The sequence below is a fragment of the Myiozetetes cayanensis genome, unplaced genomic scaffold (genome assembly GCF_022539395.1).
Source record: "Myiozetetes cayanensis isolate MyiCay16 unplaced genomic scaffold, myiCay2020 scf29, whole genome shotgun sequence".
NCBI classification, from domain to species: domain Eukaryota; kingdom Metazoa; phylum Chordata; class Aves; order Passeriformes; family Tyrannidae; genus Myiozetetes; species Myiozetetes cayanensis.
Genome location: NW_026087510.1, coordinates 5,338,552 through 5,456,074, shown reverse-complemented (window position 1 = coordinate 5,456,074; position 117,523 = coordinate 5,338,552). Strand labels below are relative to the sequence as shown.

The 117,523-nt window shown below is 48.4% G+C and overlaps 6 protein-coding genes across 8 annotated transcripts; 4 read left to right on the top strand and 2 right to left on the bottom strand.

The window, feature by feature from the left end:
* The first annotated feature begins 536 nt into the window (after nt 1-536).
* CRYAB (crystallin alpha B) lies at nt 537-3,024 on the top strand. Its single transcript, XM_050322926.1, has 3 exons — nt 537-943; nt 1,850-1,972; nt 2,692-3,024. The coding sequence occupies exons 1-3, from the start codon at nt 746-748 to the stop codon at nt 2,893-2,895; spliced, it is 525 nt and encodes a 174-aa protein (XP_050178883.1). The 5' UTR covers nt 537-745; the 3' UTR covers nt 2,896-3,024.
* A 2,503-nt stretch (nt 3,025-5,527) lies between these two features.
* Nucleotides 5,528-10,463, top strand: FDXACB1 (ferredoxin-fold anticodon binding domain containing 1). Its single transcript, XM_050322962.1, has 6 exons — nt 5,528-5,875; nt 6,350-6,506; nt 6,647-6,850; nt 7,267-7,425; nt 7,756-9,431; nt 10,339-10,463. Exons 1-5 carry the CDS (start codon nt 5,710-5,712, stop codon nt 8,921-8,923), a joined length of 1,854 nt encoding a protein of 617 aa, XP_050178919.1. The 5' UTR covers nt 5,528-5,709; the 3' UTR covers nt 8,924-9,431; nt 10,339-10,463.
* ALG9 (ALG9 alpha-1,2-mannosyltransferase) lies at nt 9,901-31,580 on the top strand. The gene is made up of 15 exons (XM_050322961.1): nt 9,901-10,070; nt 10,339-10,477; nt 10,665-10,799; nt 11,034-11,104; nt 11,640-11,728; nt 12,223-12,358; nt 12,547-12,634; nt 12,768-12,873; nt 16,758-16,880; nt 18,424-18,578; nt 20,066-20,195; nt 20,903-21,050; nt 21,225-21,354; nt 23,851-23,981; nt 29,936-31,580. Exons 1-15 carry the CDS (start codon nt 9,916-9,918, stop codon nt 30,057-30,059), a joined length of 1,860 nt encoding a protein of 619 aa, XP_050178918.1. The 5' UTR covers nt 9,901-9,915; the 3' UTR covers nt 30,060-31,580.
* Nucleotides 31,581-41,856: 10,276 nt separating this feature from the next.
* Nucleotides 41,857-73,632, bottom strand: SIK2 (salt inducible kinase 2). The gene is given in 16 exon segments (XM_050322869.1): nt 41,857-45,283; nt 45,801-45,892; nt 46,299-46,387; nt 46,390-46,414; nt 46,893-47,056; nt 47,224-47,501; nt 47,808-48,043; nt 50,527-50,688; nt 52,650-52,802; nt 53,344-53,564; nt 53,850-53,973; nt 55,047-55,171; nt 61,339-61,500; nt 64,835-64,898; nt 65,999-66,115; nt 73,374-73,632. Coding segments are annotated over 16 exon segments (2,757 nt in total). The 5' UTR covers nt 73,524-73,632; the 3' UTR covers nt 41,857-44,688.
* Nucleotides 73,633-76,441: 2,809 nt separating this feature from the next.
* LAYN (layilin) lies at nt 76,442-83,065 on the bottom strand. Of its 3 annotated transcripts, XM_050322931.1 has the most exons (8): nt 82,991-83,065; nt 82,059-82,082; nt 80,424-80,727; nt 78,715-78,872; nt 78,585-78,623; nt 78,166-78,249; nt 77,892-77,994; nt 76,442-77,232 (listed from the first exon to the last, which is right to left on the bottom strand). In XM_050322931.1, exons 1-8 carry the CDS (start codon nt 83,055-83,057, stop codon nt 76,914-76,916), a joined length of 1,098 nt encoding a protein of 365 aa, XP_050178888.1. In that variant the 5' UTR covers nt 83,058-83,065; the 3' UTR covers nt 76,442-76,913. The 3 variants fall into 3 exon arrangements, with proteins under 3 accessions (XP_050178888.1, XP_050178890.1, XP_050178889.1); XM_050322933.1 differs by lacking the exon at nt 78,585-78,623; XM_050322932.1 differs by lacking the exon at nt 82,059-82,082 and having other exon boundaries at nt 82,991-83,064.
* A 9,360-nt stretch (nt 83,066-92,425) lies between these two features.
* On the top strand, nt 92,426-94,071 carry BTG4 (BTG anti-proliferation factor 4). The gene is made up of 4 exons (XM_050322771.1): nt 92,426-92,598; nt 93,160-93,297; nt 93,463-93,658; nt 93,895-94,071. Exons 1-4 carry the CDS (start codon nt 92,426-92,428, stop codon nt 94,069-94,071), a joined length of 684 nt encoding a protein of 227 aa, XP_050178728.1.
* The last annotated feature ends 23,452 nt before the right edge of the window (nt 94,072-117,523 follow it).

Below are 117,523 nucleotides of genomic sequence, written 5' to 3'. Positions count from 1 at the left end.
CCATCCCCTGAGAAGACACCATGAGCATGCCCAGGTCATCTTTGCTCTGGCCGTCCAGGGTCTCTGAGGTCACAGTGTTGGGCTCTCCAGTGGTTTCTGTGCTGGGCCAAAGACCAGAGGTGTTGGGCTGAATGGTGGAGAAATCCATCCTTCATTCCCATACCACCAGGCACAAAGGCTTCCCTGGGCTGCAGTGCCAGGGGGATCCCAGCCCAGACCTGCTGGGCTCTTCCCTGCCCCTGACTGTGACTCCCTTTGCTGCAGGCAGGGGCAGAGCCCTGCCCGAGCTGGTGGGCGATGCGGGGAGCTGAACCCGGGGCGCTGGCAGTGGGAACAACGGCCCCTTGTCGTTCTCCCCGGGAGCCAAAGATAGGAGCTGCATTGATCCCGCTGGCATCCGAAGCAGCTGGGAACATCCGCCAAGCCTGCCTGGGACTCTGCAGATAAACAGCACGTGGGGAGCGGGGCGGGCTGGGCACTTTGGCTTCTTGCTGCCCCATTGGGCTCCTTTTCTCCTTCTCCCCTTCCCCCTCCTCCTCAGCAGCGCGTTCAAATCCCTCAGACAGCTACTGGGCACCGCCGAGGGGACCGGCCCAGGAGTGGGACAATAAAATCCCTGACACCACTGTTCAAGAGGCCTCGGGGGGGTGGAAGGCCAGGCCAGCTGCACGGGTATAAAGCTGTCCCAGGCTCCCAGCACAGCACTGCAGCACAGTTGTTTGCCAGGCTCCTCCAGCGCTCTCCAATGGATATCACCATTCATAACCCCCTGATCCGCAGACCCTTCTTTTCTTGGTTGGCACCGAGTCGTATCTTTGACCAGATTTTCGGCGAGCACCTGCAGGAGTCAGAGCTGCTCCCTGTTTCCCCCAGCTTCAGCCCCTTCCTGATGAGATCCCCCATCCTTCGGATGCCCAGTTGGCTAGAGGCAGGACTCTCTGAGGTAATCTTTGCTTCTTCGTGCTCTTTGTTACCGCTGTGTGCACGTCCTGCTGGCTCCGGAGCTGGACGCCCAGGAGAGCCCCGAGCTTGGAAGCTGCTTGTAGGTGGTTATTTAGGAGAAGGCTGGGGAGAAGGGTGCTGTGCTTGTGGCTCTTCATTAGGCAAGGAGCTCTGCACGCTCTGCTCGTCGTTTGTGGCTGAGAGCAAGTATTGCCATAGTGATGGGAAGAGAGGCAAACTGAGGTGGCTCTAAGAGCTGACAGAAGACAGGAGGAAGCCTGATTTCCCTAATTTCCCAGTCTGCTCTGCCAGACTTCCAATCCCACTCCCACCTGAGAAGCAAACAGCACAGGGGCAGGGGCAGTGGGAGGTTCATGTCAGGCTGCTGAGGAAAAAGGGGCCTATTTTAAAGAATCCCTGCCGAGAAGAGCAGTGTTTTCAATCAGATACAAAACCCAAAGGATCAAGGAGCAGGAGTCTGCTTGCTTCAGGGGCTGAGCCAAGAGGCACTTGCCTGTTCTACGAGTCAATCTCTTACTTACAAGTAGCTTGTAGAGCTATTCTGAGCAGAAGGAGGGAGAGGGAAGTATTATTTTAATCTTTGCATAATGTTTGCCCTGATTTAGCGACCTGGGTCTGGCTGTGCACCGAAGCAGCCATAACCAGCACTACACCAACTCAGGGGTCAGTTTTAGCAAATTTTAACAAATTGAGAATCTCAGGTACCGCAGGGATGGGCAGATTAATGCAAGGCCAGCCAGGGACAAAGCCACTCAGATCAGGACCCCACAACAAAGGTCAGTGCATGTGTAGACACCAGCTGAGTGTTGACCTGCTGAGTTCTGAGTGCCTTTTGAAGCAGAAACCCTCACCTGCTCTTTTCTGAAGTCACCTCCTTGTTTTGCAGATGCGACTGGACAAGGACAAGTTTTATGTAAATCTTGATGTGAAGCATTTCTCCCCTGAGGAGCTGAAGGTGAAGGTGCTCGGGGACATGATAGAAATTCACGGGAAGCACGAGGAGCGCCAGGTACTTGTGACCTAACTGTGCAGCTCTCAGTGTGAGCTTCCTCACCTCTGGTGAAGCAAGGAGGCTGCAAAACTTCCCCTCCCTGTGCTCACCTCAAATACTTATAATTATTTTCTTTATCAGCCAACACTAATGGAAGATGCTCTGTGCAAACCCCCCCAGCTGATCTCAGACAGGGCAGCAAGAGGGCGAACATTTCTCGCTGATGTTACAGGAACTGTGAACTGAACTGGAAAATCGTCTTTGAAATGGGCATTTTTGGGCCTCCCTCTTTTTGGGAAGAGGCCAGAAATGCAGGGAGGTGTTTGATACACTGACAACAAGCTGTGATAATCAAACCACACAAGGAACCAGTGCAGTGCCCTGTTGTGTAACCTTTCCTAGGCCCAGCTCTGAGTTTCTAACCCTTAAAGTTTGTGTTCTGCTCTCATAATCCCACTTCTTTCTGGCCTGGGAGACCTGGGTGCCAGCTGGGCAGACAGAAATCCAAAGCCATGTTCAAAGGTGGATGCAACAGCGTTTTCCAGTCCCCATCTCCTTCCTACCTCCTGTCCCCAGTTCCTTGGCAGAAGGAAGGGAATACTCATAATAAAGTAGCTGGAATTGCCATATCAATATAATAATAGCAATAACAATAATGATGATGTTGATTATGATGATGATAATGGTGGCACTGAGCGAACGCTCCTAACTGCGCCTTGTCCCTTCTCCTTTCGAAGGACGAGCACGGCTTCATTGCCAGGGAGTTCAACAGGAAATACAGGATCCCAGACGACGTGGACCCTCTGACCATCACCTCGTCCCTGTCCCTGGACGGGGTGCTGACCGTGAGCGCGCCCAGGAAAGTGAGCGACGTCCCCGAGCGCACCATCCCCATCACCCGCGAGGAGAAGCCGGCCATCGCAGGCGCCCAGAGGAAGTAGGGCTGCTGCCCACACCCCCCCGGGGCCAGCCCACATCCCCCTGGGGCCAGCCCACAGCACCTGGCTCCAGTGGCTGCTCTTATTATTTATGCCGAGTAAGTTTACTAACGAATAAAACATGAACAAGCAGTCTGTATTTATTTGTTTGGGGGCACGGAGGACAAGTGGAGTGTTGGGTCCAGGGAGCTGTGTGAGGTGAACGTGCCTGGTACCCTCCTTCCTCACAGCTTGAGTGGCAGGTGTGTCCAGGACAGCTTGTCTTGGTGTCCACAAGCACTTATCCCCCTTCACTTTGCGTTCTCTAATGTTTTGCAAACATCTAATGCACGAGTCTTTTCCCTCAGTGTTGCCAGAGGATTTCAGAGGATTTCAGAGTGTTTCACAAGCCACAGAAAAGTTTCTCCAGTGGAGATTAAACTGGTAAAACAACTTCATGACAGTTGAAACCCATTTGAAGTGTGGGTATTCGATAACAACTGACTGGAAGACAACTGTATCTTAAATCTCTAGAATGACTCACGTTGTGGAGAAGCATCCAAATGCTGCAGCCAATTCAGAGCAGCTGCAGATGAAAACTGCAGAGCTGCAGTAAAACACAGATATCTCCCCAGAGGAGAAAAACATCCTGCTCTCATGATGCAAATCACATCCCTTTGAAACTATGCTGTTAGTGCCCTTCAAACAATGAGCAGGATCTGATGTCTACAGCAATAACCTGCTTTATGCCATCATTGTTGAGTGATACAAACCACTACTAAGTCCTTTTCAGGCACCATCATCTGCTTAGCACCTCTCTTCAAAGGGATATGAGCAGAAAGGAAAGTCTGTTATTACTGGAATTGAATTCTAAAATTCATCTTCAAAAAGGACAGAACGCCACAGATCTGTCACACAGATCATCAGACTCAGCCATGACCTGACCTATTTTTTATGTTCCTTATACCTAAGACAAGAGTTCTATGAGAAGGGATCAGTTTACACCTCAGATGAACTGAGAGGTTACCCTTCATTCTGTGTCTTTAGGGGAGGAAAAATAAAACGAGCACTCAGTGACGTGGGGTCATTGCCAAATCCCTCAAATCCCCCCTCGTTGCCAAGGTCTGGTGTTTCCCATTAGCTGGTTCCAATAAGCTCTCCCAGTTAAGGTGTTCCTTGGGCTTGTCTGACCAGGCACAGGGGGAGCAGTGACTCACAGTCACCTCTGCACACAAGAACAAACCACAGACACTCACTTAGGCCACAAACAATACAGATTGAAAAGCAGGAAGAATGCTTTCCACATGATGCTACATTTGGCTTTCATGTGTGACAGGCCTTTTTGCTTGAAGGAAATCACTGCAGCACTGTGGGCAGACAGGCCTCCTGGTTTCTGAGTCTGTTGCTTTTCCTGCATCCTTCTTGCTCCTTCCCTGAGTGTTGGACACAAGCAAAAATAAAAGTGCTGCCATGTGGTGGCCTGTAGTGAAGCAGGACTGAACAGCTGGGTTGCACAATGGAGGTTCTAACTCAGGGTAGGGGCCCAGAAACCAATGAGGCTCTTGTTCAAATTCTAAAAGAATAAAATTGTTTTAAAAAAAAAATTGAGGTAAGTGGGAAATAGCAAGAATATATCCAGTGCATTTTCCCTGAGGGAAATGTGGGTTTTTTATATAGTGCAGGGTTTTGTTGGGCTCAAACTCAGGAGCAAGAAATGGGCATTTTGAGTGAAAGCTCTTTGGGGATGATGAGGTCAGCTAGACAAGAATACTTGAAATGCAGATACCACTCCCTGAATGACCTGAAATACCTGTTCTGTGGTGGCACAGCAGCACAGCTCAGCAGGCAGAAAATGACAGAAAACATCTCTGTCATCTCTAAGCACAAATGGCTTTCGGGAGCTCCTCTTTAGCTGCACCACACATCCAACAGATGGTTTCAGCTCTGAGCACAGACACTTCACCCTCTGATGTTTCCCTTGTAATCTGGAGAGCAAGGTGCTTCAAAGCAGTGAGGATGCTGGAAAGGAAAATTCACATTTAGCATGGCTAAATATAAGTCTGGGTGGTTTTTTTTCCTTTCCTGGAGGGGTGAGGTGGTGTGGTAATTATTCTCCTGAGGTGTTGTGCTCCATGTCTCAGCACTGAACATCTCTCAGGGTCACTTACCCACCCTTTGAAGCACAGAAAGTGATTTACCCAAGGCCACAGGGACCCAATGCCTCCCCAGTATCCCAGGGCAGGGTTAGATGGGATACTGGGGAGAAATTGTTCCCTGTGAGGGTGGTGAGGCCCTGGCACGGGTTGCTCAGAGGAGCTGTGGCTGTCCCAGCCCTGGAAGTGTCTAAGGACAGGTTGGAGCCATGTGGGGTAGTGGAAGGTGTCCCTGCCCATGGAAGGAGATGAGCTTTAAGATCCTTTCCAACCCAAACCATCCCAGCATTCTGTGATTCCTCATTTCCTTAGCTTTATTTATTTATTTACTTACAGCTTTATTTATTTATTAACAGATGTATGTATTTATTTATTTATTTAACGCCCATTTCCTGTTGCGCACCGGCTCAGAAAGCCCTCCCAAAGCGCAGCCCCTTCCAAGCGCGGCGCCGGGGAGGCGGCGGGGGGGATGCGGAGGCTCATCCATCCATCCATCCATCCATCCCAGGAGGCTCCGGCAGCCCCCTGGATCCCCCGGCGCGGGGAACCGGCTGCTCAGGAGGCACCGGGGATGCCCCGACGCCACCAGCAGTGGCCGCTGACCGGCTCCACGTCATGAGCGAGCGACTTCGGCTCCGGGAACCGGGGGCTCCGGGCGCCGGGGGCTGCGAGCCGCTGCCCGGGCATGGGGCTCCGCCGCGTCCTGCTGCTCGGGGAGGGCAACTTCTCCTTCGCCGCTTCCCTCTGCGGGGCCCGGGGCACGCACGTGGTGGCCACTTGCTACGAGAGCGAGGAGGACGCGTCCCGGCGCGGGGGAGCCGCGCGGAGCATCCGCAGGCTGCGGGAGAGCGGTGCGTGCGCGGGTGGGATGCGATGGATAGCGATGGGATAGGATGGGATAGGATGGTGGGACCTCCGGGCACAGCGGTGCAGGAGGTCGGTGTCGCTGAGCCCTCCTCTCATCAATCGCGCTGCCATGCCCTGTTTCCAGCCCCGTGGGAGCCCCTCGCCACTCCAGGAGTCTCATCTCAGATGAGGGACGGGAACGGTCCGTTTGGCTAAATCGAACACCCTAAAATCTGATCAGACTTAAATAGTGCTGAGATTGCCCTGAAACTATTGTTTTCAAGTATCTTTATAAGTTTCCACAAGAGATGAAGTGGAGCCCAGGCTTCCTGGCATCCCTAATGCACAAGTGGGGAGATGCCTGGCAGCTCTCACGTATTTTAAAACCAATTAGAGAACTTGCACTCCTACCTTTCTCTAAAATTTTCCCTAATGATAAACATCACACCCTTGGTTTCTTTTTTGCTTTGCTGTTGCAGGAGCTGAGGTTGTGTTTTCTGTGGACTGCTCCAAGCTGAAGGACTACTTTTCACCAGAAAAAAGAGAATTTGATTGCATTTACTTCAACTTCCCCCACTGTGGGAGGAAGGCTGGGGTAGTGAAGAACAGGGAGCTTCTTGCCCACTTTTTCCGTAGGTGAGTAACCCAGAAAGAGTCCTGTGCTGATTGCCTGCTGTGATACACAGGTTTGTGGCTGTGCTCTGGGTGCTTTTCTGGCCCTGTGAACTTTGTGGGTGTGCTAACAGGGTTCTTCTTGTTGGTGCTTTTCCTTCCAGCTCCGCAGAAGTGCTGGCAGAGGAGGGAGAGATCCATGTGGCTCTGTGCAATGGCCAGGGTGGGACACCCATGGACCAGCCAAGGAGGGAGTGGCACAACAGCTGGCAAATAGTGGCTGTGGCGGCAGGAGCTGGATTTATCTTGAGTAATGTTCATCCTTTTAATACAGAGACAATCCATGGATATAAATGTACAGGTTACAGGTAACCATCACACGGCTAGACTGAAAATCTGATATTTGTGCTCTTATGAAGCCCAGCATTAGTGTGTTCTTTAAGTATCTTTTTGTTGGAGAGGAGAGGAACTCCTTTTAAATTTCCTGAAAATAGCTACAGTTCTTTTTCATCACTGAGCAGAATGGCCAAGATTCAAATGCAAGCTTCTTGCCAAAGTACCCTCTAAAAATAAGACTATCCTAGGATTTTAAAGGTCAAAATCATCAGGAGGACTGTGGGGTGTGTATCTGCTTAGCAGGTAATCCCAACAGGGTTGTAACAAGGCCTGGGATTCACTGAGACGTGTGCCAGTGTCACATGGAGTTACCTGTGTAAGATTTACTTGTGGCACATTAAATATCATTGATTATCAATGACTTTGCTCTGGTTTTGTGTGTTGTCAGGAGCCAAGATAAATCCTTCCGTGTAGAGGGTGCTCTGAACCACATCTTCACTCGGAGCACACCGCCCCTGTGTTTCACACCTGGGAGCTGCCAGATACAACTGGGAAGCCAAAAGGTTTCTTTTCAAGTGCCACAAGTCCTTGTGGATAAAATGAATAGGTGAGTTTTATCATTAGTTTCTGTTTGGTCATAACACGCTCTCCTGCTCTCACTGGGAGTGACCAGGTGTCAGATAAATGGATATGAAGGTTGGTCAAAGTCCCATTCCTTTTTTATTAGCAAATTCAATTAATTCTTGATTGCAGCCTGGAGACAAACACCACTGTCCTGGTTGAAGGTTTGGTGAAAGGCTTGGCTTGTTCAGGTAGTTATTAAAAACTGGCTTAAGAATGTTTTGGGTGAATTGCTGCACTCAAATTATGACTACAGGGAACATTTCAGGGAAATCTGTTTCGTGGTGCCTGTAATTTGCACTTTTCTTTTTCCCAGGGGTTTCCTAGAGCCGAATTCAAACCACCCAGTCCGGACAGTGAAGGAGGAGCTCATGGCAGGGCTCAGCCAAGCCTTTCCTTTACAGGACACTGACTGCTGCCTTTCCCTGCTCCACCACGGCCACCTCGAGGGAGTTTGTCCCTCCAATATCTTTTGGATCACTCTGAGCCCAGAGGAGACTCCAAGCACAGAGGAAACGTCTCATGGACTGGCACGTGCAGTTTTGTTTTCCCATGTTGATTTTTGCCAGGGCACAGAGAAGAATGTACCAGAAGGATGTCACAGTCCAGGGCAGTTTTATCTTAGACCTTCCCTTCTGCCTCATGCTCAGGCAAGAATGCAAGAAGGAGCCTTTCCTGCAGGGACACTCCATGTTTTTTCTGGGCCAGTTTTCAGGAAGTGTCGCATCACTCCTCACTCCATGCCTGTTTTTCACGAGGTGCTCATTGTGCTTGCAGTGAACAGGGGTGCAGAGAGCAGCTGTGTCCAGGTGCTGGTGAATAACATTACATCCACCATACATTCTCTCCACCAGACTGGCCTTAAACCAAACATCAACCTGCAGGAAGCAACGGGCTCTGAAACAACTGAGCGAAATGACTTCGCTGCTTTTGAGTCTCAGCTTGGTAAAATTCAGTACTTCATCTTCGTGGAGACAGATCCTCCAGGCTCCTGTGAGAAGGGCTCCTGCGTGGGGGTTATAAGGACATCTCATGAACTAGCAAGCAGTGAGCTGGTGCTTGTCTTTGCCTCACTGAACCTTGACCTGCTGGCCATGCTGCTCTGTGGAATATCCGACTGGAGGATGCTCTGGACACCAGACTCGCGGTTCCTGAGGCAGTTTCCTAGAGGGCAGCTGAGGCTTTTCAAGAGTTTTTCCCTCTATCCCCCTTCCTACGTGCACGACGTCAGCTTTTGGGTTCCCGAGGGGGAGCAGTTCGATGAAGTTGCTTTCCACACCCTTGCCAGGGGGGTGTCAGGTGAAATGGTGGTTTCTGTCCAGTTAAGGGACAGTTTCCAGCAGGCGGGAACGGGGCGGAGGAGCCTCTGCTACAGGCTGACCTTCCAGTCCTGTGACAGGGCGCTGAGCTGCCGCGGGGCCGCGGAGATGCAGCTGCGCCTGCGGGAGGAGATCCAGCGACAGCTGGGTGTGACTCTGAGGTAGAACATCCCACCTTGCGTTCAGGTGCTCGAGCAGTGTCTGTGCAGGTTTCTGCTCTGGAAAACGTCACCTGACACGGTGTGTTATTGCAGTGCCTCCGACAAAGGCGGGGTGGACTTTGAGCACCTGCGCGCAATAGAAATGTGGACATTCCTGTTAAGGAGGACCGAGCACCTCCCTGTTCTCTGTGTGTGTAACGAAACCTCACTTTATAAAGTGGAGCCTTTCTTTTCTAGGGTCCTGTGAGAGTTCTCCTTCCTGACGCCAATTCACTTTTCCTGTTCCTGTTTATGCTTGCCCAGCACCTTACGCTGGTGGTGATTATCTCGAGCACGCTGAAACAGGGAGGATCTTACCATTTCCCAGGCACTGTGTGTGCTTTGATCACTGAAAACAGATGCTCCTTGTGGGAGGATGGTGGCTCTGGGTTGCCTCACACAGCCCATCTCAGCAGAGGTGCTGGGGGTGGGATCCCAGCCATGGACCATTTCCTGAGGAGCTAATATAGACGGTAATCACGGAATCCCAGAATGGTTTGGGTTGGAAAGGACCTTAAAGCACATCTCCTTCCATGGGCAGGGACACCTTTCGCTATCCCAGGTTGCTCCAAGCCCCGTCCAACCTGGCCTTGGACGCTTCCAGGGATGGGGCAGCCACAGCTTCTCTGCGTGACTAATCACAAATTATTCCCATCACTATATTCCAAAGGGTCCTAACTAGCCCTAAAACAGCTGTACCACCAGTCGTGCATCCTTTGCTGCCGCTGCAGCAGCAGCAGCAGCTGTGACCGCAACTGACAGAGAACCCCAGCAGCGGCCCGGGGGTACCGTAACCTGTAGAATTACGCTGTGAAAAGGCAGGTGGACACGAGCAGCTGTTCCTTTTAATAAATTAAAACACAGCGGGGCACACCCTGTGCCCCCATTCCCCGGGCCAGACGCGGTGTGTGTGTGAGGGCAGGGCGCTCCCGCCCGCCCCCTCTGCCCGCACCCGTCATGGCGGCGGCGGCTTCAGCGGCGCTGCCGCCCCGCCCCGCCCGGCCGGCCGTGCCCGCAGCCGGCATGGCCGCCAAGGGGGCCCGGCAGCGGCCGCGGGCGGGCGGCGGGGAGGCGGCGGGGCGGCGGCCGGAGGCGGAGGAGCCGCGGGCAGAGTGGGTGCCGCGGCGGGGTCAGGGGAGCCCCCCCGGGCGCTGCCAGCATCTCCCCGGCCGGCAGCAGCCCCTCTGGTTTGGGGGGTGGTGGATGATGCTGCTGCCCTGGTACCCACCCCCCCCCTTCCCCAGGGGAATCAGCGGCTCAGATACACTCCTCTGCTCTTTTAGTGTCGCTCGGTCTCGCTGCTGAGCCTTTCTGGTGCGTATTCGTTTTTATTTATTTATTTATTTATTTATTTATTTATTTTTTCTCCCTTTGGATTAGATCGTCCGGGAGCAAAGCAGGACAAGTTTGGGCCCCCGAAGGATCAACAGCTTTCAAGTGTCTCATCTCGGCCAGGTTCTGTGCAGCCCTCCTGAGCAACATCTCTGATTGTGACGAGACCTTCAACTACTGGGAACCGGTGAGTGGCTCTGTGCCCTTGGGATTTGGGCAGCGTGTGCTTGGCCTGTGCAGATGCGGGTTTATTTGGAACCCCCTGCCAGCCTCTCCGGGAGGAATTTTTGTGCTGAAGGACTCGGAGGTGGGAAATGGTAAACTGCCTGCTCTGTGTGATGCGTGCTGTTTCATTTATTTAATCTCCACTGCAGACACACTACCTCATCTATGGGAAGGGGTTTCAGACGTGGGAGTACTCCCCAGCCTATGCCATCCGCTCCTATGCTTACCTGTGGCTCCATGCCTTACCAGCCTGGTTCCATGCCCGAGTCCTGCAAACCAACAAGGTAAATCAGCTGTGTGGAACCTGCTTTTGTGGGGAATGGACCTGCCTTTGGTCTGTGTGAAAGCAGCTGCTTTGTTTGTTGTCAGAGGTGAGGGAGTTGGTGTTTACAAAGCTCTCCTTTGTTGACAAACACTGACCCGTGTAAGGATTTAGGAGGGTTTGTGAGTTTCCCCCGATGCTTTACAAGCCCAGTTTGTGTCCTGTGCCTTCCTCACACTCCAACCGTGTCTCCTAGGTCCTTATCTTCTATTTCCTCCGATGCTTCCTGGCCTTCCTGAGCTGCGTTTGTGAACTCTACTTCTACAAGTGAGTGTTAGAGTCTGTCTGCAGTGTTTTGAGTGACAGGAAATGCACTTTGAAGCTCACGGGTAGATAGGACCGCTTAAAAGTGAACCTTGAAAATACGTGTTCCCATGATAACTTAATGAAATAGTGGTGAGAATCCCACAATTAGGACAAAATTGTGCTCTCAGAGCTGCCACCCACATCTCCACTCCAGCTTTTTGCTGACTACACTGGTTTTCTCACCGACAGCAGCAAGCGGGGTGGGAGTGTTGTAGACTGAGCTCTGCTGGAGGAGACTGATGCTGTTTGCTTACCACAGTGAATTTTACTGCAAGACATTAATTGTTGCTGTCTGTAATCCATCTGCCAGTGCTGTTTACATCCAGTAAAAGCAGTAAATCCTTAACATACAATTATCTTGTCTAAGCTGGGTTTTTATATTTTACCCGCTGCCTCTTCGTTTGTGATTTTCAGGCTATTACCTTGCGCTTTTTCTGTTGGGAGTAATCTGGATTTAAGGATCTTTTTGGGGTGTGTTTCCCTCTTGCTTCCTCAGGGCTGTGTGCAAGAAGTTTGGGCTGCATGTGAGCAGGCTGATGCTGGCCTTCCTGGTGCTCAGCACGGGGATGTTCTGTGCTTCTGCAGGTAGGTTTGCTCACAGCAGTGACACTGACAGTGACCTTGTCCCTGGAAACCAGAGACAGGGCCGGAGAGAAGAGAAGCCACAGCTCTAACTCATCTCTGACACTGTGTTATGTATCTCTAGTGTATGTTTGTTATGGTTGTGTTCTGCTGGAGGTGTTTCTCCTGGCAGGTGTGATAGAATAAGTGTTGATTCAGATTATGTTTTCTGTGTCACTCTCTTGCATGTTTCAGTTTCCTCTTTGTTTCCTGCTTGTTTCTGTTGCTGCCTCCTGGCTGTGCCTTTTAAACAGGGTCTCTTGGCCTACCTTCCTTGCACATATTTTAACCTGAGGAAGGAGGCTCAGATTTTGGCACTTCCACTTGCCTTTTGTGTCCTGCCCCCTCTGCCTGGCTGCACCCCTTTTCCCAGCCAGTGTGAGACTCGTGTAAGACACTTGCTGTGGGTATGAAGTGTGGGAAGGCTGTGCTGACCCCTCTCCTCCCTTGTGCTGCAGCTTTCCTGCCCAGCAGTTTCTGCATGTACACCACGGTGGTTGCCATGACTGGCTGGTACATGGACAAGACCTCTGTGGCAGTGCTGGGGGTGGCTGCTGGAGCCCTCCTGGGCTGGCCCTTCAGTGCAGCTCTGGGGTAAGAAGAGGGAAGCTTTTGGGGAGTTTTGCACTCTGTCAGATGTTTTTTGAGTTGGATGGCTGGGGTGTGCAGTAGGAGCAGAGGGCAGCGAAGTGATGGTTCTCTCTCAGCTGGCTTTGGAGGGGCAGGAGAACCTGCAGTGGGGAAAGCCAAGGTCTCCAGCTGACAGCTGGTCTCTCTTTCAGGCTTCCTATTGCCTTTGACTTGTTGATACTGAAGCAGAGGTGGAAAAGTTTCCTGAACTGGTGTGTGGTGTCGTTGATCCTGTTTCTGGTAAGTGCCTGTAGCAATGCAAAGAGGGAATGGATTGGGCTTGTGACAGGAGGGATGAATTCCTTTCAGAAAATCACAGGGAGCTTTAGTGCAGAAGCTCCTGGCACTTTAACTGACTGCTGCTTTCTTCCAGGTGCCCTTGGTAGTGGTGGACAGCTATTACTACGGGAAGCTGGTGGTTGCCCCTCTCAACATTGTTTTATACAATGTCTTCACCCCTCACGGGCCTGATCTCTACGGTGAGTTTGAGACAACAAGCCAAGAAGGGAGTTGGGAGTTTTTCTTGCTACTGATGTACCCTGGAGCAAAAGCCCTCCTGCAAGCTCCAAAGGCTGCAGCTCCAGCTTCTGGACACGGGATGTCTCTGTCGAGCTGGGAATCCACAGGCCACTGCCGCGTTTCTCCACGCCGTGAGCTGGTGCTGCTTTTGTTCGCTTCCCAGTTCTGCAAACCACCGTGAGGTGTCTCAGTGTCCCAGCAGAGCTGTCAGTGGCTGGCTGCTGAGCCAGTGCAGTGGGCACAAGGGGTACCTGTGTGTGTTTGTCAGCTCTGATTGAGTACCTGGCTGTTGTTCCTCACAGCCAGGGTGCAGATACCTTGGAAAAGCGGGTGGCAGTGCAGGATCCGTAGTTTTTTTTCAGTTCACGCTGTGTCTCTGCAGTCCCAAATCTGTGCTGTGCCTTGGGAATCCCTTTGCTTTTTGGCAGTGTATGGCCTGGGCTTTGCTGGCAAGGGGATCTGAGTGTGCCATGAGGCAGATCATCTGCCTGCAGGGGGTGTCCCCTGATAACTGTGTGACCCAAATCCCGGCTCTGAGCCTCGGTGGCAGTGCTGTGTGTGTTTGGGAGCTGCCACTGCACTAAGCTGTCCGTGAAGAGTAGCAAAGTTTTACATTTCTTGCAGGGCTTCAGAGGGGCTGGGGGAGACCTCAGGGTGCAGGGCCTGCCCTGCCCTCTCTTTGATCCTGGTTGAGCTGTTCCAGGAGGGATTCAGCAGTGGTCAGCAGGAGCAAGGCTCTCTCTGGCCGTGCCCTGCACCCACATCCGTTGGTTCCTTTGCAGGGCTGTTTTGGGTGGTGCTGAATGGTGATTTGTCACTTGTGCCGTGGCACAGCAGGGCAGCAGCTGCTCTGCCAAGGTTCCTCCTCTCTGCAGGAAGGCTCTGAAGGCTGTTGCTGTGAGTTTTCTGTGAGTAAACTCCAGGCCCTGTCTCTGATAGGTTTTGGCATGGGCCTGTGCCTGACCTTTTCCACAGTGCTGCATGAGTTGTTTGCAGAAGCCTCCAGGGACCAATCTGTTCTGAAGTGTTTTATTCATAGTGACATTCATATAACATCCTCAGGCTAGTAAAAGAGCCTGCTCGAAATTGCTCTTTAATGCAGTGTGGCCAGGACAAGGCTGTGTGTTTAGAGAGCCTCTAAACACTGGGAGAAAATAACACCACCAGGGGGGATGAGGGGCTGGCCAGTCCCTGCTGGCTTTGGAGCTGGGATTTCCCAACTTTCACATGATGGGAGCAGAGTGAACAGCCCACACCATCTTCAGTGTAAGCGCCACAGTGTTTTGGAGGCAAGGTTCAACTTCTTATTTTTCTTTCCTCTTTAGCAATACACTCCTTCTACACAAATACTGTCTGTGCAATTAGTATTTCCCTGGGGTAATTAGGTTTTCTGCAGCCCAGGGAAAGCAGCTTCTACGCATGTATCCCCGAGCCCGATTCTGAGACTTTGTGAGGTTTTTGCCTACATAAGTTCTGAGAAATCACAATCTGTGACCAGAGTCTTGCCCCACTTTCTGTGCCCGCAGCCTTGGCTGGCACTTGCAGCGTGGTGGCACTCTGGGGGGCTCTGTTCAGCTGGGGCTGTTGATGTGACACCCTGCTCTGCTGGGTCCTGGTTCTTCAGCAGAGTGAAAATAAAAGAAATGCAGCAAGCAGGGTGTTTGTTACACCAGCACTGAATCAGGCTCGCTTAGAATGAGGGCTGTGACTCATGAGCAAATTATTGCAGCTTAGTTACTGCTGAAGAGCTGAGCTGCAGCCCCTGCCTGCACCCAGGCTGGGACCAGCACAGGGTGGGGCAGCTGAGCCTCAGCCTATTTTACAAGTGCTCTGCTTTGGCCTCCCCATGGCTGTGGTCAGGGGGCAGCGTGGTGGTTTGTCCAGTTCCATCACCTTGGGTGGGAATTGCATCTCCAGGGTTGCTCCTGGAGCCTGTCACATCTCCAAGGACAAAGCATCTTCTGGCTCGGTGCCTGACAGCGCTTCCAGCTGGTTATCCCCATGGAACCATTGTGCCAGGAACTGGCTGGGCCACGGTGTTCTTCCCACTGCCTTCAGCAGTGCCTGTCCTGCAGCTCCAGCCTGTGGGACACTTGCAGGAACTTCCATCTGCTGTCCTGCTCTGGAGGCGATGCTGTGGAAGCACATTCCCATCAGTTCTGTGCATGGAGAGTTCCTCAGTGTCCTTCCCTGCTTGAAGGATGGTGTTCTGGGTCAGGACTCCGTGTGTGCACTGGGTTTTTCTGTTTTTCATGCTGCAGTTCTCTCTCAGTTCACCTTGAGTCGTGTGGGTAACGGGAATAAAAGCCTTTTGCCCTGGGAGGCTTTGAGCCTGAGTGGCTCTGAATGGGTGAGTCACCACGACCCAGCCTATTGCTTTTTGCCTGCTGTGCACTGTTCTCCTCTCTCTTTTTCTTTTTGCCTTATCTTATTTTTTTCTCCTCTCCCAGAGAAGAAAATTCCTCCCTGGAGAAGGAGGAGAGGCTCCAGGGCTTAGTTTCTGAGGGCAGTTCACTCCCACTGCAAAAAAACCCGTGAGAAAGTAGCTTTTTGTCCTTAAAACCATGCTTCACACCACCTGATCTCTTCATTAGCCTCTCAGGGGTGTGTTTGGGTTATGGATTATTCATAAATTGTCCTTCCCTCCTGATCCCCAGGCTGCCAAATCAGAGACCAGGCTAGAAAGAGCCAGTTTGCTTTCCACAGGGCAGGTGGAAGGGTGACTGGGTGGTCCCTGCTGCTGCCCTTTAAAGATCTGGGATTTACCTGATAACTGCTATTTGCCTTCCGTGCTAATAACCGCAGGTTTTCTTGGCCTCAGCGGCTCCAGTGACAGGTTGGTGACATTCCTGGGGCAGCTTCTCCCCGTGTTTAGCTGTGGGAGCTGCAGAGGGTTCGGGTTTTCCTCGCTGCTTTGCAGTTGTCTGATTAATTTCAACACGGACCCTTCTTTAAGTGGCTCTGATTGCAGGAAATTGCTGTGGCATGTGACACATGTCACAACAGTGCAGTGATTAAAGCCCCCGCGTGTCATTTACTGACTGATTGAGCTAATCACACCCAGGGAGTGGGAAATGTGTGGAGAGGAACTGGCATTCCTCATTGTTAAGGGTTTTAAGCATCCAAATAAATGACAGTTGGATTGGAATGCCTTTGAATTTACATCCTTGGAAGCTTGCAGCCAGTACCCAAGTGTGTCATGGTAGGAGGCAGAGCTGCCTTGCTTCTGGTTGAAGCATATCTTAAATAGTTCTGACTCTGAGGAGGTACCAAAAGTAGCGTTTGGGTGAGCTTCAGTGGCAAAGTCTTTGTTGGGGTGAAGTGGGAATGCAAACTCTTTCTTCTCAGTCCTTTTGACAACATTTTCTGCCAACACTGAGCGCACATCGTCACTCCAGAGTTATCTGGCATTGTGTGCTTTTGTGCTACTCCTCTCTTGCTTCTCTGCAATTGGAAAGAATGAATTTGGAGTCGAGTTTCCTGGGTTTAGAGGTTTCCACCTCCACCTTGCTTGTGTGGTGTTTCTGAATGCAAGGGTGCAGTGTGTGTCAGAACTCTGCGGGGCAAGCCTGGCCCTTGGAGCGGGCTGTGAGTCAGGAGCAGTATTGGTATTGTATTGATATTATATTGATAACTGACTATGACCCAGTGAAAAATTAAGGAGAGAAATAATTTCTGAAAAGGAAGAAAATGAAGTTTCTTGGGCAGGTATGATTGTGAGATACTCTGGTGCTGAGATGCTCTGCTGACTAACTCTGTGAGTCAGGCAAAGCTGCTGTTCCATCCAGATGTCATTCCATGCTCATCATCCCAAACCTCTTGTTTCCTTTTTCTCACCCTGTAGGTACAGAACCCTGGTCCTTCTACTTCATCAATGGCTTTCTGAATTTCAACGTGGCTTTCATTCTGGCGCTGCTGGTGCTGCCACTGACCTGTCTCATGGAGTGTCTGCTGCAGAAGTTCCATGGTGAGTGCAGGGCAGCTGTGAGAGCCAGGCACAGACAGCCCAGAGCTCAGCCTGCTCACTGCAGGGAGAGCTTTAGCCTGCCAAGGAGCAGCTTTGCTTCTCTGGAAGTGAAACTGGGCTCAGCAAAAGCCTTTGGAGTAATAGGAGCTCATTACTCAGTCCAGGCCTGTTCCTTGCCTCCACCTCCAGAAGAACAATGTGTTATCAAGGCTGAATTTACCCATACCCAGAGCAAGTTTAACAAGGGGTGTGGTACCTAACCCTCAGTCTGACATTTCAACAGTCTTAAGAGGGAAAGGAACTGTGTACCTCTTGTTTCCATCTGGTCTAAAGGTTCCATGGGAACCTTTAGAGTTATTGGGGAACGTTTCTGGGGTTGAACTGGGCTCTTCTGTGCTCTGTGAAGGACACTCTTGAGCTCACAGCACTGAGCCCTGGCAGGACAGCCTGGCTGCCCATGCTTTGTGAAGTGTCCCCCAGGGTGTGGAGATACTGAGAGCAGGAAAAGGAGGAACCAGAATATTCCCTGCTTCACGTTGGGCTTTTCCTTAAATAATAAAATGACATCAGTTTAAACACATGACATTTGGTAAGGGACTCTGGAGAGGAAGTGTGAATTCTTCTCTGCTGTTCTCCTGAGGAAGATTCATCAAGTGTCAGCAGCAGCCTCCAGATTCATCAGTCCAGTCAGTGCTTTGCTCTCCCTCTCATTTTTTTTACTGAATACAAGAAGCAGAAATATCATAATCCCCCATGAAAATGTGTGTCAACGGGTATTTGCTCCTCTCTGTTCCTTGGCTGTGAGTGACATACTGTCAGGAACCAGTGAAAGCTCAGTAGGAGATCCTGTAAATGCAAGATTTCCTGCTGTTCACTCGGTGTTCTTGTACTTAACAGCGGGAGCGATTCTGCCAAGTGCTTTGTTCTTATTGTCTGTGAAATGCCGTTGGCTTAATTGCTTAACTCTGCTGTTGGGAGTAGTTAGGGGGCAGAGAAGGGACTGTGAATTGCCAGGCAGCGTAGAACCCTCCTCAGTGTGACTGAAATTCAGGGTAATTGTTGTTATTTTTGAATCAGTTATTTCCTCTGCTAAGCAGAAGGCGCCTGAGAGACCTCTCATGCTGTTATTTTTGTAATGAGGCAATGAAGGTTGTGGAAACTTCACTCCACAAACAACCCTTTGTAAGGGGAGAGGGGGATCCAGGGGAGATCCCTTCTGATCTTTGTGTGTACAATACACAGCAGGAGATCTTTAGATACGTCAGTCCTTCGTGGGTTTTGCCTCTTGCTTGGATTCAGGAGTGCAGTCCCTTATTTTCTGTCCTCCTGTATCTATGAAAATTCTCTGATCCCAATTCTGTGCTGACTCTTTGGATTTCAGCAACGTGGGTGCTCAGAACAGGCTGTGTTCGTGTCTGAAGGCAGCCAGGTTTGGGTCTGGAGAATGGGCTTTGGGGGTGAGATGTGACTGTGCAAGGGAGGGGACAGGTTGAACCCCTCATTCTTGCCTTTTGCTGCTTTGCTGAGTTTCTGTTTCTTCCAGTTCAGAATCTGGGCCGTCCCTACTGGCTGACACTGGCTCCCATGTACATCTGGATCATGATTTTCTTCAGCCAGCCCCACAAAGAGGAGAGGTTTCTCTTTCCCATCTATCCCCTCATCTGTCTCTCCGGTGCTGTGGCTCTCTCTGCTCTCCAGGTAAGTTTGAGTGGAACATGTTTTTAGATGAGGCTCACACCTTTAGGGAACATCATTTCCAGCTGATTTCTTTTAGCATTGCTCCCCAAAGTTTGGGAACACCTGCAGAATATCTGTGCCTGTGACAGTTCAGGACTGTCAGGGCCTCCCTTGTCTGGTGGTCAGGGGCAGGAATGTGGGTGTGTAGGATTCTGTTGAGTCCTTCCCTGGCTTGAGAAAGGAAAAGTGAGCTTGTTTAGATGCAGGGAAGCTGCGTTGGATATTTGGAGGAGCCAAAAACTGGATGTTTAGTAAATATCACTTGAAGCACTTCACAGAGCAAAGCACTAATAGAGACTGATATAAACCTTCCCAGAGTCAAAATTATTCATCTTCCCCTGCTAAAAAGGCCCAGAAATGCAGCCATTAGTGCCTGCTGGAGCCTGTTCCAGCTGTTTGGCCTCCTCCTGCTGTTCCTCCCGTGTCCTGCTGAGCACCAGTGGCAGCTCCTGTCCTGCTTCTTCCCTCCTGACTGTTGATCTCCCATCACTGCTGATGTGTCAGTGCCCACCTGGAGTCCCCCAGCTGAGTTTCAGTCCTTGCATCCATCCAGGATGAAGCTCTGGTGTCAGCAGTTTTGTGGCTCTGGCTGTCACAGCATCACCAGGCAACGGTTCAGGACCTTTTGCCAGATATGGCTTTAGTAAAATCTAGTGTACATTTCTGCCCTGCATTTTTTAGCCCTGCTGGATGACATAGAGTATCCAGCTGGGAACTGAGACCTGATTGCCCACCAGCAGTCCAAGCTTCTCACTCCCCCCCTCCAAACCACGTGGGTCTGACTGTCAGGAGGAAAATGCAAACAGGACAAGAGAAACAGAAACCAACTGAGGATAGGAAGTGAATAACCACTGCTGCAGAAAGGCCCAAGCCAAGGGCTGGGTATATTTCCTCCTGAGTGTTCCCAGAAAGGCTTTTAAATTAAAAAAAAAAAACCCTAAAAGGCTTTTCCTTTATCAGTTTCAGAATGGCTCGTGTGTTCTTTTGTCCACTTCAAAGCAGGAGTTTGTACAGGCAGGGTAAGCAACTACAGGTCACCCAGGATATCTGGGTCATGGAACTTTGTGTTGGAGAGCAAGTCAGTGCAGCCTGGAAAATGAACTCTGCCTCATTTGGGGAAGTTCTGCAGTGTCTGAAAGGTGCTCCTGCTTCACCTGGGAACAACCAAGCTGGAGCTTGGTTGAGAGCACTTTGCAGCTTTGACCTGAAGGCTGCCTGGGGAAAAGAGCTGAGAACTTCTTTAAATACCTTGGATTACCACTTAAAAAATGTGACCGAAAAATGCGAATTTCTGTGCGTTTTGATGAATCTGAATTAAAAAAGCCCAAAGAGCAAAGATCTGGACGGAGACGCAGCCGCTGCTGCAAGGTCCTCATGAAAGGCAGGATCTTGCTAACCAGATTTTGAGTAGTTTTATATTGTCTCTTTCTTTTTTACTCTTTCCTCAGAAATGTTACCACTTCATATTCCAGCGGTACCGCCTGGAGCACTACACGGTGTCCTCCAACTGGCTGGCCCTGGGCACTGTCTTCCTCTTCGGCCTTCTGTCCCTGTCACGCTCTGTTGCCTTGTTCAGAGGTTGGTGTTTTACAGGAGGTTGGTGTTTTACACCTGCTCTGGGCTCTCCCAGGCTCCTGGCTTGGCCAGGGTTGTTGTGCTGCTTCGATCCCGGGCAGCCTGTAAAAAGCCAGGAATCTCAAAAAGTGTGGATGTCGCTGCTGCGGGGAGGGGGGTAAGCTTTAATTAATGCAATCACCATTGATGAGTGATTACACGTGTGTGTGGGTGTATGTGCACAGTCATCCATCCATATGTATGAATGAACCACTGGAATTACATCACTCCAAAAGCTGCCCCTCACCTTCAGCCAGTGCAGCTCTGCTGATACAGAAATGTACCCAGACTGGTACTGAGGCAGATACTTCAGCTTTCAAATACATGATCACTCCTGAAACAGCATTTTCCCGTGTAAAACTTGGGATTAGGTGCATGTGTCCTTAATGGATTGGGCGTGGTCCTTCAGAACCTGCTGGAATCAGAGCCATGCAGTGATCCTTCCCACCCCAGCAGTGTGGGTTTGGGTTCTGGGGGCCATTGCCAGGACAGGGAAATGGGAATAAAGCATCTGTGCTAAAAGGAATCCAGCCACTTTCCAGCACAGACCAATTCATTTGTTCAGGAGTTTACCAGTTATATGTGAACAGCCTTTCTGAGGACTTTCCAAAGCAGCCATGTAAATGTCCCTCTTACTTCAGCCTTATTTCGCATTTTTCTGCCTTCCACAGGCTACCACGGGCCCCTGGACCTGTACCCCGAGTTCCACAGGATTGCCACTGACCCCAGCATTCACACAGTGCCAGAGGGCAGGCCAGTCAACGTGTGTGTGGGGAAGGAGTGGCACAGGTTCCCCAGCAGCTTCCTCCTGCCTGACAAGTAAGTGCTTCCATGTCATAGGCACAGTTTGGTGAGGGGCACTTCTCCAGTGTTCTGGGAGTGACCCTGAGGGCCTGGCATCTCAGCTGGCACCACGAGATGTCCTCGGTTCTGCCCTTGGTTCTCCCCACCCCAGAATGTCACTGGCTGCTGCACTTTCCCTGTTCCCTGCAGCTGGCAGCTCCAGTTCATCCTGTCGGAATTCAGGGGCCAGTTACCCAAGCCCTTTGCCAAGGGCCCCCTGGCCACGCGGATCATCCCCACGGACATGAACGACCAGAACCAGGAGGAGCCATCCCGATATGTAAGGATTCTGTTCCTGTTTCCTTCCCCTCACCTTGCTGTGGAATTCCTCGCCTAACTGCCTAATTACTGTGTAATTTGTATTAATACAATGCCCGTGGCTGGGTCTGCCCAGTTTGTTTCCTGGGGGATAGTCAGAGAACAAAAATGGTCCCCCTGCAGCGCTTGGAGGTTTCCCCATTGATGTGTTTTCATTTTGCATTTCATCTGCCCATTTAAAGGCATAATAAAAGAAGCAGAAGAAGGAATAGTTTCCCAGCTGTTGCAATTTTGGGCTGAGCATAGTGTGTGATCGCAGGGAGGTGAACTGAATGAGCCGTTTGAAGTCCCCCCACAGAAAATATTTTGAAATCTCGCTCTGTACTTTCATTTCTTTTTTAAATATAGAAGGATTCCTCACATTTGCAGCTGAGAAGGAGGAACTTAATTTGGAACTCCGCTGAAACAATTGCATCAATGATTTCAGTGGGAATCTGTTGAGATAATGTACACTGGTCTTACTGATTGATACTTTTAATGTCTATGCTCTGTTACCTAAACAAAAGCAGTGCACACATGTGAATATTTTAAGATTATTCTTTAAAATTAACAGGTTAAATCTTGGCAATCTTCTGGGTTAAGTCTCCCTCCTTTGGAGGCTCATTATGCAGTCACTGGAATGGGAAGGAGGCGTGTTCCCACCTGAGAGGAGCTGTCTGCTGCAGTGCATTTAATTTATGAAATCTCGAACTGTGGCATATTTTTAGCACAGACAGCTGGCTGGTGCTCAGCCTGTGACTAATGGAGCAAAACACACTTTTGTTTCATGCTTGTTCCTTAATGCCACCCTGCAACTTGGTTATTCCTCGTGCAAGCAGAAGGGCCCAGAGCATGAGAAATCAGCCACTAAATTTAAATTTGGGTTTAAAGCTTTAACTTCTGACCTGCTACTAACACCAAGAGATCAAGATATGTCCTTAAGTGAGCTTATGAGTGCAAGCACACCCAGATTTAAAAAAACAAGGGGACTATGATAGTGAGTAAATCTAAATAGCACAAGTCTGTTGGCCATTTAGAGGAGGAGAAAACAAATGGTTCAGGAGGATTATCTGAGCCATGGAGCTTCAAACCCATCAATGGCTTCAGAAGTGGGACTGATCTGGATGTTTCAGGTGCAGGTATCTGTTGCTGCTCTGCTTGAAAATGGAAGAGTAAATCTCAGTGTTTCTGTTGCTATGAGACACTGGGGAGAAGAGTGATTTGATCTTGTTTTGCACTTCTTCCTTCTTTAATCACGTTGAGCGGCACTTGCCTTGCACTTGTCCTGCTGGGGAGGTGCATTTGTCTCTGAAAGTGCTAAGGAAGAGATAAGGAGCATCATTTCCTGCAAAGATGTGTCCAAGCAGGACCAGCAGATCAGGCCTGAAAGCTGCAACTGTTGACAACAGCAGACTTCAGAGGAAGTTTGGGTTTTTTTAAGCACTTTGTTTTCACTTCTACCACCCCTCCAGACCCCGGTGAGAGACAGCAGCAGCTGTGCCCTGAGCTCCAGCTCTCTGCTGTGCCCACTCCTGTTAGTCAGGGGGGGACCAAATTTAGCTCCCCACCACTCAGCACTGCAGTTGCATCAAATAAAGAGAGAGTGGGAGGAGGAAAAGGAAAGGAGAACCGAGGAGGGGGGGATGTAATTTAGAAATCCCCTGCAGCTTTGTTCACCGGATGATTTCTTTGCCCAGGGAAACATTTCAAGGTCTGTTCATCACCAAAGTCTTGTGTAAATGCCCAGATGAATGCATAGGTTGCTGTGTTGGCCCTCTGACCAGGATGAATATTATCTTTGGCTTGTAAGGATGCTCTGTGTTCACTTGGAATGGTGCAAGGGAAATCTTTCACCTGGCATTTTAAGTGCTTGCCCTTCTGGGGGAGAGTTTAGAAGGTGAGATTAGTCTTGGTGCTTGAGGCAGTAACTTGTCTTTCTCTGAATGATTCTACATCACTTACAGGAAAACTTGGTTAGTGCTTTGGGAGTCTTTCTGCTAATGAGCCAGAACCTCTCCCAGGGCCTGGAATGTTCTCCTCACACAGTGCAAGGAGCGGATTCAACATTCTCCTCAGCCGAGTTTCCCATGCTGTAATTTCATTTGCCACTGAGCTGTGATGCCACAGAGCCATCTGGTATCCACCTAATTAAATTGTTTTCAGCCTAAATCGTTACATTAAACCCCAAAGGTGCTTCAGGAGAGTGATTTCAGGCATGGCCAAGGAAGTTTGCAGTAAAATTCTGTGGGAGAATACAGGACTTGCCACGAGAGGGACCTGAGGGTGCAGCTTGTGCTCCCCCATAAAGGTTTTGCTTGAAAACATTCAGAACAGGTTACCATGTGTCCTGCAGGAAGCATTTCCCCTGCTGCTGCAAGTTTAACCCTCTTCCCATTGCTAAGGAACAGCCTGTGTAAATAAACACAGCGAGCCAGAAACCCGCAGGAAATAAAGCACAAGGACGTCTTTCTTTCTGCAGATTGACATTTCCAAGTGCCACTACCTGGTGGACTTGGACACAGCAGCTGAGACCCCAAGGGAGCCAAGGTACTCCTCCAACAAAGAAGAGTGGGTGACCATTGCCTACAAGCCATTCCTTGATGCTTCCAGGTATGCTGTGCCCAGCTGGGGATGAGGGCTGGCAGGGCTGGCACATCTGCTTGCAGGAGGGGCTGTGTACAGGGAGGAGAGAGGTTGACAAATGCCAGCTTGAAGTCCAGTTTCCAGCTTGCTGGCCACAGTGGAAGCTTTGTCAAACTTGTGCCTGCAATATTTATGACCTAAGTTGCTTCAGAGGGAGGAACCAGCTGAGGAGGGTGGTGAGAAGGATTGTTTTTAAAAAGAATCCTCCCAGTGCACTCCTTGCTGAAGGAGTGTTTTTTGGTTTGCTTCCCAAAGAAGTGAAGTGGATGTCGTCTCCTCCCAGCAGACCTTTGAATCTGCTGCTTTGTTTCAGCCAAACTCGAGGCAGGTATAAGTCAGTCTCAGAGGGCAGGAGCTCTCACAGGCTTCATGAAAGCTGGCAGACAGAGAGAGGAGGCAGCCAGCAAGGTCACACCTTTCTTAGGCATCAGAAAATCCCTGCCAGAGATCCCTGTTGGAATCTGCCCTTCAGTAGTTCTGCTGCTCACTGAACAACTTGCCTGTGTGTCTGAGCAGCAGTTTCTGGGAGAAGCAGAGGCTGGGTTTGCTCTCCTTTTACCCTCCAGGGAGTGGGGCTGGTAAAGGCAGCTGAGCAGAAAGAGTGATGATGATACAGCAGCTCCCAGGAGAGCTCCAATGTTCCCAGCTTGCTGACACAAACAGGTTTCCTTGGCAAGGCCTTTCCTGAACTGTGTTTTCCAAGGGTCCTGCTGTTACATTTGGGCAGGACTTCAGGAAGGGAGAACGAAGTGGAAGGCACACTGATGTGTTTTTAGAGCTGGTTTATCTTGCTGTTCTCCACTGAACAGCCAAGCTTTGATTGGTTGGACCTGATCTAAAGTCCTTTGAGGTCAGTCAGGTCCAGATGAGCCCTTAAGACCCCTTGGGTTAACCCTGGGGATGTCATTTTGCTGGGGGTGCTTTGGAGGTGGCTCTGCTGCAGAGGTTCTACCTGCCTAATGAAAGCCAGGTGAATTATTCTGGTATGACTGGCTGTCTCACAGACTTCTCCAGGATGTCCTGGATTCCCTGTGGCTTCTTTCAACACAGAATTCCTCATTTTTCCTGTGCTTTAGCTGATGTTTGGTAGAGAGGGAATTGGTCTGTCTCATGGGCTTTTTGGGTTATTGCACTTCCAGCCCCCACCCATAGCCTCTGAATTTTTGATTAAAGCTCATGTGGGACATACCACAAACCACTCTCTCTCTCCTGAACCCATTTCAGATCCCCTGAGAGGCTCAGTGCTGAGCTGAGTCCTTGCCACTCTCTTCCCAGCTTTAGTGCTGTTTCCATGTAGCCACTGACATTTTCCTCCCTTCTTTTTTCCCCCCTTGCTTCTTAACAGGGGCATTTCCCTATTCCCAGCTAAAACCCCTGCATCCTGCCAGGCATCCCTGGCTGGCTGGCCCTCAGGAATTTGGCTGGACACACAGGTAGACGTGGTGGTGGAGCTCTGTTCTTCCAGGGGAAACGCTGTCAGAGCTCTTCCTGCCAGACAGGAGGCTCTGGAAACTTATTCCAGTGCCTTGGCACTGAGAACCTGCGCAGTCATTCTGATCTGACACATGATACTGTGTGTTGCATTTAGATCATCCAAACTCCAGCTAGATCCCCAAGCAGTGAGTTCCCTGCTGGCTGAGGATCCCTGGAAGCTGCAGCCAGACTCCAGGAGCCCACTCAGCTGTGTGTGTGGCCCTTCGTGGCTGGCTCGGGGAGGGAGGCTGCACGTGGCTGCTGCTACTGGAAGCAGCGCCTTGGCTTGTTGTAGCAAAGGCATCATCTCACCACGGGGCAGCAGCTTGTTGTGGGGAGCTGGGAATGTCAGGGAGATCCTGGAAGTTCGGAGCTCTGAGCCCAGTAATGGTGAGATGGGAAAGGGGAGCAGCTGCCTGGCTGAGCAGTCACAGCTCATCTGAAGCTGAAGGGGATCGTTCTGGCTGCTCTGTCCCCCTTGGCAAAAGCTGCTGTTGCATCTGTGGGAGGCTGGGACAGGAGAGGGTTTGCAGAGCAAGTCCCAGGAGGAGATGAGGAGACCGGGCAGCCCCGTCCTCAGCCCTGCTGGTGTCACCTGTCAGCCTGCCCTGCTCCCACTCCTGGAATTCCTGGTGCTGTTCCTTATCGAGGCAGCAGAGCTGGAGCAGAGGGGAGGTTGCCATGGCAGCAGGGCTGATTTCCATCCCTGCCGTTCCCACCTCCTGCAGCTCCAGACTGAGCTGTGCCCCGTCACAGACCTGGGCAGGGGGGCAGCTCCAGGGCACAGGGCTGGGAAGGACTGGAGGGTCTGGGCTTACCCAGGGGGTATCACTGACTCTGAGGGGTGAGAGAACCAGGTGTAACTCCACAGTTTGTCTTGAGGGAGCTAGAAGGATCCCAGAGCTGGTAGATCTCTGGGGAGACCTTCCCAGGGTCAGACACACAGGTTGTAGAGGCAGTGAAGCTGCATCACGAAGTCTTTTCATGCCCCAGAGTGCTCACATTTATTTCTGAGCATGTCCCTCAAAGCCAGCACCTGCTTCCACACCGTGGTTTGGAAATGTCTCTTGCTACCTATGAAATAAGTGTAAAACCACTATGAAAAATGCAGCTTTGTTTTTCCTTAACAAAACCTGAGGGGGAACAGAAGTGTGACTTTGAGCTGGGCTGTGAGGGGAGCTGCCAGTGGAGATTTCAGGTTTGCAGAGCGAAAAAAAAAACACAACCAAACCATCAGGCACCTCCCCACCCAAACCCAAACTCCAGCTCTTGTTCTTTGAAAATAAATGACCCCAACAGCTCAGTTCACTCCTGCTGAACTGGAGGCTTCTGGGACTCGCTGTGAGCCTCCCATTGACGTCAGCAAGTGCAAATGTAAATCTCAGCTGGCTCTGATAAATGGTGCTGCTAATTGAATTAGAGAGCACTCCAAGCCACCAGCTAATTATGCTCCTCAGGAAGCTGCTTTGCCAAGGTCCATTTAATTCTATATTGGCTGAGCACTCTGAATCTGGCACAGGAAAGGGGAAATATATCACAGCTCCCCACTGAGGAGCACATATTTCTCCAGCTCTTTAGGCTGAGCCGTCTGCTTGCTCCAAACACTTGGATTTTCCCTCAAAAAAAAAAAATTTAAAAAAAAAAATTCTCGGTGCGAAGTGAATGATTGGGTCACCTTGTTGGAGCATCTTGGTGTGACAAGAGACTGTCTCATTCCCCCTGTGTTACTTGAGTTGTTTTCTTTCCCTGCTTCTGTTTTACAAGGAGCAGTAAGGAATGTTTGGAATTACCTCTGAGGTGCAGGTTGGTACCAAGTGTGACACCTTGGAGGGCGTGCAGACCTTTAATGGGTTTGCAGAGAGCTTTGATCATGAGCTTCCTGGCTGGAAGGCGCTGGGTCCTGCCCCTGTGGCAGAGGTTCAGCCTCCTCCTGCCATTTCCCTTCAGAATCCCAAAAACTGGACACTCAGACCCATGGAGCGCTGCTTGGGAGCTGTGTGCTGGTGAAGGCTCCACGCACTCCCAGTCTCTGGGGGACAAATTTAGAAGCAAATGCAAATAGAACATTCTATATATTCCCTGTCATCTGTCATCCCAGCCCCTTCCATGTGCCATCTGCTGTCTGAGGTTGCTGAGCCTGACGAGGGGAGGTGACAGGAGGTAAAGGTTCCCTGTCTGAGCTGAGAGCTCTGTCATGACTCCCTGAGCTCTGGGAGCATCAGCAGCCCTGAGGACCCAGAGCAGGGCCCTGCTCTGTGCAGTTCCAGCAGCAGGGAGAGCAGCCTCGTGCTCGTGTCCAGGCTTGAGTCTCTTTTTCAGTGAGAAAGTTGCTGCTGGACAAAGCCTGACCTAATTACAGCTGTGGAGCAGATCTGCTGGTGCCACCATTTACCATATATCCAGGCTTCCATGGGCTTTCTGGGAGATGTGATTCTCAGAGCACACAAGGTGCCTCTTTTATTTTCTATTGTGTTTTTTTTTTAACCTGTGTCCTTAGACTGGGTGGTTTGAACTCATGCCAGCTGTTCATAAGTGTCTTTAGTCAGGAGTTCTTTTGCTGTGGCACCAACTAACCTGGTGGGAACCAAGGACTCCCTGCACACAGTTGGATTAATCCATCATTTCACCTTCAACTCCACTTTTGGGGTCTCCTGTGGCTAAAGGAGGTTTATAGCTCTCTGTTCTTGGCTTGTTTTGGGGGCAGGAGCACAGGAATGATCAGCTGTGGCCTTTATACCCCACTTCACTGCACTGTTATTTGTCATGAGTGCCTTGGCACGGAGTGTGACATCCACTGGTGGGCAGAGCACAGTTCTTCCTTTCTGCTCTGCCCTTCTCCTCATTTCCCACCCCATTTTCCATCAGTCATTCCTGCCTCTCCTTTTTTTTTTTTTAAATCTTTGTTACCAGCAGTGTTTTCTCCCCCCCTATTTCACTGCTGACACAACCTGTGAAACCCTGAGCACTGGCATTTAAACCACTGCCATGAGGGGTTGAGTTGCCAGCAAAGTTAAGAGCTTGTGGAGAGCTTTTGTTGCTCAGAGTGGTTGTTTCAGGCACACTCAGGATGGTGACACTGATCCAGGAGGTGATTTCTGCCACTGCAGCTGGTGGAATATCCTTTTTGTTCTGGAAAGCAGAGCTGAACCCTGCACATTCTGAACACGTGCCATGAGGACCACGTGAGCCCAGCCACGTGGGCAGCACTGGGCCTGGATTTCAAAACACCAGCAAATAAAAGATATAGGGAGTGTTTTTCCTCAAAAGCAGCAAAGAGGAGGAAGCAGAGCCAGGATAAACACTTAGTGCTGCTGCTCCAGCAGTCAGCGAGCTGCTGCTCTGCCTTATTGTGGACCAGGACCCTGCTGCTGAGAAGGCTTTAGGATCAACTTGTTGGAAAACTCTTGGCCCTTGACATTCCATCAGAGCTCTGCCAATGCAGGCAGGTACCACCAGGCTTTTCCTGGATGGTCTTTCGATCCAAAGGTGCAGGAGATCCAGGAGCTGAATCACAGCAGGGCTGTCTAAGAAGCCTGGGAGCCTCCAGGGAGATGCAGCTCACAGTGGCAGTTCCTGCCATTGTTCTTTGGCTTGCATTTTTGAAAGGTGTCCAGTGCTGCCTTACAACAAAACACAGTTCATCTCTCTCCTGAAAAAAAAAAGGTGGCTTGACCTGTGTGTCCAGAACCTTGGCTGTGCCAGCAGCAGAGCTGTGTGGATTTGCAGTGCCCTGGGTCTCTGTGCCATCCCTGACCACCCAGCAGCTCAAATCTCAGTTCCTCCAGCAAGCTGATCTGAAAGGCATGAAGAGATAAGATGCAGTGCTGAGGGAGCAAAACTCTGCCCCAGCCCTGCTTTCAGCAAGCTGATGGAATTTTTGAAGCTTTGCAAGGCTCAGGGCCGTTACCTTTGTCCACTGCACATTTAAACCTGGGTTTTACTCTTGGGTTACCCAGAATACACACCCTCAGAATGTGCCCAGCCAGCACAGCTCCAGCAATTAGCAGCCAAATAAAAAGGTTCTGATTTCATGCAGCCATTAAGCCCTCCATGCTCCAGTGCTCCACTGGGCCAATTGTTGGAAGTGTTGGAATTGCTGGAACTGGCAGGGCATGGAGTGGGAGCTGGCAGCCTGCAGCACCCTGGGCCTTGGAGCACTCCAGCCCTCCTTAATTCAATACCCTCAGCACAAGAGCAGAACTCCAAAATGCCAGTGCCCAGCAAAGCTTCTGCTCCTCAGACATTTGGGGGAAAGGAGGAGATGCCTTGTTGTGGCAGGGGAGGGTCAGGGTGGATCTCAGGGAAAGGTCCTTCCCCCAGAGGGTGGTTGGCACTGAACAGGCTCCCCAGGGCAGTGGGCACAGCCCCAAGGCACAACCCAGCTTTGATCCTGCCACCAAGGGGAAAACTGGGCATTTCAGGCTGATTTTCTCCTTTCTTTTCTCCAGGTCCTCGAGGCTGCTGCGAGCATTCTACATCCCCCTCCTCTCAGAGCAGTACACGTGGTATGCAAACTACACCATCCTGAAATCCAGGAGGTCCAGGCAGAGCAGGAAAAAGATGGGAGGCTAAAACACACACCTGGGCAACCCAGCCCAGCTCTGCTCTGCCCACACACAGCGTGTTGGGGAGAAGCCATTGGAAAATCCAGCAGCCACCTGTGGGTTTGTTATCCCTGCTGCTCCCTGGGTTGCACTGGAAAAGAGAAAAATGGAAAATAAAAAGGAATGACAGGACGAGGCTCTGCTCCAGGTTGCAGTCTGGCACTGGGAAAACCTCAGCTTCTTCCTTTCTCTCTCCTGCCCACCCCTCCACTGTCCCTCCTCTGCTCCAGTAGTGCTTTCATTCACCTAGGGAGGTTTTTCAGGTAACAATGTTTAGGAATTTTCCTTTTTCTTAAAAAAGAAAAAAAAAAAAAAGTGGTGGAGAAGAGGAAAAACCTGCCTGACAGTGAACTGAGATGCACTGAGTCTCAAGGAATGAAGTCTTGTGCACCACAGAGAAGCAGCTGAAGTTGCTCTGTCCAGGAGACACTTTCAAGGATAAACCTGTACTTTTGGGAGAAAAAAAACCCTCCAAACTTAGGAACTGAGACAATTACCTATTTAATGGGATCAGAGTGTTTGTGTTATCTGTGAAACCAAGTGTTTGTTTGCTATTTATAATAATTTTTCCAAGATACCTGTGACATCCTTTGAATTCTAGACTGCAGCATCTTAAAAATTCTGGAATCCTCCAGAGAGGAGAAGGATTAATTTATATATATATATATTTTCTTTTTTTTTGCAGTTCGGTTTCCCAGAATAGACAGTGTGTGTTACATGGGTCCAATGTGCTTCAGAGCAGTGTTGTGCTTGTTACATCTCCATTTTCAAACGTGCAGTGTCACAGGCTGGATGAAGGGGGTGGTTTTCACTCACATCCCTGGAGTTTTTGGGGGTGGGATGGCACGAGAGGGAGTTCTGCCCAAGCTCTGTGCCCCACTTTGCTGTTAGACTGGGGGGGTGTGCAGTGCCAGAGCAGGGGCATCAGGGAGCAGATCTAGCAGATTTTTTGGGGGAGCTGTTGGGATGCAGAGAGAAAAGCAGGAGCCTCTGAGGACACAGTTGTTGATTCCAGGTGCAAAATTCAGGGCTGGACAAGTCTCATGAGCAGGGTGGGAAGGACAGGCTGTGATCCAACATGACACTGCTGGGACCAAGGAGGAGGAGCTGGAGGAGGAGCAGGGCCTGGGCTCAACCATCACAGCAACTTCAGAAGCACAGGGAGAGGCTCTGAATGCCCTGCACTGCCCTGAGGAGCATCCCCAGCCAGCTCTGCCCCTCAGAGGAGTTCACACAGGGCTCTGCAGTGCCAGGAAATCAAACCCAGGACTCTTGCCCTGCTCGTTGCCTCTTCCCTTGCTGATCCCTGACCTTAAATCAAATGAAGGAACAAATCCCTGACCTTAAATCAAATAAAGAAAGGAGTGCAGCTGAAGGACTGGTTGCACCTCTCCCTGGTGCTGTTTGTGTGAACTGTTCCATGTTGTCATGGCCCATAACCACATGTTCAATGTGAAAAGACAGTGCAGTAAATATCCATTTCAAATGACTCTGGCTGCTGCACCTTCCTTTCCAGTTGGACTCCTGTTTTGGAGGGGTGGTGGGGAACTGAGAACCTGACAGTAATCAGGAGTTTTCAGTGTTTTCCAGAGGGATGCAGGCAGTGTTTGGTTCCTGGGAGTAAACGGGCAATCCATCAGTCCCAGCTGAGACCGCTGGGAATGAGGAGGTGGAGTGGCTGCCAGTGGTGTTTCCACCTGAAGGCCCGAGCCCCAGGTGAGGTTTGTGGCAGGAATTGCTCAGGCTGCCCTCGTTTCCCCACCATCCTCAAGTCAGGGCTGTTGCAGCCTGTGCAGTGCTGAGATGGAGCAACAAAGCCATGGATAACAAGGAGATTTTCGGGAAATAAAGGGGCTTGTGGAGTGGGAGCATCACACCCTGAGGAGCACACTGCCAGCACTGCCAGCAATGCCTTAGGTAGTCCTGAATGCAAATCCTTGTTTTTCTGGGTGCAGGTAATGGATGTGAGGAGGATTGTGCCAAACGCTGGAGCTGCATCCCAAACAAAGCTGGGCTGCATCCCAAACAAAGCCATTTTTCCAGAAAGGCTCAAGTTTCTGTGTGTCTCCCCCCAGCCCAGGCTGCCCTGGCCTGCTCTGGTGCCCAGCAGCCTGTGTGGCATTGCTGCAGCCCTTGCCCTGCCTGGATGAGCAGAGGGGAATTCTCGGGGGTGCTTGTTGTGCCCTGGGTGGAAATGGAAAGGCTGCCAGTGAAGAGCAGGGTGGGGAGCTGAGCCCTGCAATCCTTCTGCCTCAGAACATGCTGTCCAGGTGCTGCCCAGCCCTGTTCTCTCCCTGTTTTGACCTTTCCTGTTTTCAATCCTCCCCTCTGGCTTGGCTGGGGAAGCTGCACTTTCAACACGTTGTCTGAGTCAGCAGGAAACAAATCCAGGCCCACTGGACGTGGGGTTTGTGGTGCATTCACGAGCAGTTGCCCACACTGCCAGGTCTGGTTTGACACCACTGGTGGAGGCACGGTGGTGGCAATCTGCAGACTTGGGGTGGGTTTTGGGGACAGGTGCCTTCCCACATCCCTGACAATCCTTGGCTTCTTTACCTTCCCAGTTCTGGGGGATGAGCTCCCGGGACAGGCAGGAGCCTTCCAGCAGCTTTATGCAATGCTGGCTGAATCACACGATAAACAAGCCCAAACCCTATTATTAGACTTTGGAAACTGCTGCCTTAGAGACAGGTTTGCTTATAAATATCCATTATTTTCTCCCTGGCTCTTCACTAGGGAAGCTGGCGAGGAAAAGGGATCTCTGCTCCTCCAGAATCTGCCTGCCCCTGCTGTCGTTGCTTCTTCCCACCTGAGCTCATCCTCCCTCTCTCCTCCAGCCTCCCAGGCTCTGGCTGTGGGAATGGGACACCCTTTCCAGCATCAAGCAGCCTCCTCCCCATCCCAAATCCACCCAGCATGGATCCCCTGCCGTTTCCACCTGCTCAGGTGTTTGCAGCAGTGCTGGGGCTGTGGGGTGCTTGCAGGGCTGCTTTGCTGTTTTGTGCACTCAGGAGCTGCTCCAGGGCATTGGGCTCAGCTTTTTGTCAGAACCCAGGGTTCTTCTTCATCCCTGCCCTTGCTGGGTCATGCCCTGCTGGACAAAAAAAACCCCAGAGCTGCTCAGACACCCTGTGTCGTTCTCTGTGTAAAACTGGGGCAGGGACTGAATGGCCAGGACATGCTGTAGGCTTGGAGGAGGGATGGATGAGGTGGCTTTTTAATGATTAAAGGAATGTTCATCTCTCTTCTAATAGGTGTTGCTGTCAGGGGTGCAGGGAGGGCTGGTTTCTCATCCTTTCTCCAGGTGACAGGCTAGAAACGTGGCCTGAGCCAGCTCCCCTGGGTACCAAGCAGAAAGTAAGAGCTCCCCATGAAGAAGGAGAGTGATGCAGGGCTGTAAATCCCTGCCTCAGGCCTTGCTGGTGAGTTCCAAGGAGTGGCAGGGGTGAAAGGCAGCGTGGATGTGGCATTAGGAAGAGGTGTTTTCAGCTTTTGAGCCACAATGAGGGTGGCAGGAGACACAGAGACCGTGGAGGAGATGTGAGAGGACAGGAGGGGGAACCCTGGGGAGGCAGAGCTTGTGCTTGTGTGAAGAAATGACGTTGGCTGGGGGGCATCTGAGGGAGAGATTTGGAGGACTTGCCCTGCAGAAAACGTGTTCATTTCCTCTCAGCTTCCAAGCATTTTTGGGATCCTTCAGCTTCTCTTGCTCCCTGCCCAACATCCTCTGCAGGCTGATGCTCAGTGGTGGAGGTGAGGACAGCGGTTTTAAGCCCCTGTTCCTCCCTTCCAGCCCCAGGGCACCGGGTCCCTGGTGGGAATTAGCCCAGGATAACCTCACTCCAGCTGGGAAACGCTTCTCCAGCTGCTTCCTCGGGCTCCCGGGAGAGGGCATCGTGCTCCAGGAGAACTGGGAGGAGATGGGGTCCTCAGGGATGAGAGCCCTGGGGATGGAGGGAGGAACTGAGGCTTTTGCTGCAGGCGAGACCTTGGGTTTCAGGACTAAAACTGTGCTCCCGTGATGCTTCCCAGGAGCTGTTCCTCCTTATTTCAGTAGCTTCCCTGAAGTCCTTTCGCTGTGCTGGTCCTGCCTGTGAGGCTGTCTCAGGCTGTAATACAGATAAACTGTGTGTGAGGGCATCCCACCCGTCCCTCAGGTGTCCTGGTGCATCACAGGAAAGCATCTCTGGCCTCAGTGGGTCAAGGTCAGTGAGAACTGTGCTCTCAACCTTCTGCCCCAGCAAGTCCCTTCCCATCGCTAAACCTCTCCTGCCTAATCGGGATTGTTATTTCTGGATCTCGCTTTCCCCAGAGAGAAATTATTGACAGATCATCCATGCCTGCACGGAAAACTAATGATTAATTGCTTCCTCTCCATCAGGGCTCCCTGGCCTGTGTCTTGCAGGCTTTGCTAACAAACACATGATCTCCCTGGCAGTCCCAGATGAGTAGTTGTCCTCATGTGGGAGCTTGGTGTGGAATCCAAGGCTGTGCTTGCCTTTCCCAGCAATGACAGGCCTGGAGATGGGGATCACTGTGAAGGATGAGGTGCAATCCTTGCTTGCAGTTCCTGGTGATCTGTTCTGGCTCGGCGTGGGGAGGACCCAACCCTGCTCGGCCCGGGCGTCGCAGGAATTCCCCGGGTGGTTTTTTTATCCCAGGAATTCCTTGGGTGTTTTTAGCTTACTCCCAGGAGCCTGCAGGGCTCTGGGACCCCTTTGCCCGTTGTGCAGATCACTCACCCAGCACCACCTTCCCGAAATATTTGCCGTGGGACTTCCCTGCAGTGTCCTGTGAGCCCGTGGAGCCTTGGGAGGGTTCCTCCTCCGTGCCCTCGCCCAGGAGGAGGATGAGCTGGCTTTTTCCAGCTAACCAGTCAATATTTACTCTCCCAGGCAAGCTGTTAAAATGCTGCTGCTCTCTTGTTTTGGTGTTTGTTTCCCCTGCCTGGCTGGAACGCTGCCCCAGAGTCTCCCACGCCGGCAGCTCCCGTTTGTGCTGCAGTGACAGTGGGCGTTGGGTGAAGGCTCGTGGGAGCCTTCCAGGGGCTGCCAGCTCGTGTTGGCACTCCCTGCTCCGAGGCTGTGGGGTGGGTTTCAGCCCCATCTGCCTCAGGAGAGGCTGGAGTTCGGGAAGGGAAGGCCACGGGATCAATCCCGAGGGGAAATCTTGCTCCCACCCAAGTCTGGGGGGAAAGGTGACCAGGATGCTCTCCAGCAACAGCTTTTCTGGGAGTCCTGATGGCCACGTTGGAAATGGCTTTTTGGGGACACGACACGAGCTGGAGCTCTGCCACTGCAGTCCTCTCTTTATTTTCAATTATTGTGACACTTAATTTCCTTATTACTGCAATTTCCTATAATCCCCAAGCATTTTTTTTCTTTTCCCCACCAGAGAGGAATTACATTTGCTGCCCTGCCTCTCCCAGTGCAGTCGCTGCTGCCCTTCTGGTTCCCTAATGAGAAGCTCGAAGATCTTCACTGGCAAATTATTTGATTTGTTAAAGTTATTTGGCTCCAGCAAGAAACTTTTCTCCTCCACTAGCAGGGGAAGGCAGCCTGGTCCTTAATTGCTTTCTGCAGCTTAGCCAAGTGAAATCCATCTTTGTGCCCTCAGAGCTGAAGCCAAAAAAAATATCCCCGATGGTCCCTCGTGCTTTGTAACTCCTCACTGAGGGAGCCAGTTCCAAGTGTGTGTCTCTCCTGGGATTTATCACCACTGGGATTGCTGCTTGATGGAGAAGATTTAAAGCTCTTGTGTGCAGAGGGAGCTGCACGTTGGTTTGAAGGGTGGTTTGCCCTCCTTTCTCTTTGTTTAGGAGTGCTGGGATGGCTCTGCCTCAGGCAGGAGGAATCAGTTGTAAAGGAGGTATTCACTTGCTGGCACCTTTTGGTTCCACCTGGATTCGTCTCTCTGGTTGGTAAATAGGGGCTCAATTCATCAGCTGCAGTTTGGTTGGTTTCTGTTCTGCCCTTTGCACTTTTAACTGGTTTGGGAAGTTTATTCCAAATCACAGTTTGATAACGAATAAGCCCGTAATTTCATAATTTCACAACTCCTCGCTGATGGAGCCCAAAGCACAAACCACACGGGGTGGAGAGTGGGGAGAATAAATCCTGGGAAGCCTTAACAAGAGTCCTAGAAACTGTGTGAGAAATCATGGAACTTTTCAGGTACTGTTTATGCCCTTGCAGGTTATAAAGGAGGGGATTAAAACTCATCCAGCCCCAAAGACAGGTTGTGGGACATTCAGTGGGAATGTGTTTCCCTGAACCTCTCAGAGCATTAAAGCCTGGATTAGTCTGAATTTGAGCAACACAACGAAGACCTTTCGAACTGAAAGAAGGGAAAATTAGGTTGGATATATGGAATAAACTCTTCCTTTTGACCCTTGATCATTTACAGAGCTTAAGTGGAATTTTTCAGGTGCCTCCAGGTTGGCTTGGTGTGTGATTAATGAGCAATTACGAGCAGATATAAGTAGGAGTGGATTTAGGTATGTATAGATGCTATAATTGAAAAACTCTATTATGATATTTATGAATATTTAATTATAGATGTCAGAGGTTGCTGTATCATCCTGCAGGGCTTGACTGATATTCCTGGGGAGGGAGCAGCTCCTCTGTTCAATGACAGCAGTGTTTGGGAATAAAGCCCTGCCCAGACCCCTGTGGGTCTTGATGTGGGAAATGATGGGAGTTACCTGGCTGGAAGTGCTTGGCTTTGGTGGGGGGTTCTTTCTGTGGGTGCACCTGCTGTCCTCCCAGGTGGAAAGGCAGGATGGCCCCACACCAGAGCAGTGCTGGGTGTCTCTGTGTGACCTTGGAAATCCCCTTGGTGCCTGGAGCTGAGCTTGTCGCTGATGACTCACGCCCTGTGCTCACAACCAAGGAAGAAGAAAAGCCAGATTTTTCCCAGTTATATTTTAACACCACTCAGGGCTGGTGTGAAGGGCTTGGAGAGTTTCTTTTTTGCAATAAACCAGGGATTTTTTTTTTTTTTTTTTTTATATTCCGTTTAGGAAAAGAAAGCCTTTATTGCGGATTTCTCTCCTGCAGGACTTGGCAGTGCCGCCTCCAGGGTCACCTCTGACACAGCAAATCCCTCCAGCAAACCTTTGGCCTCGCCTGCCTCGTGACTGAGACCCACTTGCAAAGCAGGGAGAAGGGCACTGCTGAAACCAGGGCATGGCAGCTGATCCCAAACCCCCCCAGTGCTCCAGTGCCCCTGGCAGCAGCAGAGCAGATGCCCCTGGCTGTCGGCTGCCTCTGCCCTTAGGAAATGTTTGGGCCACTTTTCTTTCTCTGCAGACACAGCCTGAATTGAGTGCCAGCCCCTTAACCCTTCCCACTCCAAAAAAACCCCCACTGAGTGCTCTGTGCTGTGGTGGGAACATCCCCCAGGACCCAGATTTTGGGTTGGGGGAGGCGTCTGCACAGGAACATTGCCTGGGAGGGCAACAGCCTGACTTTCTTTCCTGTTTTCTGAACCAAAGCCAGGTTGCCAGCAGCACTCTGAGCATCATGAAAAAGGGTTTTTTGTGTGCTACCTTGCCTGTCCCCAGAGCTCTGCCTTGAGCTGCTGTTTGGGTCACAGCAGCCCCATCCCAGAGCCTCCTGCCCCAGGAGCACAATTTGGACACTCAAGCAGCCCCAGGTGTGCAGCAGCCAGGCCATGCCCAGCCTCCCAGGGTGGGCAGCACACCTGCCTGGTGCCAAACTGCCCAAATTGCCCAAATTGCCCCCACCTGGGTGCACTGAGGGAGCTCCCTGGGTGGAGCTGGAGGCTGGCAGGGTGTCTGTGATGGGTGGGGTTGGTGGTCCTGTGCAGCTAAGACAAGGAGTGAAGGGGTTTGGATGGTCAGGTGGAGGGGTGATGGGAGGAGGAGGGGGGGTTTTTGGCTGAGTGAGGATCCCAAAGGGGCAGAAAGGTTCTCTGGTGGTCACTGCCTGCCAGAAGCCCACGTTGCTTCCCCCCTCCGAGCCTTTCCAGGCTTATTTTTAGGCAGTTTACAATTAATTCTTTTGGAGAAATAAATAAATAAATAAATAAATTGCTATTGTGGCTTCTAAGAACTGTTGATACAAAAAAAAAACCCCACAGGCCTTTTAAAGACTGGTATTCTGGGACAAATACCCCAGGGAAAGACAAAAATGTGGATATGTCATGCTAGGGCTCCAGGCAACGTGTTCAAAATAAAACAGAAATGCCTGGGTATTTCTTCCACTTTGTACTTCTTGCTCAGCCTCCAGTTCTGAGTCAAGGGTGATACATGGATAAGCTGCTTATGAGCCCTTGTTTTCTTGCTGTTGCTGTGCGTGTTTATCTTGGTCAAATCATGTCATCTGAGCAGGTCAGAAGGGAGTTATTGGGGCTTCCTGGAGCTCAAGAGATGCCTGTTCAGGGAGCAGACTGGCTTTGGAGGCTCTTTGAAGTAGGCTGGGTGAGCTTTCCTGACTGAGATTTTCGGAAAGCCTTCCCCAAAATTCCTGTTTTAGCTGTGGCTGCTCCTGCTGCAGTGAAGTGAGTGGCACTCAGGGGCTTTGCTTTTCGAGTCCATCTCGCTCCGTGGGGCATCAAACGCACCACTTACTGTCCTTCGTCAATATTTAGGATAAATCGTTCTGTCGGTGCAATCAGAGCCCTGGCCTCTCTTCAAATATGTGATTGCTTTGAACAAACATTAATAAAGCAAGGTGAAGTGCTCTGGGGCCACGGGAGCGTCCTTGGAGCCAGAGGTGAAGGGCCTGTGTTAAACTGGGAAGGGTGAAGGTTTAAAGCCACGTGGTTTCCAGAGGGAGGTCAAGGTCTGGCTTGGTTTTAACTGCAGCTTGGCGTTGGAGGGATGTGTGCTGGCAGCAGGTGATTTACCTGGGGGGTAGAAAGGGAGAACCGTGGCTGCTCTGCCTTCCAGCAGCGAGGGGTGAGGTCTGGGGACCCTCACTGGGAGGGTCAGAGCAGGATGTGCAGAACGTGCCCCTCCCTGGGCTGGCTGGGGACCATTGGGGGGGGTCTCTGGTTTGTGCCTGGGAAGGGTTAAAGCACTTCAGAACCTTCCTCGGCTTTCCCGGTGCCGAATCACCTCAAACTTTTGACGAGTGGGATGGCCCAGACAGATGTGTTGCCATGGCAACGGCTCCAAGGAAACGGGCTGGCAGAGAGGGGAGCATCTGGGCTGCTCCTCCTCCAGCAGGAGCTGCCCTGGCTGTGCCCCTGGCTCCTGCTGCCGGGGCCCTGATCAGTGTGAATAATTCAGCATCTCTCCAGCAGCCTCTGATGCAGCTGCAGTGACGTGAGCGGGGCTAACGAGGCCCAACTGCTAATTTGCTGCGTTAATGATGATAATAACGTGCTCCTGCTCGGAGCAGGGCAGGGCAGGGAGGCGAAAAACCAGGCTTGGTGTTCCCCTCCTGTATATTTAATGTTCACCCAAGAGCTGGACTCGGGAGTCTTTGTGGGTCCCTTCCAGCTCAGAACATTCTGTGAATATCTGAGGTATAAATGTAAATGTTACACATATACTGTAGTATGTATAATAAATCATTTTTCTTGGGGGGCTGGGGGTCCTGGAGAGCCTTGACTTGATGTGCTGTAGCATTTTCCATGGAAACAGAGCCCTGGGCTCCCCAGGCAGCCCGGTGTGCTCAGCAGGCTCAGAGCAAAGGGTAAGGCAGGCCCAGGTGATTTCAGCCCGTGGTATAATTTCCCCTATTGACGTCAGAGCTGCTCCCTCTCAGCCTCTCTCCACGCTCAGAGCCTGCAGGAGACGAGCTGCAGAGAGCCTGTGAGCTCCCCAAATGTGCCTAACCTTTGCAGAGCTTGGCATGGCATTCTCAGCTAAGTAAACGTCCATTTGTGAGTATTTTGGGAACAAACCTCCCATTAGCTTTCCCATTCTGCAAACCAACACCACATGGGTTCTTATCAAAACACTGTAGCCTTTATTTGCTGATAAGTCAGTTCAGCAGGGACTGTTACATAAAACCACATTATGGCGTTTTTCCTTGCAGAAAATCACCACATTTGAGTACCTTTTTTGAGCAGGGAGATCTCTCCTGAAACCACCATGTTTAAACTCTCTGCTGAGTGACAGCTCTGTGGAAAATGGAGCCTCCCTGGCAGGGATGTTGAATGGAATCCTTGCTGGAAAGCCCTGGAAAAAATGGGCAGGTAGAACTTCTCTGCCGCTGAAACTGTAGGTGTGATTTCTCATTAGGGTTCTTTTCTTTAAATTGGAGGATACTGGGAGCTAGACATGTCTCTTCCCTTTAGTTTTTACTCTATCTTGGGATTTTACACTCAAATTAACCTAGAATTTCTGCTATGGTTTTATATTCAGTCTTGAATATAAATCAGTTTCATGTATAGCCCTTATAAATGATTAAGCAGTGATGTTCTACTCCCTCATTAAAAAACACACATAATTTTATAGATTTTACACATAACTATGTGTTTTTGCATGGAAGGGTATTTAGACCATGTCTCATCACCAGACGAGTCTGCATGTCTGGAACTTCTCCAGCAGCTCAGTGAGCAAGTGGCTTCTCTTGGGTCAGCTCCCTCAGAAACGTCCTCTGAGACCCTGTCAGGAGGTCACCCATGTCCATCTTGGGGATGAATTATCTGAGTCCTTGGGGTTATTTTTAATGTGAACATAAACTTGGTGGGGCCTTCCAGCTGTTGGAGCTTTCTTGGCCATGTGTGTGTTTTCTGTTCCTCCCTACGTGCTCAGGATCCCGTGTGGCTTGGGGTGGCTGTGTCCTTCTGAGCTGATATGGGAATATTTGCTGTCTGGGGCTCTCTCCTCTCTAATGCACCAGTTCTTCCACTATTCCTCCAGCTGATCTTCCCCCTCCCATTTGCCCTGTCCCAAAAGTCCTCGGGGCCGCAGCTTTTCCAGGCTTATTCTGGCTATGTTAGGACATGGGGCAAGGTGACCAGGGGCTGGAGCTCCACCACAGGGATGCTGTGCACTGAATCCAGACAGTTTTAGAGCTCCCCTGGGCTCTGTCCCAGCCTGCTCAGCACAAGGGCTGTGCCCTCTGCCCTCACCCCCTGCGTGACCCGTGCTGGGATCGGCCCCTGCCTCGTGCCTGTTGTGTTCCTGTGACAGCCCCGCTGCTAATCCCTCTGCCAGGGACTTAAACCAGCACTGTCAGCCAGATCCCTCCGAAAAGGAAAGCTCTGCTGGCCCCAGGCCCAGCAGGGAAATGCTGTGCTCTGCAGCTCTGCAGGGATTTACGGGCTCTGCCCCAGCCTGTAAGGCAGAACTGAGCCCAGGCAGGGGGAGGGTTTTCCCCTGTCCCCACTGCTAAGGATGGCTTAGCCTTTGCACTTGGGGGGCAGGAGGGGAAGGGAGGGGGGCAGTGCCTTCCAGACAGCTTGGAAGGTTAGAAGCAGGCAACCCCTGAAGGTGTGACCTCCTCTGGCTGGGGGCAGTGACAGACTCTGTGTGTGGGGGACAATGTCCTGCCTCCCCTGTGCTGTGTCCGTGGTGCTGGGGGGGGACAGCCCCTGTCCCTGTGCAGCTGCACTCACCCTGTGATCCCTGCTGACGTCTCTGCTCGAGCAGGACATGCAGGCACGTCACCCTCCGTGCCTGGATCGCTGCCCAGCACCGTGCTGGGAAGCAAACTTTAGTCTAGAAAATCCACTAGACATTAACTTTCCTTTTTTTTTTGATCATTTGTAGCTTGGTGAGAAAGAGAAATAACCTCACTACAATGAAGACAAGAGTGGCAGGGGCTGCTTTAGCTCGCTAGAAATTTAAAAATGAAATGCACATATTCTTTATTTTTGTATTAATACACTGTAACTGCTTTACAGAGTCCAGCAGATCAGTTGCATGTAAATACTACAGATGAACTTGCCAAACTGGAGCTCACAAAACTAGTGCATTTATCCCAAAGCAGAGACTAAACCCTCTAACTCCTTAAAAAAATACATTAAAGAACATACCACACACACACATATTGCACTTTTCTCCGTATGAAATTTGTACCCCATATACATCACACCAAAGTCTCTTCAAAGGAGTCTGTAATACAAGATAATAAAGCTAATAATTACTCCAACAGTAGTGTACACATGTTCTCTAATGTTAGACAGGACAGATCTGAACAAAAAAAAAAAGGCCACTTCAAAGGAGTAAGAAGTGGTGCCCAATGGATCCTCTCTGTATGAGAAGGCTTTAGAAGCCTTTTAGTCTAATTGGCTTGAAGGAAATGACATGAAATGTTAAATATGCTTTTGGCTGAGGGGAAGAGCCAGTCTAAACTACATTAAAAAATCCTGTAGTTTCCCCCTGCCCAGCACTGCAAAGCTCAAAGGAGCTCAGCCTGGTTGGCACATCCTGATAAATGAGCTGCAGAACTCCAGAACGGGATTGTTCTCATCCTCTGAGTCCTGGAACGTGCAGGATCCTGCAGTGGGATGGGGAAGGAAGTGGTTACAGCTCTGACCCTAAAACGTTGGTTATGCTGTGGGGTGGGGAAGAAGGAATGAAAGGACAGGACTGTGTTTCCCCTTTTCCTGCAGCAGGTCTGTGATGCTGCAGTGGCTGTCAGGCTGTTCCCCCTCCCCTCTGTTGGGGCCATAAAAACCTCCTCTCTCTCAGCTGTTTCAAGTGGAGCTTCCCAGCCCTCTTTCCCTTGCAGCCCAGCAGTAGTGCATGGATGTGATCCCTGTTTTTTAAGCTCTGCTTTGCTGCTGCCTTGAGAATCCCTGTGGGATCAGAGGTAGAAGCTGAGGATTGAGTCCAGCTGAATGCCTGGACCAGGACCAGAGCAGGCAACAGGAGCTGTCTCTCTGGAGCACACAGGGAGCCAGGTGCCCTTCTGGCAGCTGTTAAACCCTTCCCTCCTTCACATACAGTGACTGAAGTCCTTCTATTCCACATTTAAACATGGTCTTATTGCTGTAAATGCTGATTATCCACCTGCCTGCATCCTCAGGATGTGTAGTACCAAAGGCCTGGAGCTCACCAAGCTTTCCAGCACCCACTGGCTGTTCTCTCCGTGTGTGATCAGCACAGTTTCTCTTGTTCTTTGTGCTTTGATGAAGCTGCAATTGTGCTTAATGTTTGCTCAGAAAAGGGCTGAACTGTCCCCCTGCTGTCCTGCCACGCCCCACGATACCCAAAGGTTGGAGACAAACCCCAGACTGCAGATCCCAACCCTCTGCAGATCCCTAAACAAACTGAAAAGCTCTGGAGACACAACTGCTTGCTGAGTTGTTTCTTTGAAATGGCTGACACATCAACAGTTTGATGCTGAATATTGCTGTAATACTTTCAACGTCCTATATACACGAGCAATTAAAACACTGAGAAAGTTTAAAACACGCCCCACATGGTGGGACCTGTGCTCTGAAGGGACTTTGGCCACAGCAAGGATATAAATGGGGTATTGTCTACTTTCTTCAGAAAAAAGCATAGAGGCTGATAAAGAACTGAAAAAGGCACAGCACTATCACTTCACAGGGGTTGTTTTTTTTGTTTGTTTTTCTTTTTTTTAAGCTCATTGTTTTGTATCCTTAAGTTCTAAAACCCTAAATAAATTGTCCAAATATACAATGCTCAGTAAAACCACCAGCAACACATACTGCAAAAATTTCAGAACACAGTTTGTTTGCTTGTTTTCTCAAACTCAACCGAAGGACAGATGGATCCTTTCCAGCCACCAGAACTTCTCCAGGACAGAGCCCTCCTCAAGGACCTGCCTGCAAAAAGGGGGCGGTTTCAAAAGCCACCCAGGTGGATTTTATTATTTTTGAAAGCCCCTGGCTGCAGCTCTTGCTTTCTCACCTTCTGTCTCTCTGTTAGTCCATCCTCCATCCTCCAGGACTCCGATCCTCACCAACCTCCGTGGTGCCCCGTGTGAGTTCCAGGTATCTTTTTGACACAGTCAAGATGTCCCACAGCAGAGATCCAGGCTCCTGAAGCAGAAGGGCTCCTTGGCAGGCTGGGGAAACGCTGTTTGCTGCAGGAGGGAGTGGAGGCTGCCTGAGATGCCTGGTGATGATCTCGGACTTACCACGCAGCAGTTCCAGATCAGTAGCTTAACCAGCAGCTGGACGCCAAAGTGCAACTTTCCCTTATTTCCACCTCACGTCGCCATCAGTGCAGACCCCAAATCTACCCTGAATTTCAATGGAAACTATTGCTTTTATTGCCAAGAAGTATGGTACAAGTGTGCACTCGCTCTCCTTCCTCCAAGTGAATGTTGGATGAATGCTGACCAACTCCCCAAATGTCTTAGAAGGGGCTATTTCCTTCCTCTAAAAAAACTCACCTTTTTTTTTTTTTTTTGCCTTCTTCTCTGCAGACTCTGTGGGATGAAACTGCACTGCCTGTTCTTTAGCCCCTGCCAGAGGAGCCAGTGGCCAAACACCTCGTGCCACCTCCTGCTTTTTCTTTTCTTTTTTTTTTTTTTTTTCCAGCCAGGTGGATTTTTTTTAGCTCCCCTGCTAAATTCAAGGGTTTAAAAAATTACCACGAATTCTGGGGTAGGAACAACAACAACAACAAAAAAAAACCCAACCAAAAAATTCACATGCTTCTCTTCTCCCACTTGTCCCGTTCCCTCACCTCGGCGGTGCTAATTCACCAGGACGTAGCCACTGTGCTGGGGGTCTACAGTCTCCATCATCTCACAATCAAAGAGTCCAGGCAGTTCTGGCAGGGTGAGGGGGTCGTAGCTGGGCTGGGGCTCGGGGGAGGCAGAGCTGCCCTGGCTGTCAGGCAATGCTGCACCGCTCTGGGGGGCCGGGTCCAGGGGGTACTGGCACTGCTCGGGGTAGTCTGGCTCGGGGGAGGGCACCCCAGGCAAGTCACAAGTCTGGTAGGAATACTGTAAGGGCTGTGGTGGTGGCTGCTGCTGCACCTGCACCGGTGGGGACAGCCTGGAGGAGCCAGGGAGCTGGGAGGGAGGCAGCGGGTCCAGCTGCACCTTGGGGTACTGGCCGAGGAAGGGGCCGTATTGCATCTGTTCCGAGGAGGGCTCCAGCACGGGGCTCAGGGGCTGCTGCAGGCTGAACTGGGCTGGCTGCTGCTGCTGCTGCTGCTGGGGCTCCTCCTGGCAGGGCAGGGGCAGCTGGGCCGACCTGGGGTAGGAGCTCTCGGCGATCTGCATCTGGTTGAAGTAAGCCTGGAGCTGGGACTGCTTCTGCAGGAAGAGCCGCTTCTGGTGCAGCCTGGAGCAGGGGACAAAAACCACGTTGGCCTGTTGGCTTGCCATGTCCTGCAGGGAGTCCTGCAGGCTGGGCACTCACACAGCTCCAGCGGGGAGGGAAGGGCGACACTGAAAACCCACCCAGGGCAATCCTGGCTATTCGATTTTACAGCCCATCAGAGCTGACACCCCTCGGCAAAGCTGCAAAGATCTTCTGATCATCTTCTTTATCACCTCCTGAATCCCACCCCGTGCAATTAACTCAACCCCATGCACTGTTTAATTCAGTTTGCTAAAAATTAGATGCACTGTATTTGTCCTGGGGAACCTGGGGGCTGGAGATGAGCCACAGGAATCTGCAAACACCCACAGGACTGCTGTTCCCCCTTCTAAAAGGACTGTGTCCTTACTGCAAGTTTTGAAGTGAAGCTTCCCCTTTTTACAAATGACTTCTAAACGCACAGAGATTGTTCCACAGTTCTTTTATTACTCCTGAGGGGGTAAGGATGACTCGTCTGCATCCTTGGAAAGGCTCTTACCTGTGCTCCTGTAGCTGCTGCTCCAGACTCCGGGGCAGTTCTTTGCAGTAGAGCTGGCAAGTGTTCTGAGCCTTTGAGAGCAGTGTGGGCTTCTGCAAGGCAAGCAGGGCAGGATTTAATGGCATTTGATTTAATGCATTAGCCCAGAGAAAGACTGACTGCCCTTGTGGCAGAGGAACATCCAGAGGAAATCAAGTTTTTCTAAACTAAAGCAATATGAAAATGGGTTTAAAATAAAGGGGGGTGTGGAAGAGTAAGGGGGTGCTCAGGTGCTGATGCACAACCTTTATGGGGTGTTACACCACTAAAATGTATTCCTAGCAGTTACCATACACTAGCAGAGTAGGAAAAGAGTACTAATACACTTTCCGCATAAAGGAAAAATACAGTCTAATTTCCAGTTCAGCCATTCTCTGCTGATTTAGACTGATTTTCCTGACCAAGAGGAGCCCCAAGGCTGGTGTGCTGGGGTCAGTGTGTGGAGGGCAGGGGTGGTACCTGCAGCCTGTGTTTCAGGTACTGTGTTTCCAGGCTCTGCCTTCTGGACAGCACTGGGGGATGTGCACCATTAGGGAAAGCAGGGGAGCCTCCTGCTGCTGCTGGGATGGTTCCTCCTGCAGAGAGAACAGGAACAGGTTTCACGTCCAGAAAAGGCTTTAACCCTTTCTCTTTAAAGGACTTCCCCAGAAAATCTCCCCCAGAGGTTTCACAGTCACCACATTCCTGTTTGTGTTCCACCTGAAACAACTCCCCAGGAATGTATTAATTGTTTCACTATGCAAATCAGGCTGTTAGCAGGTGGATTTTGCACTTCTTGCAATTATACACCAGACCAGCTCCACCAAGGAGAGGTGTTACTGGGCTCTGTTAAATCTAGAGCATCCTTCAGATTAAAAGCAGCAGCAAGAATGTTGGGGTTTGGGAAGCTGAAAGGACTCATTCTCCAGTCTGCAGGAGACAGAAAGGAGAAGAGGGAAACTCAGCTGTAAATGAGCTCCTCTCAGGTCTCCAGAACACCTTCAGAAATCCTCTCCTGCCCTGTCCCAAAGCATGAACCCCTGAAAGGTGGAGCTTGGTTCCTGCTCTGAGTACCTGTGCAGGGCTGTTGATGAGGTCCTGCAGCTGGGTGGCAGCTGATGTCAGGGAGGGTTCCTCTTCTGACCCCATCTGTTCATAGAGCAGCTGGACTTTGTTCAGCTCCAGGATCCCTTTGGTCCGTGCCAGGTTCTGGAGGTGCTGCCTAAAGGCTACAATCCCTGGGGAAGAGGAGAGGAGTCGGGCAAAAAAACCTCGTCAGAAAATCAGTTTAATTCGTGTCTGAGATAAGAGCTGAGTGGCAATCGAGTCCCACAGTGGTGTGGAGGGCCTTCCCTAGGGTGTGCAGGTGTAACTGTAATGGATTTGCAGGAGCAGCTGCCCTTACCTTGGGTGAGGGAGGTGTCCGAGGCCCTGCGCCCCTCTCGGAAGCTGACGGGGGAGCGGTTGTGGGCCTCCCTTTTTTGGGAGCTCAGGGCCTGCATGGCTGGGTTGGCAGGTCTCAGCCCTATGAAAGGGGGGGTCAGCCGAGGGGCCTGCTGGTTGCTCAGCACCATCTCCTTCAAGGAAGGGGTCTCTCCCAGGAATTTCATGTCCCTCTGGATGGACCCCATGTCGTACTCAGAGTCGATGCTGCCCAGGGAGGAGTTCTCATCCAGGAGTACACTTTCCCTAGGGAAAAAAAATAAAACCAAAAGTCAGAATAAAAGGCAAGTGCAGCAGTGATTTAACAAAGCACAGGCTCAAGCTACTCCTGCCAACAGTGACTATTTTAGAGGAAACAGTCAAAAAAAAAAAAAAAACCAAGCTTCATAAAGCAACTGTCGTGTAACACCTGCAGGATCAGAATGGTGGTTTATATTATTTTGCAGCAATCAGACACTTTGCAGATGTTCAGAGTGTTCAGGGTTGGGTTTCCCCCTCCATGCAGCCTGCAAAAGGCTTATTCACTCTGCTGGGTTTTGGAATAGCTCTGTACCTGTGCCTGGCACCACCACCAGCTGGTTGGTGACCTCTGCCAGGGTGTGCCGCCTCTTCCCAACACGAGCTGCTTGGAGGGCTGCGAATGCCTGGGCAGGGTCATCCTCTGCCTCCCCTTCTGTCTCGATCCCTTCATCGATGGAAGTTTCCATCATGCTGCTGGGCAGGGACTGGCAGCCTTTCCTCATCACCACGGGAGGAACGGGGTCCAGCAGGCAGCCATTCACCTGGGGGGCACAGGGACACCTTGGCTTTGGGCACAGAGGGCAGGAAATCCCTGCCTGGGGTGTTTAAAACGTGTGAACCTCTCTATACTGCTCTGAGTCAAGTCAAACTTGCTTGTCACGCACAACTCTCAGCAAATTTCCCCCGTGCAGGATCACCACTGGTGTTCCCTTAATACTCAACTCCCTAAGTCTAAATACTCTATTTTTCCACTGTATTATGTTCTCCAGGGCTGATGGTTTGTTTTGGGGTTTGCTTGTTTGTTTGTTGTTGGGTTTGGGGGTGTTTTGTTCAGTTTTGGGAGGGTTGGTTTTGTTTGTTTCTTTAGGGGGGTTTGTTTGTTTGTTTTGGGTTTTTTGGGTTTGAGTTACTGAAAACTCTGCCAGCTTAGCCACAAGCATAAAACATCTATGGAATGTACAATAACTTCTGCTTCCCCCCCTTGCTTTACCTACTGGGCTCGTTTATCATGCTCAGATAAACACCCTGGGAAAAGCCAGCCTTGGACTTCACTCTTGCAGGGCTCTGTGCTCAGGAGTGATTCCTTCCCAGCAGAAGTGCATTTGATTAATGCTGTTCCTCTGCAAACACAGGTTGCCCAGAGAAGTTTGGAATCCCCCTCTCCTTGGATTCACTCAGCTTTGATAAAGCTCTAACCAACCTCACCTCCTCCAGCTTTGAAGTCAGAGCTTGCCTTTAGCGGGAGGTTGGGACTTGAAGGGCCTTCGGGCCTGCCTTTCCAACCCAAAATATTCCCAGGGTTTTAATCCTGGATTTATTCTCCACATCAGTCTGCCAGGAATCTTTCTGTACATCAACTAATTCTTTACCTATTTGGGTTTAAAGCTGCCATGTCCTGCAGTTTTGCCCTGTAAAACATGGATGGAAAAAACACATCCCTTTGGCACAAGACCTGGCACTGCTAGAGGTGATTTTTATCTAAAACTGTAGATGAGCCATTCCTGAATTTCCTTCCAAGTTCTTTGGCATTTTGAAAACAGGTTGTGTTTGGAAAAGAGGTTTCACTGCATTTACAGTGGCTGTTGACAAATGGTCCTGGAGCAGGTTATAGGGTGGCACTTAGGGAAATATTTTAAAGCACCATCAAGAAACAGCTCTGAGTGGTTCTGAGCACCAATAAAAAGATGATCCTTGCACAGGAAAATCCTGGATCTGCTGCCTCTGTTTTAATGTAGTGGATCATACATCTCTGAGCCTAATTTCTTGCACACCTTACTTTCCATTTGTGACTTTTCCATTCAAATGCCTCGGACTGATCTGGCAGCGAAAGTGCTGGAAAGGAAGAGCAGAACCAATCCCTCATGGGCAGCTGGCTCCCTGCAGTTTACCATGGCACAGGGATCAGAGCTTGGAATTCTCTGGAGGACATGTTCTACACTACTTAAAACACTGAATATTCCCGAGGGAGTTGGGACTCGACACCTCACTGTAGTCACCAGTTGTTGACCTACTCTGGCCAAATTGCATCTGTAAAGCAAAGGGGGATGCAAAATAAAGCCTGAAATGGTAATTTCCAAACCTCTCTGAAGTGCTTTCTGGCTTTCCAGCTGTAGGAGACCACCCAAGGGGTGGGTTAAAACAGTGCTGAGAATCAGGGCCACACTCCCAGTGTTGGTAACTGACTGGGAGCAATAAAAAGCTTCAAACTGGCAAGCATGAAATCACTGGCACCAGGCAAAATAAATATGCTGAAATTCAAGTTACAAGGGGACGTGATATGAGAGAGAACAACAGCAGTTTTATGAGAATAATAACATACTTCATATAAAACTTCCCCAGTTCCAGGACTGGCCTGAACTGGGGAATTGCTGCACCCTGAGATGCTGCAGTTCTGATGGGTTTTGACAGTCAGAGGGTCCTGCTGGATTCTCACCATTCCACAGGAAAAATTAGCAAAAAATGTGACTTGCTGCTGGCTTACTGGGAGACTGGCAGGGAGAGGGGAATTTTATGTTCATGGTATTTTAATTGCTTTAGCTGGCAACAGAAGCTCCTGGTTCGGGTTCCATTGTACCTTCCTGTCCTCAGTGCACTGAAGTTTGGGATGAGCAGCTGAGCAGGTTATTCAGATACTCAGCAGTTACCCCTTTGTGTTAGAAGTTGTACACGAGGAGCCTTCAGGGCTCTTGAAAATATATTTGAGAAGAAAAAGGGGAAAAAAAACCCCCACCAAAACGCTTTTGTAGGTTGGTTTTTCTTTTACAAACACAGTGTGGTAAGACTGGAATGTAAGCAAAGAACAGGAGAGGCAGATTAAGGATGAAAAAAAGACACAGCTGTGGAGAGTTATATGGGAGAGAAGTGGAAAAAGAATGTGGAATACCTACAGGTCTGATGCTTAAACACTTAAATTTAAGGAAACAGGCACACCATCAGCTGTGCTTTCAGACAACCATCTCTTTTAGCCTTAATGACTTCTGAAAGGAAACCCAAAAGCAACAAGGGGGGTGATTTCAAGCCGTACCTTTGGCGTCTCAACTCTTTCCTCCTCCATGAACGCCGTCTCTCCCTGGCAGCTGGAGGGAGGGAAGGAAAATTCTGCTCCTGAGGCTGAGGGGAGCCCTGGGGACTGCAAGAGCCTTGCATTTTGGGAGTGCAGGTTCACCGAGGGCACCACAGCCTGGGCCTGGAGGAGAGAGATTTCAGAGAGCTCAAAAAACGGAACGGTTTTAGGTAAAGAACAACGTACAAGGTGACAAATCACCCGCTGGCAAAGCAGAGGTGCAGGATTTAGTTCTTCATTCTAGATGGGTGACACCCTCAGTCTTCACACTACAGAAAAACAAGCACTACCACCCCAAAACCCCACACAAACCACCCCTAAACGTCATTCCACCTGCTACTTTTTGAGGGTGAGCACCTCACAGCGGTGTCTGGGACCCTTTGGTGCTGCAATTGCTTTCTATCTTCAGGACAGACCCCCTGAGTGCTGCCACGAGCACAGGGTGGGTGCTTTCAGTGACTTTTCTAACATGCCCTGATTCCTGCGGGGAAAAGGCTGATGGAGAGCAGAGCAGGCTGGGTGTGAAAGGAGATGTTTTATCAGATGTTTTGTTGTGCTGGAGGGAGAAGTGTGTCCCAGGGAAGGCAGGCATGGCATGGTGAGCAAAACAGGGATTTTTCACTGTTCCTCAGCCTTCATTCCCTGGAGTGCAGCACCCACACCAAAAGGTTCTTTCCTGTCCAAAAGGAAAGAACCAGCCTTACACGGGAGCTGTGGTGCCACCATGTGTGAAAACAAATTATCCTCTTCCTTGGGACAACTGCGAGGCTGTGGCTGAAGAAAAAGTGACTTTCTATCACTAGAGCTACTCTCCAAGCAAATGGCTGGGTTAATCCTTGTCAGCCCTGCTGCTGCTCCTGGCCCTGTGTTTTCATAGCTGAGGCTGTCTGGCTTTCACCTCGACAGAATCCAAACCCAAATAAGTGTCTTGCTGCCTGAAGCAAAAAAAAAAAGAGAAGGAGCAGCGTGGCTGTGATTCCTCTTGGAAGTGGAATTGGAATCTGGGCAATTGCTCCCTACAGCAGCAGCACAGTACTCAGGAGGCTGGGAACTTGGGAGAATATTTACTTGAGACCACGCTAAGTCTGAGTCATCTTAAGCCAAGTCTTTCATGGTTCCAGTTATGCATTAATAGAAGAGCTGTACAGTGCCTGTGTATCTCAATGAAACAATAAATTAAAGAAGCCTCAGAATTATTGGGATAAACTGGACCTTTCCTTCTGGAAGAAGCAGACTGAGTAGCCTCAGAGCCTGTGCTGAATCAGGCAGTGTAATTAGGAGGGGACTATGAGGACAGCCATGCAGTGGCACCAGATGTAAAGAGCCCCCAGAACTGCTCTTGATAAAACACACATGACATCCTTAAGACTTAAATCAATTAGTCACCAGTTGGCTCTGTGCACACAGAGGAAGCTGGGCCCTTGCTGGAGGAAAAAGCAGTGCAAATCTTAAAAGAAATGACATCATTTAGGAACAAATCTCTGAGTCTTCAGCCATGAAGTGGCTCAAGATAATGACATTTTTATCAGGTACTTAAGATACTACAATGACTTGGCATCTTAACCTGATGTGTTTTTCTTTTGGGCTCCTCTTTACTGCTCCTTGCCACGCCTCATTTCAGGGGAGACAGAAAGCATCGCTGGAGAACAGCAGGGGAGAAAGCAATTTTATTTTCAACAGGTCCCTTCAGAGTGACTGTGTTTACAGCACTAAGTGGAGCCCGCATGCTTTTAGCCCCCATGCTAACACAGCTCTCCATAAACTCAACAGCTCGTTTGGTAATCACATTAAAAGATACTCCAAGTGTTGCACTTGGAAGCTCCAGAACTGGTGTTTCTCTAACTCTTTAACCCATGGCTTGCCAGCAAAAGGTTTTGAAATTCATTAAAAAAATTGGCTAAGCAAATGTGACTGGAAATAAAAGTGGGGGCTGAGGCCAAGCCAGGAACGTCCCCACCAGGTCCAAACCCACCGCCTGCCAGAACGAAACCACGCAGGGCAGAAATCACAGAAGCAGCAGTGGATTGCAAGTGGAAGGCGGGTTTTGAGAGGGAGCAGTGTGTGTCCAGGGCAGCCCACCTCACCTTGGCCACGGTCTGCTCGGCGATGGTGCTGGGCCGGCGCTGCCGGGCGTCCACCCTCTGCTCCACGGGGAAGCTGCTCCGGTGGGATTTGAGCCTCTCCACCAGCAGGTAATAGATAGCAGCAAAGTGGTTATAGCTCTTGTTCTGCAGGGACTGAAAAACAGAGGTACAGCAGTGTGGGGGCAGCCAAATGTGTCTGTTGTGTTTATGTTCTGCAAGACCAGGAGAAAGAAAGAATTGCTGAGCGGGAGATATTTAGAGGTAGTGGGGTGGGTAAACTGAGTTGTTCTCAACTAGGAAGTTTTCAAAGCAGAGTTTAGTTCAGTGATACATTCTGGGCTGCAGCAGGACTTGTAGCCACCAGTTCAGGTGCCACTCTGACCCTTCACAGAGCTGAGCCTGGAGAAAGGACTGAGCTCCTCCACGATGGCTTAAGGGATCAAGCATCCTAAAGGAAATGATTGTTTTAACTCCACAGGGAGCCTTGGCATTTATGTTTGGTAACAAGCATGACTTAGGATAGGGCAGAGGCATTCAGCTGCTTCCATGCTCCTTCTTGATTTTCATTTGCCACCCTCTTAAAAGCTCAAAATTAATTTGCTTCCAGTTCTAATCTGCCTTCCTCTCTCTCCAGCTGCCAAGTTAATGATTTATCCAGCCCCACTCAGGAAATACCCCTTTGAGTGTGTTTTACCTCAACAGTTTTCTGCTGGTCTATGCCCAGGCTGTGCATCAGCCTCAGGACCTGCTCGTTGTACTCGCCGATGGAAGGCTCGTTCTCCTCTCCTGGTGGGTAAAGAATTGGCCTCTGGGCAGGAACTTCTACAAGCATCCACTTGTGCTCCTTAATCTGAGCAATAGTCAACCTTTTGGATGGGTCCAGGACCAGCATTCTCCTAATCAGGTGCTCACACTCTGTTGGGAAAAGAAGGATTGGCAGTGTCAGAGAAGAATCGCTCGGTGGTACCCGAGACCAGCACTGCGAGAGGTGCCAAGAGGAGCTGCCTCACTGCTACCTGACCCAGCTCCTGGGGGCTGAAACAACCTCTCAAAACAAGAGGAAAAGCCACACTGAGCAAGAGAAAAGCCCAGCTTCTTTAAATGCACAGCGTGGCCAAACAGAGGCACAGCTGCACCACCCTCTGCTGCAACACAGCCTGTCCTACAATTTACTGAGAGTGGAAGGGGACACACGGTTACCTTCTGACATGAAATAGGGGATCCTGAACCTTCCTTCCAGAACTCTTTGCCTCAGGATGGGGAGGGTTGGTCCATCAAAGGGTAAGGCTCCACACACCAGCACGTAGAGCACCACCCCCATGCTCTGCAAGAGAGGGAATGCCCAGTTCAGTTCTCAGGACTGTTCCTCGAGGAGTGCAGGTTAATTGGCACTGCCAGCGGAAAAGGGTCTTGTAGTTCACGCCAAAAAAAAAAAACCACTACATGAGATAACCACAGCAGAGCCTCGTGCCAGTCAGCTGGCACAGCACTGGATTTCTCAAGGGGGGAGGAAAAAGCAGGTAAGATTTTTTAAATTAAATATATATATATATTTCAAAAAGTCCCTTCCTTAACCCGCCCAAAAACTGAACTGTGGGTTGTTCCATCCCTCCTGCAAGCTCAGCACCTTCAGCAGAACTGCTGTGAAGAGACACAGAATCCTTCACTCAGGACAGAAGTGAGGATGATGATGATTTTATCCACTTCTCTGTGGGCAGGCAGATTCTGTTACCGATTTAGGAACTTAAATATATAAGGAATATTTACCAAAGTTCAGAGATTCCATTCTGATGTTCAAACAGTGCCTGGTTGATGTCTGCTCAGTGTTTACCAGTAGCTAAAGGTTCAGAGAGGCTGGAGCCCTTTTAAAATCCACCTCTCTCTAGGTATATTATGCAGATATAAGCCCACAGACAAACATATGCACCTAAAAGCACAGCTTTTGTTTGTCAGTGCAATTAGATGAAATCAGATTAGCAGCCAAAAGGTGACTTTCCACCAAGTGCACCCTGTTTGTGCAGCCAAAATGTCAGTGCCTGTGTGATGCTGAGTGCAGAGTTCTCACAGAAAATATTAAATGCATTGAAAAAATAAACCCAAAGTTCCCTCATTCACTCAGGGAGCTTTTGGAAGAGCTGCAGTCTTCCCTCAGTGGGCTGACACCCACCTGCAATGCCCATTTAACAGCCACCTGGGACAGGTCAACTCAATTCCACTCAGTGTTTTAAGAAGCATTTTGTGACACTCAAGAAATAAACCTGAAGAGAAACAGCTCACCCACAGCTCAAGAAAAAAAAAAAATAAATAAAGATGGTTCCTTTGTTCCAGCTTTCTAAAACTTGACTTAAATCCAGTTAAAAAAAAGAAAAGAAAAAAAAAAAAGAAGGATAATGATACCCAGATATCCAGCTGGGGTCCCTCGTACTGCTGGCCTTCAAAGACTTCTGGGGCTGCATAGGGGGGGCTCCCACACCACGTTGTCAGGGGTTCACCACTCTTATAGAAATTCCCAAAGCCAAAATCTGTGAAGAAATGAAGGGGAGGGGTGTGTGGAAAGAGTCACTCACTCCAGCCTCCAGCTGCACCACGAAGGATAATGACGTGCACTTTGATTCCTGAAGGGCTCCATCCCCCAAATCCTTTCGTCAGGGCTCCCACTGCAAATATCGGGGTGCTGCAGGACTGTTTGCATGACAACTGTGGAATTATTAAAGCACTGAGAAACTTCACAACCTCTACACACTGGCACCAGTCTGCTAAATCCAAGTTTATCAACAGCTACTCATTAAAACTCAACAAACTGACAGTCACACAGGCAAACGAGCTTATTTACCTGCCAAGGGATATATTGAGATTTTTACCACTGGGCCTGAGATTTCCTGGGCTTTCCTGAGGTGCTCTCTAAGCCTTGAATACACCACAAGATTCTGACAACAAAAAGCATCAACTCTGGAGCTGGGAGGAAGGAACTCTGCCAAAAGCAACAAGCTTGGGAAAACACGGGGACTTTTGCTGGGAAGGACACGGCTACTGGGACTGCCTACAACTCAAACTACCATCCCACAGCCAAACAGTTCTTAAAAATGTTTCTTTTTACGGCATAATAAAAGTCTGTGGGTCCCTCAGGGCTTGTATCAGTCACCATTTTTAATAAGCCAGCGGTGAAAAGCAGGATGACAGCCACCAGTGCACCAGGACTTGGAGTCAGCCAGTCTGATGGCTCTCCCCCTCACCAGGGGAGTGCTGGGGGGACTGGAGCAGTGCTGTGAAAGTCAACAGTGGTGACAAACAGGAATCAGGCTGTTGATTTAGCAGCCCCAGCTCTGAATACCTCAGAGGTACGTTAATGCTGCTCAGCAGATAGCAAACCTGATAAACACTGTGCTTCATTTACTGCCATTTGTACAGTTTGGGGTGCTCGGAGGAAAAGATTTGGCTCTCTCACACATCATGGGCTATAAAGCCACGAGAGGACCCTTGGAATCAAAGCAACAGAGAGGCATCAAAGAAAAGCTTACCAGGCTAAAAGTTAACCTGGAGTTGTTTTAGAGCAGCAGTGTGGGCACTGAATCTGACTGTTGGCACTGGTATCCAGGAATGTGATTCCCTTCCTAACAGGAGGACACAAGAGCTCCAGCAATCCTTTAACAGAACCCCTCGAGAAGGAACACAGGCAGGAGCAGCAGCTCTGGGAGCTCCAGAACTGAAGGGGATTTTGGAGCAAACAAGGGGCAAACTTCGTTACGAGGCTCCTGCAAACACCTGGCTCGAGGGGAACCCCCGAGAGGTCAAAGCCCTCCCCATCCCTGCGTCAGATCAAAGCCACAAAACCTGACACCCAGGGGCGAACTCCTGTGCCCTCCCCAGCTCCCAGGGCAGCGTCAGCAGTGCCAGGGAGCCGAGTGAAGGTCAGAGCCCAGCCGGGGCTGTCACAGCACACGCCATGCGGGCACGGTGACGCCACGACACCCCGGCACGTCACCCGGCCCTGGAGGTGCCAAGGTCAGCCCAGACTCCACATCCACACAGGAAAACATGGAATGGAACAGCCACTCTGTCCTTCCTTCCACACCCCCTACCCCGGCTCTGCAACAGCTGCAGCTTCAGCTGTGACAACAACCAAACCTTCTGCTCCCAAAACCCCCACATCACCGTGTGCCACCTGCCTTTCCAACCCCCCCATCACAGCCAGACTTTTGTTGTGAATTATTTTCTTTCTCTTATCCTCTTTGAGAAGACTTTTCTCCACACATAATTGGCTTGGCAACCTTGACAATAACTTCAGGAGACACGAGGCAATTTCTTCCCTCAGAAGCATTTTGCCATTCCGTGTAGGTGTCATTAAATCTGATTTCTCCCTTCACTTATCTTGGATTTGTCAGATTTTCAACATCCTCTTAGAACTGCAGATAAATATCAGGCTTTATCTCTGAACTGCAGCTCTTACTCAGGTGCCACCCTCATAAATCTTCCTATCAGATTCACAAGTACCTGTATTTGTAAGCACAGCTGAAGAAAAGCGTGACCTGCTTGGAAACACAAGGATTTCAAACCCCTCAGGAAAGTGAAACTCTTGGCCTGTCCACTGCTGGATTTCAAGTTAGCCCCTCTGGTGGATGTGAGCACCTGGAAATCACTTCACATTAACGAAATCTGAACAGCCAAAAGAACAGAGTCTGTAAGCATGACTGACCAATGAGAGAGAAGCCTCAGGTGCGCGTTACAATCATCTTTACATGACTAATTTCATAACACGTAATACCTCACAGTCTGTGGTTACCAAAAGCACCTCAAAGAACACCTTGCAGCTGAATGATTTTGATCCCTGCCAGGCTGTTACCTTTGCTCCCTCTCTGCAGCAGCAGAATTAACAGAATTTACAGTGCCCAGACAGTGCCTAACCGGGTGGAAGAGCAGCGCTTGGCTGGCCCCTGATGGTCTTGTGACAGCACAGACCATTGAGCTTTATTAGGCAAATTCATGAATGAAAGGGCTATAAACTGACACCAGGAGCAGCAGCCCAGGATGAACTGTGTAAGCAGCAACAGCACACGCTGGGGTCTGGGGCAGGGAGGAGAAGGACAATTCACCCAGCACAGGGGACTCCAGAACTGGGAGCACCCAGGAAAACCATTGCTTGGTCCACGGGGCTTCCTCAGTTTTTAACTGCTCCACCGTCAGTTGAGTTGTCCCACTTTCTGGAGTGTTAGAATGGCCAGGAGTCAATTAAGCATGGGACAATCGCTCATCTATCATTCTCTCTCTTGCACCCTGTTTCTACTTTGCAGTTGCTGATCTGCCCACAATCATTGTGGATCCAAGGTGGCCATTTTTAACCTAAAAACATTGTTCAGGTTTATCATTCCAGTGAAACGTTGCTGATATTTAAGGGAAAATGTGCCAGCCCTCAAAAAAAAAAAAAAAGACAAACCCCAAACATATGCCAGCCACAGAATTCTAAAAGGACTGAAATTGGACTCATTACCAGAGGACTGAGATTATATAATGGGGTGATCTTCTTAACATTTGCCTGAATCTGCACGTTAAAAAAAAACCAACAGAAAAAAAAAAAGAAATCCCATCATTTGCAGCATTGTGTGGAGTTGAATAAACTCTGTGTTTGTGCAATCTGCAAATATTGGCTCTCCACAGCGGCTGTCTTTGGTTTCTCAATCTCATTATTACCCCCTTCAGGATAATCCGGAATTTGGAAGGTATAATTTTTGGAGCGGGCGCATCACCCCGATGGAATCTGTTTTCCCGGTAAAAATGGAAACAGCCTGAGGTTTCAGCCCCGTTTGCAATCCGAGAAATGGGAGCTCCCTGCCAGGGCCGCTGCAACTCATGCCCTGCATCCAGGCAGGACCAGGGAGCCTCTAATTTGTCCTTCCGAGGGGCTCCAGCCCGCGGAGCTATAATTAATCCATCCTCCTGAAATTAGCGGCAGAACTCAATCTGCCCAGCCTGCAGGGAGCCACAGGCAGCCTTTGTTGCAGCAGTAATGTGAGCCACGGAGATAATGGGGAAGAGAGGGGCTGATAAAGGCAAGGTATGAGCGTGTCAGACACAAACCTGACCCACTTCACGGCCTGAATGCTGAGCAGCCACTTCTGACGTCAATGCATATTTTACTGTCCACCAGCAAGACAAACCAGCACTACAACCTGCTTCAAAATAACAGTCTCTGCTACCTGGGCTGGTCCAAACACGGAGCCTTCGCCACTGGAGCTCTGCAGGCATCTCCCAGGGCAGGAACTTTGGGAAGAACCACAGGAGGTGCTGGTGCTGAACACAGATTCTGCGTCAAACCTAAGGGTTCTGCCCTGGAGCGGCATTCTTGACCTGCAACCTTCATTTTAATCTCATTAACACCTTCATTTTTTGCTGCTTAGGCTAAAATTGGGACTCTGGAAAACGAGTCCATCAAAACTCTCCCCTAGGGTCTTTTACACATCCTCCACTTCTTGTCCAGTTACCAGGACTGAAAAGGAAGATCCCAGGAATTCCACCCAACCCACTCCTTTGAGAGCAATATTGACACTAAACTATTAACATTTCAGCTCAGCCTCCTGTTTTAATCAAAAGGTGGCAGTCTCATCAGCTCGGTTTTAGGAGCATTTATTTTTGAATTTTAGCCTCCTGGCAGCTGAAATACAGGGGTAACTTTACACACTTTTCTCTATTTGACTAAAAAATGTTGTATTCTTGAAGAGTAAAAGCTTCAATAAAAGTCTCAGAAGCAGCAGAATGAATCAAGAGAACCACTGGAAGTCAGGAAGAGCCTGGAATGGCCAGGAGGATCCCTGTGGGGATTTTTTAGCTGCTTGGAGTGATCAGGAAGGAACATGCTTAGTGCTGGGACCTCGTGTAAACACTGACACTGCAGAGCTTTACCAAAGTAATTCATCAGTTACTGTGCCATTTTTCGATTCCTAGATTAATTAGAGCCTAATTCCAGCTATCAGAGCTGGGATCCTAGCTGCCCTCTGTTCTTCCACAGTTTGATAAATGGGCCACGAAGAGTATGAACGACTGGAAGAGAGTGTTCTCAGGGCTCTGCAGAGCACCAGATAACTCCAAAATCACAGATAAACATTCTGGGGAGTTCATCATCTATCTCCTTTGGGGAGAAAAATACAACAACTGACTCGGCACAAATCACTACAAAGTTTCCAAGCAGCCTTAACTTTCCTCCTTTATCGCCCCAGCAAACCTGATAAAGCTTGACAGAGACACATGGAAGAACCAGTGCCAGCTAATGGGCTCATTTGCATACAGACCACCTGTAATTAACTCTCTGTAATAGAGAAGTGGAGCAGGAGAGCAGCTGAGGCAAGGAAAGAGCAGCAGCAGCAGCCGATGGAATCTCATAACTCCCATTTATCAGTGCTTTTGTTTGAGTCCCTGGAGAACCTGAGCGCTGAAATTCCCCGTGCCTGAGCAGTTCAGGGCTCTAACCTTGCTTTGGTTAACGGGTCTCCTGAGATGCCTTTGAAGGAGGGTTTTTGTGAGCCTGGGTCGTGTTCGGGGAGGGGAGGGGGGAATTCACATCCCTGCAGTGCTGAGGACATCCAGGAGAGGAATAACTCTGGATACAGCACGGATGAGACCCCTGAGGAGCTCTGGGAAACTGTGCCAGGCTGAACAGAACAGCCTCCAGAGCAGCACAGGGATGGGGAGGGAAATCAGGAGGCAGAGAGTGTGGTGGTGGGAATGGGGAAAAGGCGAGGAAAGAAAGCTCAGACGAACAATAGCACAAGAATTCCCTCCCATTTAGTTCCATTACTCATAGCAAGTGGGTGACTTGCAGCCCTTAGACACAGTATTTACTGAAGGCATAAATTGTCCTGGTAAATAAACTGTCTGTCAGGCATAAATCTCCAGGTGCTCTGATTGCCAGGAGCTGCTGGAGACAAATGGAGGGATGAAATCAGAAATGAGGGAAGGAAAAATCCCCCCCCAAGCAGCAGCAGTGCTGATGAACCCACTGATGTAACAAAACCCTTGCACTATTTCAGAAGTGCCAGGAAGGGTAAAATAGTGCAGCAATGATGAGAAATGTTTTATCACTTGGCCTTTCTCAGCCTGACTGGCTGTGGAGTCACAGCTCCTTCTCAGGACAAGCAAACTCACTCCTTCCCAAACCAGCCCCTCACAGCACTCACCTTCCCTTCCTGCTCCCACATTAGTGACGTCTGAAGTTCAACAGCCCCCCAAATCAAGGTATTACCTAGTTTTCCCAAGTCCTGCCGGGCTAAAATCAGTATGGAAGGATTCATGGAATTGTAATGACACGATTTCCATCGCGAGCAACATCTGCTGCGTCTAAATTTATAATTAAAATGAAATCATGCATGCAAAAAGGGGAAAAAATAAATCAATAAGCTTCCATTTTGAGGTGGTTTTTTTTCCCCCCAGTGTTGAAAGAAGTTATTTGATTAACTCTGTTTTAACCTGAACATCTAGAAGCACCAAAGGCATGTCATGATAGCCACCAAAAGCATCTGTAACTCCTAAAAATTATTGCTTTTGAAGTGTAACAGGGACAAATCCAGGGAATCTTTGGGCCACAGGCACTTGGACAAAACGCAGCAGCATGATGGGTATCCCCAATTTTCTGTGCCCCGAGCACAGCAGGACCTCCTAACAAGAGCAAGGCGTTCCTGGACGCCCCCTGAGCTGGGAGTACCTGCTATCTTGATGTTCATGTTGTTGTCCAGCAGGAGGTTCTCGGCCTTCAGGTCCCTGTGCACGATCTTCCTGCCATGGCAATACTCCACCGCCGACAGGATCTGCCAGAACTTGCGCCGCGCCTCGGGCTCGCTCAGGCGGCCGTGGCTGGCCAGGTAATCTGGGGAGATAAACCAGGCTTGGAGCGGGCTGGGACAGCCACAAACAACCCAGGAACAGCCCAGGAACCACGAGGTTCCCCCTCCAGTAAATCCCACTCGGAAGGCGCTTCAGCCAAAGCTCGTTGTCCTCCCCGCCCTGCCCTCGGAAAGAATGGAAAACACCCTCCCAAAGGAAAAAAAAAAAAGAGAGTAAGAAAAAGCTGATGCCTCACGAAACTCTGCTCTGCTCCTTCTTTTAGGGCTGCCTGATCAATATTTTCACAGAACACAACGTGCTTGGAATAACTGGCTTCACCACCACGAGGTACTTCGGGCTGCTCGGTTCCTGCAGGCTCCACACCACCCTTCTCCCTCTGAAGCCCCACCAGAGGCTGCACAGTGGCTGAAAGTATTTTATTTTTTTTTTTTTTAATTGTTGTTGTTTTCTGGAAACAAAACAACTGCCCATAAAGTGCCCATCCTGACCTCCCTCTTGCCTTCATTGCGTCACAGGCAGAAAAGAACATTTTGTTTTCGTGTTTGGTTGCATTGGGAAAACCAACGTTAGCCCTGAAAGCAACAACTTCATTTATCCTCAGCAACAAAAACAAGGGGAGCAGCAGCTGGGTGAGTCTTGACAGAAAGAGCTTCTACAGCCAATTCTATTCTTTCTCTTACGAGCACAGAAATCAAAGAATCAACTGTTAGGATGGGTTTAGAATTGCCTTTGACATCCTACAAAGCATGGCCAAGGAGCAGCAAATGCATATGGATTTTATACCCAGCAATTAATTGTACCTTCTAAACCAGTTTGTGTGACATCAGTCACCCAAGCAGGATCATCTTGCCCAGCACAATGGCTTTGTCAGCTTGTGTGGCAGGGGATTTTTAATAAAAATGTTGTTTGGAGGGGCTTTATAACTGTTTGCAAGATTTTCACTGAAACTCTCCTGCTTTCTTCGGGATAAAATCTGATCCCTGGAACCTGCAGATCTGAGAACTCCCCTCAGAGCTTCTAACCAAGTCTTCAAACACTTTCAGCTGGTTTAACTTGGCAAAGCACAAGAACAAACAAAAGCCTGGCAGTAAGGGGAGATCATAATATTTGCAAGCTAAATATCATTCAGTCACAAAGTGACTGACAAATCATATGATATCAAGGTGAAGTCAGATATCAAAGGCACAAACTAAATTACCCCGAGCACAAGCCAGCCCTTTAAGCTGTTAATCCATCATTTGCTAGCAATGCAGCAAACAAGTTAATGAATCCAAGCTGTCATTTTGCTTTTCAAGGCTCCAAACCCCCTTGGCCCTCAGGATTTCACCAGCTCTGCCGTTTGTTCCGAGCTCAGCACCTTCTGCCCCGGCCAAGGAGAGCCCAGCACATCCAACCAGGGGATGGGGCCCGTTTGTGCATTAACCAGTGTGCAAACAGGGAGGGCTGGGATTGGGGTGCAGGCACTGTGCCAGCCCCTGGGCACAGGAACCACTCCAAGACAGCTCCAACTTGCTGGAGATGCCGCTCGAGTTTGTGCGTGCAGAGCTCTGGAGCTCAGAGCCACAACCGAGGATTTTACTGGACATGCTGCTCTTGCACAGCCTGAAAACAGCAAAGCCTCTGCTGGGAAACCTCCAGGGTTCATATCCATGGACAAATCTCAGCCTTGTGCCACCCTCTGCCTGCACATTTCTATAGCAGCGTTTGGATATTTTCACTTTACTATAATAAAACAGAAACCAGGAGATATTTTGGGTTCAGCTGGAGCCACAGCAGGACTTTTGTCCCAACCAAGCTCCCTATCCAGCCTTTTCAGCAGCCCAAAGTGCAATTGTTTGCTGGACAATTGAAAGATTAAGGTGTATTTACTTTAAAACATATGGCTCAGGCATTGCCTGGCAAAGCCAGTGGTCAGTGCTTTTATTGAAGACACAGTTCTTCATTTAGGTTTGGACCCATGTTAAATTTGGAATGTTAAAGCTCTGTTACACACCAAAGTGATGCAGGGATGGTTAATAAACATGATTAAGGGTCTGCAGAGCTCAGAGAGCAGTGGGGGCTCAGCCTGGAGAAGACAAGGTGCAGAGGAAGATCTTATTTTGTGTATAAATACCGACCAGGAGGGAGATGGCAAAGCTGAAATACCCAGCAAAAGCACAAAAGGCAGTGGAAACCAACTGAAACACAGGGAATCCAACGTAAACCTGAGGGTTCTATTTCTCTGCAGGTGCTCAGAATGTTGGAACAGGATGGCTTGAGGCTGTAGCCACCCATGCAGGGTCCTGAGCAACCAGCTGCAGAGCTGGACAGTCACCCCTGCACTAAATATTAGAAAGAATCTTTATCATTAAAAAAAAAAATAAGTCTCAGGTCTAGCTTTCTCGAGGGAGGTGTTTGTGCTGAAAGGGTCTGGAAAACATCTGGGACTGTGTCCTGCTCTTGGACACTGCAGTGCCACCAGGACTGGTTGTGAAGGGAATCTCACCCTCAGCAGCGTTTGGTTTGAGGACAGAAGAACACGACTTTGGGCTTCCCTAGTGAGCAGCACAAAACCCAGAGCAGAATTCAGGTCACTTTGGTTAAACTGTGAATCAGTAACTGCAACTTTGCAAGAGAAGCACTCAGGAGAGTGTCAATGGAACTGCTGCTTTTTCCTCTGCACGACCAGAGCACACTTTGCATGGTTACTGTACATATTTCATGTAGGAGTGTTTGCACATCTAGCTGCTGTTTTGAGTGAGAAGTGTTTTCCCAAATATTTACTCTGTAGATCTGTAAAAAAAAAAAAGTCTTAAGCACAAATGAAACCCTTTCCATTCACATGTTTTTGCTAAGTCAAAAGATATTTTTAAAACTCCTCCAAAATACAACAGCATTTGAAGGGCTGAGGCTCAACACGTTATTTACTGCAGTGACATTAAGTGGTGAAAGTCAGGGCTACACAAAACTGCTGCTGAGTGGAGAAAATGCCACTGAAGCAGGTCAAAAACAATCCTGCCCATGAACTATCAGTCAGCACCATGAAGTGATGGTTTAGCAGAGCTGAAAAGGCTCAGTGAGGTTTAACACCAGGCTATTTAATCCCAAGCCTGACGTGGCATTAAAAGAACATTAACCAGTTACCAACTCACACTTTAAAGTATCTTAATATAACAGTGGCAAATACACCCACAGCAGAACATCCCATCCTCAATTACAGAAGCCACTCTGAGAAATCCCTCCAATAAATCAGAAAAGTAAAATTATGATTTCAGAAAAAACATGTACAGAAATATTAAGTCTGACAACAGACCCAGAAAGATCCTTAATTACCCAGTGCACTAAAATGTTGAAGAGGAAAATATTCTCTTGCTTACCGAAAATTTCTCCATTTTTGGCAAATTCTGTCACGAGGTACAACATGCTTTTGGTCTCCATCACCTGTTGGTGAAGAAATCACACGTGAGTGGCTTTTGGGAAGAGGAAAAGAAACCAGCACAATCAAAACACTGACCCAAAGTGAAAAGTCCTCCACTTCAAAGAGTCGTTTTGGCCTTGCCTTGAGCACAACACACCAATCTCAACACATTTTGGGTTTCTTTCTCAACAACCTCAGTAGAAGAGTTCAGCATGAGTTGTTGTTTGGTGAATTTGATCTTTTCCATCGCCCAGCTCTGACAGTCCTCAGCAGCTCCTTGAGATGAGACAACCCAAGACTCGCAGTGTGGACCCAGCACAGTGATGGGCACGTGATAAAAGCAGCCAAGGGAGACAATGTGAAGGCTATTTTAAAAATAAACTCACCTACCAACTGCATTTTTAACCAGCCAACCCACTAATGGTGAAGGATTAAGCACTACATAATCATCACCCCCCTCTTTAAATGCTGCTGCTGATCTCCAGACTTAATTTAACTATTCTCACACTTTCCTCTAGCATTTTGTTGTGTTGCCATTCACTCAGAAGGAACTGTGAAAGATATTACTCTATTTACTTTATTTAACTCCTTAAGGTCCATCTCTGCTTGCCAGATCAGTATTTTACAGATCAAGTGCCAGTTTCTTTCACATAAAATGAAGTTAAAGCTAAAATGGGGTTCTCCATCTTCATTCACAACTCCACCACCACAGGTCCAAGTCCTGGTGCTCGGTTTTCCTTCAGAGATGTTGTCAGATGACCTGAAACTCAAAGCTTTAGCACACCCAGCTCTTTGTTGAGCCAGGTTTATTTGAAGCAAGGGTGTGTATCTTCTGTTTGTTAAACAGAGCACCAACAGGGAGATCCTAAAGGGAGGAAAGCCTTAAAGGCAGCACTGAACTGGAGCAGAAATGCCTCAAACATTTTACCACATGCTGCAGGAACAGAAGATCAAACAGGGGACAAACTGCTACAAAAAAACCCTGTATTTTACCGTAGAAAACATAGGCACTAAAAGAAATAAAATAAAATCACAACTAAAAACCTTCAAAATCTTTCACTGAGGAGCTCATCCAGGAGCAAAAGAGATGGGGAGAAAGGGGAAAAGCCACCCCTGACCCCACCTGATAGAGCTTTATGATGTGTGGGTGATCCAGCATCTTCATTATCTGCACTTCCCTGTAGATCTTCTCCAGATTCACAGCATCCAGCTGAGATTTGTCAATGATTTTTATTGCCACCTGCAGACAAATAAGCAAAAGTGAGATGAAAACTCCCCAGCATTTTCCTCATTAGTTTTGTCCTCGTCGCACAGGGGACGACGCAACAACCCCAGACGACCGGAGGGTTTCTTGGAGTTCAGAATCACCAACACCACACTAAAAAAATACAGACTGACAGCACTAAATATATCAGAAAAGGCAGGTTTTACATGGAAGGGAAGACACAGAGCAGATGATGGAAGGCAGTGCTCCAGGTGCTCTTACATCAACAGCAGGTGGGAGCAGCTGACAGGGACAAAAACCCCTCTTTAAAAGCCTCGTGGTGTCCATTGCTGGAGCCCATTTGAATCCCACAAATGCAAAGTGATGTCTCAAAGTAAGGAAAAAACTGCTGGCTCAACACAAAGCATCAAAACATGGTGGTGGACCCATGTGGTTCCAACTGTGACGAGTTTAATTGTTAATTAATACGCTACTACAAAAGGACATCTGCAGTTTATCCCTTCAGAGAACAAAAAAAAATAACTTTATAGATATATTTATCAGTCAAACCTTGGAAACACATCTCAGTTAGTTCACAAAACACACTTTGGTCCTATTGACCTTGGTTTTTAACTAATACCTGCAAAGGGGAGGTGACTAGGATGTTTAAGAGACATGGAATCTCAAACAGAAGACACACAGAAAATTTAAACCAAGAAGGAGATTTAAACCAAGAGGAAAATTTAAACCAAAAGGAAAATTTAAACATAGCCCCTCTCGAAACCATGCAAAGGATAAAAATACTAAAGAGTTCTGAATATATAAACAGTGTTTACTCACCCTGAATATCACATTATTAATGCTGAAGCAGGAGCAAACAATGTAAGTCACACAAATGCTCCCAATTATAACAGCATTTCACAAACTATTGAACATGGGAGACAGCTGCTGAGCAGGAGACAAAATCCACAGGAGGTGAACCTCATTATCTCCAGCAACACTGATTAGGGACCCACCTGAATTCACAATTAACTATTTATTGACTTCATTTCACTCTGCTTTTGCTCCACAACCTCTTTAGAAGTCCCTTGTCTCCCCCAACCAACAGGAAAATAAGGTTCTCTGCTATGAGTGAATAAACAGCAATCAGGGAAAATCTGGTTGTAAGATGCAGGATGCTCTTTTGCAGAGCTGAAGCAGAACAAGACTTACTCTAAAACAAACAAACAACATTTTTCAAAAGGTTGCTGTGGGATTTTCTTTTTAAACAATGCCTAAAACTTTTAAGTAATTTTTTTTAAAATTAATGACCTGATGCCATGGGGCAGCAGAGGATGCAAATAATCAGTCCTGCAGCTTTAGGGGGAAAAAACAACACCCCTCCACCTTTCAGCCTCCCCAGTCTCAGATCACACCTCATAAAAGGGCTCCTGGTTATTGCTGATTTTTTGCAGGCACCAGTTCTCAGCCCGAGAAGGAATCGCTCCCATAGAAAGCTACAGAGTGTCCAAGCAATCCCAGCAAGCCACTAAACCTTAGATATCGGGAAATATTTATTAAAAAACAACCCATTTGTCTCATTTCTCCCCTTCCTCGAACTCATTTTGTGAGCAGAGGAAAGCAGCATTGAAAAAAAAAAAAAGAATAACAAAGAAAGAATGGGTCATATAAGTTTGGGAAGCGTGGCCACAGATCCTGCTCTAACCTTCACTGCACTTTCTGGCCAAGAACAGTGAATCATGTTCCAATGTTTCCTACTTTCTTCCTTTTCCAGAAGTTTCCTATCCCATCTCCTTGCTCGAAATAAAACAGCTCTCCAAGGCTGCTGAAAGGCTGAAACCAAAACCTTCCTCAGGAAAACAAGTCTTCAGGGGAAGACACAATTCTTGGGGGGAAAACAGCTCCAGAAAAACCCTCTTTCAGGAGTTTTGGAACACTCCCTTCCCCTCCCCAAAGCCACAAATAAGAAGTGAGTGTAGATGCAGAACAGGTCACAGAAGGCTAATGCACAAAGTAACCTCCTCTTGTCCGTCCATACAACCCTCCCCCAAAATTATAAACGCTGCCAAAGTGTCCAGCGCTTGGATGAAAACTGCCACAGGAATGTTTTCACCAGGACATCACCACATAATCCTGACAGCACGGTAAAATGCTCTTTGTTAACTCAGATAACACTGAGCTCCTTGAAAAATTACATTATATGTTGGAAAACAAAGCATTGGAGCACTGTGGAAAGAGCCAGTCCCTCAAGCAAACTACTTGGTTGGTACCTCTGTTACCACGTTAAAAGATGAATTTTGTGCTGCTGCGTCCATAATCTGCCCAAAAAAGCCCAAACTTCTGGAGATACATCACTCAGTTGACAGCCACCACTAATGAATTCATCAAAGTGTGTGTTGTGCAACCACAGACACTTGAAACAACCCCAAGCACAGCTCTCTGCTAATTAGGAATACCTTATTTGAGCTACAAACCAATGAAGAACAAACTGTATTTCCAGTTTAAACAGGTTTTTTAGCTTAAAAATCCCACCCCATTGCGCCAAGCCACGATTTGTCTCATGATGTGGAGTTCCTTGGTACCATTCAGTGGGTTTTTTTCAAAACACAGTAAAAGCCTCGAAGAAAAAAAAAAAAAATTTGCTTTTTGCAATCCTTGTGCACTTCTCAGTGTGCATAAAATTATATATGTGCACAGTGTGTTTATTTTATATGTGCATCTTCTACAGGAGCAGCAGCTGCCACCTCTTCTTCCACACTCAAATGCAGATTAAACACCTCCAAGTCTATTCTGCACCTTACAACTTTCACACATCCTGCCAGGACCGGAGAGGGATTTCGAGAAGAACCACTTGGAAAGGCTTAAAAACTTAAAAACCACCCAGCAGCATCTTTTGGTGGTGATGTGAGAAGGGAACAGTTGCACTCAGCAGCTCGCTCGTGTCCGGGATCCCAGCTGGGTCACGATGACAGGAAAAGGGATGGAATTCTTAGAGGTGGAGAAGCTCCTTCAAGCCGTGGAACTGTTTCCTATCTGAAAAGAGGGTGTTTTGTTCCTAAACACACAGCTTGCCAACGGCTACTAGCAACAGCTAGAAACAAACAACCAAAAAAAAAATCCCAGCCAAATATCATTATATGAAATCAGTACCAACTTCATCCCACAAGGAAAACAAAAGGGGGGATCCTGCTCCTTCCTTCCCTTCCCCCATCATCAGTTTTTGCTGCTCAAGGAGTTACATTCCAAAATATCCTTGCAAGTTTCGTGAGTCCTGCTCATTTGTAAAACGTTAGGAATAGCACATATTTCCTTCCCTCTTTCACTAAGCTGGGGTTTGCTCAATCCTCATCTGACATCTGGGAATTGAAGCTGCCAAGAAGCGAAGATGAAATGATTGTCAGAGAAGATGAAAGTTCCTCTACTCTTCAGCTACTCCAGCTTTCAGTTTTCATTGTTTGTGTGTTATTCACTTAATTCTTACAAGAAAAAAAACAAGGCAAAAAAACAAACACTCAAAAAAACCAAACAAACCACAACACAACTTTCCTTCCCCCAGCCCAAACTCACATCCAAACACAGGTTTGTCCGTGTCAGTTCAGGCTTTGTGAGGGTTAGAAATTCAGATTTGAGCTGTTAACCCAACACACCCTTAAAACAGATGAACTGCGTTAAAATTAAGAAACTAAAATTAACAAACACAACTTCCTGCAGTTCTGGAGCAACTCCAAAGTGCTGGGGTATCACAGGTGCATGAAACCATCCCCTCCCTGAGGGTGAAGCACTTCATGCTCTCCCCTGCAACAGACCCAGAGAGCCCACAGAGAAATCAGCACCCTGAGTCTTTCTTTTTCCTTGGCAAAAGGGTCATTTTCCCCCAGGACTGCTCCACTCACTCCCCCAGCTCATGTGTTATCCCAGCTCAGGGAGATGCTGTCCCTGCCTGTGTCCCCCCTGAGCAGCTAAACCAGCACCACAGCTCCCATCAGGAGCCGGGGCTTTCTTTAATTTTTATTTTTGCCAGGGAAAAATACGAAGTCCCCGGACCACAGCAGGCAGGCAGAGGCAGAGTGGGATCCACAGGGACACACAGAGCTCCCTTTTCACCTGGGGAGCAATGAGCAATGGCCAGTGTCCCTCTGGAGGTGACTAATCCTTAGGGGGTGTTGGTTACGGAGTTTTGGGGTGGGTGGGGAACACGACTCTCCCTCCCAGCCCGTTCACAAAGACCTGCCTTCATCCCCAAAGTGCCTTTTCCAAGCAGCACCTTCCCCTATTCCAAGAGCTTTTTTCACGATTTCACCAGAAGCAAATCTCCATCAACTTTCTGCTTCCAATTACTTCTGTTCTCTTTTCTTTCTCCTTCCGAGAGGGGGAAAAAAAAAAAAATAAATAAAACCGTTGCTCATTTCCACGCCTCATTAACAGAAGTTACCCTGGGATCACAGGATTGCTGGGCAAGAGGATAAATGAGCACGGCAGGCAAGCACGTGCCCTCAACTTAAATGGCACCAAAAACACACAAACAAGCAAAGCAAAGGTCGAGTCCTGTCCCCCTTCTGCATGCACTGGCAGTAAAAAGAGTCAGCACCCCCTTCTATTCCCCCAAATCCATACCAGCCACCCCCATTTTCCTTAACTTCCACACCTCTCTTTGGCTCATTGTGCAATTTTAGGGTTGCATGAATGTGGGGTTGAAGATGAGATTTCTGATTCTGCACTCACCATCTACCACCCCTGTCATGCCATTCTCACCTGTACTTTGGAATTCTAAATTCCTATATGTAGGTTTTCCATAAAAAGGGTGGATTGTGCATAATCTGTAAGTGGTGACGTTCAAGGCAATAAGGTCCCATCCTTTTTAATTTGATGGTTATTGGCTAGGCAGAGTTGTGTAAAAAAAAATAGCAAATATATTTATATTTATATACCGTATAAAATACTCTTGCAAAATACTGAGCCCAACAACAAATTGGTCCTGAATTTAAAGGGTTTCAAATAGGGAGCTTCAGGAGAAGCTCAGGCAAGGAAATAGTCCTTTTAAAACAGCTTTTCTGAGCAAGTCTCAGCAGCACCACAGCACAGACCCCAAGCACAGCCCTTCTAAAAAACTCAATATTCTTCCACTGGAATTTTATTAAAGGCACAGAGAAATTAGCAACTCAAGAAATTTAAGCAACAGTTTAGAACAAGCTCGAAACACGACCTGCCTTGCCTCTGGAGGCACGAATAACCAGGACTTCCACTTTGTGTGCTCAGTGATCTAACAATCAGATGAGGTGCTCCAGACTGGAAGTGCTTATTCCAAATAGTATTTGGCTGGAATTAATTTCCTCTGACATCACCAGAAGTAATCTTAATAGGGTTCCCCTTCCTCAAAGGCCATGTAAGTACTTCCAGCAACTAGCTCAGCAATTAAATTCCAGATAAACACTCCTGCATCTCTTATTGCAGAAACACAATGCAGCTGCACTAAAAAAAAAAAAAAAAATCAAAGACCTTGACACAGATCTCCAACACGGGCAAATCTGCTGTTTAAAAAAAAAAAAATAAAATCACAGAGGCTTCAGACTGGACAGAAAAGTTGGTTAAAAAAAAAAATCAAGACTGTATTAGAATGCACTGAAATTCAGCAATTTCTTAGGACAAGGGTGAAATAAAATCATACCAGAGCTGGGGAGCTGCTGAGCTCTAAGTTTTCTGTAACCTTTGTTATTTTGAACAATGCTAAACAAACATACTTTCATACAACACAAATAAAGATGAAAGTTTTCACCCCCGTCGCAGAGTCCGCCAAAGAAATGAGAACTACAGAGCAAGTGAAAACTTAATATCTTCGAGTGGAGCCTTTACAAGTTTGGCATCTGGCAACAAACTTGGGAAGGGAGCACTAACACTGCCAGGGCTTTGCTTGGCTCTTCAGGAACAGCAAAGGAAGGGCTTGAAAAGAACTGAGTCTATTACGAGCTGGAGAAATGAGAGAAATTTCTTTTAACCCCTGGGATGCAAAGCTCATGGACCCCTGTGTGGGGAGAGCGCCACGGGTTTGCTTTGTGATTTTACCACACGGAGACCACAGCGAGGAAAAACTGCCAGGTCTTTTCAGTTTTCACTTTGTACTTCAGGGAACACCGTAAATGACTTTTGTCAGGTACAGAGCAGCACGGCAGCCTCTTCCTCAGCAAACAATGAAAGCAACCAGAACACAGGCTCACAAAAACCTTACCTCTAGGTGTAGTGACTAAAACTACCTCAGAGCAACATACAGGAGAAAGCTGAGCTTTCAGAGCCATTACTCTCACCAGACACTTCCTTTTTTTCTTTTTTTTTTTTTTCCCTTTTAAAGTGAACATGACTACATTTTATCCACCCAGACTGACAATAATTTTTTTTGTTGTTTTAGGTAAAGCACCAGGTATTAACAATAATCACCGGGTAATACACGGGGGCGGTTAAACAAAGAGACTAAAAATGGTTGAATTTGGTCAACTTGCAGGATGCTGGATGGACGGAAGGATTCAGGACACACACAAGTTCCTCTGCTGGAGCGGATAACCCGGGGAGAAGCACTGCTCATCATCTGCAAGCACCGGCCAGGTCAGGACACCCTGAAATACCCAGGGCACGACGGCGGGCAAGGTTTGAACCTTCCCAGCTCACCCACCAGCTGCCTGCCCTGCTCACACCCCGAGGATGCTCGGGGTCGGGAGGGTGCCATCCCTGGGGGGTGACATCCTTGGGGGGTGACATCCCCGACCACCCGCCCGCGGCCTGAGCCACAAGGGCTGGGAGGAGGCGTTATCCTGCCCTTCCCGGGGAAGATGAGAGCAGGAAAAACCGACCCGGCTGCTGCAATAAAATAAAATATCCCTTTTCGCCGCGGGAGGTGCCGGAAGGAGGGACAAAAGCGGGCGAGGGGCGCTCAAGGGAACAGCCGGCTCCGGGGGCGGGGGATCCCCATCCCGGGGCAAGGTCCATCCCCGGAGGGGGCACCCCCATCCCAGGCGGACACCCCCATCCTGGGGCTGGGTACCCCAAATCCGGTGCTGGCTCCATCCCCGCGGCCGGATACCCGCATCCCTGGTAGGGTACCCCCATCCCTAGGGCTAGGGCCATCACCCGGGGGCTACCCCCATCCCGGGGCCGGGTGCACGCCCGGAGGGGGTACCCCCATCCTGGAGCCGGGTACCCCCATCCTGGAGCCGGGTACCCCCATCCCGGGCGGGCTCCCTCCCCGAGGGGGGCAGCGGAGCGCGGGGCGGGACGGGGGGTCGGGATGCGGCGGGAGCGACCTCACCTCGCTGCGGGTGATGCGGTGCCGCGCCAGCTTCACCACGGCGAAGTTGCCCTTGCCCAGCGTGCCCTCGATGTCGTAGAAGCCGACGCGGACAGGGCCGAGCCCGCGGGGCAGCAGCGCCGGGGGCCGCCGGGGCTCGGCCATCACCATGCTGGGCTCGGGGGGCGGCGGCGGCGGCGGCCTCGGGCTGCTCGGGGTCGGTGCTCGGCGGCCCCGGGGGCCGCGCCGCCCCCTCCGCCCGCTCCGCCCGTCCCTCGGCCGCCGACGGACCGACACACGGACACCGAGCGGCGTCACCGCGCGCGTCACCGCGGGCGGGGGCTCGCCATGGAAACCGGCGGCGCGCCCGCCCAGCGGGGCCGAGCCCGCCGGTGGGGTGGGGACAGCGCCGGGACACGGCACCGGCGGCCAGGGGGAGCGGGGCAGGGCACGGGGAGGAGGATTGGGCATGGGGAAGGGGTTAGGGAATGGGGTGGGATGGGGATGGAGGCGGGGATAGGGATGGGGACAGGGATGGAAATGAGGACAGGGATGGGGATGGGGATGAGGACAGGGATGGGGATAGGGATGAGGACAGGGATGGGGATAGGGATGAGGACAGGGATGGGGATAGGGATGAGGACAGGGATGGGGACGGGGGATAGGGATGGGGACAGGGATGGAAATGAGGACAGGGATGGAGATGGGGATAGGGATGAGGACAGGGATGGGGATGGTAATGAGGACAGGGATGGAGATGGGGATAGGGATGGGGACAGAGATGGGGATGGACATGGGAATGGGAATGAGCACAGGGATGGAGATGGAGACAGGGATGGAGATGGGAATGAGCACAGGGATGGAGATGGAGACAGGGATGGAGATGGGAATGAGGAAAGGGATGGAGGTGGAGACAGGAATAGGGGTGAGGATGGGGACAGGAACGGGGATGGGGCAGCGGTGCTGAGGGTCAATGGGTCCCCCAGGCTCCCCCCACAGCTTGGTGTGGGCATCCCCATCTGCTCTCCCTGCTCGGTGGGTACCCCATAGTGTAGCAGTAGGAGGGGTCAAACCCACCCCTGGGAGACATTTATGTGCTTTAATGAGATCCCCTGTCAGCCTTCTCTAAGCAGGCCCAGCTCATTAGCAGGATGAGGGGGAATGGGTCAGCCCCAGGTGTCTCTCCAGCCCTAAATCAGGGGCTCCATGCATTGGCACCCTGAGCTGCTGCACCTGGATCAGACTTTGGGGGTCCCTAAGGAGCTTAAGTGGTCAGGCAGTTGGACTAGATAATTTTTGCAGGTGCCTTCTATAACTAAACTATTCCTCTATTTATTTCCTACACACCTGGAAAGGCAGATTTGGAAGCTCTGTTAGGCCCTTTGACATGAAATGGTTTGAGGACCTTCAGAGTTGACAGTGTGTGAAAAAAGTTCCTTTCTGGTACTAAGTCCACCAGGTCTGATTTGTCTGTGCACTTACACATTAGCTTGCTCTCATTTTAAAAATGCCATTTCAGCTCTGCAGTAATCTCTGCTGTCCTGGGTCATGCCTGCTCCTCTCTGATCACTCTTACCCTCTGCCCCTTCTCATGCTGGAGGACTCATTTTGGGTACCAGGAATCACCCCTGGAATCTTTGCTGGGCTCCACTGACTAAACAAGGCACATCCAACAGCTGATGGAACAAGAGGCCTCGTGTCTTTTGGATCAGCAACACAGTCACAGCCCTTTTCTGATGCAAACACAGCTCAAAGCAGAGCGTGGCCCCGAAAAGAACAAGTGGAAGAACGCAAGGAACAAACTTGTGCCTCTTGCTTTCCCTTTTTGATACAGGTTTTACACGTCAGGCTGCCTCATGCCTGCGAAGGGTGGGTTAAATCTGTGAGGTGTCAAACAGTGATGACTGTTCTGCAAAGGGAGCTGAAGATCTCCGTGCAAAAATTCATGCCTGTCCTTCCCTGTTCATGAGATTCCTCCAAGGAGTGACATTTGGAGATGACGCTGCTGACTTGGGCTGCCATGGAGAACAACCAGAGTGCTCTCACTGTTCTATTTATCCCCTTCAGAACTTCTGGCAGTGACTAACTGATGACTTGACTTAGTCAGACATCCACCCTTTTAAGTGATTGATAGGTACATGAGCAAGCTTTCCATAATCCTACTTGAATAGAAAGTGGTGTCATCCCAAAGTGCCACTTGTGAAATTTCTCTGTTCTGAGGGGCTTCATTTTTATTTTACAGACTCGAGCTCGGTGTGTTAAAAGTAACTTTTGTCTCCACTGTGCAAAATATTGCCTAATATTAATTCTCAGTCACTTTATTATAAACTGAATTCTTGAGTATTTAAACACTTATTTGCTTCCTGGCCACAGGAAAGCCTCAGCCTGGTGGGAAAAAAAATAAATCAATAATTAAGTCAGATTTTGTGCTTGAAAGAGCAAACTCCAGCAGCAGCTCGAAGGTTCAGGTTGCAGAAACATCCTTTGTCCTGCAGATTTTGGCGACCAGCGATGGCTTTTGCCGTGCTCCAAGGAGAGGGATCCCAGCGCTCCTGGCAAACCCCAGGCGTGGAGCGCACATGCCCTCGTGTGGTCACTGCTGCCGCACTGATCCCGAGGATCCAGGGGAGACGTGGAACGGCAGAATTCCTAAAATCTCCTGGCCTTAATGCCCCGCAGAGGCGCTGGGCACACGCGGCTCGCCAGGACCAGAGCACCCAAACACAGCCTCAGGCACCCAAAATCTCCAGCCTTTTGCCAAACCTTTGTTTTCCTGGTGGCTTGTGAAATTTGTGGCGTTTTTTTCTTCTTCTTTTTTTTTTTTTTTTTCTGCTATTTATTTATTTCCATGCAAAGGGAGAAGAGCGAGCTTTCAAGGGAACCCTGTCAAGAGCTAAAAGTTCATTTTAGGTGCTCCGTGGATTTGTTCAGCAGCAAAGTGCTGCTCTCTCCTGGAGCCAGGAACGCCTGAAAAGGTGTGTAATAAAACATGCTTGATGTGCTTGGTCTCCCCTCCCTCCCTCCCTCCCAGGAGGATGAGGGAAAGAATTGGAAGAGTGAAAGTGAGAAAATCTGTGGTTTGAGATAAAGGCAGTTTAATGGGTAAAGTTGCACACACAAGCAAAGCAAACCAAGGAATTCATTCCCTGCTCCCCCCTGGGCCATCTCCAGGAAAGCAGGGCTCCATCCCACCCAACAGGCAACTTTTAGCACCTTTAAGACCAGTGGGTCAGTTAAATAAATAAGGATTTTGGATTGTCCTTTACCTTTCAAGGCATATCTTTGGTACAAAAGTGAATCGGGAGGATTAACAAGCCATTCCCAGGGCAAAGGGGGCTTGATGCAAAGCAAAATATATACATTCTTTTCACTCTGGATCGTTAAAAAACCCATATTCTTGCCAAAAAAAAAAAAAAAAAAGAGAAGAATATGGGCCCAATGCAAAACCAGGACAAACACCACATACTAAAACAAGTTATTAAAACAAGTGCATAGACAGGGCAGGTGAACTTGTCTCATCTGAAATCCAGGGGTGGGTGTTTTTTTTTTTGGTCCATCCGCTCAGTATCCATAAATCTCATTGTCCACCCAGGTGGACTCCTTGCTCCTGCCCACACGGTCCCCACAGAGCTCGTAGATGTCGTTGGTGACAAAGCCGCTCTCGGTCCCAAAGCTCGAGGTGTTGGGGGCTGGCCTGCCCAGCTCCCTGTGCTCCCATGCCTGGAACGAGGAATTCTGGGTGCCAGGCCTGGCCCCAGCCAGATCTGCTTCTGACTGCTTGTTGATGACTTTGTAGATGTCCAGGCTGGGGCTGTTCCCCCCGGGCTTGGACAGCCAGGCATCCTCCTCCTTCGGGCTGGTGTCCATTCGCTGCTCCCTCCTTGGGAAAGGGGGGGGAAACAAAAAACCCTCATGTGGCTTTTCCTGAGGCAAACACAAAGCAGTGCCACATCTCTTACAGTTAATGCTGACCCCTGAGGAAAGCTGACCCTCAGAACCTGGGCTCTGCATAGAATTGGGAATTATTTGTCATTCCAGCTGCACCCCTTGGCACGACCTGGAGACGCCGAAGCAGCAAAACCCAACCCTGACATTCCCAAAAGCACAACCAGCACCCCCAGCAGAGCTGCTGTGCACACAGGGGAAGCAAGGAGAGGTTGTTGATAAGTATTACTTGCTTCTTTTATCTCCACATTTTTCACTTTCGGAGGGGAGCATCTGATAATTCAAATCAATAATTCAAGTCGATAACTCCAGTCTTTAATAAGAAAGATGAAGTGCTACCACATGAAAATCATTGTCTTGTTTACACTGTTCTTCCCTGATTACTATATCTGTGAACCCAGTAATATGATATAATGTGATTTACTTAAAAATTTGCTTGGAAATAACAGCCTGGGGCACCCACTCCACTTTTTAAACATTTCTTTGGCTGCAAGCAGCCCTCTGCAGAGCACCTCACAGGGTGCCAAAACCAGCTGCAAGATTACTGCCAGGGAATGCTATCACAGTTGATCTTAACATAAAAATGCCACTTACCTCCTCACAAAAAGCCAGAAGCAGGAGATGGCTGTAATGGCCATCAGGAGCAGCAGCACAGGAATGCTGGGAATAAGGATGTAGGCAAGACTCTGAACAGGTTCTAGGGGTGAAAAGGAGTCAGTGGTAAGAAGAAATTGGAAGTTTCTCACAGTTAATCACCCACTTAGAAACAAAACATTAGCAGTTTAGCCACTCCAAAGTGCTTCAATTAAAGTGCCTTCTTCACACCCAGAACACTTTGCTCTGGGATGGTGTGGGATGCACAACATACCTCTGGCTCCTACAGCTGTCACATTTACACCTCTCTTACAGGGTTCCCCTGGCAACACTGGGCTCAGGGGCTCTGTGGCAACATCTGGAAAGAAGCAGCTTCGTTAATATTGCAGATTTTTTGGGTTTTGAAAGAGCTTAAGAATCATAAAAGTGAGGGTGAGGAGATGGAAGAGACTGAGGGCTGCACAGGTGTGTAAAGGGTACCGGCCCTCTTGTGCTTCAGTGACCTGCATCAACAGCAGCAAGACTGTTTTCCTACAGGATGGATTATGGAACAGCACAAGGGAAAGTGCAAACTGCAGGGAAGCTTCTTGCTCAGTAAGTTTTCTGTCTGTTGAGCATGAGTGTGACACGGTGTGTCCACTGAAGGGCAACACATCACTGAGAAAGAGCCCCAGACAAGTAACTCCAGCTCACCTCTGGGAGGGTCCTCTACTGGAGCAGTCGTTGGCTTCTCTGAAAGAAAAGAGAAACACCCTGTGTCCCTGCAGCCTCCCGGTACCTTCTCCCCAGGGTTGGGTTTCAAAGCTAAGGAATGACTCATTACCCAGGGAATATTTGCAAATGAAGTTATTTTTCATGTTGCATCTGTCGTCGTTCCACTGAAACATGTAAGGACCCCCGACACCTGGCGGGGCAGATGGCTGGTGGTACATCACAACGCAGATCTCACTCCCACAGGATGGCTCATCCACGTACCAGTTCCTGAGAAAACACAACCAGCACAACCTGACGTCACTTCCCAGGAGCTCAGGCGGGAACACGGCCCAGAGGGGTCACAGCACCCCCCCTCCCCCCGAGAGTACAGTTGTTTATTCTTGGAATTGTGATTTTTCACAGAAAAACCCAGCAATCAGGGCGTTAAACATTAAGGAGCGAAGGGCTGAGCCTGAAACCTCCTCAGGAGAAATTCGACCTTCCCCAAACGCGACTTTAGACCCCGGCAAAATCATCCCTCACGGTTATTTTTTTTGCTCTCTGGCCTGGGTGCCTCGCAGAATTTCAACCCCTCTTTGATGAGGAAATGAAAAAGCTGAAGTGGGATCTGGTTTTCTCTGTCTAGAAACGCACCAGCACTGTCTTGCAGATAGTTTTTGTTGTTGTTGTTCTAATAATAAACTTCACCACTAGACAACTGTGCAGGCTTTTCCAAGAGTACACAGGAAGGAGGCTCAGCACCCTGGTAGTACCATTGTTACTGAAGAGGCATCTTCTGCTACTCAGAGGAACTCTTCTAAACTGGGGCTGATTTTGCCAAGTGTTCAGTACCCACTATTTTGGAACCAACCATGTTTTGGCTGCCCAGCTGGCCCGTACAACAGAGATAATTCCAGATGTCCCGAGGCATCCCACATGGGAAAACACCCCTGTGTGTTAAAGCAGTGTTTTTTCAATCCTCCCAGTGCTGTATTCCTCCCTCACTTCCTTCCTCCCCTGGTGTTTTCCTTGGCTTTATCATTTAGCATAAATAAGCTGTGTCTCACCAATGAAAAGGCAATAAAAGCTGTGCCTGTTTCTTAGCAGCAGATCTGGCTCCAGCTTCCCATTATCCACCCCCAAAATCTGAACCACAGGAGGAACTTTAATACATCCAGCAGCACTAAAAGCAGTTTTATTCATTTCTTCACGGAGCAACTGAAATACCTGATGAGCTCCCAAGGCAAGGAGGTCACTGGCAAGATGTTTTTACACATGTCCAATAGAAAGAGGAATGCAAATTGGTGTAAATGCTGTGGTGAATGCTTTGATATTTTAATTTCAACAAACGCTGTGGTTTCTCCTGCCTTAAGACAAGGAGGCAGAAACCTTACAAATGTGGGGAAAACTTGAACTTTTCACGTCTACGATAAATCCTGCAGCTCTCAGGTTTAACTGAGGAAAAAAAGGCATTCCTTCAGCAAGCAGAAGGGAAAGAGCTCATTGCTCAGGGATGAGCTCCAGGGGATCTGAAATGCAGGAACCTTCAGGTCCAAGCACATATTTTGTAGCAGCCTAATCAGATTTTTTTAAGACCAGATCACTTGTTCTTCCCGCTCCTTTTAGCAACCAAAAATCATCGATTTAGCCCAAGCTACGCTCTCCAGGTGTCATGTGGAGCAACAGAGAGTCTCCAGAGTGGGGTAACTTTATATCTGGATGGGATGCACCACAAATGGCAGCTGGGTTTGTTCACCTGGCAGCATCCTTTGTGATTGCTGAAGGCATCTGACAGTCCCTGAACCCTCTGGCCTCCCGGTGTCACCCACGGGTACCCACCTGAACTTGGCTGAGCTGCCATCCGACCAGGAGTAGAAGCTCTGACACTCTGTGCTGTTGCCCTCCTCCTCCTCCTCCTTTTCCCTCCTGAGCCCTATCCAGAAGTCGCCATCGGCAGCCAGGAGGCTGCTGATGAAGCTCTCGATCAGCCTCTGCTCCGCAGGGCTCTCGATGCTCACCAGGTGCCCCCCGTCAGCCCGGCAGGCCCGCTGAGCCTCCTCGTAGCCGGTCCTGCGGGAGGCATCGTGGAAATACACGATCTTGTAGCAGGGTTTCTGCGTCCCACGGCGGCAAACTGTCTGTCCTGCGGGGAGGGAGGGGCACCTGTCACAGCAGCTCTGCCTGCGGGGCCAAAGTTTCGGGGTTAATGCTTCCATCTGGGGGAGGTTTGCACTGTCTCCACGGAAAACACAGCACAGGTGAAGGGCCTCTTGTGTCACTGGCCTGGCAATGGCATCTCCAAGCTTTTCTTACTGCATCAAACAGTTTAGGATTTTCCTTTCATGTCCTGCTCTTCTCAGCTGCCTCACGGTTTTTCTGCGAGTTCCAGAGCCTGGGAGTTCCTCCCAAAGCAGCAGTGCTGTGCCAGGGAGCAAGCTCACATATGCAGCCTTTCCAGAACAGAGTTCCCTTGCAAGGCTCCCAAGAGGATATTTTTTTTTTTTTAAATTTATTGTTATTTTTAAGGAATTAAGCAGCTTAAATCAGAGATTCCCTTCCACAAGCAGAAATAGCAAGAATTTCTCTCCTAGGGTTTATGGAGTGTCATGGAGTGCATGTTGCAGTCATAGGATCATGGAATGGTTTGGGTTGGAAAAGACCTTAAAGCTCAGCAAGTCCCAACCCCTTCCATGGGCAGGGGCACCTTCTACTATCCCAGATTGTGCCAACCTGGCCTTGGGCACTTCCAGGGATCCAGGGACAGCTTCTCTGGGCAACCTGTGCCAGAGCCTTCCCACCCTCACAGGGAAGGATTCCTTCCCATCATCCCACCTAAACTTACTCTTTCCATTTTCAGCATCTCTGCTGTGGAGAACAAGACGTGTTCCCCCAGCCCAGCTCCCTCTGCTCTGTGCAATGCTGCTGACTGCCCAGGAAGTAAACAAATGTCTGTTTTCAGGCTGTCAGAAGCCAAGGACTTTCTCATGCAGAAGCAGCACAGCTTATTTTGGTTACAAAGGGGAGATCAAAGTGAAGAGGCACATCATCTGGATTCATGCACTTGTGTGCTCCTCGGCAGAGCAGCCCCAATATTTAGGCCGTGGAAACAAACAGTTTTGTTCTGCTCAGTAAATATTTCTTCTCAGACACAGTCTGCTAACCGACTGTGTTTGCACAGAGGGAAAACATTCAGCAACATTTGTAACGTGCTCAGAACAAAGGGGATGGGAGGACAGGTCATTATGAACCCCTCTGCCTTTGCTTTATAGTGGAGTTTGTGAACAGTTCAATAGTCAGAATCAGTTTGTTAACGTTTTACACAGAAGTTGCAACAGGAACAATTTGGTTTTTTTGGTTTTTTGGGTTTTTTTACTACAACAGCAGTATTAGAAAATACATTTCTGGCATAACCTGTATTTCTCTTGGGAACTTTGTACCTATACAGGCATGGTGAGAAAGGCAAAACCCCCTTACCTCTCCTGAGGGATATGTCCACTGCTGTTGTGAAAGGCAGGAGAAAAACACAGATGGTACATTGTTATTAAAGAGTTTCACTAGCTGTTTAGAAATACTGTCACAAGCTGCACTCAGGGTGTTTCTGATACACAAATGCAATTTTTTCCCCTCTGCCTTATCAGCCAAACTTGTAATTACTTCCAGCTAAGGAAAAATCTACTGTAGTTCATTAGTGTCTGATTACTGCTCTTTAGGATCCCAGATAGGGTTTAAGTTACAGGGGACATTGTCTGTGTAGCTGTAAGCAGTGCTGAAAGGGTTCCTTGTATTCCCCCCTTATCTCCTCACTGCCTGCACTGGATCTGCCCCAAAGTCTGCTGACTTCAGTGAGCTCCCCAGGGCAGGGCAGGGAAACATCACAGAGTCATGAAAGTTGGAAGAGACAGAATCCCAGAATGTGCTGAGCTGGAAGGGACCCACCAGAATCACCGAGTCCAACCCTCAGCCCTGCACAGGCCCATCCCCAAGAGTCGCACCGTGTGTCTGAGAGGATCATTCAAATGTTTCTTGAGCTCTGGCAGCCTCGGGGCTGTGCCCACTGCCCTGGGGAGCCTGTTCAGTGCCCAACCACCCCCTGGGGGAAGAACCTTTTCCTGAGATCCAAATTAAACTTCCCCTGACACAGCTCCAGCCGTTCCCTGGATGCTGTCCCTGGTCCCCGCAGAGCAGAGCTCAGTGCCTGCCCCTCCCGAGGAAGTTGCAAACCAACACCCCCGAGCCCAACCTTCCCCCGAGCACCCCCCGCACCCGCACCCTCCCCGTGTCGCGACATTCCCGCGCATCCCGACCCTCCCAGCTCCAGGGGCGAGCGGCAGCGGGGCCGGAGCGCCCTGTCCGTGCCCGGGGGGCGATGCCAAGGCCGGGCAATCCCCCTTTCAGCCCCTTCTTACCGCTGAGCAGCCGCGCCCCCGCCGCGCAGCCCAGCGCGGCCGCGCACAGCGCCGCGACCGCCAGCATCGCCCCAGATCCGCGGGCGGAGGGGACGGGAGGGAGCCGCTCCTCCTCCTCCTCCTCCTCCTCCTTCTCTCCTTCCCTCCCCTCCTCGGGCTCCGGGCCAGCGGGCTCGGCTCAGCCCCGCTCCTCGGGAAGCGGCCCCGCCCGCGCTCGGGATGCGCCTCCTCTGTCCGCTCCCAAACCCTGGCGCGCTCCTCCCGCCGCTCTTCCCTTCTTTCCCGCTCCCAAACTCTCCATCCCTCCGCTTTTATACCTGTCCCGCACAACCCCCCCGTGGCGTGGGGAGCCGCCCCCTTGGGCAGAGCCGGACCCACCCGCGGCGCATCCTCCCAGGGTCGGGATGCGCTGCTGCCCTCGGGAAAGCGCTCCGGGAGCGGCGACACAACACGGGGCTCTGTTTCGAGCGTTAATGACCCCCGAGCCCGTTTCCTGGTGGCCGGGAAGCTGCTCCGCACCTGTTTCCTGCAGCGTTCTCCATCCACGGATTTTATGGCTCAGGCTCCAGGACAGAGCAGGACAGAGCACCGGGATCGATGCTTGCTTTAAAATAAGACACATTCGTGATTTTTATGTAGCTCAAACCTAGACCCGCTCCTGGGAGTTCAGCTGGAGAAGCTGTTTCTGAAATCAGTAATTTAAATAGAGGCAAATCCTTTCAGATGTCACGAGCACTGTCCACTCCAGGTCACCAGAAGTCAGGGATCTCAGTGCTCGAGCTGAGCTCAGGCCGTGGCTTTGCAGCCTGGGTCATGCCTGTGAAACAGGAACAGCCTTTCTGATGTTTCCTGGCCCTTTCAGAAATGTGGAAACACTTTGTCAACTGGTCTTTTCCCCGACTTTCAGAATTCCAGCCAGAATTAAAGCAAGATTAAGGTCTTCATAAATTTTGAAAATTGTCAAAGCTTCCACTTCCTTCTCTTGGCCACTATTTACAAATAAATGGAAAATATACAGAAAGTAAAGTACAGAATAATAGCAGCAGGCTTTCAGCATTTCAATGTCTATATCTTAATATAATATATATTAGTATAGGATAAAACTGAGTAGCTATTGCAATAATAATGATAGTAATATCCAGAACATCTTTCCCCCCCTCCCAGGCAGGACCTGATTATTTAGACTGAGAGAAATAAAAAGCAGAGCCAGCTTTAAATGCATAGAATTTGGGCAGAGCAGATATAGTTGGTTCAGCATTTTAATAAACTTTGAGAAGAGGAAGTGCTTAACATGAACCCACTTAAGAAGCTTAAGTAAGGAGGAAGAAGAAAGGAGGCTTTTATGTCTTAAATGAATACGTCATTTCTGAAAGTATCCTTTGAGATCTTGTTTTCCAAGTTATTTCTCAAATCACTGCACTCATCAGCTTTAAAATTTCAGTTCTACTCTCTGCAACTGGGGAATGAAATTGTATTAATTCAGATATAGAGTTCTTCTATAGATGTTTAACCTTCAACTCATTTATCACTGCTTTGTATCTTGGGAATTACAGCAGAAGGAAAGAAGTGCATTAATTTAATTCAAACCTCTTACTCCTGGATTTTATTCTCCTGACAAACATCCGGCCAGGCCAGCAAAACCCACTGTGTATCAGTCAATCTGGAGTTCACTACTGATAATAATAAAAATCCCGACGTGGAGTTCTTCCTCTGATTGCTCCAATTAAGTTTCTGAGAGCTTTTTAGGGAGCAGAGCAGCCAGTTCAGTAACTTTGTTATAAACTGAATTTTAGTGTTTTCAGGGGATTAAAAACCTAAAGACAGCCATGAAAAAAATCAAACAACTAACAGTGGACAGGCTGTGAAGATCCCTTTGGCATGTGAAACTGAGAAATTTAGACACACACTCTCTTATCCTTGTGGTTTTGGGGTTGAAAATTGTCCAATACCTATATTTAGCTGGCCTACACTTCATTTACCTCTTATACTTTTTGCTTCCTGCTATCTTTGGCCTGGACTTTCAGTGTCCCAGAGCCTACAGCATCCCCCTTGCTTAGGGAATTTGTCCCTGCACCACTGTGGAGACAACAGAGCTTCCAGGGGTGCAGGAACAGCAGGTCTGAGTCAGGTCTGGAGTCTGGATTTGAACCCTCAGTGACACCTATGACTGATAATAAGCTGAACATTATGCTTATTTCACTCAGTGCATTAATTTTAAATTTTTTAAGGGTTATTGTAGTTGTATAAAGTCATTTTTTCAGTGAAATCAATCAGTCATCTCTATTGCTGCAAGTTCTGGCTCTCAACTGTTGTTACTGAATTTAAAAAAAAAAAAATAATAAAAGAAGAATGTAAGATTCAGGGAACTGTTGCTGGCTCCAGCCAGAATTCAGAAAGCAGACTAATTGATGGTAATGGATGGGATGCCTTTTGGAATTATTAATAGGGAAAGGAGGGTTGCTGACTTGCAGGAAAGACTTGCAGAGCTCAGCACCTTCCTGCACCTCTTGCTGATTGCTCTCGTCTGGCCTGCCTCCCAACCCCAGGCTCTTCAGTAAAAATGGGCAAGACTTTACTAAAATTAGAAAAAAAAAAAAAGAAAAAAAAAAAGAAAGAAAATTGCAGAGTCAGGCTGGAAATGTTGTTACAGAGCTCCATGGTAGTTGTCTCAGTTTCCTTTGCTGGGGTGAATTGTGTCGATGGTCTGGGTGGAGCACTGATTATCCAGTGAGGGCAGCAGAGGCTCCAGCAGCAGTTTCTGTCTTCAGGACGTTTCCACTCAGGTTCAGGCTCGAGCCCCGAAGAGTTGCCACCACAGGCCTCAATTTTATTTGCTGAACAGCAATAAATGGAGGTAAATGTGAGAAGAGAGGCCTTAGACTGTAAGAGGGGTCAGAATGGGAGCTGAGGGCTGCAGAGGTGGAGGAGAAAACACCCTTTATTTTGTTCTCCTGTTTTCCAGTGTCCTGTGTGCAAACCAGTGCATGACCCAGCACAACTGGCACTGGTGTCTCCTGCCTGGGACAGGAATCCAGCACATTTCCCTTGCCTAAATCACTGTCCCGTTGATGCCCCTGGAAGGAGGGCAGTCAGTCAGAATTCCCACTGAGATGATCCTCCACACCTTTTTACCTGGCTGTGTGGCTAGTGATTGTTGCTCTGGGCAATCAGCTAACTACACTGCCTGGCAACCAGGCTGATGGAAAGCCTTCCAAGCCCTGCTTGGATGAAAACTGGGATTTTGTTTAAAAAACAAACAAACAACCCTCCCACAGCAGGTTCCAGTACTATTATTGAAATTCCTGAACATTGAGCCAAGTGGTCAGAGTAAAAATCACTTATCCATCCAGAGAGTTTAATATTTAATCATTGCTTAAAACCCCCTTCACTTGCTGGGTGGTTAAATAAAACATGAAAAGTAGATGAAATTTTTTTTTTCCCAATATCTGAAGGATGCAACCAAGAGAAATTCTTAGCCCAGTCTTGGTGCATAAGCAATTAAGATAATTAATTTAAACACAACAGACAGGTCCAGGAAAGCTCCCACTTCTGCTGGACAGGTAAAATTCTGGAAATAAAGCTGCAAATGAGTAACTACCATCAATAATTTTGCACTGGGAATGAGGGTAAGGAGGGTTTGTAGTGCAGTTTTCCAGACTGAGGTTGGAGCAGGGAATCCTGTGCCTTGTTTTGATGGCAGTGAAGTTAGTGATTGTGGAGCAGTGGGTACAATCAGCTAATTACACTGCCTACAAACCAAGCACTGCTCGTGGGTTCATGGAATTCAAACCTAGAGCACAAAGAAAGCACTGCCAATAATTATATTAATATACTCTTGCTTTCAGAATAATAAGGAATTAACAATAATGGAGAACATTGGTCATATCACCCTTATTCTACTAAATACAAAGCCTTTATACCACAAATTAATTGTGCTTAATAATTAAAACTGCAGTGAATGCAACACAAAGATAATTTCAAGAGTGCAAAGACGAAGCAATTAAATACTAAAATATAAATTATTATCATGCAGCACAATGGAAAGGGGAGAAGAGGAAAACCTCGGCATGGAGTCCTTGCTGGTAGCTGAGTCCAGAGCTGGAAGGACAAATACAGCTGCTGTTTTGGGTCAAGATAAAATAATCAACGTGAATAACATCACACCTGGTTTGTAGCTGGGCAGTTGGGTTAATGTGCTGTAATTTGGGATTCATGCAATTGCCATTCGAAGGTTTTTCAGGATGACAGAATTTCACTAATTCCCCCCCTAAAAAAAAATCCAGGAGCACAGATCATGCTGTCAGTCAGATGTGAGGCTACTCAAACCTTTTGCACTAATTTGTGGTAGCCAGAGAAATCAGTAAATCTGCTCTGCAGAACAAGCTGAGTGTGTGTAAGGAGTGAGAATCAATTGTGTAAGGAGTGAGAATCAATGATGTAAGGAATTAGAATCAATTATGCCCTGTGTCTATCAGATGTGTATGCAATTAATAATGCGATAAAACAATTTGGTGGAGATTTATCAAGCTAAATCAGGAATGAGACAGGGTCTGTGAGGTTTACAAGGATAAGTTTGCCTGCAAATGAATCCGTTTTGCCAGCCTTCACCCACAAACACCTTCGTGTTAAAACGCACAAAAGGAAGGCAAGACTTACCCCCAGGCAGCTGACCTTGCAATCCTCCTGCACCTGGAATAAAATGCTGAAAAAGGAGAGCTGCTCCCCTCTGGATCCCCTTCCCAGAGCACCCAGCAGAGTGTCCCTGGCAGGCGTTCCCCTGGGGATGCTTCCCGAGGAATGTCCCGGCTCTTCCCGCGGCTCGGAGTGTCCCCAGCCCGTGCCGTGGGTCAGCCCCACGCCCTGCACCCTCTGTGTACACTCTGTCACCATGGCCACCCAGGCAGGGCTCCTGCAGGGGCACTGGATGTTGCCCTGGGACGGGCAGGTGGCTCTGGCCATGGGAGGGTTCGTTGCAAAGGAGGTTTCCATGGGCAGGGTCGACACGGGACACAAACGCGGATTTTCCCGCCCTGCTCCTGTGAGGCTCCAGGTGAGGGTGGTCCAAGGCTCTGGTGGCACTTGTGGCACTCCAGCCACGTCCCTCTGGGCTCTTATCTGGGCACTGGGGCTTCAGCCTGGTTTTATATCCACACCAGGAGGCCCCAAAAGTGCCCAAGAGCTCCAAGGGATGAATGCCCTGTGCTCCTGGCACTGGGCTGCAGTGGGAGGCACAGGCTGAACCTCTTCACCCACTTTGTGACTTTCTTCACCTCTCTCCCTATTTTTTTGGGGGTCTACCAAGCTATTTCTGTTTGCTTGCCCTTGACCTGCTCAGCCCAATGCACTGAGCATTCCCTCCCTCTGAAAATCATCCATCACCCACAGAAACAAGTGGCTTGCAGGGGGAAGATTGCTGCTACAGGGCTGCACTTTGTTTCATTCCTTCCATGTCCTCAATCCTTTAAAGCAAGAAAACTGCAAAGAATTCTGCAGGGCTGGCTGCTGCCAGAGTGTGTGTAGGGAAAGAGTGTTTGCTCTTGGCCAGCAGTTACTGGAGAAACTCACAGTTCGTGCCTGGGCTTGCCTGGGGACCCAGGAGACCAATAATTTAATCTGCCTAAGAATTCTTGGGCTGGGTTAGGGGGCCTGATCTGAATCCCACTGAAGTCTTTGGACAGATTTCCATTGGTTTCAGGGAGCTCTGGATCAGTCCCATGAATGTCCAGGCACTGTGGTACAGTGGTTTGTAGTGGTTTGGCATTTTTTCTTTTCCTAATAAGGATTAAAACCCAGCAGCATAATTTAACAAAAGGCACGACTGTCTCCTCATTTATCTCATTTATCACTCAGAACACTTGGCTATCCAGTGATTTTTTTGCTAAATCTGCTGGGATGCTCCTCCTGTTTGGGAATGAGAGGTGGCACAGTTTGTTGGCTGTTACCTAATAGGTCTCACACTGGCACGGACTGTGCCAGTTTTGGTTTAGACATTTTGTTTCTTAGCTGTTATTAAACCAAATAGGGCACCCAGGGCCTTGTTTTCTTCAAGTCAGAGGCAACTGACAGCACTGTGAAGGATTTGAGTTCAATGAATCCACCTAATTAACCCAGGTTTTCTGGTCACTGGAATGCGAAGGCAGAAACACTCCCCGCTCTTCTGGTTGCTGTGCCATTAACAGCAAAAAGCCTGAACTGCTGCATGGTGTTAAAAATAGCAAGTTAAAAGTTCTCAGAACTCTACTTGTGCATCGATGACCACCTTAATAATTGGAGCCAACTGGAAGAACTGCCAAGAGCTTTGCTCAAATTTTCCCCCTGTTTGTGGTTGCAAAAATGTAGAACTTAACCTGCCTTTTGCCCCCAAGAAGTGCCACCTCACTGCATGACTGCCTGCAGGGCTGGAACCTGGTTTCTCAGGCGAGGAGTTTGTTTGCCTGCAGTTTACGTGCGAGCCATGGGAACAAACAACCCAACAAAAGAGGTGGTGGAGGGATTCAGGCTCCTCTTTGTGGAATCCAGTCACTTCACCCCCTTGTCACGGGATTTCTCCGCTCCCAGGGCCTGCCTGAACACGCTGGAGAAAGCAGGAAGGCAGGAGATGCTTCCAAGTCCCAGCCACTCATGTGTCTCACTGATCCAAACCAGCATTTACTGAGGAAAGGGTAATTCCTGAGGCTGAACCGTGTCAGGCTCAGATCCACATGGAAATCACAATCAAATCATTCACTCCAGGGCACAGGGTGGACTCCCTACAGAGAAATCAGGCTCAATAGCAGCTTCCTCAGCTTTGGCAGGAAAAACAGCATCATGCCAGAGGAGTCACAGTCTGTGTGCCTGGGGTTGTGCATGGACTAAATTTATTGAGAAGAACTTTAAAAGTTATAATTATGTGCATTACTCATCATTTCTAGGTGACAAATCTTGCTCTCTGGTGTTTTCCTGGACACCAATTTTGTCAGTGGAGTTAAAACTCCCCCAGATCTGATGTGGTTGCCTCCATTTTTTGTATAATGCCCACTTCTCTCTCTGCACTGCAGCAAAATCTACATGATCAAAAGTTTCTGGTCCCTTGAGAACTTTTGCTTTTGTTGTTGTGGCGTGTCACCATGCAGCAGAGTTTTAAAAAACCAAAGAAACACTGATGTGGCCTTAAACATGGCCTGCAGTGCTTGCAAGGGCATCAGACCCATCAACTCCCTGAGGTTTTTTTTAAAGCAAGTTTAATCTCTGGAATAAAACTCAGGCCTCAGGCACGAAAAGCCAGTTTCCCTGCTCAAGAATGTTCATCTGCTGCCCAGAGCTAATTCTGGGGCTGGATGCAGACAGGCAGCAGTGAGCAAAACCCTCCTCAGGCTGCCTAGAAAGAGGCTGAAAAATGTGGTGTGGAAATTCTTCCAGGCAGTGCACAGCAGTGGTTTCCTGTTGTCCTACCAAAAAAAAAAAGAAAAAAAAAAAAAGGCAACGTTATTCCCTTATTCTACATGTGGAAGGGAAGGGATGACTCAGGGCTTGTGTAGGGAACAGAATCCTCCTGTGTCATCCCAAGCACCCAAGAGCAGAGCACATGGTGAGGGAACTCTTGTGGTCACAACACTGGGGGTCCTTTATTATCCTGGCACTGCTGAGAGCTCTTTCTGAGGATTCATTATCTGTCCCAGGCTTTGATTTCCCTTTCATTTGAGTGGCTGTGGAAAGGCCCCCTTTTGTTAAGGAAGTATTTTGATACGTGAGAAAAAGGAAGAGAAGATTTATGGAGTTGTTTTGTTACTTATTATTTATAGATTTTATTCATTAATTTATCATTAATTGATGTTTCTATGTATTTTTATATATTATCTATATATTTATATACAGTACACGTAGTTTATATATTTATATATATTTTTATATAATTATATGTATATGTGTATATAATGCCTGCATATATGTATGTGTATATATAATATGTACATATATTTATATGTACATATATTTATGTGTCCATGTAATATATGTGTATTTATATGTTATTACATTGGCTTTATATATTATTATATTAGTTTTATTTATTATATTATATTTATTTATGCTGTAGCCAGAAATTCGTGGTTCAGGCACTTTTCTGCAGAGCTGGGTCCTTCTGCCAGTTTGTGCCTTCACACTCTGCATTTCTCATCCCTGTTCTTGGAGCACAATCAGCTCCCAGGACTGAAATGTGAGCCCTGGAACTGCTCAGCTCCAACATCCCCAGCCCCACTAAAGAGCCCCTTTAAACCACTCAGCTCTTTTTGCCTCCATTTGTTCTTTTGTCTTGGCAGTTCCTGATCATCTGGAGACACAACTTCCTGAGGCAGCAGAAGGGAAAAGGGACACATCAGCTGCTCTCTGGCTGTCAGACAATCGTTGCTTTTAAGTTTTAAACAATGAGCACAACCCTCACGTTTGAGGCTCTGCTTTTGAGCGGACTCTTAAACAGAGCCATCCCCACCCCGTGCCTGAAACAGCCCAAAACCTAAATCAATCTCCAATGACAATATGTTTCTAGGAAGATTAATGACATGATAGCTATAGAATCATGCACTTTTCTAAATGAAGAGTACCAAATGTGAGGGTTTCATACAGAAAGCAGTTAAGTCTGCCAGCAGCAGACAAGCACAGTTCTGATGATCAATTAATAAGCCTGGTACTATTTTTTTCCCACGGTGAATATTTCACTTGAACATTTCACAGGTATTGAGGGACAAATCAATCGAATATGCTCTAAATCAACCCTTAAAAAAAGGAGCTGATATTGGAACAAAGCCAAGCAGGTTGAAATGCCTTTGAAACCAGTGTTAGTTAAAACTACTGCCACACACCTGAATCTCCTGCACACCTGAGTGTTGTTACAACCCTCAGACCCACATAATTCCCTGTTCCATATAAGGCCTGAGCAAACTACACCAGAGAAAGAGAGGGTTTGGGAGCTGAGGGGTTGTCCTGTCCTGTGCAAAGGGTCTAGGGTTTTATGTGTTTTCCTGGAGCCTCTTTGAAGCTGCTCATAAAGTGTATTCCAGGTTTTCACTGTCTCTGCTCTGAAAAGGTAATGTTTTTTGTCTTCTTTGTATTTAAAAGAGCAATGTAATTTATTATAAGTTCTGCTAGTTGCTGACTATATGTGATACACAATAAGTAGTACTATATTTTAAACTCATATTTTATGTAGGCTGTTAACTTGCTTAGTGCAAGTGCCTTCTAGTAATACATTAAATTGGTTTCAATGCCCCAAACTAAATTTATCCTTTATTTGGCAGTCAGGCTTATCTAGGCTCTGTCTGCCCTGGCTTATGCAGGTTCTGCAGCATCTTTTCTTGGAACCTGATAGTACCTTAATGTTATTAAATCTGTCTAGTGTAGTGTCTCATCTGCACTGGTGACTGTCCAACAGCTGAAGCACCTCGTGTGCTGTGATTTAAGATGAAAGATGAAATTGCTGCTGCGGTCTTCTTCATCACAAAGCTGGTCAAGAGGGAAGACAAGCTGAGCAAGCATAAAATAGACAAATTTGCAGCCAGGCTGACCACCATCCTGTTTGAGAAGTACAAGAATCACTGGTACCCAGACAGCCCATCCCGAGGACAAGCCTTCAGGTGAGAGGACAGGAGAGGGAATGGAGACTTTGTGTGATGTTCAAGAGGTACTGAGCACCCTGGAGGCCTTAAATTGGCAATAAATGATACAAAATGGCAAGGGAGTCACTTGGTTTTCCCTTGAGCTCAAGGGAAAAAGCGTTATTAACTGGTGAAGATGCACCTGTTTTTCAGGGTGTGCCTGTGAAGGTGTGAGTAGGGACCGAGGTAGAAGTCTGAGGACAGTATTCACTGAGTGTCTTAAGTAGCCTCTGACTCCTTGGAAGCAGAACTCAGGTGGTCTTAGAGTGACTTTTGGAATCGTTCTAACTGCCTTTAATTCCCATAAACTACTGATGAAGCGAGTCAGGGCTTTATGTGCTTTAAACAAAACCTTGTTTGAGTTTATAAATCAGCCCCTTAGGCTGAGCTGCTGGTTGGGGCTCTGAGTGAGAACCTGCATCCCCAGGCTGCAGGTGTTGAGAGGACAAACAGTGATTTTTGAGTGTGTACTCCTGTATGAGCAGGACTTGCCAAGCTGCAGTGCAGTCCGAGATCCACCTGGGCTTTGCTCTTCCCCAGGTGCATAAGGATAAACAAACAGCAGGCCAGAGATCCCCTGCTGGAGCAAGCCTGTGTGGAGAGTAATGTGGACTTCCAGGAGCTTGGTTTGCCCAGGGAGATGACGCTGTGGGTTGACCCCTTCGAGGTGAGCTGCAGGTGAGTTCGGAAGGGGATGGCTGATACACCTCAGGTGCTCTGTGCGAGTGACATCAACTCCAGCCTTGGTGTCTGAGGGTCCTGCTCACCTGCTGGTGTCAGCTGGCCCCTCAGGGCTGTCCCTGCTTGTGCAGAGCTGCATCACACACCTCCAGTCCCTTCCAGGTACGGGGAGAAGAACCAGCCCTTCACCATCGTGCGCTTTGACGGGGAGGAGAACCCCAAGCTCCCGCAGCTCATCAGCTATGCCGTGGAGAAGGCAGCCCTGGACTATCAGTCTGGCACCTCCTCGGATGAGGAGAGCTTCCACAGCAAGCCCAGAGCCATCCCCACTGTCAGCAACCCCAACAGTGTGTACCAGGTGAGTGAGCAGAGGGTGATGTTGCTGCTCGGGCTCAGCCCGGAGAAAAGGAGGCCTGGGGGGGACGGCTTGACTTTGATATCTTGGAGGGGTTTTTTCCAACCTAAATGACGCTTGGAACGGGATAGAGCTTTTTGTGGGAGCTGCTCCTTAGGCTTCCTGCTGAGGGAATGCAGCAGCCTGTTCCCCCTCTTCCCCCAACACCCTTTAACGCGGTCCCGTTTCTCGCTGTTCAGTTCGGTGACTACTACAAGGCTCCCACCCAGCCCTGGTCCCCGTATCTCCCCAGGATGACCTACGTGGCTGATGGCTCCTACTATGGCCAGCACAGGGGTTACAAGTTCTACAGGCCCTCAGCTGCTTTCTCAGGGCCACCTGTGGACAGGTACCACTGGGTCAAAAGCAAGCCCTAGCTCTGTGGCTGTGCCTGGCTTAGGCTGTTCTTGGAGCACTGACTGTGGGGTGGGATGAAGGGCTGGCACTGAGGAACCTGATCCAAGCACAAAGCACTTGCTGTCTCTAGTCCCTGCCTGTCTTACTCTGTATGTCTGAAGCTTTTTCTGGGGGTTATTTATCGAAGTTTTTAAATGCTTATATTAATGCCAACACTGAAAAATTGATGTGAGTTTTGTGAGTTGAAAAGGAAATGCGAGTATCAATAAACTGTGTTTTCTATAAAAGCCATCTGATCTGCTACTGGTGCCCTGAAGGGAGTTCAAAAGCTTTTTGGTGGAAACACAAGCAAGTCAAGAGAGGGGGAAAAATCCCCTTAAGTTGCTTTGAAAGGACAATTTGGTCCCTTCTGGCACAGGCAGCAAGGACAGCTGAGCTGTGAGCAGAGATCTAAACATCATGAGCAGAAATGCTGAGGGTGTTTAGTGGCTCATGAAATTATTTGAATTGCCCTGTGCTGGTGGGGGAAGGAAGGATCTTGAGTGACTCTGCTCTTCCCTCACTTGCTTTTTACCTGCACCAGAGGCTGTGGTGATGCTCCACTGATCAGCAAATACTGAATGTTTCATGTGTTTCAGGGTTTGACTCTTGAATTTGGGAGAAGGAGAGACTGTCTCCCCAAGCCTAAGAGCAGAGCTGGGCTTGGACAGTGCAGGACCTGCCTTCCTGTACGGGAGAGAGCTGAGATATGGTGACTCCAGGACAAGTAAAGGTTGTGTGGGCTGGGCAAGTTGCTTTCAGTGGTGGAAAATAATATTTCTTGCTCTTGGTGTGTAACTGTGTAGATACAGTCACTTGGGGTAATCATATCTATGTTTTTTGCTGTGTCATAAACTCAGAAAAGTGTAACTATCAGATGAAGTTCACAAATGTGTTGTAGATTGATACACTAGTTTAAAAAATAATGCATTTGAGTGATTCTGTATTTTGCTTCTATTCCTGGAAACTCTGAGTCTGAGCTTTTTTGCAACAGTATTTCTCTTCACCACTTGCATGTGGCCAGAAATGTCAGTGGTGTCAGCCAAAGTCTTGTCACTTAAATCACTGCACTACTTTCACTCCTGATTTAATGAGCCTTTAGTTTGGAGAGGAAAAACACACCAAAGTTAAAACAGAAATAGAAGACTTGCTTTGGCTTAAAGCCTGATAACAAAAGCAGAGAACCAAGGTAGAACAAAACCACCAAGTCTTTGAGTGCCACTACAACTTTCTGCCCAGGGCTATTTCCTCCTCTAATGCCTTGATTTGTTTTACCAAACACTCCTTCTCCAAGCTAGTGATTTCAAGGTAGTAACAAAGCAGGTCTTCATTGCCTTTGCTGCTTAAAAACTGGTGTTCATCCTCTATGATCTGCACCAGCTCCTCAGTTAACACATCCACTTTATCCTCAAGTTCTGAAAGGGAGGAGGAAGTGCAGGTTTCCTCTTCAAAGCTAAAAAAAAAAAAATGGAAAGAAATGTTTAAAAATGAGAGGGAAGAAGCAGCAGTGTTGAAACTTCAATCACAGACTCTTCACAGGAGCAAAACAGACAAATTTCAGTGTACAAGGTAGTGAAATAATAAATAGTAAATATAAACAGTAAATAATAGCTCCTGGCAAATTATTCTTACCGTGCCCTCCCTCCCAAGCTGTCCTTTCCATGAGGGAAAAGCTCTTTTTTCTCCACAAGCCACTTGTCCTGCAGTGGTTCCTCAGATTTCATGTGGAGCAAGGGGTTGTTCTTCACGTGTTATGGAATAAGCACAGAAGTGGAGAAAGCAGTTAATTGCTGACTTTAATTTTTATAGACTCCTTAAATGTATTTTCCATGGTATTGCTTTTTGTGCTGACTTACTGATTGGCAGGAAGGTGAATAATTTATTGTAACCCCCCTCTGCTTTAGCAGAGTCACCTAGAGCCTGTGCCCAGGTGGGTTTTGGGTGTCTCCAAGGAGGGAGGATCCACAACCTCTCTGAACAACCTGTTCCAGTGCTTAAAAAAGGGTGTTCAGAGTGAATTTCCTCTATTCCAGTCTATTAACTGCAGGCACACAGACACAGGCATCTACAAACCAGTCAAATTGTCGTTTTTGTAGCAAAGTAAGAAAGCATCGGTGCTGATTTTTGTTGTTACCTTCTCAAAGGCTTCCATGTCTGTGGGCCTTCTCACTTTGACTTCAAAAAGCTGGGAGATGAGGTTTATTTCCTCCTGGGAGAATGGTTCCTCCTTCAGCAACACCTGCCTTACCCCCTGGGATTTATCGCCCTGGGGAGCTGCTGAGAGCCGAAGTCTGAGGGAGAACATTTCACTAAGACAGGCCTTCAGTGCCTGGAGAGGGGGAAAAAAACAAACAAATGTGGCTTTTTGGAAAGGCTTTGAGAACCTGCTGCATCCCATCAGGGTGTGGGGGGAAGGATGCTCCATTGCATTTTCCCTTCCCAATGAATTTGGTGCAACTGCTCTGAGTCAGGACTGTGGTCATGGAAATTCTCTGCTGGGCTCTCCCAGGTGATGCTTAGAGTGTAGTTGTGTGGGTTTTATCTCCTCAGGTGTCAGTGGACCAAAAGTGTCTCTGAGTTAGTGTTGTTTGTGTGTAGACAGGGTATTAGTGGTGCATTTTTCTGCTTTCTCACTGGCTCCACCTAAGGCAGAACAGTTCTTCAAGTTTTGAGCGTGAATCTTGCTGTAATGGCAGTTCAGGTAATAGTTAACTTATTATAGAAACCTCGTTTCATCTCCCCTTTTATCACTGAAGTTGCACAAAGCATTAACCCCTCCCTTTTAAAATGATATTTTTTTAATTTTTATTTTTCTTTAACAAACACGAGTGCAATGGAACCACCCTTGGAACATACCTGATAAAAAAGCCTCAGGAAGAGGGGGTTGCTGTCGTGGCTGAGCTCAGCAGCACAGACATGAGCCAAGCAGTGCACGAGGAGGAGCAGGAAACCTCCCACAGAGCTCAGGCAATCCCTCAGAATGAAGAGTTTGCTCTTGGAATTCTGATTTAAAAAAAACACAACACACCAAAACCTGAATATCCAGAGCTGAGATGGAAGCACAGCAGGAATTGGCTCTGCTGATGCAACTCTTCCAGTGTTTTGCCTCAATTTTAGGTAAGTCCAAGGATTCAGATCAGTACAGGGGAATATCTATATACACAGGATGGTCATGGGACTTCATTTAGTAATCTGTGATGTGAATCTAAAGCATTCCTGCATTCTCTGCCCTGGGCAGGTTTATATTTATATAATATCATGAACTTGAGAAAGCTTCTCTCTGCACACCTCCTGTTTAGAAATAAATGGTAGGAAACACTCACATTCTATAATCTAATTATAGTAAGTAAAATGCTGATACACTGCCTCCTATAAGGCTGACTTAGGGAGAATTTGGGAGAAATGAAAGTGGTAAAACTTGGACATGAGAAACTGGATAATTAGAGCTGATTTAATGAATGTGCTTTGGGTATGACCCTCACATTAAATACATATATTTTAAACTCAGCATCCTCCAGTGCTGTTAGTTTGTGTTCAGATACATCTGGAGCTTATTAACACCTGAGGCTTTCTTATATCAATGTTTTTTCCTAGAAAGCATCAAGCACACTGTGTGACTTGAAAAGCATGAAGTATTTTTGTGTTTTACTTCCCAGCCCCAGAACTCAATGGATATAAAACTACTGCAAAGGCTGAGTGGATGTGGGGTGGGCAAACCTGATAAAAGAAGGAGCCCCTGAAGGCATTGCCTGTGGCATCGCTGGGGGGGAGGCTGGAGGCAACAGCCAGGGTGATTTCTGGAGCCTGCAGAGAGAAGGAGAAACGTTTCTGTAAGAACTGAGAGCACCTCAGGTCTGCACAGAAAGAGGGGTTAATGGGCTCTAAATTGATTTAAATGTCAGCCTTGGTTTGCAGTGGGTTCACAGAGCCAAACCAATCCCACGTGAAAATGGAGACTGGTTCAAAAAAACCTTAAGATTTCCTTTTAATTTTAAGTAAATTTAAGTTTACTTTAATTAAGTAAATGGAAGTGTGCTCCAGTATCCTGGAGCTCTGGCTGTGGTCACTACAACTCCATTATTTGTTTGATGCTCTTATGAAAGACCCTGGGGAGTTTACCCAGACCAAAGCCATGGTGTGCTAAGAACTGCACAGAGAAAAGGAGAGAATTGTTGTTCCAAGAGATAAAGGGAATGTGTTTTATCACAATATTATGCAATAGGCAGGGATTAGTTCTTCATTACCTAAGTGAAGTGCTTAAGGAAGATGCCACAACAAATACAAGAACTGACTAAATCTTTTGGGGTAGGGATTTGGCTTCAAAACAGTTCTACACCATTGTAGGGAAAACAGAACTGGAATTTAATTCCTGATATTGGTACATTCTCTAATTCATTTTATAACTGGTATAATTGATTTTATAACTGTTGGCTGAAGAGTTTTTTTATAACTGCTGTTGATTACTAAATGCCAGTGTCTAAACATTAAGATTTTAAACACTTACATTAATGTGAGGTCTGAGGAACTGCAGGATGGAGATGCCATACTGATAAATGACAAACTCTCTGGCAGAGAGGGCTGCAGGATCAACTGCTGCTGGTTCTCCTTCCTGAGTCCTGGAGGCATCCTCTGTACCCTGAGCACTGCTTGCTGTTGCTGCAAGAAAAGCAGCATTTCATCAGACTAATTGGACAAAAAAAAAGTGAAAATAGCAACCAAGATGTAACAGTGCAATACAAGTGTGTAATATGCTGCATTTCTCATTTTATACACTGTTCAGTGCAAAATGAGGCCCTGCTGCTGCATTGTGAATTATCAGAAGGGTCATGACGTGCTTGATCCTCTCAGGAAAGGTCTAAAACTTGACTTTTCCTGGAGAGATTTCTGATTAACTGAGGTCTGGAAAAGCGACGTTAAGTCTGAGCTGCTCAGCAGCAGCATCAGGACAGCTCAGGAGGGGCACCCTCATTTCTGTGCAGCCAAACCTGGCCACAATAAACAGGAATCTTCCCATCACTCCCAACAGTTCTGGCTGTTGCAGGAGCAGAATCCGAGGTGGGATTTACCTGGGGCCATTCTGTGGCTCCGAGCCAGCCCGGCTGCCACCGCGTGACTTCGCAGCTCCTCGTTCACCCCTTCCAGCAGACCCAGCAGAAAGGAGGTTTTTGCCCACTTGGTTTCCTCAACACCTGTGTAAGCCAACAAATGAGTGTTGCTTTCCTGAGCAAACCACCTCTTAGCCGTGTTTGAGCAAGAATTTCACGCAGCCAAGGTCAAACAGGGGAATGATTTTGCTGTTTGGGGCGTGGCATTGAAGTCTGGACAAATGTGTGAGTATCTTTCTTTCCAAAAATTAGCCAGTTCGCTGGTTTTCTCCTTTTTCATGTATCTTAAATGTCTTGGTGGAAGTCTGTTTAATGAGGAAGAATGTTTTGTTCTATTTAAGGTAAAAAAAACCCCCAAACAAAAAGCCCCAAGTCCAAACACTTCTCCTTCCTACAGTTCTCATTTGAGCTGCTTACCAGAAAACTCCTCTCCATTTGTCTTGAAGTTGTCTTTGCCACAAGATTTATTGATGAGAAAAAACCATCTTCCAGTTGCCCTGAATTCTGTGAATAGTGACTTCCTTTTAAATTGTCAGATTCCTTATTTCATGAGAATTGGTAGGATTTTTTTCAGCTAATTAAAGCAACATTTGCCTTAAGTGTTCTAAGCCCAGTATCTGGTTTATTGTAAGGATTGTATAATTGCTAAATCACATCTGCAGGCAAGTTACTAGTGCAGGTATCACAGGTGGCTCATGTATTTTGTTGTTAAACAGGTGAAGAAAGGAGAAAATTGACAGGAAAAGAACCAAAAGTCAACCAAAAGACTGAAGTTTTTACCACACAGAGGGGGTGTTGTGAACTGTGGATTCAGCAGAATGATTCTGGATGCCATCACATGTTCTGCCTGCTTCAGCACCTTGATGTCTGTGAGGAAGGAATACACCAGGTAATGACCACAAATATTTATGTCCTGGCACCCATATTCCAGTTAAAAATCAGAATTTTGGTAATGACCTCCCTATTTTAGGAGTTTCACCCACTTCTTCCCTGTCCATTCCTTTCCCAAAGCATTAATGCCCCCTAGGCAGTGCATCAGCATCCTAAAAATATCACAGATTACTTGAGATTCCTGTGAGAGCCCAGACTTACTCTTAGTCAAGAAGCAGAGGAGCTGGTCATCTGCCTTCTGAGGGATCCCTGGAGCCCTGAGGGGCTGGGGGATGGATGATGCAGAACTGCTGTTTGGCTGCACGTTTTCTTTTCTATCTCCTCCCAGTCTCCTTCTCAACTCCCACAAATCTGGGTGAAAACCCTTTCCTAAGAAAGCTTTCCTTTCACTGCATTCTTCTGTCGAGTCCTACAGGGAAAAGCAAGGAGGTGTCAGAGTAAGAACCTGTGAAATGCTGCTGAATTTCTCACACTCTGTAATAAGTAGCAGTCCTCTTAATCTTTCAGTCTGAAAATCAGAAAACAGCAAAAAAATCCCCCCCGAAAAAGCTGGAGAGAGGGAAGGGAGGTGGTCCCACAGTACCCCATCCTGCTGCAGCCTTGAGGGCTTCCTCCTCCTCCTCCTCTGCTCTCCAGGGAGCAGCTGATCCTGCAGCTCTGCTCTTTCATCTGCTGCTGCCCATATGGGAGACCCTTTGAGGTCCAGATGCTCCTCTTGGAAAGCCTGCCACAGGCCTTTCCTTTCTTCTGTCGTTCCTTCTCTTTTCTGGGTGGTGATTTTGATCTGCAAAGCAGGAAATTCCATCAAACTCTTTTTCTCTGTTCCCCCTGTACTTTTAATTTTGTGCATAACCCGCTTTTGGAGGCTGTTCTTCTTCCTATGCCTTCAGCTCTTACATTCCTGATCTCCACCTTCAACCCTTTTTTTTCCCCATAATTTGTTGTGAATTTGATAGTACAGGACAGCTGCAGTCATGGTCTCATTAGCAGTGCAGCATTAATCTCATGTCCTGTGCACATGATGCGAGTTCAATCAGGAAACATTTGGGATCTGCTCTTCTCTGACCTGCAACGAATCAAAGCTACTTGAAATGCTCTTCTTGGTTCCTCTGTTTTTCGAGGAGGCTTTCAGCTCTTCCTCCAGCCTTCTCATTTTCTGCTCTCTGAATTTTTTCACTTCACTGGTTATGAGATTTGCTTCATCCACAAACTAGAGATAGGGAGAAAAAATAAAATAAAAGATCCAACCCCAAGATCCTGGTTTTGTTCAAGAAACTGTGATCTTGAAGAACCAAGTCCTTTGCAGAGTAACGACAGCAATGCAAATTATTTATGATTTTCTGAATAAAACTGCAAGGTAATATATTTAGTAGTATATTTAATATATTATTTCAGTAATATATTTAGTTTTACCTCCCCACAGCCTTTTAGGCTGCTGACTATTTCCTTGAAGTGTCTCTCTCTCAGTTGCAATAATCTTACAGTCTGTATAAATTCCAGCACTAAAAGCACATGCTCTGAGTTGTCCTTTAGGAGTTGCAGAACGGCCCTGGTGTCCCCATCAACTGATAAATCCTGAAGGAGAAAACGCTCATGTGAACTGTGGCGTGAAATGTGTGAACCTCCTTTGCTTGTTTTACTTTCTACACAACACACTGAGGACAGAGGTTTTGGAAATGGCACCAAAGGGAGTGGAAATGTGGTAAGTAGAGCCTTTAGTTTTGTTGTTTATAAACACCAAGATGGCAAAGTCACCACTGCTGAAAATAAATTTAAGGCTCGCAAAGAAGCCTTGAGTAAATCTGTGTTCAAATGGATCTGAAGTGCCTGATTTTTAGTGGCAAATCCCAGCATAGTTTCAATTCTTTTTGGCTTAAAAAAAAATAATACAATACACTATAACCTGGAGTTAACTGTCCCATTTATATAAACAGACACAATCCCTGAAAGGCTTTAAATTTGGGTTTCATAACAACACACTGGAGGGAGCTGCAGGTTCTAAACCAAACCAGCAAGAGGATTTTACTTCTCCCACGAGGTGTCCCAGGCCTGTGCCATCCTTTTGGCACCTCAAGGCCACCTTCTTGAGCCTGGAGGAATCTTGTAGTAAAGTCACTGTTTCCCTCAGGTGTCTCTGAGACAGGATGGAATAAGCCACAAGATTGCCAAATTTCCCTCCTTGGGTCTCCTGGATAATTTGTGTTTCTTTGGCTTTTATCTGGGAAAGAAAAACAAACAAACAAACAATGTGATAAAGTCTTGCAGGCTTGAGGAAAAGGGTGGAAATGTTGCAGCTGAGGAATCAGAACCACAGAATCCACTGGGGTGGGAAAGACCTCCGAGATCGAGTCCAACTTTGTCACTGCAGGTTTGGAAGCGGGAATTTTGGGAAATGAACCACTCTGAATCCAATCCATCAGCTTCCAAAGGGATTTTTAAAATCTTCCCTGGACAGCCAGAGGTGAATGGGTGTGAACCACACAAACCATGGCTAAAACACCACGGCCAGAGGCTCTGCTGCTGCCCCCCTGCAGCTGTCAACAAATGACAGCACAGATGTCTCAGCTGCTGTACCTTCTCTTCTGTCTGTGTTTGGAGTTCCAGCCTGAACTGTGCCTGCATCTTCCTCAGCTCAGCCTCTGACTCGGTGTTTAACCCTTTCAGCAGGTCCCCTTCCCGGTGGTGCTCCTGCAGAAAAGCCACTGCTCTCGCCACCTGCTGCTCCTCTCTGCTCTGAGCAACCTCCTGGGCTGCCCCTTCACCGTTACTTCTGTGCTCAAAACTGCCCAGGATCCTCGTCACACCTTCTGGACAGCTCAGGATCTGAAGCAGGTGAGCAAAGGGAGATGAGAAAGTTATTTTTTTAATAGAAATCAGCTTTTTTGTTGTTGTTGTTTGTGTTTGTTTGTTTGTTTTCCAGCATCGAGCATAACCACAGGGCTTTGAATAGTGGGGTTTGTGCCAGGCTGACTCTCAGGGGAGGTTTCTGTACCTGCACACCTGCAGATTTCCACTTAAGATGGGCATTTTTGCCCTTACAGTTTTGTGAATTAAAAGCCTGTGCAGGGAGGGGTGAGGCATGGAAAGCAGGCAGTGCCTCTACCTGGAGGTTGCAGTAGAGGTCCAGGACCCTGTACAGGCACACTTGTCTCAGAGCTTCCAGCTTCACTATCTTCACTGCTGAAGCCTGGAGCATTTGAGTGACAGAGTCTGGTGAATGCTGGGCTTGCCTGGGACGTTGTTGCTGTCAAGCAAAAGAAAAGCAAGGGTAGGGGGTTTCTACAGCAATGCAAATATATTCTATATATTCAATACTAATGAGTGTGGGCACCAGAAGCAGAGAATTTCCAGGCAGGCCTGGAATATTTAAGAGTCTGGGGCATCTCAGGTGCTCTGCTGGCACCCATGCAGTGCCTGCAGCCAGCTGGGTGTCTGTACCCCCCAGTGAGGATGAAGTTCATCCTTGCCCAGCAGGGAGGTGACAACGGCACAAGGAAAACGCCTTAAACTCACCTGCTGCTCAGTGAGCTCAGAATGTGGGGCTTGTGAGCCAGGAAAACAAAGTGACAGCTGCTGTGGGATTTCTTCCAGGAAGTGCAGGGGCTGTTTGGGCACTGTCAGGTCTGGGCTGAGGCCCAAATGTTTGATTTCTTGCAGTTGTCTCTGATGCAACGCCTGTCCAGCATGGTGGTGATGTTCTGACAGGTCTTTCAGGAGTGAATCCTTTGAGACAGTGGCTTCTCTTCCTTTCCTGCTGTTCAGGCCCTGAAAATATTATAGACATCCCAACTCGAAACTTCTTTATGGTCAAGAGCTCCAAAAGAATTGAGTCCTACCAAGCCCAAGATGTAAAAACCAGCCAGAAACCAGATGTCCATGTTCATTGAAGGACCACCAGAACCCTGATTTATTGTGGGATGAAGTACCCAAGCATTGCTGAAAATGAGATCACTGCACCTTGTCCTTTAACTTGAGAGGGGAAAACTACTTTAGGTTCTGTTTGGCTTTGCAGTAGTCTACTACTTTCTGCTTAATTTCCTTTTCTGAAGCCACGTGGGAAAACTGAAAGGAATTCAAACAGTGGAAAACTTCTCCTCCTGGGCTGAGAACTCTGAGATGACACAGTGCCAACCTTACCCAACTCCCTTCGTGGTCTTCCTTTCCCCCAGCCTTGGATTCACAAAAGGAGCAGAGAGAGCTCGTTTCTTCCATCAGCAGGGACAATTCCAGGTGTGCCAGTTCACAGGCATGTTTCTCCCAGAGCAACCTGCAGCCAGGGAGGCACACTGAGAACACAGCACTGTTTTTATGTGGTCATCACTTGGCTCATCCACAGGAACCTGGAGAACAGGAGCCTTCTGCTGAGCCACACCCAACAGAGAGAAACCTTCCAAACTAAGTATTTTTTTTTTGTAACTCTAAAAAGGTAGAGGCAGTTAAGGCAGAACAAGGATTTCTTACCTTGTCTGGACTTCTTGTTGCACGTGGCTGATCCTTTCTGAGGGTGAAGTGGGCAGAACAGGGGATATGATGGAAGCTGAAGTGCTCTCCTGGCTTGCTTCAGCTCTTAACGCCTCTGTGGGAGCAGCAGATGCTTTTAAAGTGCTCCTTGATGAGTAACCTGTAGAAGAAACGTGAGAAAATGTATTTACTGCAAGATATTGTTTTGCAGAAGACATATTAATTTTGGTGAGGCCTGGCAAGAGAAAATTTGAGCCTAGCAAATGATTTTGGGGCTCATCCCACCCTGTGGTGAGTTCACACACATCATCAAGGCTTTGCTCACTGAGTCCAAGGAGATCTTTAAATCCTACAAAATAGAACCAAAGTCTGATTCTCAGCTGTCAGGAGGAGAATCTCTTTCTAGAGTCGAAGTTGAAAGGTTCCAACGTGTCTTCCAAGGCCAGGGTAAAATAAGGCAATGCTCTTACCTGGTGTCTCAGGTGATGCAGTGATTTTGCTCTTTTCCCCCAGCACCTGAACCACGGACTTGAGCAGGGGGATCAGTTTTTGTTGGATTTCCTCGCGTGTGCCATCTGAGACCCCGCTGATGCCGTAAAATCTGGCTGTCTGGTAGTTCTCAAAACACCGCTGAGAGCCTGAGAAAAGCACCTGAAAAACAGCACAAAGCACACAGAGGCCATTTCGGTGCCTGTCAAGAACATTGTTTTAAGTTTTCCTGAAAACCTGATACTGCCAGTTCACACTGCTCAGTGACTCCATGGGATGTTACTGCACTTTGCCTCAGCAACTTAAAAGCCTTTTCCAGTGGCTCTTGTCCCACAGCCCCCAACTCTGATTTTTTTATTTTTTCCACATCCTTCAAGCTGATAGGAAAACTGCAAGGTGTGATTTTTCAACTGCACCACTTGCATTTGATGTCCTTCCCATGCCAGCTTGCTGTTATTTTGCAGGGCTCTGATCTCTGGCTGTGTGGTGTTCTTGGGTGATGTTCTCAGAGCACTGGCAGCTGCTTGGGCTTTTGACAGACAGCAACACAACTGCTTTTATTTACAGTACCTTTGCCTGCTGTCCTTGGATGATTGACAAGTCCCTCAAATATTCCAGCTTGGTGTGGGCAGTCTCCACACTGGCTTGTTGTTCCAGGATCCATTCCTGAGACTCAGAGGCTAGGGCAAGCATGAGCTGGAAGAAATAATTCAAAATATAACTAAACTCTGGCTTTCAATGCCTTTCTCACACATCATCTGGCCAGTCACCATCTGGAAAGCTGTTGTGACAGCTCTAGAGCACTTGTGGCCCTGTAGCCCTCAAAGAACAGTCACAGAAGCTGCAGATGGTGCAAAGGAGAGCTAAAATAAAAGCTTCCTGGCACTATGTTTTGATAAAGTCTCTTTGGCCCCTGATCAGCCAGCAAAAGGCACTGGTTTTACTTCAGCAGGTCTTGCTTGGGTAGAAGTGGATGCCTGCTCTGCAGAACCAGGGAGCACTTGCCTGGAGAAGCACTGGGGATGTCCTGGAACTGGGAATATCTCCGTGCAGTGGGCTCAGAGCTTTCATCCTGCAGTGTCTCTTGAGCCCAGAATGTCCTGTGAGGGGGACCAGGTCCAGCCCAGCCCAGCAGTGACCTCACCTTTCTCACTCTCAGCTTTGTTGCTGCCTCAGCACCCGGGATGCGGCTCCTGTGCCTCTCTCCCTCTCTCAGCTGCAGGAATATCCGCTCTTCTTCCAGCTGCATCTCTTCCCTGAGCTCCAGCAGCTTCTCCAGTGCCTTCCTGATCTCCAGCAGGACCTGCATTTCCTGTTCTGTCTCATCTCTGTCAGCTGTAAGAGGCAGATTTTAGCAGAAGCACCCACCTGAGAATCTGCTGGGGACTCACAGGGCAAACCTCGAGCAACTTTCCCTCTGTGTGACTCAAACTCTTTATCTTTTATAGCAGCCCAATTTTCAGATCCTACCTCTGTACTGTCCTGCTTTGGGAGGACAGGAGTAATCCCTGAGGCTGAAGGTGAGCTGTCAGAGGGAGCACACAGCACAGAAAGCAGTGTATGACCCTGCCCCCTTCTCTGGCTGGAGCTGCCCTCTTGTACCTTTGAACAGCCCAGACAGCTCAGTGACCACCTGGCTACTGGAACATCTGGAGGCTCGTCTCTCAGCTTCCTGCACAGAGGACACTTTCAGAAAATGGCACATTCCCTCAATGTCTTCCAGTTTTTCCTTGAGTTGTATCTGTAAGGAACAGGAGAGGGAGCTTTAGATGGTGTTGCCAACTTGGGAGATCGAGTGGGATGCACTTTCCTTTGCAGAGACAGCAAGAGCTTGGCTGACTGGGTTGTTGGCTTTTTGTAGCCTTGTGGTTATTGTGACTGTGTAGGAACTGATGCCAGTCCCCTTTCTCTGATGCCACTGTGAGTTGTGCAGCCCTTACTCTGAACAGACACTTCCATTTGCCTTTTGGGTCTGAATGGGGAGGGGAATAACTTGGATTCAGAACACCACCATCCCATCAGTGATGTCTGAATTTTTAATACCTGTGAATCCCTAAGGAATTTTTAAAGAACTTTCCTGGAGCCAGCTCCAAAAAAAAAAAAAAAAAAGGCACCATACCTGTTGTGCCTTCCCCTCTTTTACAGCATCAAGGACATCAAGAAATAGGGAGTTCAGCTTTTTCAGGAGCCCTTCTTCCTTTTTCCTTCTGCAGTGCCAGTATAAATGCCTTGAATTTATTTCCTTTTCTAGAAAGTCCAGCTGTAAAGCAATGGCAGACCCAACAGTTCAGCTTTCCAGGAGGCTGAAGAAGGATTAGAAATGTGATAATTCATGTCCAAATCAATGTCTCAATATCTTGGGGTAGGGGAAAGATATCAAACAGAAGGTACAAAGACCAGCAGAAGAAGATAGAAATAGAAGGAAGATAAAAAGCAGACAATGAAAAGAGAAGTATAATAACTTATTTCTGTCATCTTATACTATAAGAAAATACTACCTGTGAGGCAGAGAAATAGAGTGGAAATTCCACTTGTAATAGAAAAGCACCAAGAAAGAATTTCCTCCAGATAACAAACCTGCAAGTAAAGAGAGTTTTGTTGGAGCTCTAATTACCAGGTCTGGATCTGTGGCTCTCCTTGGTAAAGCTCCAAGGGACTGAACAGTAGGAATCACGTTGTGTGTCCAGGGATTTCTCTGGGCACCTATAACAGGTCCAATTTCACCTGTAATTGGACTTATGGTCCTGGCACCAATAGTGATGGGGACAAGGCCTGTGGATAAAGAAAAACTCAGTGTAATATTTAGAATTTTGGGCCACAAATCCCACATTTTCTATTCAGTGTTGAGGTAGAAACTGATCTGTTTTGGTAGGGTGATTTAACATGCCTTTCTTATTTATTTATTTCCATCATCCAACTCAACTTCCTTCTCTACCTTTTCCATTTGCATCCTCCATGGTTCCTGCAAGTGGGGAAGGCTGCCCAGAATTCCAATCACGGTCTATTCCCAGGACTGGCACCATCAGAGCGGATCCCCCGGGTCTGGGATCTGCATTCCGAACACTGCAGGGATCCACATCTCCGTGCCGGGGTACCTGATCACACCTGGGTTGTTCAGAAGAGACGAGGGACGTGAAACACTCAGCAGGTTTGTGATGGAAACAATTGCTGCATGCAGTGCTGCTGGTCCTGCTGCAGCTGCCAGTCAACACCTGGCTGGGGGGCACCATCAGGTTTTGCTAGAGCAAAGCCATTTTGACCAAAAAAAAAAAAAAGCTTCCTAGAAGTTTGAGGTGCTGATGTCTCAGCCAAATCCTGTGGTGGGATCACAGGATACGCTGAGCTGGAAAAGGACCCACAAGGATCATCAAGTCCAAGCCTTAGCCCCGCATGGGATCCTCCCCAAGAGTCACAGCGGTCTCATGGCTTTGGTTTCGTGGCTTTCACACCTCTGGCTGGTTTGCACCTACCCAGTTTTCCACCGTTGCTCCTGACACTTGCAGCAATCTGCTGCTTCTCCCCCAGGCTCCGCAGGCAGTGCAAGGCGTGGTAGCACTTGGTGGCCAAAGACTCCTTCATCTCCTCTGCTGCAGCCCTCAGTGCTGCCAATCTGTCTGCTGCCAGGCTGGGACCTTCCAGGAAGGATGTCTGGAAGTGCTTTAGGGCGTTCAGCACCTGGGTTTGTGCCAGCAGCCAGTCTGCCTCCAGCACAGCCCGGTACCCTCCGCTGTGGGGCACGACCCTGCCTTGCTGCAGGTGGAGCCCCTGGACACGGCAGAGCTTCCCGCTCAGAGGCTCGGTGAAGGAATCCCCAAGGAGCATCAGCTGTCCAGAAGGGCCCACCAGCCCACCAAGAGGTAAAACTTCTCCTGGCAGTCAAGGAACAGGAGATACAAGGACAGGACATCAGCTGTTAGCTCATCACTGGGGTCCAGCCCTCCCCTGTCAGGAAAAGGCACCATGGACATTCACTTCAAGGGAAGCAGAAGTAGGTTTGATGGGACACATGGAGTGGAGGGGATTTTGAGGTCATTTATAAAATAATTTGGCTCATAAACTGTTCTTAAATAAGTCCCCTAATTCCCACTTTTCAAAAAGCTTAAAGTCCCCACTCTTCCTTTTGTGTCTAGTATATATTCCAAAATGAGTAATAAAGAGTTACAGGTATTTGAAAATGCTTTCTAAAAATCTAGAGCTTCACCCTCCCTAGGCTCCTAAATGATGCATTTTATGCTACTTTTACTGTTGCAATAGAGCAATGGGACCATCTTCAAGTCAAATCAGCTTCAGTAGTTTGTGTCACAGTTAAGGAGTGATGAACTCAGGTATCTCTTACAGAGTCACCAGATAGCTTTAGTGAATTATAAAGTGATCAGCTGTAAAGCAGAACCAGAGGAGAGAGAAGGATTAATGTCTGGAGAAGACCTACCAGTGCTACCATCCAAGCCAACTCCCAGGATTGGGACGATCTTGCCTCCCTCTGGCTCCTTCATGGGCCCCCAGAGCTCCAGAGGTGCCAGCGTGCCCGTGAGGGGGTTCAGGTACGTGCCCCCCAGCGCCAGCCTGTGCCCCGTGTGGGGGTGGATCGTGACCCCCAGCACTGGCACTTCCATCCCCGTGGCTGGGTCCGACACGAGGCCTCCCATGCTGAAGGTTCTCTCAGGACACAGGGCTGGCAGCTTTGTCTGCACGGGCAGCTCAGTGCTGGGACAAACCGGGTGAGGAACGTAGGGAAATATGGGCACTTCGGGCCTGTGTCGCCCACCTAAGGATGGCACCAGGAGAGCTCTGATGTGGTTATGGGAAGGCTTTTCAAATTGAATTCTTTTCCTTTGGCCCTTCCCTAAAAGCTGCAAGTTTCTTAGCATTTAACTTCTGTAGTTTAATGAGTGGAGGGGCTGAAAGCTGTCAGAAATTAGGAATATCTCAACACTCCTTTGTCTCCAAGCCTTGTACCATCAAACACATCTCTGCAGTAGGTCTCACATCCATCTGAACACCACCACCACCACCTCCCAGTGCCATGCTGATGAGAAGCTTTCTCAGATTTTCTTTAGGTTCTGTTCTAGGAAAAAGTACATCTGAGTGTAGCAAATTGGGCTATTTGTTTTGTCCTTTGTGTTGTTTTAACCAATCCCCCCCAACCACTATAACTCTGCTCCACAACCAGTCAGTGGGACCAATGGATGGTTGGATTGTGGCACTTACCCGAGCCAGAATCAGCAGCACAGACCAGCCTGGATCTGGTGGGATCATAGCCAACATTCCCAGCTAGGGGAAGCACCTTTCCAGTCTGGGGGTGCAGGAAATGGTGGCTGGGAACTGGTCCAGGGCAGTGACTGCTCAGCAGGAGGGAGCAGTGAGGGAAGGGAGTCAAGAGCCCGGTGATGGGATCCGTGTACACCACGTCAGGTGCTCCAGCAGTGCCATTGGAGCCTAAAATAGGTGGGGAGGGGGGAGGAGAAACAGCCTGTAGGTCTTGTACAAGGGGGAGGTGTGTGAGGGGGCTGCTAGTTTATAAAAAACACCTGCAAGGGCAGAAAAGGGGTGAAAATAAATAAATAAACTGAGCCTTTCTCCTTCCTTTTAGGGAAGGTGCCTGTGGGGAAATGCCTGCAGTTCATGGCAATTCCATTCCCTCTCTGCCCTGTCTGCATGAGTGAGGGGACTGATGTTTCCTGAATGCCCATTCAGGGTTTTAGATTCTGTGGCCTCAGCCTGCAGCAGTCACTGAAACATCCAAGGTGGGTTTCCTTGTCCTGTTTTTACTTCTGTTCCTCTTAAAAGGGTGATAGAAAGAGGGGTCTGGGTGCCTGGGTGTCTTTTACCGTTTGTCACACCAGAGCACAGGTGAGAATATCAGAAAACAGCCAACAACATGAGAACAAATAGAACTTTTTGAGACTTGCCCACAGAATAGCCCACTGCCCTCTCTGTTGCTGGGAGGTAATTAGCCAGTACCCAAAGATCTTTAATGAATCAACCCTGATATTCTCCCTAAGAAACAACATAGAAACCTTCTACTGATGGCTTTGCTTTAGTAACAACCCCTGAATTCCCAAGTTGTCAGTGGGAATTCAAGGAGGACGTGTTCTAAATACTCTCTTTTTTGCCTTGGCTGTAAATTCCCCCAGGTTTCTGGAGGCTGCAGTTACCCACTAGCTCCTGCTTGGTGAGTGTCCTGCTCTGATCCTGGTTCAGAAGGGGAGCTCCTGTCCCTTCCCCCAGCACTCCCCAGGCTTTGAGGTGGTGACTCTCCTGCAGTATTACACTTGACATCCTGCTGATTGCAGCCTCCAGCTGGGCCAGCAGCCTGCAATTCAAGAGCCAGAAGAGTTATTGGCCCCTGAAGGTGAGGCAAGGGAGTTTAAACGGAGCAGTAAGGGGAGAGTTTTGGTGGGTGTACAAATCACATCTGCATTTTCACCTTGTGTAATCTTGTGGTTGGTCTCCTTGGCGAGCCACGTCCTTTGTGAGCGTCTCTGCCAGCCTGACCCCCTCCCTCAGGGCAGAGTGGAACAGGACACAGTTCTGCTCCTGCCACTCCAGCTCCTGCTGCAGTAGCTGCATCTGCCTGCTCACACTTTGCTCATAGCCAGCAGCCAGCTCTTTCCTTCGCTGCATCTCCTCTTCTGCCTGGGCGGGATAGAAAATCCAGGTGTATTTTCCTTTATTATTATTATTATTATTTTTAAAAATCCAGCTGGCAGCTTTCCTGCCCTTCGTTAAAACGGCACAGATTAGAAATTTAAAACGGTTTTGGTGTGTCCATTTGAGCTGACAGCTCTAATATGCTGAATTACAGTTATCCAGCACGTCAGTGATCGGCATTTACCCGGCTCTGAGCAGGCTGATAACTCAGAGGATCCTTTTAACAGCAGATGTAATAAGTCCTCAAATGAATATTACCTTTTGCAGCTCCTTACTGTGTTGCTCATGTTTTTCCAAGTGAAACCATGAGCATATTTTTGTTTCTGAGCCATGAAATGGCTTTATTTCACAGAGCTGTAGTTGCAATGGAACACTGCAACTCCCCAAAAAATCAGTGAAACAAATCACAGTGCATCTTCCTTGTTAAAAATATTTGAAATATTGACATGAATATTGACATAAAGACCAAATAATTGCAATATGGACAGGTTAGAGTGTCTATTTCAAAGCAAAGTTAATGTAATTAAATGACACAACAGGTTATGATGTAAACACCTCCTGATGTGAAAAGAGAAGCTGCAGCACACACACTCAAGCAGATGAATTTATAGCTGAAACCTCTGCAGAGATGACCTCCCAGAAGAATTGGGGTGCATGGATCCATCACATTAAGAAAATAATAATAATAATTGCTAATCTTTCAGAGATGAGTTTCAGTGTCAGCACAAAGCAGTAGTAGCAGCTTTAAATTCTTTAAGGACCCAGTTGCTCACACATATTCCAATTAACTGTTTTGCAGCCTGTGAAATATTAAATTTCTATGGTTTTAAAAGTGACATTTTACACGACCACGCCTAAAATTTTCAAAAGAGAGCCCCGAGAATTTGTTATTCTGTGTACAAATGTTGCTGCACTGAGCTCTACCTGCTGCTTTGCCTTTCCATACCCCTCTGTCCCCGTGCTCTCAGCCTCCACCTTTCCTGGGACGCTCAGAGTCTTGATCCAAAGGTTTTTCAGTGCAGACATTTCACCCATGAGCTTCTGGTACAGGATTTTTACCTGAGGTCCGAAACAAAAGGAAAAGAAAATTAAAAATGAAATAAAACCCCTCTGTATGGAATCAAAGCACAGGCTGGTGTCAGGTCTCAGTACAAACTCATTAAAGCCTTGTCTCAGATTAGGGCACAAGGATTTCTCCACATTATTTAGGTGCTTGTTGTAATCCAGCTCCCTCTGCTGTCCCTTAAACCTCCCGTGGAATTACAGGAGAACTACAGGTGGATTCATCCTTAGGGCTGCAAAATGCTCTCCCATCACTTTCAAATTAGATATTTATTATACAACTCAAACCATCTGCTCTCACGTCACTGTATGTTCATTTATTCATTTCTCTTCTGTTTAATCTGCAGCTCTCCAATGTGGGTGGGACCAGGAAATCCATATTATTTTCATTTTACAGGTGAAAAACTGAAGCTGGAAGATGAAGCCATTTTCCAAAAATTACATCAGGTCAGTACCATAAGAAATCCAAAATGTTCTGCCTTAAGGTCGCTGCTTTCCCCACTCTATTGCATGTTTATAAACAACACGAGGATGTGTTTGTGTTACTTGTTCTAAAGAGGTGAAAGTTGAAATAAAATATTTACCTAATAGCCAGAGGTTAATGAAAAATGGTGACAGATCAAGTTACATGTTTTAGGTTCTTTCTAGGTAAAAAGCAGCCCCAAACAGGCTTTACCTCTTCTTTGAAGTGGCCCAGTGTGGTTGTGACAGACAGGGACTGTCTCAGCAGAAGCTCAAAGAAAACATTGGTATTAAAGGAGTCCAGGTCTATCTGCTCCTCAGGCTCCCAGCCATCCCCTCTCCTCAGGGAACAGTCTGAAACACGGATATTCATTTACTAATTTTATTTTTTAATTCCAGGCTGGTTTGGCACAACCACGCCAGTGAAGCCCTGAGTTCAGCAGCCTTTGCCCTGTGGCTCCTCTGCAGCAGGAACCGGGCAGAGCCACTGGTTTTTGGGGAATTCTGGCAGCTCACCTGTTCCATCAGCGCTGCAGGAGGCCCCAGCCTGGAGCTGCACCCAGGGGTGACGTTTTTTGATGGAAAGGACTCTGGGAATGTCAGAGGAGTAGCTGTCCAGGTTGTACCGGAGCTGCCGCCTTCGGAATGCAGGGCAGGTGCTGCCCTTCTGGGACCAGCCAAGGCCCTGGCAGAGGAGCTGCAAAACACGACAGCATCAAACCAGTAAGTTCCTTTTCTTATTTGGACACCTCCTGTCAGTGTGACCCACGTGTTCCTCGCTCAGCAAACAGGAGCCATCACCACCTGTCGAGCAAAGACCCCGAGAGTCTGGTTTCTAAATATATCATTAATTCTTCTGGTTTAGAATAAATTAGTAATCCCAGCAGATAAGGCTGAAACCAAGGGGAAGGAAGTACAGTTATCTGCTGTTTGCATCTGCTGGCTGAATAAATCACATTTTCTCTCATTACCTCAGCAGAAAAAAAAAAAATCCTGTTGAATTCAGAATGAGTGACTTTGGGGGGGGTTAACAGTCTGAAAGACCATCTAGGGTTTGAATCTCAGGTATTTTGTGGTCACTGGGACTTATGTCTGAATAAGGAAAGCAAACCTGAATGTTGGAGAAACATATTTACAGCTGACAGTTCTTTGTAAGAGCTTTTCAGTACTTATTTATGTTTTCTTTATTTTGAGGCAGTTTTGGTCAGGCATTTAAAAACCAAACAAACAAACTGTCATCTTGTTGATGAATCAGAAAAGGGGAATGAAGTTCATTTATACCTCAAGTGGCCCATGTAAGAGGTGAATACACTGGGGCTTTGATGGCACTGGATCAATTCATAGGGATGAATTTTACCCCATATGTAAAACATGAGGTTGAGTTCCAAGTAACTCTAATTTTCAGCTTTATGGGTGATGCTTAAGGGAGGAGGTCACTTGTGGGATTCTTGCATAAAATCTTGTAATATCCTTTAAAAAAAACCCTAATTTTGTGCAATCTTACTTACTGTCAATGCCACAGAGGCAACAAGCAACAGGAGCAGTCCTGTGCTCACTCCAGCAATTGCTGCCCAGTCAGGTTTGAGGAGGAGCTCCCTTTTCCTTGCAATTCCTACTTGGACAGCAAACCTGGGAGTTGTGGGCAGGAAGGGCCCCTCTTCGTAGCACTCTCCTCCCAGTGGCATCACCCTCACGTACTGCAAGGGAAAGGCCAGTCAGGTGTCATTGCATCTCATTAAAATAGGCTCAGGGGTTTATGTGAAAAGGGTTATTTTGGCTGTTACAGAGCCCAGGCTTTGCAGGAGCTGCATTATTTAACCCCCACACATGCAAACTCACCTCTACACTATATACATATATATATATATATACATATATATATAAATAAATAAATAAAGAGATGCTCACTATTATTTTTAAAACTTCCTGTGTTTCCAAACATTCCCATGGAGCAGGGAATGCTGTGCCAGCCCCGGGAATGCAAAGATCCCTGCATACAAACCATCCTCTTGTGCCTGTTGCTGCTCAGCCGCAGCACGAAGGTGCCGGGCTCCTGGAACTGGAAAAGGAAGAGCAGGAATTCCTGGGAGGCCTCTCTGACCTCCTCCCCGAGGCTTCTGAAGTCTCCCCAGTCGAACTCAGCGTTTGTGTTGTACAGGTTGTCTCTAGGAGGGAAAGGACAAGAGTTTTCCTCACTACTCCTGTTTTTTTGGGGGGGTGTAGGCTCATGGTTGCAGCAGGGTTGCCCCCTAACAAATAACTGCCCCAAAGGCAGAGCTCCCAGGGCTTTCAGGGCAGTAGGAACTAGCTGATAAAAACCTAAAGCTTAGCTCCAATAAGATCCTTAAACTTAATAGCTGCAAAAAAGGGAAGAGAACTTAAAGTCAGCCAGAAGGGCTGTACAGGGTAAGTCAGTGAGAAGCCAGGTTGCAAAGAGTGTGAACACAGGTCAGAAAGAGCATCAGGAACAGCATGTATGGATTTAATTCTGCTTATTTTAATAAGGCAATGTTAATTTGTGAATGCCTTACACGCTGTTTCCTACCCTGCCACAGTCTTCTCTGTGGGAAGTGCGTTGCAGTGCATTTAATAATGAGAATTCTATTCTTTCCAGTCGTGTTTTCTCTTAACTCTGTGTTGAAAAAAGTGAAAAGCTCCACCTTCTGACACGGCTGACGTGAAAGGGCACTGGCTGAGTTCTCCTGTTTGTACTTACACATCATAAACAGGGTGATGCTCCCTGGAGACAACGAACAGGATGGTGACGTTCACGCTGATGCACGTGATGGGATTCAGGATGCCAGTGAATACAGCCTGTGCTGTGGAGTTGGGAGGGCTCAGGCTTTGCACCCAGGGAATCCCCAGTTCTTCATGCCCAGACTTATCTGTAACAGCACAAAGCTTGTTGAGTTTGGGTCATTTAATGAGCTTTTCTGTCCACAGAACAGCTCAGGGGAAGGGTTTTGTTTGACTTCACCACGAGCAGCCTCTCCAGGAATCAGCTGGTGAGTTCTGTTGTAGGTATAACTGTTGTTATTTCCTACCTGGGTCAGTGCTGGTGTGACAAAGCACAGTTGAATCTTTGAGGAGTTGCATTAAATACCTGCTTTGGAGCTTGGCAGGAGCGCTCACCTGGAGCTGCTGCTGAAGGAGGATTGTTTTTATGATGTGATGAAGCCTCGTTCGACACGATGAAGTTGTGAAATAGCTGAGGGTCAGGATTATACACCCCTAAAAATCCTCTCCCTGAAGTGGCACAAAAAAACCATTGGTCAATTCTGGTCTCCAGTGTGTTGAATTTTGCTTTTCCTTCTATGGAGTATCTGCCCACCAAAGGCCCCAGGTCCGACTGGCAGAATCTAAACCCAGACTGAATACTTTTTTATTACATTCCTCTCATTCTAGGGCAGGGCTTTAAAATGCTTGGGCCTTACTCAAAGCCTTTAGGGTTTGTTTGATGTTGCAAGACCTGTTCCTTAAGTAGCAACTGGTTTAACTTGGCTGAAGTCAATGAACATGTGCAAGGGGCACATGGGCAAATTGATTCTTTCCTATTGTTGTTACTGAATTTTGCACCTGGCTGTGCAAAAAGTGCTCTTGGGTCTCTGGCTTGGTTCTGGGAACCCCTGGTGGGGGAAATGTTTAACTGCTTCTGATTCTACTTGGTAAAAGCACATGAAAATCTGAAGCACAAGAAAAAAATCTGTACAGATAAAGGACCGAAAAGGGAGCCTTTTGACAGGCAAAAACATTCTCCATCTCTGTTTATCCTAATTCAGGGAATGGGAGGAAATCTCTGAATATCTGTCCTTTCCTGTAATACTGGAAACACAGACATTTCAAATAAGTGTTCTGGGATGGAGTAGGATAAGCTTTGCATGGAGTGATAAACTAATACTGCTGCATGCTCTCAGGATATAAGCAGCAAGATTTCTCATTATTTGTGTTTTAAATACCCTGGAAAGGCTTATTGTGAATAAAACCCCCTTAATACCCTGCTAATGCTGCAGCTGTTGTTACTCTTTCCCTTACCACTCATCTCCACGATGTATGTTGGATGGGTGGATTTGCCTTGCTCTGAAGCACAGGCATCTTTCAAAGAGAAATATGGTCTTAGTAGAACTGTTCTTAAGTCTTCCAAGAAAACAGCAGCCTGAGAGGAAAAGAGTTCCAGGATTATTTTACATTCTTTTTTTTTTCTCGCAGTTGCAACATCAGACCAGGTGCAAAAATACCCCGGGCACGTAACAGAATATTTTGTTTGTTGTATTCTGTAATTTGCTAAGGAAAAGGAATGAAAGCTGTTCTTTGG

Bases quoted from the DNA above. Each gene is read 5' to 3' on its own strand.
- LAYN (XM_050322931.1), bottom strand. From the start codon at position 83,057: ATGCTGGCGGTCGCGGCGCTGTGCGCGGCCGCGCTGGGCTGCGCGGCG. The intron at 80,728-82,058 runs GTAAGGGGGTTT...CCCTCCCCGCAG, and splicing joins GGACATATCCCTCAGGAGAG to GACAGACAGTTTGCCGCCGT. The intron at 78,250-78,584 runs GTGAGCTGGAGT...GCTTCTTTCCAG, and splicing joins AGTAGAGGACCCTCCCAGAG to ATGTTGCCACAGAGCCCCTG.
- CRYAB (XM_050322926.1), top strand. From the start codon at position 746: ATGGATATCACCATTCATAACCCCCTGATCCGCAGACCCTTCTTTTCT. The intron at 944-1,849 runs GTAATCTTTGCT...CTTGTTTTGCAG, and splicing joins TAGAGGCAGGACTCTCTGAG to ATGCGACTGGACAAGGACAA. The intron at 1,973-2,691 runs GTACTTGTGACC...CTCCTTTCGAAG, and splicing joins GGAAGCACGAGGAGCGCCAG to GACGAGCACGGCTTCATTGC.
- BTG4 (XM_050322771.1), top strand. From the start codon at position 92,426: ATGAAAGATGAAATTGCTGCTGCGGTCTTCTTCATCACAAAGCTGGTC. The intron at 92,599-93,159 runs GTGAGAGGACAG...GCTCTTCCCCAG, and splicing joins TCCCGAGGACAAGCCTTCAG to GTGCATAAGGATAAACAAAC. The intron at 93,659-93,894 runs GTGAGTGAGCAG...CTCGCTGTTCAG, and splicing joins ACCCCAACAGTGTGTACCAG to TTCGGTGACTACTACAAGGC.
- FDXACB1 (XM_050322962.1), top strand. From the start codon at position 5,710: ATGGGGCTCCGCCGCGTCCTGCTGCTCGGGGAGGGCAACTTCTCCTTC. The intron at 6,507-6,646 runs GTGAGTAACCCA...TTTTCCTTCCAG, and splicing joins CTTGCCCACTTTTTCCGTAG to CTCCGCAGAAGTGCTGGCAG. The intron at 7,426-7,755 runs GTGAGTTTTATC...TCTTTTTCCCAG, and splicing joins CTTGTGGATAAAATGAATAG to GGGTTTCCTAGAGCCGAATT.
- ALG9 (XM_050322961.1), top strand. From the start codon at position 9,916: ATGGCGGCGGCGGCTTCAGCGGCGCTGCCGCCCCGCCCCGCCCGGCCG. The intron at 11,105-11,639 runs GTGAGTGTTAGA...TTGCTTCCTCAG, and splicing joins TGTGAACTCTACTTCTACAA to GGCTGTGTGCAAGAAGTTTG. The intron at 20,196-20,902 runs GTTGGTGTTTTA...TGCCTTCCACAG, and splicing joins CTCTGTTGCCTTGTTCAGAG to GCTACCACGGGCCCCTGGAC.